This window comes from Toxotes jaculatrix, chromosome 3 (genome assembly GCF_017976425.1).
Source record: "Toxotes jaculatrix isolate fToxJac2 chromosome 3, fToxJac2.pri, whole genome shotgun sequence".
NCBI classification, from domain to species: domain Eukaryota; kingdom Metazoa; phylum Chordata; class Actinopteri; family Toxotidae; genus Toxotes; species Toxotes jaculatrix.
In genome coordinates, this window is record NC_054396.1 from 15,379,159 (window position 1) to 15,481,767 (window position 102,609).

The following is a 102,609-nucleotide window of genomic DNA, read 5'->3' on the forward strand; positions in this document are numbered from 1 at the left end:
AACTGTTGGTCCTGTTTCAACAACTCTCTCGCTCTCCACGTTCGAATTTCTATCTATATTTAGCTCTCTATATTTGACAAGTCAATCATACACATTTTGATCCAATCAAAACAATGATGTTTACATTTTTATATCAGTGCTGAAAGAAATTCTTTCGTAGTTACTTTATCACACTAGTTTTGGAGTTGCTGGAGTTAGAAAATCAAAGCAGCAGAGTGCATGAACAAATGAAAATTAAATTAAGTACATAGGAAATTTGACAGTTTGCAGTGCACATACACGTCAGAGTCTGACAAGCTATCAAACGTGTATCTGGCGTGAGTCAGTTTCCAAGTCACTGTGGATTTTACTGTGATTGTTTTGTAGGATGTGTTATTCTGCAGGGGGAACTTCACATTTTGAGCCAAAATAAATGGCAGCTTAAAGAAAGAAATAAAACAAATAGATGGTAACTTATTAAAAAAAACACAAAAAAAGTAAGTTGTAGTGATCTGCATCATAAAATAATGTCTACTTTGAGGTTAGATGTCTTCACTTGTTTTTAAGCAAAATTAAACCTCTTTCAAAGACCTTTTTCATTCAACTTCATAAAGGCAAAAAATTTAAAGTGAATGTACAACTTCTTGTAACCTTTCTTTATTATTACTTATTTACTACACATGGATTGTATAAAAAATATTTTAGAAGGGGAGGGGCCCCCAAGTCTCCTAGGGTTTCCTTCCAGTTTTGCACAGTTGTACTGTGTTTTATTTGTTTTCCGACTTATTGTTTTGTGCTATTAAATAAGTCTAATTATAAAATCTAAACTGGAATCCATTGGTATCACAATAATGTTTCATTGTATTGCTGTTTTAATAATTACAGACAACAATAACCAACAGAAAATGAAGCAGACTACAGTAATTAGTCTATCACCAGGTTTTAATCCTGAAATGAATTTTAAAAAGCCTATGAGCAAATGGAAATCTGCTGCCCTAGAAGGAAATCCGACACTAACATACAGGCATGACCGTGGGCAGCCCTTCAAACTTGCCTCTGGGTAATTCCTGGTTCAAGTGAAATTAGTCACCCCATTGGCAGAATCTTTTAACCGTTTTAGAGGAGAAAAAAAGATTTTAAGCCTAAGAGGGCTGTTAACACTGTCCACACGGTTGAGTTTAATGAGAGCTGCTGTCAGGTTCAGAGCAGTTCACGCAGAACACTCAGTCCTGAGGGTTGACGTGTCCCTGTGGGTCTGCTACCCTGCCTTTCGGGAAGAACTGGACTGATCCCTCACCATATCATTCAGATTGGTCATCCTTTCTTAGGAGGTTTGGAAGGGTTTTGACGTTACAAAAGATGGTCACGGCTGTAACAGGGCATTTGAAACAAGAGTAAATGTAGATTAGGACCAGGAAAGGGAGCGTTATGCAATTAGCAGAGGTCTGTGTGGTTTTTAAAGTCAGTTTCACCTCGTACTGGACAGATGACAAATACCCCCTTCAACATAACAACCCAGAGACAGATAAATTAGGTGAGTGTGATTCCTAATGAAAGGTAGACATCTGTGTGGATGTCTCCTGGAGACGGTGTGTATATGGAATCAATGATACCACTGCCTGCTTCACTGTTTCCCCAAATCGAGGCAGGGATCAGGAGCCGCTCAGTCCTCTCTGTGGTTTCAAGCAAGAGTAACATCCCTGCTAATTACGCCAAAGACAAACTGCATCATTGTGCAGGAAAGAAGTACAGTGGGATCAGAGTTCTGTGGTAAAATGAGAATGTCATGTTGATACGAGTCCAGCGATGTCTGTCAGTGTATTCCTGCTTTGTCTGAGAAGAGAGACAACTGAGTCAGAAGCACCATGTCTCTGACTCCCGGCGAGCTCTGTTTTCAATCAAGGCTGGCTCCCAAAAGTGTTTCTGCTCGCTCTCCCATGCACGTATACATAAACATCACCTCCCCTTCTTAAGTGTTTACACTCCTGCTTGCTTTGACCTGGGGTTTCCACAAGGACTGGGTTTATTGAATTAAACTGACCCCGGTTATTTTTCATTCAAAGAAAACAATCAATTTAAAAAGCTATAGATTTGTTGCACGCTTCGAAATTGCAAATGACAGAAAAAATCCCATGTGCCTGAGCTCCTAATCTGAGTCGGCCAAACAATGAGCCAAATATGAGGGAAATTCTTGAAGATGGAGGTGATAGGTTAGCAAACAGACAGGCATCTAGTGATTTTGTAGGGAAAAAAAGAGCATATTTATGCATTTTTGGGGATTGTTTATACAGCTGCTAATTCAACAGTTTCACCAGAGCAACAAAGTCCAAAAGTTTAACTCTGCACACTGTGCAAAAATTTCAACATCTATTTGGGACTACATGGGCCACTAATGTTGGAAGATACATCTATTATGTAACCCAAAGAGTTCACATGAAAAATGACTAGTTGCCCCTACAAGATTATTTCAGTTTAACTGCATTTTACAAAGGACCTTAAAGCATGTTACAAAGACACAATGGATTTAGGGAAAAAATAGCAACAACTTAATGTGAACTAAAATTACAAGCAACAACAGAAAACTGGATACTGACCTGGACATCGGCTTCAAGTAGAAATTATGTTTCCGTCTGCTTATGTCTACTTTAAAACAAAATTGCTTCTAATCTTCTAAACATGGAAACAAAATCCTTTACCTCACTAGACAGTGTTGTAGAAAATTATTTAAGTATTGATTCATAGTTCCCTCACTGCTGAAGTAACCTGATGAAATACAGAGAGCCTCATGATCACAGGACTACAAAATATGTTAAAATACTCAAAATTTATTCATACCAAGGCAAATGCATTAAGGAGTGCAACTTCTGAAAAATAAAGAATAAAGAAATACCAGAGAGAAATGTGCATAAAAATAATTTCTTGATATACTTGAAAGTCTTATTGGTACTGAATTGGTACTGAATCTTTCTTGCTCTCTCCCTCCCCATCCTCCATCTCTCCTTACGTTTTACGCTGACGTTTTCCCAGAAAGGAAGATGAAGCGGTGTCGTCTCCTCCTCTAGAGCTGGATGTTCGCTTTTGGCCTGAGGTCCTCTCAGTGTCTCTATCAAAGAACATTTTCAGAGATTACCTCTTAGTCCTCTGTAAACGGAGAAGAGGAGTATCCAGAATTTCTTATAACAATGAGCAATGATGTCAATATAAATGTAAATGCAAGACAAGAAAAGTAACACAAATAGTGGTTGAGGGCCTGGACTTTTATAATGCCACTATTTCAAAGCGAAGGCTAATCTGAACAGGTTGCAACATACACTATTTTGTGGTGAGACACCCAAACTTTTCTCTTTTAGTGCGCTGCTGTGCTCTAATTTTTTCTCTCGCCGTCCACCAACAGACCTAAATTTGAGAGGATGAGAAAAATTAAATCACTTCTATGGATTTTCTCGTTAGGACTTTGCCAAAATGCCTCTTTTACCCATTACCATTTCTGCTGAATTAAAGGACCGTCTATTTGCCTCTATGTAACCAGTAGTTCATACAGTCAATTAACATAAGTTGGTCAAAGCCCCTTTGACCAACTTATGCAAAGGAGATACTATAGGAAACTATAGGAAATGACTAAGTGGTTGCGAGACGCCAGTAAAATCTCTTAGATATAACTTTGTGTGTCCGGTTATAATAAAAAAATAATTGTTTATGCTAACATGGAGCTCTTACACCAGTACTTGTCCTTCTAGCCAAAATGTTTTCATTTTGGGACTGGGGCTGAAAATACACATTTCTTACCAGATCAACATCAAGTTATTCTACTTTGTAAACACAAAGTCAATTTTAGATCAATGTAAGCTGGGCAGACGCTGTCTGTTTATTATCAATCTCGTTTGTTCTGTTAACTCACACATCACAACAGTCTCTCTGCACAGCCAAAACTTATGACTTCCCTTCGCACTATGATCAATCGACGACGTGGGCGCTCACACGGAACGTAAACACGGAAACCCTGATCCATTTTGTCTGCTGACAATTCCAATAAAGTTAATTCAAACGAGACAACCTCAGACATATTGACAATAAATAGAAAGGTACCGTAATTTGCAATTCTCCTATGAACACAGGAGAGCAGGAAGAAAAAAAGAGAGGAATATGGTGCCACAGATGTCTGGAAGACGAGACAGACAGGATGGTCTATCTGATCATCCGACAGCCAGATTGTTGTTCATTCTGGCAATAAACTAATTATACAATTAATTAATTATACTTACTTGACTATTTTTATACTACTTGACTACTATTTTTATACTTTTGTATTCTCAGGTGCACCATGGGGAATGCTCCACCAATTTCGTTGTGCAGTCTACATGTACAATGACAATAAATCCTATTCTATTCTAATCTATTAACAAAGTGTTTTGCTAAACATCAATTCGAACATTTGTCAGGACCGACCGATTTTAAAATAATAGTACCTCATTTTGCCCTCGAAAAAAACAACAGTAATAGTAGTAGTCATACGTACACAGCTTTAATAAACGCACTACTACAGACTTATAATGTTAATCTCTGTTAATGTCTCGTTTCTAGTGAGAAGCTGAATCGCAGTTAAATCTGTCACAGTATAAGACATCAGTATAATAAATCAGTGAATATTGTCACATGTGGGCACTAAGATATAGCTAAGCTATCTCTCCCCTAAACCAGAAGTTGAGTGAGAGTGACAGTGAGAGGTAAATGCAGTACACTGAAGACAATTCCCTTAAACAAGTGTTTGCACTTTTTTTAAACATTAATTTTACTGTTGGTAGATGATGCATATTATAGTAATTGTATTTATTATTCTGAGACTATTGTTTAGTCTGTACTTGCATTCAGTTGTGACATATGACATGAAAACACACAATTGTGATTCCCTGTTTTTATTCTATAGTAAGCTTTACTGTTTTCAATGGAACACATCTGGACTGAGCACTCAACGCCTCTAAATAAACAGTTTTCCCTTTATGGATTATCTATGGCCACACTAACATTCCTCGCTACCATGTGAGCCCTGCTGGGCTCCACATCTCAGCATGTCGTGTTAACTAATAGCCTCATTACTGAAGCACCTCTGACACAAACTGGTGGACGCTCTAAGATCTCCTCCATAAGAAATGTTCAGATAAAGTAACTAAGAAACCAAAGGGGGGCCCTAAAAACCACAAGGTCTCGCATGTGGAACCACTTACAGCTTACACGGGAGGGCTCTCTTTAGCTGATTGTAACACAGATGTATCTCACCCTCCAGCCAGTGACAAGGTCTTATGTCTCTTTATCTCAACTCTATGGACTGGAAAAACAAAATTCCAGCACTGGAATTTGGGTCACAAGTCCACATGTGGGTAATAGAGGACATGTCTAAGTATAGTGGATTAGTGTTAAGCAAGCAGCTGGCCTTGGCACAAAGTGTGTATCAGGACTAAAACAATCAACAGTTAAATTGTCAAGTTTGCCAGAGTCTGACAGAAGCTGGAGGATGGAGATAAAGCCTCGGCTAATGGAAAGAAAATTTCCTTTCACACTTGTTACACACACAGATTTAGCTTCCGCCCATTGAACTGAGGAGGCATTCCAAGGTTCGACTACTGGTGTACTATAACTCTATACAGTAAAGCGCTGTGGGTTTGGACTTAACCCTGGAGTCATTCAGAAAGAGAAGAAAAGCAGAGTCTAGATTATTTACAACAAACACAGAGTGGTAACACATTCAGGTGCATGTGCTTTTGCTGTTTTATCAACAGTGTGACAGCAAATCTTTCTGTATGTGAAATGTCCTTGAAACAGACTTGTGTGTCTGGATAACCGCAAAGTTTTATTTACACTACAATGTACTGCAGACTGGCATGATTTTTTTTTTTTTTTTAGCCAGCATTATTTGCCAAAATGAAAAGCAACATATACATAATGAAAAAAGGACTGAAATATGTAATGTATTCACATAAAAAAAAAAAAAAAAAATCACTTCACAGAGCCATAATCTGAACTAGTTAAAAAGTTAATTAAAAATTTGACTATAATAAATTACTGCAGTTTTAGTTTGGCAGTACAAGGTGGCACCAGCAACCAAAGTAAGAGGAAGAGGAGTTGCAATGCTGTGCAGTCAAAGCAGTATCAAACTGTGTAACTAAAGGGCATTATTCTGCTTCTTAGTGCGTGGCTCGCGAGTGAATGAGCTCCCAGTCAGAGCAGTTGTTTATGTGAGTCCTCTGGGGTGAAAAGCTGTGTGTGACTGTCTTAGTGCATTGCCAAAAACCCTCTGACAGAGATGACAGCAGTAATAGCTCAGTGACAAAACGATCGAGAAAAAAACTGGATAAAACAGAATTTATGTATTTGGAGAACAGTCCTCCAAATGCAGAATATATAAAGTCTGACTATTCAGCCCATTTGTCACAACTGTGACTGGTTCAAAACATGACCGCAGGTACTGCTAAACAATTAGATTTATTGCTGACATAATTCAGTTTCTGACAAACTGTTTAATAGCATAAAATCATCTTTCCAGGGATGTTAAGTTGCCAAAACAATCGCCAGGGACCCTAACCACAAGACAAACTGGCCACTATTGGCAAAAAATTTGACGGTCAAACCTTTGATTCAAAATTTTTTTTTGTCATTTTCAGACTTAACCAGAATATTCCTTTTTCACAGCTAAAACACACAGAGCGATATATTCATAACATGGAACCAATCTATGATAGAGCTACTGTCTGCTCAAACAGAACAGAGCATACACCCAAAAAGGATTATTTGACTCCTAGCACAGACTGCTGGATAAACAAAACACATGATTATTATTAATGTGCATCAGCAGCGGACTAGGATTAAAAACGGCTCTACAAATGTGAACCAGACACCCACCGACCAGGCTATACTCAGTCCAGAGATATACTTGGGGAACAAATTATATCTACAGATATTTTATTTTCTATTTTCCCAAGGGTGGGAAGCGCAGCACAGATAGCTTAATGAGTACAGAGTGGATTCAGTCTTGTGTTTTCCAGTGTAAAGCTTAAGGACAGTACATGTGTATGCCCCTAATTGTTAGTTAAGGGACACTGAATTCAGCAAATGACTGAAAGAAATAATTACAGTGTTATCAGCCTCATACAGTCCACTTACAATGGACTTTTTGGACTGTGAGAAACAAAAATTCAAAAATTACAAGTTCCACCCAGAAAGCTTTGGCGGTGTGTAAGGTGTTGTTTGTAATTAGTTGATGAAGATACAGACCAGACAACAAACAATGCCTTTAGAATATCTGTGGCTGTAGATATGAAGCACTACTCTGTTGTAGAAAACAAAGAATTCAAGAATATTCTCAATGCTTCAGAAACGCCCTCACGTGCACAGTTTTGCAGTTAAATCGGAGCCTTACATTTTCTATTAGATTCAATTTCAGCACACATAACCGCCCACAAGTTTATGTTTTTCAAAATAAATTGCAAGAAATTCCACCTTTTGTTTTCACTGTGTCTCTGAAATATGAGGCTTCAAGAGGCATGAAGTGGCCCAAACGCTTATCTGGGTGGTAGGGTAATGTGGTGCTATATGTTGGATGTCCAGTACGCATAGTATTTATCGACTGGCGCAGTGAAGAACAATACTGACAGGAACAGACATCCAGTCTATGCTTCAGTGCAAACCTGTAATTACTTGTACAGAATGACAGAATGTGATGACAGTCTTGTACCATACATGTATGGGTGGCACAGTGTAAAAAAATAAAAATAAAAATAAAAATAAAAATAAAAATAAAAATAAATAAATAAATAAATAAATAAATAAATAAATACAAATAAAAGAAAAGAAAAGAAAAGAAAATCACATTATTTTTATAGACAGTAGAAATGACAGAAGATTCACTTACTCAAGGCTGCTGGCAGGCTCTGGGCCAAAGATGTCAGAAATTGAACTGTAAGGGGTGGAAGAAGAAGAGGAGAGAAAGAAAGGATGTCATTTACAGAGGTTAACTGATGCATGGTATTTGTTGTTTCAGCAAACAAACTTACTACCCTGGCTTCTACCTGAACAACTGCTATGAAAGCAAACTTGCTGTATTCAAACAGAATGTGATGCTCTGCAACATTTTAGGTGTTTTTACTGTACCACACATCCTACAGACGCAGCTGTCAGAGGCAACGCCGTGCTATTGACAAAGTCAACTTAAGGGCAAAAAATTGTTATACCCCTGGATGATACTTCAAAAGCAATAGAAATCTAGAAATCTTTTTTTTCCACACTACCAAATGCCAGAATGGTTCCTCATTTCTATCCCTGACTTCAAGCTACAGGGCTATAGTTGTGTGAGGTTGCCTCAGGCAAACACTTCATCACAAGTCGGACTACGTATGTAGAAAGTACAACTCTCTGTTTTCCCTTCATGCTGTCAGTCAGTGAGATCTGGAAGTTAAAGATATTAAACTGCCTGTACAGCTCAACAACTGTGCATTTCAACCTTACTCACAAAATTGTCATGATTTTCCCACCTTTGCTGTTTAAAGCTATAAAACCCCTTTATAAATGACATAAAATAGGACAGTGCAGCAATAAAAATGACACCGACAACCACTCTGGAGTTTGCATATATGCATTAGGAAGACAGGGAGCATAATCCTTAAAATAAAGTATGGCGGTGTCAGGATCATACTTGTAGGGACAGGTGAACAATGAGCTTTTCATGTGTCCAGTCAATATACAGCTTGAAATTTTGTTGAAAATATACAGTAAAAACTAATATCAGTAATAAACTGAAGGATTTTTTTTCAAAAATTAAAAAACCCCTGGTAAGTGACAATATGAAACGTATTTCAGGAAGGACTCAATTCAAAAACAGAGCAAACTGAACTTTCTAAACATGATCATTTTAGTGTTAGAAGCAATTCCATTGTCAACATTTTGTGTAACTGAATAACGGGTGAGTTGTTGTGAATCTGCAGCAATAATACAATTATTTTTCTACTAGCAAACCATTTTCTAATATTTCTGTTGCTTAAGGTGAACACAACTGAGCTGCCCAATTCCCTCTCTCTCTCTCTCTCTATGCCTCAAGTTCTCTTATATGCAGAACAGGTTGCTGTGCTGAATTGATTTGGTGCATATACTGTCAGGCTGGTCTCATTTCTCATGTGCATTCAAGCTCTGTTGGTGCTCAAAATAAAAAGGCTTCCCTCACTACAGATAACAAAAAAAAAAAAAAAAAACCTACTCTCCTGTTACTTAAAATGATGAGGATGTTCTGCCTGCCAGTTTAGGGCTGGAGTTCTTCTGTTACCATCACCTCCGTACTCTATGGTTGACAGGCTATTATCGCCTAGCAACCCCAATCGTGTGTGTTTGTTTTTGTGTGACATCTTGAGGTCATCTGAATCACTGATGTGGTCTTTTTGATTCTGGTTGCATATGAAAGTAACACCCCTACCATCATGGTGGTTACACTTTAGCACTATTGTGATTTTAAGCAGCAGAGAGAGAAAGATTTGAGGAAAGAATATTCTTCTCAGGGGTCAGAAAGAAAAAAAAAACAAAAGAAAAGAAAAAAATAAATAAAATTTACCAACAGTGAATATGCATCTACTCTGTCAGTGTTTGAATGCTTAGGGGCAGTCTCCATTATGTAATCTTAAAAAACGTGCAGAGAAAATCAAAGGGCTGTCAAAGCTGCTGTTTAAGAGGTTTCCTCTGGAGAGCTGCTGTATTTAAGATGGGCTCAAAACACATTAATGCTGGTCTCACACACCTTTAGCAAACACTTGATTTCCACCTTTGGAATTGCCATAGGCCATTTCTATAGGCTACATTTTTCTGATTGCTGGTGGAGAATGAATGAATGAATGAATGAATGAATAAATAAATAAATAAATAGTACTAGGATTTCTGCGGCAGCTCTCGAGTAAATAAGGAAGAAATTGAGTATGTCTGTAAAAAACACTTTTAGGAAAACATAATATCATAATTTATTCAGTGTGGCTGAGCAGCTAGCACAACAGTACAGCCACTTTCAAACTGAAATGCTCCCAGAGCTTTGATTTTGTCTATTTTTTTTTTTCATCACTCCTATGAACTGAAACTAGCTTTTTTTTTTTGCTCCTTATCTGATGGCTGGTGTTTATTAAATTTAAAGCAGCTGATAAATCTCTCAACAAGACCCGGGTGGCAGGAACTCTCGGACAACATGTGCTTTTAAGATACACCGCTGAAACACCACCAGCCAGAGAGACACAATCAGTGAGCTGCTGCATGGGAAATTTTGAGCATGCCTGAACATGACTCAACAAGTTCCAGATGAGGTCGCAAGTGGTGCAAGGAAAAAAACAATACATGAATATGTAAATTAGTCAGGAACTATTGCTACACTATCATATAATGAGTATTTGGACTAAATTTATTACATGTAATTTTTCACGCCTGGCCTTAAAGACATACTGGGAGCCCCTTTATAAAAGCCACCATACTCCATATAAAATGTAAGAAATATGGTAACACTTAACTTTAAGTCCTCCTATTTAGTATTCATAAGCAAAATACATACATTTAATAAGTGGTTTATAACACTCTATAATGTAGTTGCATACAGTCATAAGAACTTCTTAAATGTTTATTAATGTAGAGTATTAGTCAATAAGTAAGATTTCTCCTATGAAGACATATTTTATGTTTTGACAAGTGTATTTGTTTGTTTGTACACCAGCCACCACATATGGACGTCCACAGGAGGAGTCAAAGTGGTTGACAGCAGCATTTACAGTGCCACAGAGCTGGATTCTACACTGACTTTTTTTCTTTTTTTTTGTGAGCCACATTTGATTCCTGTAATATGCACACAAAGCAAGTTGCAAGGATAGATCAATAAAGTGTAAAGAGCACAGACAAATCACCGTCTGTGATATGAACAAACAAGGGTTGTCTGGTTCCTGCGGTACTGTTTAAAGCAAAGACAAGAGCCTATGACAGCTAATGTTAAGTCATGTGTCTTGTAGGTTCTGATTTACATTCAGCATCATCAACTCACAACGTTCACACAGAATCCACACCTTTTTGCAACTGAATTAGAAATACCCTACAGATAACCTTAGGGCTTTAAAGAAAATATTCTAACAAATAGGAAAATTTAAATATTGGATGAAAAAGCTAATGATAACAACTCTTAATTATTTGTTATTCTTGAGAGGGAGACACAAACAAACTGACCCAGAATGCAGCTGTTCGTATGATTAACAGAACTCCTCCCATAGAACATATCACTTCTGTTCTCCAGCAACTTCTCTGGCTCCTTGTTAAATACCGTATTGACTTGCTTTTCACCTTTAAGGCCCCTCATAACCTAGCACCTTCGTATCTCTCTGAACTTGTTCATATCTGCTCACCCTCCCGTACTCCTTAGATTCTCTTCTGATATCCAACTCACCACCACAATCTGCCCATTTAACTACCACGGGGTCTCCGCCTCTGGAATTCTCTACAACATGACATTCACAATATTGACTTTATCTCCTCCTTTAAATCCAGTCTCAAGAAACACTTTTTCAAACATATGTGATCTGAACTTCTCTATGGGTTATGATATGGTTTTATACCTGTTTATTGTATATATTGCTTGTTGTGACTTACAAGGTCTCCTTAAGTGCTTTGAAAGGCAGCCTTAAATAAAATGCATTATTTGTATTATCATTATTTCCCTTAGGTGTCACAATACAATATAACTGACTGCAGGAGGAGAGCATAAAGGCTGAGAATGTCCAAGGCCTATATTGTGTGAAAGCAAATTATAAGTACATTGAGAATGTTCAAGGTTCATGCAGAAACCTTCCGTAGTTCTTTTTCTGCCAATACAGGGATGTCAGGCAGCTAAGCTCATACTGTCCATTCACTGCAGTGCACTAAGTGTGTACTCTGTCATTTTATGATTACCCCAAAACAAAGCAAGTTATTTTTTGTGAAATAAATGATGGTCAAGTGCACTACTTTGATGTGAACATGATACAACATACGACAGCTCCCTGTACTTTGTGGATGTACTCAAGAATCTCAATATACAAAGGTATAATTTCAGACTTCCAAGTGAAGCCTTGCAGTCACCTATGACTAAACAGCACTTACTTTCATCCACCAAAGGACTGGCTGATAACTGTAGTTCCACTGCAGTGCAGTATATTCCCCTAGCTGGATTTGCTGGTGCCTGTAACGTGCTTGTTATCAGTTACATTTTTAATTAATAACTCTTACACACAATGTGCAGCTTCAGTATGTGTTGTGATTTACCATACTGCAACGTGTTCTTGCTTAAGTTTTACACCATAAGTATAATGTTTAATGAGGGGACATGTATTTACTTTGTGTTATGGGCTGGGCCATATTTGTCTGATTAATCACAGGATGAAGACAGGTTGTCATGAGACCGCTGCCCAGGCAAACCAGTTTGTCTCGTTTTTTCCCCGACGTGTTTACATCTGAATGCATTTACCTCAAACTGGGTTACCACAATAATTGAGATTACCATAATGGAGTTTATGAGAAATGCTAGTAAATGTTAAATTAATCACAGGTTACTACAATGGTGTCCATACATGGTCAGTAATGACCTCAAGGATTTATCAGCTGTAGCAGTTGCATGAAGAAGCTTTTTCAACAAAAATCAAAAGGGTTTAAGGTTCAAAGTAATCTTTGATCATTATCTTGGTGAAATTATCCTTAGTCAGATCCAAACCGTCTGAAAATGGTCAAAAATAAGGATTTCACCTTTTTGTCTATACAAGGACCGACACTTGGCAACAAGCTTTGAGGGTGTCACCCACTCTAAGTGAATCAAGATGCGTGTTATCTACAACTCACCTGCTGATGGATACATCACTGTAAGTGGAGCTGGGTGACAATGCAATCCCTCTTGCTGATGGCTCCTCGTCACTGTCTCCATCTTCTTCCTTCACCGCTAAGCACCTCTTCGATTCGGCAACTTGATCTGAGGGATGCGAAAATGTACATCACTGTGTCAGACATCCAGTGGGAAATCAATCAGTGGAGAAATTACCTGTTAAAATGGGTACATGTGAAATAAGTGAGCCTGACAACCTAGTTTCCTTCAGACACCAAATTTTCCTCATATTCTCAGTGTAAAATCAGATCTCAGGTACTGTTGCTACTGCTTGACCTCTGACACGGTGGACAGTGTCATGCAAGTCTTGTGTGCCTTTTTACTTTGTATATTGTATACAAACTAGCAACATGCAACCCTATTTAATTATTTGCTTAACTGCTATAAATCCAGCTTAATTGAATCCAAAAGAAAACATTTTTGGATGAATTAGAGAAAACTACAAATTATACTGAAAACATAAGAAGAAATATGCCACTGATTTTCAAGACTAAAAATCTCTGTTATAAATTACAAATATTCTCAAAACTGTAGGCTCCTTAGTGGAGTTCTAACTTTTTCCACCCGACACTCCTCACCATCCCTGCATCTTTGGCAAGGATGGGACAATAATTGAGTGCACTCCCGTCCCACACGCACAACCAGCAGGGAGTCGGCTCTGTGAAGCTGCATTACATGGCTTATTTTTCATTTTGTTAAAGAACAAATGCGTTACAAAGCAATTCATTTGTAAGAGTTTTACTTTAGGAAAAAGGTTTTATATAGACACAAGGTGAACTTGCCACAGCTGGTTATCACTGGGAGCAGGTGGCTTTTGCTAAAGGGTACCGAAGAGACTTTAAAGTCTGGCTATAGTACATTTTTTTTTTTTTATTCCTTGAGAAACGTAATGAGTGTTGCAGTACCTGCAGATGGTGTCTTTTCTACATCCTCTCCCTCTGCAATGACTTCCTGTTTGATACGAGTCTGCTTGGTGGTCTCTAGTCGACCCCGGACCTGCGCAATCAGGCGGGAAAAGTCGCTGCTGTGCTGCTTTCCTGTGGGACAAATGATGAAGATGCTTTTTAAAGAAAGAAGGAACCCGACCCATAAGGAGGCCACTGTATGTTCTTTTGTATTAATATTTATATTGAATGCAGACTCATTTTTCTTTGTCAGGCAACAATATCTAAAACATCAGGCAAATCAGATTAATATTCTGACTTTGAAATGACAAGTTCCGGCCTTGAAAGGTTGAATAGATTTGGGAAAAAATACAAGGTTTTATTCATGAGCCTCCGAATTTGAAGTGAAATACCACAGATGTAAGCTCCAAGATGAGATCACTGTGGCAAAAAAAAATTCCTTTTACTACTGCGGTGGAGGCCAAATACTCATTGAAAAGACATTATAAATGACTATGAATGGAAGTGGGGAAGGAGAAAATTGAAATTATGGCTATGATCCAAAAATAAACAATTTAATCACTTTCCACAGAAATCCCAGAGCATCTGCAAATCTGTGATGTTCATTTAAACAAAGATCGGAGAATGAAGAGAGAACTCAGAGGAAAAAAAAACAAAATGTTATGCCCAAAGATTCAGTATGAGAGTTTTTAAATTATGTACTACATCAGAAGAAGACTTTTTGAACATTTTAGCAAACTGGAAGTTGCTAAAAAATGAAACTGAAGGAAAACACATGGACATATAGGTAAACATAAATACAGTAAATCTAGGGCCACAGTTTTTGTTGCTTCTGGTTCCCACAACTGACAACAACAGAATGTGATTCTTTTTTAAATATAAAAAAAAAAATCCATGGTTCTAACATGCACATGTGCAAAACCTAATAAATTTAATACAGTTATTTTTTTAAAGACAAAACTGCAATCTCGTTATAGCAACATTTCCCAGCAAGACCATGTTTTCCTTTAACTGCTGCAACAGTAAATGCATATTGTGACGCTGACAGTGGGCGACTCAAACTCTAATGGAGAGTGGGCGCCACTCTGTTGTTATGAGGTAAACTTAATTAATCTCAAACTTTTGCAAATGGAACAACTGTTGTATCTCAGACTTGTCACTAATATCTTAAGTATAGACTTAATCTTTTTAAGAATAAGTGTTTTATTCCCACACAGATCAGGCAGTGCAGCTGCAAAGGGCAAGGTTTATTTATATAGCACCATTCATACACAAGGTAATTCATAGTACAGGGGGGTTAGGGTAAACTCTATTTCTTTACCTTAGCTAAATCTGTTAATATACTGATGTTAAGAGCAACTCCTAATCTACATCTGTACAAGTTATGGTAAAATCTTATGCACTAGGTCAATTTCATAAGTGATGCAGCAGAACTAGTGAACACAACTGTCCAGGAAACACTGCAAAATGCATAACACCCAGTTTAAATCAAAAACTTCAGTTCAACTACATCATCTTAACCACCTTTTTAAAAGTAAGATTGTTTAGAAAAACGTACCAGGAGTTAAAAATTCAAATTTGAGTGAAGGAGATGAAACCTTGTTATATGTGTGGTGAGATGCGGTGAGCAAGTGACTGTGCTAGGCTGGGACACCAAAATTAATACATCAAACACAAACAACTCTCAAAAATTAAGATCAGTTAATTACTAGAACTGAACAGTTTGAACAGATTTAGCATCCCAGCTGGATCATGGATAAATTATAACACTGGCTGTTTTTTTTTTCAATGGCAACGGATGGGAAGCACATACAGCACACAGATCAAACCTGTCAGAGGCTGTTCTCAAGAAGCAGTATTTCCAGGTTTTTGCCTGGGGTTACACTGGGTTATGAGCATATTTTCTAAATAACCACAACCGCCTGTATTAACGCTAAAAGAACACGTTGTCACATTAAGAAAAAAGCTGCAAGCTCCTGGTGGATTTGATGTGTGTGTGTGCGTGTGTGTGTGTGTGCTGCTTTCACTTTTCCTGTCTGCTCATTCACCATGATCTCCCCATGCTGGCAGAGTGAGTCATCCACATCCTCCTCTGATAAATCAAGAGGTTATCACAGCAGTGCAGCTATTTATAGAACCCTCCTGTGAGTCACATCCATTTTTCAGCCACTTTTAAAGTTAGCTCTACAGAGTTATTTCCAACAGGCTTTTCATCTTGTTCAACCATGTCAACATGACTTCGGATAATGTTCTATAATGCTGCTCTTTCTTGCCTGACCTTTTGCGACTTGAGGATAAAAACACAGACCTGGCCCAGATTTCTGTGCGTCTGTATTTCTCCAGTTGATTATCTATGAGTAATAGAAAATTGGGGGGGGGGGGGGGGGGGGTCACTTAAATAGCCAACTAACCCTACGTGTCATAATAAAAAAAGTTTTGAGTATTATTTATACTGAGGCAAAAGCCCCATTAGTTTTACATTGTCACCCCACCCCTGAGCTAAATTACTCACTGAAGACACAGGAATTCTGAATGATTCTGTTCCTGCTAATGTGCTGTGGAAGGTATATGAGGATGAGATTACTGCTGGGGATGTGCAAAATTGTAATAATGCTGTTGGGAGATGCAAAAATATTTAATACTGTTAATGTTGCCTAGTCCTTTTCCAGAACAGTCTCTACTTCTCCACTGCACTGCCATGCACCTACTACTCAAGTCTGACAAAAACCATGTCATGCAGTTTCTGTGATGAATTTCCTCTCAAGCAAGACTCAGGTCTCTACTAGTGGATTTTCCAACTGAACTAGCTGTCTAGAAGTGGAAGAAATAAATTCATTGATCGGTCTGAAAGCCTATGGTTTGCTTTTGAAAACTGTCACCACAGGCTGTCATTAAAATGCCCAGTCTTTAGACAGTTTTAAAACCTTTGTGGCCTAAGCTTGTGTCCTGCATTGAGCTTTTGGTAATAATTCATGAGGAGTTTTTAAATAAAATGGCCATTTAATAGTCTGACTGAGGTATAGCAACAGAAGATCAAATCATCAAACAGGGTTTCCTACAGTATTTCAAAGCAGACATGGTACGTCTCACCTAAAAGAAAGGCCATCTGCGCTATCATCAGAAGAAATTAATATGCTTTCATGAAATAAAACATAAACCCCTTCAGAGAAAAAGAACAGAATTCTTCCAGGGTGCTGCCTTCAATTCCTGTCCTTGCCTCATGAGTATGAGTGCAAGGTCAAGGCAAGGTTTATTTGTAAAGCAGTTAAAAAAAAAAAAAAAAAAAAAGCCAGTTCACAGAGCCCTACATAAGGAAAAGAATGGATTAGAAAAGGAAATGAAAAGGAAAAACACAAGAAGATCAAATGGAATTAAATAAAAAGTCATATAAATACATATTATAATAATTTAAAGTTATAGTGTAGAAGTTGTAATAGATAGATGAAGCTAGTGCAGTAGATGTAAATTTGAAATGAGGCATCATTTGTGTCTATGCACTGTTATGCTGTGTATGTCTGATTGCTTAAAGCCTTACATATTAAGATATACTGTTTAATGAAAATAAATGCCTAGTTATTTTCCAAGGCAAGTCAATATAAGCACTGCCTGTTTGTATTGACCTGCCTCGTCTTAAAAAGTGATGAACCCAAAATGATTCACAGCTGCACACTCACTGCACTAGAAGGACCCGATAGAGGAGCCTCCCCAAACTCCTGCTTCAGTGTGTGCCATTCTAGTGGAATGAAAAATCACACCAAAGTGTTTTCCAATATTAGTTTTTTAAGTGCTGTGAAATATATGGTGACACAAAGGAGAAAGCAACATTACAAACCATTTCACTGAACACAAAATTGGTCCATTCAACTTGAGTTCGAAAACAAATTCATATTTTGGAGAGAAGTGGTCCATCTCTCTGGGGTAACAACATTCTGCTATTCTTTTTGTCCGATGTGTTTTCATGCAACTCATCCATTTTGGCCACGCTTTCTTTCTACATAAGACAGCATTCATACATTTTTCGTAACTGAACCACAGTTTTGGACAGTTATGCCCAGAGGGACACAGAGCCATCTATTACTTTTCTCCCCAGCAAAGAGGTAAATATATGATATCCACACAAAAAAAACCTTTTCTTTCTTTTCAAAGTTAACTATCATATAATGTGTCCTTTTCTTCTAATAAACCCTGCTATGCATAGCAGAAGGGAAAATGAGACTTGATGTTGAAATTTTATTGACAGTACTGAGTTAACCTTTTTTTTTTTTTTTTTTTTTTTTTTTTTACAGTGCTTTGTGTGTATTGAACTTCTTTGGCACTTTTTGTTGTTTTTGTACATATGGCAATGGCATTGTGATATTGCATTGCACCTTGCAGTATCCTTTTGAAACCATTTAACAGCAGTCAGAAATGGCTATATCTGGCTTTATCTTTCTGCAAAGGTGTTTTTTAAACTACAAATAATTCTAACTAGTTACTTCTTTCATGAAGCTGACAGTAGAAGCATACTAGCCACCAGCTAAATTCTTTACACTTCATTCAAAAGCACCTTTTAACAGTTAGATGTCACAAAGCAGTTTCATCAGTTGATACTTGTTTTTGCCTTTTTAGAGGTCAGAACCCTGAAGTGTCAACACATTGATAGTGAAGGCACTCTTAAAAAAAAGGGGAAAAAAGAAAGAAAAAAAATCACTTACTATAATTTGAATGCATCTCTTCAATTTCCTTCTCAGTCTGTTTCTTTGTGAAAACCATGACCTGCAAGAAGTTTGAATGGACAAAAGGATATGCATTAACCATCAATGAAAAAACACTTGGCAATACTGTATTACAACAATATTTGCATAGCAATTGCTCCTAACAACTTGGAAAAAAAATAATACGAAATTTAAGCTATCAAAATATCCCATTAAGCAGTTAGTACGCACAGGTTTGGCTTTCCCCTGAAGTTGGTTCCTGATCTTCTCGTTGGCCTCCACTTCTTTGGCAATTTCTTCAGCTGTTGACAGAGCAAAGAAAAATCTTTATTACTCTCGAGCTCAGAAATATTGCCAGTTATACAAATTATGCTTTCAAACACATGAAAGGTTTTGACGCACTGCCACTGTTCAGAACTGAGGCATTCCTGGAAATGCCGGTAAGAAAAAAAAACACAATCTTTAATATCAAACATCTTACTGTGTATGCTCATATGATATCTATGGTAAAATAACCTCTTTGTGGATGTAAAAACATTTGTCCTCAAATTTAATTCCCAACTGGATGGTTTACTGGTGTGAAGATAGAGACCTATGTTGGTTCAGTCTGACTTTGGGGGTTTGCATGTTCATCTTTAGCTTCGTGTGCACACTTGGTGCATTTACTCATTTCTATAGAGCTTTTAGCTGAGCAGATTGCTTTGAGGTATGTGAAGCTTTCACAAGGTGGTGCAAAAATCAGAGCCCTGTATCGTGAACACAGGATAAGTGTAAATTATAGTGAGTAAATCAACACGTTTCCACAGTTTCACTACATAATTGTGCTACAACAGCACTTTGGTGGAGTTTTAAAATCAGATTTGTTTCATCTGCTCCAGTGATGCATACACTTCATTAAACCAGCTGCATATGCTTCATTAGTCATCCTACTCACTCACGGCTGCAAACTGAAATAATTAAGTTAACTGGGTATGAGAGACCAAATATCCTCACCTGATTTTGGGTTTAGGGAATCACACTGGGCATTGTATATGTGCACAAACTCCTGGTGTCTTTTGATCAGCTGGTCTCGAGAGCCCTGCATTGAGAGGTGGCATTCCTTCAGCCTCCTCTTCAGCTCCTGCATGGAAAGTAGGTTGTACACCAGTTTGGCCATCGGACGCCTCGCCTTGCTAAGGGAGCTGCAACAGACAGGCTGAATAGTTTATTTCAGCAATCATCAGATATTACTTTGCTCAGCAGCAATAAACTGACTGTACTGCCTTGGTCTTGGACTTCTTGGACATCATACGCAGAAAAGAATGATGGAAATGCCACCTTAATCAAATATATCACACAGTGGTCACATCAACTGAGCTCATGGCAAAATTATATTAACAGATGGGGAATGTTATTTTTCAGTCTTAATATTCATAGTCCAATCACAGAAGGCCGTCAAATGTGTTTTTCAGCTGTACTGTATATTTCGTCTTTAGTATAAGACATAAGTGTAAGTTATTGAGGTTGAAAGCCAGAGGAATCCTCATCATGCAGGTCGGCTACATGAGGCCAGAATATTAAAACCTCTGCAATTTATCTTTATGACATCAAGGTCTACTCCAGATTAAGAGTTTTGCTCTGCTACACAAATATGACCATTCATAACAGAGCCTCATAATCGCTGCATGTGTCATTAATCATCCTGGAAAAGCAAGTTTCAAAGGCCACTCGCAGACATCGGTCTCTCAAAGTAAGACACAGACCCTGTCATCAGCAAGCTATGTAGCCAGGTTGATGGTAATAGTACAAATCTAGTAATAATTGCCTGTGTATAATAAAAATGAATTCCACCATTTTAACACAATAATTGATTAACGCTTAATGATCGCCATCCCCCTATGTTATCCAAAAATAAATAGACTCCATTTCTTAGGTAGTGGAAAGAACAGATGGCAGTTATCCACCATGCAGCACCATCACAGAGGCATCTGACTGGTCCCGAGCTCATGCTATAGCATGACGACAACCCCAAACATCTTCAACAACAAGAAAAACAAATGGTCCTGCAACAGATGGTTTGGGCCCCACAGAGCACTCATCTCTACATCATCAAGTCAGTCTCGGATAACATGAAGAGACAGAATTCACGGAGAAAGACTAAAACTGTGTGTCTGTGTGTACCTTGATGAAATGGTACTGTTATGTTATAATGTTAAATAAAAATGTTTGGAATTATTTTTGAAAGCATTTGCACAGTACTAAACTACATTTCCTGGAACCTACAGTGCAACATTTTTGTTGTTGTTGTTGTTGTCTGCCCAAAAAATGGCCCCAACACAAACCTGCTCCTACAAATTCAACTTGTCCTTTTCACATTTTTAATTTTATGTGAATGCAGTGATAATGTCAAAAAGCAGCACAAGCTTTCTCTCATCATTCCCATCTGTTAAGTGTCTTTTGCTTATGTCATCCCTATAGAGCTTCACAGGCTGAGCAAACAACAGCAGGGAGCTATCATTTAAGTGAGCAGTTAAATGGGTATTTTACCTCCTCAAGCTTTCTTTCTTCTCTCCACTGGTAAGACATGTGTCCAGATGCGTGTTGATAAACTGCTGCGACACACTGACAGAACACACAGGACACTCCACTGCAAAAAGATACACAAGAGAGCATTATTTGTGACTGAACAGACTTGCTTGAAAAAGGACATTACTTAAAATCCCTGATGTCAGATCGTCCATGAATGTGCCAACACTCATGGACGATCTTTTCTTTAGTAATACATAGGTCACATGCAGTCTGAGTGTCTTCCAGGTTAATTTGAGAACACATGCAGAGGTGAAAATAATTACAATAAAACCTTTAGTGCTGAATCTTTGAACTGTAAATTTGGGTTTCCAACAATGTAAGTGTCCTTAATGTAACGGTAGAATTGTTACCTTCGGACAACAAATATTTCCAGACAACTTAACCAAAAGGCTTACCTCTTTTATGTTAAAGTGCCTGAAAAGCTTCTGAATTTGTGAGTGTGCTAACAAGTCCGTCAGATGGGGTGTGTCATATAGATATGGCGTTCTTAATGTACAGGTTCAAAAGCCTCACCTTTCATTACAGGCTTTACGTCTTTTGGTGAAGAGGAATGTGCTGTCTCAGCCCTGGCGCCCATGCTGTGTGAGGCTGTGTGCTCCTGTTTGACTGGCATCAAAGTCTGGACAGATGCCTCCTCCACATCCATCGGCTCTTCCTTCACAACCACTTTATGCTGAGAAGTTGCCGAATGCAGGTTGGCATCATTTGCGCTGTGGGTGCGTGCAGTCTGTACTTTCCCCCGCTCCACGCACTGAGAGACAGAACCATCTTGCTGGGTTTCTTTAGCGGGAGATGTTTTGGGTTTCTTTTGGAAAAAGTGACTCAGAACGGAGCTGTTACACTTCTGGCCGCTCGCTCTGGGAGTTTTACACTTGACAGCTGAAGCTGGGGTCTTTGGCGATATTGGAGGTGAGTCAAAAGTTACTTTTGACAACTGCTGCCTGGAAAAAGAAGAAAGGCAACGTGAATGTGAATGAAAACGTGTGCACCATATATATTTAGACATCCAGACAGCCATTCCCCACTTAAAAGTTTATTATGATTGTACATGCCACCTACAGTAGAAAGCTTTGTTTCTCTCACAAATGATCTACCAACAAAACACTGATGACACAAATATATAATTACATAAAGCATATTCTGTAGGGTAGCAGACTTAAGGTCTTCTTAAAAAAAAAACATATTGAGCCCATTAAAAAGAGAAGAGCAGTATGTGCCAATAAATACTGTTGACAGTAAAGTGAGCCCTTTTTACGTTGAACTGCACCTGCTCATTTATCTCGGCCCTTTTCTACTGAGCGAGAAAAAGTAGACACTTTGGCTACAGTCTTGGAAATGTCGAAGGCAAACAAATTGCAGCAGGGCCATTACTTGGTAATAAAATGGAACCAATGAGGTGTGTGATGTTCTGCTTTCCATATTTAAAACTTATTTGTGCTTACTGTCCCCATTAAAGAAAATTCATGCACACGCACAGCCACCCACCCACCCACACACACTTGCTAGAACCGCCTTGCACAAATGTGATGTGGAAATAACTCCTTCCTTCCCCACAGAGATCTTGGAAGAAATATGCTCTCCTTCTACCATTCATCTGTAACACTGCATACAGGCAGGTATGACTTTTACTGGTCACTCCTCAAAATTTCTTGCAAACTTTGTATTGCCACAGATTATTTTGCATTGCCTAAGCATAGTATATTTAGAGAAGGTAAGTCAGACAACAAAACGAGTTGTGAAATTTACTTAACACTGTCCCTTCTTTAAATTTTATTGTTTAAAATCTTTAAAATCTAATTGTTTATTGCACTGTTACTCAACACAAGCTGGATAGTTAAAATGTGTTATCACCTCACATTAAAACCATTAGTTGTGACGATTTCCACCTCATTTGAGCAAACACATTTTTTCCCCATCACTTTAGTATGTCAAATGGTTCTAAATAATACTGTACCCATGTAGTTTACTGGCTGTTGCCATAGAGATGACACCAGCCAGAAGAGACAATCAAGGCTGTAGGGTGTAGGAAATACCTAATACCTAATACACTTTGTGTTTAAAATAAATAACAAACCGAACATCATAGTTACACTCAGCTCTGATCATGATTCAGACTGGCATATGACCATTTTGTTACCTCTTCAGAAAGTGAACTCATGTTTTCTCTGTAGCCTGTAAATGATGGGAACGAGCAGCTAAGCAAAAACTATATCAGAAAGGACCCCTGAAATCACCAAAGTAATTAAAATTGAGAGAAGAACTATTTTGTCAAGCACAAAACAAAAAGAAATACCTCTTTAAACAATGTTCATCATTATCTGCTTGGTCCAGACTGGGCAGGTAATTTAAATATCAACAGAAACATTTAACAATTTCAAGGAAAATACAGCAACTGAGTACCTGCTCCACTGTGATTGCCTCGTTCCAGCACAGGCCCCGTAATATAAAACCTTTTCTACAGCGCTTCAACAATTCAAGGTGTGCCTCAGCATCAATTGAACATATTTTAGGTGGAAAAGGATGAGCTGGGGCTGATCTAAACATACATTACAGTTCAATCTGATTGTATCCACAATTCATTATTCAGCAGCAGGAATGAGACTCAGGCCATTCATAATTAATGGACCAAGTCTTTCTGGGAGTTGAGAATGACATAGATTTGAAGCGCTTGCAGGAATTGCAAAACCAATGTTTTTAAACTTTAACAATTAATACCAAATGAGGCATGACACAAAAAGAAGCAATGCAGCAAAGCAGTGCAATACTATGAACAGTGAATGAACGGAGGAGTTTAGGAATTTAATTTGAAATCTCACTAATATGCAAGATCTGGACCTGTGGCCACCAAAAGAGCCAAAAGTGAGTCAATACTATCTACTTAAATTACACACACTAATTGAATTTAAATTGTCTTATCATACTGATTCCCTCTACAACGTGAAGGATAAATATTCATAATTAGACCTGAGTGTTAAGAGGAAAGGCTGCTCCTATAGCACTTTAAAGCTGGATGTAAGAGACCTTAAACACAGCCACATGCCTGTTGACCCACGCTCCTTTAGACACCTTCTGTGACATGACTGTTTTGTCCAAACTTTGCACAATATACTGTATCTCAACAATTATTTAACCCTAAAATGGATTTTTAAAACATAGTACTTTAATGACGATAAGAAGTGTAGATCAAAACATGTTTTAGCTTCCTGTTTTTGATATACATAAAAATGAAATGTGAAAAGAAATGGAGTAAATAAAAAAAATGCCATAGACTACAGTTATTAAGAGGTGCGAGGACACTGGTCCACTACAATAGAAAACAGCTTTGTTCAAGAAAACAACATGCACTGTATCCCCAACAGCGAAGGGCACTGTGCCCTTGGTGACTGAGCAAATTTAATAGCACTATATGTGATGTCTCAATGTACGAGCCCCACTTCTACCAAAGTAAACGTATTTACTGAATGAAAGAACAGACTCCAAGGTAGATGTTACTGCAAAAATATAAATGTGTGGCACTGCAATAATGGATAATGGTTTGCTAGGGAAACAGGCCTCTAGTATAATACCACTAAATAAGTGCCATCGGCCAACAGCTTCCTAAAGCAGTGAGAAATGTGTGGCCCAATGGAGGAAGCAATCCAGAAACACTTGTTATGAAGTCTATAATAGAAACAGTCTTTAAAATTAACATATTTATTTCACAGAAAAGGAACTAATTCAAAACTAAACTGTTTGAGACAAATCTATTGCTACATAACAACAACACTTTATGAATCTCATTTTTCAGACGCTCAATGCTAGACAACAGGAAATTGAAAGACAGAGGAAAGAGCAGCTGCGCAAGCCAACCATTCACAACAGTGATGACAATCAGAGGGGCTAGAGTTTGAAGGGAGACCTTTCAGAGTGTTGATAACTTTGAGGTGATTGATGTAAGGGAGGAACGTCACGGCTTACTGACTGATAACAGCACTCCGATATTATATCAACATCAACCCAGACATTGAAGAAACAATTCAGATGATCTTAGTTTGAGTTTTGTTTTTTGTTTTTTTCCCAGGGACAATGCCCACTGATGAATGGAAAATGAGCCAGAGTTCATCAAGCAGGCTTATTTTTATCTGCCTTTCATGGACCCCACCCTGTGGAGTGGAATTAATAAAGTTCATCTTATCTTACCTTCATCTTATGTTATTATCCTAAACCAACAGGGATAAATAATCCCAAAGGCTAGGTTGACATATTGTTCCTTATTATTGTAAATTTCAGTTTACTTCTCTTTACAAAACAATTGTCAGTCTACATGAAAACTCCCTAACATTTGTCAGGCTGCCTAAGATAACCAGTGACTGCAAGTATGTGACTAGCTGCACCCATGTGGCCAGTGCAACTCATAACAGGACAATAAATTTTGAGGAAATGTTTTTCCTTCTTTGTGATACATGTCACGAGAGAAAAAACATTCAAATTTAAAGTACAAAGAAATTTCCTTCAGACCAGATCTGGACACTGCTGTCTGCATCCTGCTATAATGAAAAAATATCAACCCTAAAGCTACTCAACACTCAAATACATGCAATACAAGAAGAACCTTGAATGACCTCAGCTGATGAAAACCAAATCCCCAGTTGATTTAAAGAAAATCCTTAAATCAGAGGAAGATTACTGGAGGGCAATTATAAGTGTTTCGCCAATGCTGGTAAGTTGAGGTAAACTGAAATTGGTTTCCTTGTGGACATACTGTAATCTTGTCAATAACAATGAGATCCCCTAAAATCACCACAGCAATCATGTTTTCTCTTCAGTTATGACCATATGACAAAGAAATGGGACAGGTGCTCAGGTGGTGTGCCTGTGTTCATGGTAAAGGGGTTTTACGTGGATTGTGTCTTATTTCCTGACCTGCCATTTTCACTATTCTTTTAGTCTACCTCTAAAGACAAAAGAATTAAAAGTAAGTCATGCTAAAAATAAAAACTATCATATGCTGTAGATGACTGTGTCAAATAGAAATTGCTTAGATCCTTGTTCTCTGCCTGTGCTGGTTTGAAAAAGGTCAGAAAATACTTGATTTGATTGTACTTACGGATAAATAATAGAGCCATTCCTCACTAAGGACCAACAAGCCAACAACACAACAATAACTCAGTGACTGACATCAAATGTCCATGTTTGCTGACTTGCAGTGGCCTATTTTTCCATTTTTCTATCATTTACCCTGATAACTGTAATACTGTTTTTGAAAAACTACTACTGCTGATGCAGTGTACACTCAGATCTATTTGCAGAGAAAAAGCCCTGATACTTCTCAGACATATGACAGTTTACTGGTAAACCTCTACAGTGTGTTGTACAGTTGGTTACCTTGCGGCTTGAAAGTTTACAACCAGGTCATCCAATAAACGGTTGTTTCTTAGATCTTCTTCTGTTGCTTGCTAAGAAAAAGAAGAAGAGAGATATGAAGGAAATCTGCATCCTTTACCAGATTAATACAATTCATTACAGAGGATGGCCTGTGAATATGCCATCCTTATTGAGGCTATGACCCTTATGATTATGCAAATGAATTTTGTGAGTATAATTATGCATTCAAGTTCATACTTACTGTATTGCAAAGTGGACACTGTAACTTGTAGCAAAGAAATTTTCGGATGCACAACGAGCAAACTGTAAAATGACATGCAAACAGAATTAAGTGCATCTGTTAAGAAACAGGTGGATAATTTCCAGCCTATTGGTGAACAAAAGTGTACAACACAAAGTGAAATTCAGACCCAACAAAAGAGTGCAATGTCTATTGACACAAACAGATTCAGGCAGACATACATCCACCTAAAATTAACTTGCGTCGACTTATGCACAGAACTCAAAGTTACCACAGAGACAGCAGTAGGATCTTGGTTCCAGGGGGACTGTATGTGTCTCTTGCACAAACTCATAACAATATCAAAGCTAACATCCACATACTTAACACACACATAATGTCATAACACTCAATCATTTGAAAAGCATTTACATTCAAATGTTCAGCTCTTACTGCTTTGAAGTGAATTTCAAAACAATTTGTACAGTACTTTTTCAAAAGGATCTCAGGTGCATTTTGGTTGTTTATAAAAGTCGCTCTATGGTCTTGCCTTCATATATGCATCGCTTTGCTAAACTTCTTGTAATTAGTACCAGGTCAACTCTGGTAGCTGCTCAAAACGTTACTTACAGTTGTGAGAACATTTTGTCATCATTGAGATATTGAGGAAGTCAAAGCAAATCGGACACCGAAGCAGGGTCTCAACACTCTGCAGATGAGAAAAATCATTGTGACCAAACACTAATCATGAAACAACTTAACTATTAGCCAACAACATATAAAACAAAAAACTGTGGAATAGTGGGAATAATACATTTTCCATCTACTGAAAAACACTGACAGTTGGAAGCAAATAATTCAACAATACAGACTGTGGATAACTACTTTTTCAGTAAAACTGAGCTAGTAAACATTCTCAACATAGTACTTGCATTTTTAAATCATAATTTTTCAAATATTTTAAAATAACAGATAACTAACTCAGCATAACAAATCAGTCTCAAAATGTTTAATGGCTCGTACACAGAACCTTCATTGTGGAGTTGGTGATTTAACTGTAGGAAAAACAGATTTACACAGATTCTTGCAGAGGGGACCCTGTTTCTTAAAAACTTATCAATACTCCATAGAGTCTAAGGTTAACTAGAGGTTGCATCAGTCATAGTAAGTCTAGTACCCAGCTGAGTCTCTTCTCATGTCTATATGGTGTGTCTCACAACATCCTGCACTGTCATGATACACATTGTTCAGCATCCCCTAATAGGTTAGCGTTACCTAATATGACCATATGTGTGTTTAGGCAAATGTTCATTTTAGCAGGGTAGCATATCTGACGCTACTTTACGTTATTCTGAATGGACAGGGTTCCAATTTTACATTATGGGCTATGATCAGCATTAACGTTAAGGTTTCTTCAACAGTAACTCTAACCACAAATGTGTCTGGTGCATTGTAGCTACGAGGTTAGCTAATGTTACAGTAGCAACTATTAGCACATCGCTCACTTGTATATGAAAGAGATGGATGAATAACAATAACGTATATTTACCAAACGTTAAATTGGTTTAGAAAGTTAACGATAATATTTAGTTAACGTCTGTGGATGTAGCTGTTGGGGTTTTCGTGTAGCTAAGGGCTAGTAGCCAGCATGTTAGCAAAACAGGTACATTTAAAATAAATCGAAAACTTACTTTCAGACATGCAAGGCCAGGTGGCAAATCCGCTTCAACCTGAAACGCCATGTCCGGTAAACATAAAGTGGCTATTTGAGAAAGTTATAAAAACTTCTTGTTTCAGCGGTCTATTTACAGTCTATGAACCAAAGTCCCGCTCGAAGGGTTGCGGGACACCTCTTCCGTCCTATGACGACTTCCGCCGAGTCAGAGGTCCAGATTTGTGATTCATTCATAGATGTAAACAAAGCATTCACAAGGTGAACCAGACATGTATGGCTGCATTAGGACTCTCGCCCATTCACTGTTTCTTTGAGTTTTATTGGATTGTAAAGTAAAGGAAAAAAAATACTGACTTTAATGTCAACATTAATGTGATATAATTTGATATAATAATATATATCTCTGTAGCAATAATATGCGTTTCAATATTAAAATATCTATGTATAAAAATCAATACATAAATACTTGGCTTTTGAGCTTATCTAATTAAAACTGATTTTTATTGCTTGATGAATTGTTTCAAACAGCAAAACAAAAGCATTTCTATAATTATGTATTGTACTAAACAACTTTTTGGTACAGTAAAATATATGACACTGTAGAGTTGTTGCAGTTTTTTTAAATGTCTGTTTGTATAAAAAATGCCTTGTGATTCTGAATATCTACCTTTTATTTAGGCATAGTATTACCATTTTAAAATAGGCGATAACCTAATTAAACCCATTTATGTCATACAATCATATAGGTCATTCTGCATTTTGCAGCAATGGCAGTAGAAACAGCACAAACAAGCTTCAGCAAAGAATTAATCTGAAGGATCCAAAAGCAAAAGTACTTCACACAGATTACAGTTTTTGATACCACTGGAGGAAGAGGTCCAATGAAGGAAAGATAGAATAAGACAAGACTTTTCCAGATGTTTATATTCCTTCCTTTGGCTAATCAAGTCAGCCTCTCAGACTTTAAACTCTGTTTTATCTTACCACGACTCCAACCAGGAAATCTGAGCGTGGAAAATGGGTATTCCATAACAACTGACTTACTCATGGTGCCTCTACCGTGACAGCCCTGCTACTCTTCATTTCAGTTGATAAGGAGGGAAAGGATCCTTGATGGCAATTTTAAGTTAAAAAAATAGGGTCTAACCAGTTCCAAGCTTACCACTGGGAAATTATGATTACCGGCTCTGACAGTTGTTTTCAGGTTCTCGTAGTTACTAATGGGAAAGTCTTACTATACAGTCCCTCCACATTTAAAGCATTGCGGAGTAATCATAACATCTTGTCCTTGTACTGAAAAATGCACAGCAGGCTTCAGAAGGGCCTCACAGGTAGTGAGGATATACAGCACATATCCAGACAAGCTGATTTTAATTAAATATTTTTAGGCAATGCAATGCAATGCAATGGGTAATGGAAAAACTAATTTATTAGTATAATTTTGAGAGAAACTGACTTAAACATTGAATAGTTCAGAAATAACATTTGAACTTCAATATACTAAAAGCCAAATTATGTGTGCTTAAAACATTTATGTTGAGTAATGTGTCAAAATGTGTCTTGTTTACTGAGAAACACACAGTGTAGTACATTTATCAAAATTTTATTTAAGAGAACACAAGAGCAATAACACAGTACAGAAAAAAGTGGCTAACATTAATGTTGACATTAATTGTGGAAGGTGATTTAGGCACATTGAAATTCAAACTTAAGTAGCTCTGAAACAATTTGTCAGTTAAGCCTGATCTTACCAAATTTCCAAAGAAAAGAGGAGAAAATGGTGTAGCTTCCTTAATTTCATTGCAGTCAGCAGTCAAACTGGTCCATAATTGCCACAGTGCTGATGATGAGGTGTGGTCCAGGATACAAATGCATATATTTAAGTCTGTTCAACTCAAAGATGCTAGTGAAAACGATGATCTCTTAATCTCCATAATCTACACAATAAAATGCAATGAAACTCAACATTTATGTGTAATATTTACTTGAATTGTTTATATAGAAACAAATTTCATCCTAACAATGTATGTTCTACACAGTGGAAATTTATTTTCAGACCCACAGTAACCTACAAAATATCCATATCTCAGTACTCCCTGTGTTAATATTACATTTTCTCACTTTTAACACAATTATTCTTGACAGGAAGTTGGTGTGTGCTGTGACTGTATTTTACATTATTTTAAAATGCTGGCAGTTTTATACCCTTGATTGATTGCATTTAGAGGAGGTAGTTTAACATCTCCCTTCACAACATGATGGCTAAATGGAGTTTAAAAATGGAGCCAACCCAGCTATTTTACTCTCACATTGTGTTTTATTCTATCTGTAATGGGTGCACTGTACCCGCAGTGAAACATGAACAGAAAAAATTCACTCCCACCTCACAACTTCAGTTTCAAAATGACATAAATTGGGGTTCGTAGAATGAACAAGAAATACAACAGAAATGTTCTGTAGATAGTAATGAGTAATGAGATGAAATGCTGACCTTGAAAGTAAAGGCATTGCATCTGTACACTTGTGTTTCGTGGTGTACTTCAGCTGACCACCGACAGCTTGTGGCCAATGGTTATTACAGTCCTTAACATCATTGATCGTGTGTCCTTAACGGCACAAAGTTTTCCATAACTCTGCACTCAGGGCTCCATTGCTCCCAAGATATGCATGTAGCCTGTGCTGCATGTTAAGTGTGTAAACCTGATGCAGCTATGTGAAAGGAACAATTTCCAGTTTCTCTGTGTAAAACTGTAGTCGAAGCATCTTTAAAATGAAATCACTGTTGTGTAGTTGTATTATTTTCTAATGGTTGCATGATTCCATCTTTCAGATGAGTCATGCTAATGTTGTCAAAGTCATGTGACAAAAATTCCCATTCTGAAGGTACACATGAAACATTCATTATTACTCAAGTGTTAACAAATGAACGAACCAATATTTCATAAAGAATTGATAACCTAATGAAAGACAGATTAGTCTGTGTACCGAAAGACCTGCCAATCAATTTGGGAGGGATGGCAGGGTCCACTTTGAAATGCTGATAGTGGGGCCACTCTTTTGTTTACATTCCGATTTTGGCCTTTGCCATGGTAAGATCACACAATTTTAAAAAAGTAAATAATTAAAACCACTACCAAACGTGAAAATGCCCTAACACATACAGGCAGAACATGCAGAGCAAAGTACTCTTCTCTGCCTGCAGGAGCGTTGAACTAATTATTCAGCCGTCCAGGGAAAGCTTAGGCACTACATCACAGGTATTCAGTGATGTGAGAGTAAGATTTATTATATATGTATGTAAAATTTATTTCTCTGATATTATACAAATAAACAGCTTTTTCTTTACGTGCACAAATGTTAGAAAAATGAGTGACCTAGTATTCACTGAAACTGGTCAACAAGGCATTATCATGCAAATGTATTTATGCTGGACCATGTCACATGTGTGCTTGAATGTGATTATTCAGACACATGAATATCCAGAGGCATTTATGTGCGGTAATTAGATTTTTCTTGGTGGTTTGGCGGATGCAACCCCCCGAGCCTTTGGCCAGTTAAATCATTTCACAGTGTTGCCAAAGCCTTAATGACTCTTTCCACATGGTCTCCATAGCATTACCAAACAATTTGGTAACAAGGCTTCCCCTTCAGAGGATGCTTAGATCACTTTCATTTGTACAGTTGTTTGGCATTTAGCACAGGAAGTGTCACGGAAAATGACATGCCTTTGTAACTGACTGTCCTCTGTTATCATCTTTTTTCCGTTTTTTTTTTTTTTAAGGAATATGATTAAGTATTTTCCACCATTCACACTCTGTAGTCTCACACCTTTAAGAATGCAAGAAAGTCAACGTGTTTCAGATGTCAATGAAATTGTAAATGTCAAGTCCTATCAATCTGCTCTATTGCAGTATATTGTGTTAGGTCTGATGAATTGAATTAATTTAGCTGAAGATAATATTATGCAGATCTGATTGAAGCCTTTGTATTGCAACAGTTCCTACAGTTGTGTGACGTGGGTGTGTGTGCGTGTGTGTGTGTGTGCGTGCGTGTGTGTGTGTGTGTGTGTGACATTCCACTGCTTCATTTATTCTTACTTATTAAATCACAAAAAGGCGTGGCCCATGCTTTGAATTCTGGAGACCTGCACTGAATGACGACAAATCCCACAACATAGGAACTACTGTATGATCATGTGTCTTTAACAAGTATTAATACATATATATGTAATAAACAGCAAATGTGCAGGCCAAAGAGCCAAAACAATGAGCTGAATGATGCTAAATGCTCAACAGAGCTGAGGGGATCTGTAGAAGTATGTGATATTCTCCTCCATGAGTGATCCATTTCGTATAACTTTTGAGCCTTTAATTAAATCAATAAAATTAGTGCAGCTTTAATTTTTATTTCTTTAAATATATAATGTATCTGTTTTAGTATTGTGTGTATATAAATATCTATGTATGAACATATAACTGGACTATGGCCAACCACTGTCCTCTTCCAGAACTCTGCTGAGACATTCAAATGGGTCTGGAAACTGGGAATGTTTAATCACTGGATGCTCAGCCAAGCAGTAATTATATGTTCATATTAGCAAGATGACATGATGTACTGAATGCCTGCGAGACTCTCTCAGGTTTTCAGGAATTATGTTACAGATTAAACCCATTACCAGATATTTTATGCGGGTCTGTTTCACTGTGGAATGTTTAACTGTTCTTTTCAGTGCCTTAGTTGTAGTGCAGAGTTGTATTACTGATTCTGTACATTAAAGAATTGTCTACAGCAACATTAGGTGTTTTCCGATATTTTGTTAAACTGAATCTGTCATCAAGTTTCTTTTTTTTTTTTTTGGTTTTGGTTACTCAGTGCTTCTCGCTTCTAACTCTCTCCTCACACGGGGGAAACATTGTCATGATACAGATAATATCAAACAAATGTCTAGTCAAGGACGGTGCTTGTGAATTCTTGAGGTGTACCCAGAAATGACTCCTGTTACTCCAAGAGAGCAAAGGAAAAGAAAATCATCTTAGTATTTAAAATTGTAAAAGTTAATTTCAATCAGTCATTTCTTGAAAGGGAATCACTTACAGGCAGACAGACTTTGTCATTTAGTCAAACCTTAAAGATCCCCTCCAGACATCCTTGTAGACATTTACAAACAATGCTCAGCTTCATTATTTTGATCTTTTACATTTACTAATTCCCCCCCCCCCCCCCCCCCCCCCCCCACCCCCCCCAAAAAAATATCCAGAAGATATGAAAATGCAAATATATTTCATTTGAAGTTTAACCGCTAGACACAAGAGCCCTATTAGCATCTGCAGAGTAACATGTCACATGAGGGAGACAGCTGTGGGAAAATCTTGTTCAGCTTATCTTCGATTAAGTATAGCATGTGTAGCAACTTTGATGTGAAATAAAACAAGGATCACACATAAGAAATACATTAGAGAAACTGTAACCAAGGTTTCAGATTCATGATTCTATGCAGCTTTGTAGTGGCCTGTTGCTGATATTGAAATGTGTTTCAGATGATGAGGGTATGTTGTTACAGACAGTGAGAAAATCTGTATCGCCCTTTTCACTTAAATGTGCACCTAAAGCAAGATCCAACAAACACACCACAGATCACTGTAACGCATTCTTTCTTGTGCCCAGGAAAGAGACTAAATCCAGGCAGCATTATGTTTTTCTTAAAAAGTATTTTGCTAATGCAAAATAGTTGCATGTGAACAGAGATCCTAGGATATAATATTGCAAAACTTAACATTAAGTCCACGGGCTGTGGTGAATGTGGGGTTTACAACTGTGTGATCCTTGACGTGTATTTGTCTGAAACATCTGCACTATGACAAACATGGTTTCAAAGGACTGTACTGTGCTTTGCCTTATCAGTGTTATGCTGTTATCTATTCTCCACATATATAGATCTATCTAATGAGGCCCTTAGCAAGTGAGTCATCCAGCCCTGTGTTAGCCAGTGCGCAGGGCTGGACTGGTCTGGGATCTCAACAATGGCTGTAGCTGTGGGAAATGAGAGCAAACAGATGAAGCTGGACTTTAACAGGCCAGATAACCTTGTCCTTGAAGATGTTGATGACAGAGCTCTGCTGCAGTGATTAATTCTTGATTAATTTTTCATGTGTCACATGTGTTTTGCTTCCACATTGTTAAAATAGTGCTTAATTTTGCAGGAGTAGAATGGCAACAGTAACCGCTTTGGCATTTCCATTCCAAAACCCTGACTCTCATAAATATGACAATTAAAATAGTTTTGCCATACCTTCCCTGTTTGTTTATCTATTTTGGTTTTAATAATTTTAATGTTTACTACGGTATGTTTTAGATAGCAGTGAGGCTGTTTTGTGTCCTGGATTTTTACAATAATGTTCTATTTTATTCTTAAGCCCACTTTTTAATTATTAACACTTCTTTACTCACATTATTCATTACATGTGATGGGAAATGCTATCTGTGCTTAAAATGAATTGAACTTGAGTTCTTCACCTGTAACAAAGTGATAGAAGCCAATATTCTTATCAGAAATTCTATATTTACATGACATATTATACAGGTTACATGATTATTCCACCCAGAGGTCCATTCAATTATTGAGCTGGTGGACGTCCTTTGTAGGTGCAGGAGCACCTAATTGAAAATATGCGGGAATGAATTTCTATGATTTGGTGTTAAGCGTGGAAGGTTAATTAGACTAGACAGGATAGTTATTTCACTACCAGCAGCGAAACTTACCGTATTAGTTAAATTAATCAGTAATTTGTGGTTTAAGGCTGATTTTCATTACCACATGAAATATAACTTTAATTTGACTGATTTTACATTCAATTTGCTATGAGTTTACTTTCAAAATATATACACTTTGTGGGCCACGAATTAATATGATGGGTTTTTCTGTTAGTGTACTCATACATCTGACAGTGAACAGCGACTAGATACAGAAAGGATGATGAGCGAAGGCAGGGGGTTATTGTGTAGCAGACTGCTATGTTTGTTAGAATCGTCAGTTCAAGGTACCTTGTCCTTATCCATCACAAGGACACTGAGTTTGAATTTCAAAAACAAGACACCATCATAATATTTATGCATTTTGCACAAGCCATGCAGCCTACCACACAAAGACACAGTGATGTTAAAATTATAAACTGCTGTCTACCATTTACCTGTACTGGGATGTTAAAATTGAATGACATTGTTCATTTTAATGGTCTGCTTTCCAGGAACATCTGCATTACCCATGGCAAATCAATGAAGTGATCAATAAGGCATTTAACCATAGGTGCATAATCAACAAATAAAACTGCCTAACCCACAAACAGCTAACTGTAACTTATTTGTGTTATTTGTTTTCACTTGCATCAAATGAACACATATGCTATCAAAGAGTGATTGGTAATGCAGGGTCAGCTCTGCCCCGGGCTTCAGCGTTGGCGCCTCTCTTCTTCAAAAACTTCACTTCAAAGTTCTGTGACAAGTACAAAGCCACATTTGGCATGCCACTGCAAAAAAAAACATCATAAATATAAACAAGTAAGAATAAGATCTCAGAGCTTTAATGTGCAATCTATGCTCATGTATTTGTTGTCAGGGCCATATTATCAGGAGTTATGTATATTGATCTTGTGTGTGCATACATGGCTTGTAATGCACTCCTTGGTGTGATTTGTGAGGGGGGCGTGGGGTTCATGAACAATGAAAACAACCAGCCCGACTTGCTCTGTGTCTTTGGGTTTCATTTATATCCTGTTTCATCCCTGCACATCAAAGAATCAGGCACAGCTGTAAATGTCACTGAATTCAGAGGTGTTGCCAGGTGCTATGACCTTGAAAGTCTGCATTTCTTTCCATTTACCCTTGATGAAGCAAGTCAGGGTGTGACTTGCTTCATATATATATATACAGCAACTCATGAGATGTTGCAATCTCTGTGTGAGGTCAGAAATGTTTATGAAAATGCATCAAAGTAAAATTATTGATTGCCCTACAGCATGAAGTATTAAGTATTTTAGGGATCTCTGCCACCATCTGATCGCTGTCTGACACACCGAGACAGGAAAAATATGAAAAATAAAAAGGCTTCTCATCTTTTCATAGAAAAGTCCCTTGTCTCTTTCCTGCCTGCAACATCTTGATCTGGTCTGGGCATTCTCTCAACTGGAAAGTCCCTGGTTTGGCCCCTCCAGAAATTCCACATCTTGCCAAAGTATCCTTGAGCAAATTAATAAACCCAGTACCTATACCTGTAAGTTGTTGGGGATAAGAGTTTACATTACTATAAGGAAGTGCAGATGACAGTCTAGCAAACGTGAACAACAGAGATGGAATTATTTCTTAGGATGGTAATATGCATCCTAAGCATCTTAGAAACTTAATTTGATATTTCATTTGAAATGATTTGAATAACATGTCTTCCTACACCCATGCTGACCCTGTTCTTCACTACTGACAAACTATACTGTAAGTATACAACAGTACATTGTAAGTGTTGTGTCATTGTACATTGTGTCTTTACTAATATATCAGCTGTAGGTGAAAATGTAAAAATGTGCTCTCTTGTTTATGATAATTGTACAGCCTGCTATTTTTAACATTTCCTATAATATGGAAACACTTGGAATAAATAAAACATGACTTCCATTTGTTTACCTTGTTTTATTCTGATTATGAAAATGAACGACTCACGGCTCATCTCTAGTGCCCATATTGACAATAAAGAATATTTGAATCTTTTAATCTTTGAATGATGTGGCTAAGCAGAGGGAAGAGAAGGTGAAGGCTGAAATATGAAGTTATGATAATGTTGTTCGCTGTGACTGGCTCTCACAAAGAAATTATTCTTTATTGAAGAGTTTGCACTCATTTGCGTATTAATTATGAACAAAGATAAGCCAAATTAGGCCACTGGAGAGGGGTTATGCAACTTATTTTTCAAACCAGCTGCAGCATCTGTTCTTCATTGATGAAGCATACCTCATTCTAGAGAGGCATAAAACAATTTCCATTACAGAGGAAGTAACTGTAGATTTATTTGTTAGTTGCCACTTTTTTGTTTTTCTTCTCCCTTTTCTTTCCAAGCAATTTAAACTGTATAAGATTATTTGCTCATTTATCTTTGGATGAAACCCACAATTTCATGGCTAAAAGCCTACACACATGCATGTCCTGAGTTTTGCCATCCTTGTCTTACAGAGCCCAAGGTCAACATGGATATGCATGGTGCTCACGCTTTTGTTTTTTGTTGTTGTTGTTTTTAAAAATAATAATAATAATAATAAAATAAACAAAATCATTGCTGAAACCTGAGTGTTTATCGTGCACTATAATTACTAAACAAGGAGATTAAAGGATGTGCTTTGTCAGGACGTGATAATGATGTAAATTGTTAACTGATTTGAATCAGTTATACAATTGAAGAATTGAATACAAGTCACACTGTAAACAGACACATTGTTTGTTGGGGGGGTTCTGGGGGTTGTAATTAGCATAATTTAACACACGTCTTTTCTCTTGTAAAATGTCCCTGAATTATTGTAGACATCACACTGTCAGACCCGATTGATTTTATAACTCAATATGTAAGATCTACCATCCTAAGCACACAACACTTTAAAATTACACTTCCAATAGATCTTTACTTGTTAGGATGTGGGATACTGTCCAGAATAATGAATAATGGGAACACAGTTGCTTGTTTGACATGGTCTAGTTGAATAGGAGTTTCTCAGGTGGAACAAATTGAATTTTGTTTATGTGCTGCCAATGTGAGCTGCCAGTGTAACGCTCTCTGACCATTGGACTAGAAAGCCAATTTCAAAGGGAGATGTAATCATCTAATTTATGCAAAACTCTGCTCTTTGTGTCACCATCACCACAACATTCCTAATCCTTAGAGAGTAATCAACAGAGTGCTGACTACATATTCAACATTTAAAGCTCATGTTCATCAGACACTTTCTCTGTTGCAGTTTCTCCACCAAGTGGCCATAGAATGAACTACAGACTCTGTAGTTCCATCACTTTGTTAATTTGCCCTTATGATGTTGTGTATGAGTCACTTCATTTGTTTCTTCTCCCTTTAAATGAAACATTTCTGTTTGGCAATGTACCAAGTTAAATTTAATACTAATCATTCATTTCTTGTACTGCAATTTAACTGTCGAAACTTTTATCCAAATCGTTTTTTTTAAGTTGTAGTCTATATTTATCTTTTATTTTCTTTTACAACTTGTAAAGTTTGCATGGTCTTTTTATGTTTGTGTTTCTTATCTTTTATTGATGCTTTTTTATAACTTACGTAAATCACTTTGAGTTGCCTTGCTGTCGAAAGGTGCTATACTAAATTCCCAATTTTGGCCTTGCTTTGCCAAATTGTGTCCGTAGTCAAGATTAGAACCTTCCTCTATCTGTCTCCCTCTTATTCCATTTTTACACATGGAAACCAGTGGTTTAAGAAGTATTTAGAGCGTTTACATTTCAGAAAATACTCTAGTACAAGAACGTTCCCTGTATCTAAAACATTGTTAAACCAAACAGATAATTCCAGATAATTTTTCTTTTTTCTGTTGTGGTTCACTTTTTGTTCTCTACAGGGTCGCTGCCTTTCAACACCACAAATCAAAAACAAATCATTCAGATTTTCCAGATCACAGAGCAATAATGGTTTTATTTGGACTCAGGGGATTTTCAACATCCAGTCAGTGGTAGGGTGTACATTACATCACAGGGCTTCAACCAACCAGACACTCATCAACAAACAGCATCACTAGACAAACGATTAAAGAGAAAGTAAACAGTGTGACAGCAACTCACACTCCAGTCCCCGCAACATGACAGGCGCTCAGGCTGCTCTCTCACTGCAATTTTCCTTTTGAATATCAATGTCATGTCTTCTCAGGTCAGCAGACAAACAGTGTTATCCATTTCAGCATACATTCCCAGGAAAGAAAATGTCCATGTAACATCACATGTAGGGGAAACGAGAGTGCACCACGTGCCTTATAACCTCTCCATATAGAGGTTCCATTTCAGTCCTGCTGTTGCCAACAATACTGCAATGATTCTTCTTTGAAAGGGAAGGAGTTACGGCTCAACCACAGCACAAGCAGTTCACAGGGAAAACAAAAAGATGAAAGAAAAATTCTGAGATGATTCTACTGGACCTTACCAGTAGATTGTGTGTACAGTAGTTTTTAAAACACAGACGAGCAGTTCATGATAATTGTTGCGTAATTCAAGAGAGGAATATCTTTACACAATGTACTCCTGGTGGCTTGACAACTGAGTAGCAATAGAAAGTAAAGATAAAAAAACCAACATCAGTTCATAATAAACATGACAACTAATAGACAACATATTACAGTTAAAAAAGTAAATATAAAAGTCCAATAAAAACTGATGTTGTGCACAAAAGGCACTCAAATTGTCTGCTCCACTTGCACTCTATAAATAAAAAAAAAACAGTCTAGTTAAATATAATGACGATAGTTTCATCTTTTGAAATTGTGTGCTTTCTTCATATTTCAATAAACATATGCTTTTATCTTCATAGTTTTCAACAGGTGCAAAACTGGAACCGGGACAGACGAGATGAAAGACATGGGTGAACCAGGCGATTGTAATATCAGCTCCAGATCACACTCATAATGCCCACATGAGGTGTCGGTCTCCACTGATTCATTACAAGAAGCAATACCAGCAGGAACCAGCAGAGGATGTGACTGCGCTGTATGACTTTAAATGCTGTATGGCCTTTTTCTGGCTGTTAGATCTCTCTGCTCTTAAGCATCCTCCCACCTTGGATATTCATATATCTGCCTGTGACAAATAAAAAAGCAAACAATACATTGCCCACAAGCAAATATTTTCAACTATCCAGCATGTACCTCAGTAACACTTCTGAATGTACAGAATTACTGCAGAGTTGACAGTGGAATCAGTTCCTGGTTTAACATGCTAATATTTAAGTTTCCTTTTGCTCAATCAGCCGTTGTTAGTTCGCTTTCACTCCTATTTTAGAAATTGCTACGAGCGATTTGATTCATCATTCCCAACCCCTTTACATGTTAAGGCCTGTTTTTTAACAAAAAGTCCAATACTGAATTTATTTGCATTATATGCATTTTTACCAAGGCAAGGCACCACATACAGCCAATGTTTAACTGCTGCATAATATGAGTAAGACATTACAGCGCAAAACATGCAGAACACAGCAGGCTGTTTGGGATGCGGATAAGAAGGTCTCTGGACAAGGGGTGTCAGAATGACAAGAGGTACAGTAGATATAAACACTCAAATGATCTTATTTAGTTTTTAGACTACAGTCAGAACAGAACTGTATCTATCAACAAAGATAAGGAAAAAGTCGGAAGGAAGGAAACAGCTTTGATAACAGTATGTCACAACATCTACTCTCAGGTCCCTCAGGGTGAGGCATCGCATCTTAAATTTGAAAGAGGAACTCTCAGAGGGTACTTTTCAATGTTTCTTATGCAATAATAAAAATCACCCAAATCAGCCTTCGACAGGAACCAGTTCAAGTTATGCGAACTGTGCAAAAGTGGGCAAGTGTGTCAAAAACATAATGGAGAAAACATTTATTCAGCCTTTGTGGTCTGTTCAACAGCAATATATTTTCTCCAGTACAATTACCAAATGCTTTCTAAACACACAGTACATGGTAAATGATCTGAACTATATTTTCCACAGCCAGAGAATATGTTTTTAGTTTACTGAAGATGATAAAAAGGTGGTTTATGTTCTTTACAAGTGCCATTCACATCAACCCTTCACCTTTTTCGTATTAGCCTGTACAAGATTAACACTTAAAAAAATTACTAACTATATTTTATGTACAAGTTTACCACAGGATTCCTACCTTAGTTGATGGGTTAGTTTTCTGCATTTCATGTACAGGACGTAGAAAAAAAAAAACATGGAAACAGCCACGTTAGGTCTGCCTACTGCACATGATGGTAAAGGTGACTTCCTTTTAAAAGCTCTGATTAGTAATCATCTTCATGCCAGGATGCTTTTATCTTTAGCAGTGAACAGGATGACTCCAGGCAGAGTATCATATTTAAGATATAGCATAGTAAGGTCCCAATTTATTACTTTGTCATGTAATTGAACGTCCGAAACTTGATATTTTTTCATCATAGAAAATTAGGTTTCAAACTAGTATTTTATGCTTGAAACGACCACATGAGAAAACTCCGAATCATTATATATTTTCTCTTAATGGTGCAAGCCTTTATAATGTTTCCCTTATTTTCTCTGAACCCTGCATGCAGAAGTATATAATGTCACTATGTTGTTACTTTGCTGAACATCCACTGAATTATAGTACAAACAGAAAGCATGGCAACTTCAAGTAAGTTTGTATGTACAGCCATAAGGCCTATGACCTCAATGATAAATAGACATGGTATTTTAGCCTGAATGTCTACATGAGTCCAGATGAGGTGTCTCATACACGTCAGAAGAAACATCAGCTGGACAGCGTGTGCTGGGTAGAAACTAATACCAAATTTCACACAAGTATTGCTTCACTTGCATTCAATGTATCTCTGAAACGAGAACATGGCCACAGATTTTTGTTGAAATTGAGGTAAAACTGAAATACATGTATTCTTATACACATTTACTGAAGTTAAATCAAGTTTCAAAGAGAGCTGGCTGAGCTCTACACTATCACACCTCTACAGCTTCTTCTACCGCTTTATCACCATGGTAACGTACTGTAGGCTCGCTTCAGGAGCTTCCTGAATATTTGAATTAAGTCAGGCAGAAAACAGAGAGGGAAATATCTGTATCTGCTTTCCACACATCGGCACCCATTTCCATAAGCTTTCCCCTCACTTGGAAAGCTTTACAACCTCCTCACCTAGCAGATTCCACCTTTGCTACATGGTACCAGACTTATCCCCAGAATCACCGGACGTATTCATATTAGAACCGGCAGCTGTATTGTTACTTGGAAACATCTTCTCAGTCGGAGTTACAGCGGGGCTGCCGACTCCCGAAGAGCTGGAGCTGCTCGATCGGTGCTGCGTTGGAGGAGGGCGCACTGGTCTCATGGGTGGGGGGCGTAGCTGAGCCCCTGCCAGCCGGGCAGAGAGAGCAGGTTTGAAGGTGGTCATCATCTCAGAGGTGGAGCTGCTGCTACGGCGCATGGCTGCATCTGGATCACGGATCATAATCGTATGCAGTGGACTGCCGGGCTCGGAGCTAACAGGGTTCTTCATGGGCTCCAGGGTGTCCAGGACCACATCAGGAGCCTGCTTAACAGTATTTTGTCGCTCCAGCTCACGTAGCTCATGGAGCGCTGTAGTCATAGTCTTCTCTATGTCCTTGTAGAGGAGAGATGAAGACGAGGAGAATAGAACAATAATAACAGGCAGGCCAGCAGAGTATTTCACATAGTGACATATGGCATTTGAATATGATTCTTAAAGGACCACACCAATGTGTTTGCAAGTTATGCAATCAGACATACATAAAAGCAGGCATTTTATGTATGTCTGATTGCACACTCAGCAATGAAAATTAAGTTGAAGTAAAAACTGAACATTTTGTTTGATTGTGTTTTGACGGCTGCAGTCATTAGCTGATGAGGAGCTGTTATTCAGTTCCAGTGCTCTGTGTCCTTGAGGTTTGTCTATCGCACAGCTGCAGTCTGGCCCTGACATTTACTGAAAATCCCAGATGCTGCTCTCAGACTGATGGCTACAGCAGGGGGCCTAGCTCTGTTCTACCAAACCTACTCAATCTGCTTATATGCTATAATTGTCTGAAACCTTATATTATGTCTGGTATTGACAATACAGAATCAACAAACAGAAAAATATAAAAAAATGATACCAGTAGTGACAAATTCTTTTTCTTGATACCATGATAACACTATTCTTTTCCCATCTGTTTTGCCTCTATCTGAAACTTGACACTTATAAAACCTTATTTCTTATTTTCAACAACTCAAACTCCAAAACAGCAGTTAAATGATGTGTGGCTGGAAAGATAGCTGGATGACTGACAGCTTTGTGCACTTTATGGTATAATGTAAAGCAGAAAACTGTCCAGTGAACTTCAAGACACACACTTTCAGATTATGAAGGCCCATAAGTAAACATATTGAAAAGGCCAAGAGTTGATGACAAAGTCTTACCTCAGCCAGAGCCTCAGTCTCTAGCGATTTGTGGTCCCCAAGGCTGCTGTGACGAGTGGCTCCTGGCACTGGTCTCAGTGGGTGGCCCTCAGGATAGGCCTTCCTGTCCGGGTAGTTGATGCTACCTGCACTGCCAAAGGTACCGAGGCGCCTCTTTTCTGGGCTCTCCATACGACCCTTGCTTATAGATACCTTGTGGGGGCTGCTGGGACAGGCTGCAGCTCGTGGAGGAGTGTCAGCCACTCTAGTTGGACTGTGGGTATCTGTGCCGCTCCGGTGACGTGGGATTGCAGCACCATCAGACCGTAACCTTACCCTGTGTAAACGAATCGTTTTAGTGTCAAACAGGAAACTTCCTACAAACTTTTAAAACAAGAAGGGTGTTTATTCTTAAAGGCATCTACCTCCCCATGACTCCTCCAAAGCTGTAATCAGGTGATTGTTCACATGGTGACGGGACGTCATTTTTTGATGAACCCTTATCATCCAGCAATGGTCCACTGCTTGCTTCACTATCTGCTTTCTGGCTGAGGTTATCTGAGAAAGCATCATCACTGAAAGAGAAAAACCGGTGGATCACAAAGGGAATCACGAACAATAACACCTACTAAAACACATTCTGCTGTTACTCACAGGTCTTGTACTACAATGTACTGATGAGGGATGAGACCATCAACACCATTATGACGGCCCTCCCACCAGTCTTCAGACGCTCTGTGGTACAGAAGAAGAGAGGCTCCTTTCTTGAAAGACAGCTCCCTGGGACTGCGTCCCACATAGTCAAACTTGGCAATGGCCTCAATCTGTTCAACCTCTAAAAAACATAAACAGACAAAAAATAAATCAGCAAAAAGCTTAACAATTTGCTTAATGAGCCATGACATGGCTTTGGTCATATTCAAGGTTATTATTGTACTAAAGCACGCAATAATACATACATAAACTTTAGAGAGCTTTAAATATGTGCTCTGCTGCATTTTCATGATTGCCATGATCCGAGCCATAACTTTATTTTCTCCAAAAGGTTAAACTCACTACATCACTGTAAATCCCTCAGTTACAAAGCTGAAATAAAACAAACTTTTGTGTGTGCCCCTACTGCACTAAAGAATTACACACCAACAAATCATCAAATTTCATTGAAGCTTAAATAAGTATTGAGCCGTGACTGCATTATAAATAGACAAAGATAGTGCATGGAAATGTCTTTATGGTACGACAAGTCTGATTAATGAAGCAGCTTTTTGCCTGAAATTACAAAAGACCTGTCTGGTGTGTGTTTCAGTGTTTTTCAGTCACTGTAAACTATTTTTAACGTCAATCAGCTCTCAGCAAGAAAATTCCTGTTCAAAGAGAAATCCTTGTCAATTTTATTTTGAAAACTCAGCAGAGGGGCGCAAAGATGTTAAAGAGGATACTTAGTGCCAATATAGTTGAAAAGCAGCTTTGTTCAAATTTGGTTTCAGGTATAATGAAAAGAGAAAAGTCCACCGTCATCACAGCTTGGCTGATTGTTTCTTAACTTAACTATTGAACACGGACTGAACTGACTACAGAAACTACAGCGTAACTCTGGAGTTTTTAATGTCACATAGGACTGTTAGTAGTACGGCCAGGAAGAGCAGAACCTACAGCAGGCAATCTGCTTTTGTTCTCTTTTCCAAGTTAGAGCAAGAAAAGAGAGAAAGGGTCAGCACTCATTACAGACGTAGCCAACAGCACAGATGAAGCTGTGAGATAGCGTTACCCCAGTCTGACCCAACACACTCCATAGCTCATTGACCTGTCTGTTCACTCTTCACTGACGGCACAGGCAATATTATTGTATGTATTACCAGTGTTTTGGCTTTTGTGCCTGGCCCAGTTATGTATTTAAAGCTCAGGAGAAAAATGGGGAAACACTGCACAAAGGAGAAAGTCCCAGGAGAACTGCTGACTAACGCTGAACAAAGAGCAGACGGGGAGGAGGGAGAGAGAGAGGAGACACACACACACACACAGAGAGAGAGAGAGAGCGAGAGAGAGATGGATCAAAGAGGTAGTGCTGCATGCCAGCACTGTTTACTCAACTTGCCTTCAGCTTCAAACATCACATAAGCCTTTGCGATCATAGGCTGTTGCAGCACAAACCTCGCTCACCTCTCAGTCAAAAGCACTTAATAAAAAAGGTCAGTCTGTACTTAAGGTTTTCTCATCCACAAAGACTTCCAAAATCACATCATACATACTCTCATGTGAAATCCATTTAAAACAGACTGCCAAGATGTGAACTCCTTTGATAAGCTTCTCTTCAACTGATCAAACAACTAGGTAGTAGGATATATCAAATAAATTTTTTTTTTTTTTCATACTTGAACTTTAACTCATTTGTTAAAGTTGCAAAAAGTCTAATTGTACATTATCAGAGAAAATAGTGGTAACATCTACCCCTGGCTCTGATCTTGACCACAGAGCACACACGCAAGACCCAAAGTTCACACAGGTACTAACATTAGATGCAGTAAATGCCAGCAGCTCTGTGAGGTTGTATTTAAGCACACTCACGCACACAAATGCTAACACATTTAACAAATACAGTGAAATGTTTCATGCTCATCCTTATTTAGTGTGTTAGCACGCTAACATTCCCAAATAATTACCACTAAATACAAAGCACAGCTACAGATGCTAATAGGAATGTTATTAGTTTTGCAGGTATTTGGTCATAAACTAAAGTACTAGACAATTAACCAGAGGATGGTGCTAGCATTGAAGTCAGGACATTACAAAAGTCAGTATGATTCATCCTGTGGGGATTCTGAATGTCTGTACCAAATTTCTTGGCAATTAGTTGTTGAAATATTTCAGTCTGGATTTCAGTCAGTCTGGTGGACAAACCAACGGGCCGGCATCGCAATCCCTAGAGCCATGCCACTAGCATCACTGAAAACATACGTGCATAATAACAAAGCTCCTTCGTGAAAAATGACTTCTATGATGTACAGACCTTCATCACTGGTGTGTGGTTCAGTTCCATTGTCAGCCTCGTCAATGGTTCCTGGTTCACTGTGAGGGCTGTCACTGCAGGAGCACCATGGAAAATGAAAAATCACTGATACGCAGACACTGGAGCATGACAAATATGAACAATAGGCATGTTTAAGCAGGTGATTATTAGCTGATAAAATGTCACAGTTCCCTCTTAAACTCATCTTCCAAATCGGAGTCGACAGAAACGCAGTCTCATCATAATCGTTACTCGTTTGTGCCAATACTCACCAGTACTCCTCCCCTCCAGTCATGCACTTCTCATACACTGGGCCGTCCAGCTCTCGTTGACTGGGAAAGATGACTTCATTGTGGATGATGATGGTCTTGATGACCTCGTTAACATGTGCCTGGCATGCTACAGGATCCTGGCCATCTGGGATGGGCATCAGGGTTGGACCAAAGCAGATAGCCAAATTGTATGGATCCATCATGTTCTCATCACTGTACTGGGAGAGACTGAGGGACAGGACAGCATTGTTCATTTTTCTTCTGTGTATCGTGTAATAAAAGGTTTATTTATCAGTTTGGGAGTGATATGGCAACAATGCGTGTTGGCTGCACTTTTGATTACTTCAACACTCTACTCTGAAAAGTAACTGTTATGTCACAGAGACATCTTTCACACAGCTGAATTCAGTTCTGACATAAAGCATTACATGCTTCATTGTGCAGCTTAGTTAGACATTTGCTAAGAAGGTCCTCTGATCAGCCACCCCCTTCTACAAATCAACTTAGCCAGCAAATGCCACAACCTACTCTTAGTAACCAAATCATTCTGTGCTGCAAGAGGAAGTCATAATCTTTGCATAGTCTTTCCATATTATCTCCAAGCTAAGACTGGGCAATCAAACGACAACTGGAACAGCTATAAGAATGAAGGGGATGAAGGACAGCAGAGTGAAACCTGGGGTATGAAATCAAACTCTTTGTTCTGCAGGCAGACCCAGTAAAATGAGCATTAATAACATCCACTGTCAAAGGAGGCGTGAGTTTCCGAGGCTCTAAATAACTTCTAAAGCAATGCAGACATTGCTGTAGAATTATTCAATAGAAGGTTATTTTTTTTTACATATATATATATTTGCCTCTTGTTTTTCCACCTGACTGTTGCTATTATGTCTTTGTCTGATATTCAGTATAGTGAACATGGATTTTTCCCAATAGAATTACAGTACATTTAGATGTAAGATTAAATGTCATATCTGGATTAAATGTCATATTATGCAAAGAACTGATATTTGTATACTGTTCTCTGCATGACAAGAGTTATGGGATGTAATGAGAATCAGCCCAGACTCACTGATTGAGGAAAGCAAACAGGTATCTCATGACGATTATGATAGTCCGGGGAAGAGTCACAATGATCTGCTGGATGTGATGTGCTCGCTCAGCTCCAGACTCCAGTTCTGAAACACAGAGGACAGAGGCTGGTTTACACAGTGACAAACGGGAGACAAATGTAGCTTTTAAACTTTTATGTACTGTAAATGGGCAGCGATCCTACAACAACACTGTCTACTAAAATACAGTATAAACCAGACTCTAGCATGGACGGTGGATCAAAGTGAGGGTCCAATGCAGAAGCAAAAGGCAGAGGAGACTCTGAAAACTGTTATTTGACACTTTAATAGATGCCCCTCCTGCTTTTCATCAGACCCCTAAGGCGAACAGAGTGATCAAACTATTAGAAACAGAGGGGAAATGATTCTGTGGTGAACTCGTACATGGCAAACTGATGTGGGCCACACTCTCCTCTCCTTCCTACTGGCTTTCTGTTAAATATCAGGCAGAAAGGCCTGGTGTTAAGATTGCTTCCATGTGCTGTGCTGCATGCCTTTCTCTTCTACAGCAAAGCTGAGTTTCTGAGAAACTGCAAGGTGTGTTTTCTCTTTTCTATTTGACCAGTCCACTCACAGTGGTGATTGCTTTGAATGTTTTCTGTTGTGCATGACTCACTGATGGTAGAGATGAAGTCCAGGAACCGCTCCTTTGGGAAGAGAGGGTTCTCCAGGCCTCTGAAGTACAGCTTCAGCACCCCTGCCACTGAGTTAATGTCATGCTCATTCTGGTCGTCAATCAAGGGATCTTCACCTGATTTAAAAAAAATATGTGTATTTTTAGTGGTGGTATTTGATGTGCTGACAAATGTGTCCAATGGGTTTTGTCCTTTTCCCGTATTTGTGACATCTGTCTTTGACTCACCTCTCTCAAATGAGTTTTTAATATCATTGACCTCCACCTGTGATCCCGGCACGCGAAATATGCCTTGCTGCTGCAACCCTGAAAGAAATAAAGCCCAGAATTTACAGATTCAGAGTTACGTTAGCTACCATTATCTCCAAACCCCAATGCCAGCTTTGTGAAAGTCCATTGGAAACACATAACACAGAGCAGGAAATGTAATCTAGTCATAAAGAGAGATGCGTATTTTTCCAGGAGAGGGCCCCTCAGTGAGGCTGCAGCATATGGTTTCAGTTAGAGGGCTCCTAATCAGTTTTCTGGAGTTTCATTAGGTCCAGATCCAGGGGAAAGGCCTGCAGGCTACAGCAATGAGCTGAAGACAGATGTGAAGGTAGACAGGGAGGAGTTATAAAAAAAAGGGTGGGAGGATGGCTGAGCTGACTAAACAAAGACCAGTGGGTCTTTCAAAATTCTCCCTATGTGATCCATTGTTATGAGCTTGTCAAATCACTGGCAGGCAGCTGAGCGCCTCAGAGACTGAGTTGCAGAGCAGAGCAGGAGAGTCTCTGTACCTGCAGCCATATGTGGAAAGAGATTGCCTCGTCCAATAGCTGCTGTCACTTCTTATGAGGCTGAAGGAGTTTTCAAAGTTTGTTTTCTTCTGCCCTTGTGCTCAAGAGTACTAGTTACAGGAGCATGATGTGACACTTACCATATAAATTGATGTATCGGATACAGCTTTCAACAACAAGTGGAATTGGTTGACCTGAATCCTGAAATTAAATAATATGGAAAAATATTAAAATAGAGGCAATGCAAACCAAATAACAGCAAGAAGTACACACATAGCTTAGAGAATAAATAATATTGCATGTTACTTCTTTACTACTTTTAATTATACAGTATCTTGATGAGATATGAAACACACAGTATTGGAATACACCAATCAGCCACACCATTAAAACCAGTTAACATTTTTTAATGTTGCGGCTGATCGGTGTATATACGAATAACAAATCCCCTGATGTAGTTTATGATAACAAAAGAGAGTCAATATAGAAGTAGTCTCATGCTCCATCACACCACAAAAGGAAAAAAAATCTTAAAAAAAAGCTCGTAAACATTTTGTTAAGCAAATCTCATGGGGGGCCATAAAACAAACAAAAACAATAAAATACAAGCGACTGTTATTAATGACCTACTCTTGCAGAATACAGACAGAAAACTAGCAGCATGCCAGAGGAGCTGAAGCAGTAGCAAGTAAATTACTACAATTAGTCCAACAGTTTTAGTTTGCCTTGTGCCCTGACCTATATATTCTAACAGCAGAGGTACCTGAATGCGGGTACGGGCATTCCTTCTTCCTCTGGGACAGAAAGCAGCAAAGCACAGAGAAGCAGAGGAAAAGCAGAGAAGCACAAAGTTAGAAAAGCTCAGATGACGAATGATACCTCTGGAGGTTAAAGAAGGCTAAGCAGAGGGACTGGCAATAGGAAAGCTACAGAGATGCAGTAAAGGATTGGGTGCAGTGAGGGACAAAGCAGACCCACTGCTGTCTCAGTCATCCAGAGACTGACTGGATTCAGAAATAAAGCTAGAGATGGTAAATTGTTCTGGGGGGGGCAGCTGACTGCCTCTCTGTCTGTCTGCACCAGCAGAACCACGGAAGGGAGGAGGAGGATTAGAGGTTAAACAGAGGCGTTATATCATGATCAAGGGCAGCTGGAAGAGGGAGGAACAGAAGGCCAAAGTGAGGAAGAGAATGAGAGCGAAAGCTCTAGCTGCCTTCCCCTTCTGCTCCACAGGGGCCGTTCAGTCATACACCACCATCAGAGGGTACCTTGATGAAGGTCTCCATATTGCCGTTAAACAGCTTATGGTTATACACGGAGCGTGGCCTAGGCTTCCGCATTTTCTGTGGTTTAGGGGGAAGGGTGGGGGGCCTGGGAAATGATGGACAAAGGGAACAAAAACACTGTATTATGTGAAACTGTAGAACCAAATGTGGTTCAAAAGCAGGTATGAAAAAACAGTCACTAAAACAGAGCAGTGAAAGAGTCTTCAGTTTGGGAAAAATAGTGAAAAAAAACCCATCAAGAATCTTCATTTAAAAGTTGAGAAAAAACCCAAAGTGAGACATTTCATTAAATAGGTATTTTATCATCACAGTCTGATAAGTCAGCTCTTTAATTACTAGTCAGTGGTTGGTGTGTACAAAACTCTGAAGAAAGTCTGAATCGTTACTGAATGCTTCTCTTGTCTCATTAAAAACAAAGCACACTTTAAAGCATATTAAAAATAGGCTTAATGAAATCAGTCCTGACCAACTGCATGGGGCTAGCAACCCAAGCACAACATATAGTAATACAAGGTGTGAGAATCCTGCTGAAACTTACATGATTCCACTATGAAAATACAATTACACATATTCTTGTGCCATTGTATTAATAATATATATCAAAATGCAAAAAATACTGTAAATGCTTTACCCAGCATCTTAAAACCATGCATATATACACTCCCAACCACAGAGAAATGTGCAAGCACAACTTGTTTTGACAAGTGCAGCCAGTTGCAGCTAAAGTTTATTTAAATATTCATGGAAATCCTTTGTCAAAGAAACCACAAAAACAATCTGTTCAAAAAAAAAAACAGTGATTTTTTTTTGGCAATTGCATAATTTTAATACATTTGAGTACATAACTCAAATGTATTTGAGTACATAACATTATTAATTTATCAGTGACAGCGACTGAAAAGCCAAGCAAGCCATGTAATATAACCAAATAATATTTCTATTTTATTTTTTTCTGTTTGGACGTTCCAAAAACTGACCACTTTTGTCTTTTCTATTCTATTCAATGGTGGAATTAAATATTATTTGTCAGAAATGAATGGAATAAGCTTATGCTTTGTGGCTGACAGGCAGGGATCAGACACAGCACACTTATCAAAAGAGATCTTACCTCGTAGTCCCACACTCAGCCCTTTCCCCTGTGGAAAAAAAACACCCAAGAGGGACATGTTATATCTTTATGCTACATATTATGCAAACTCCAGTGTCCAGCCTCAGTGAGGGGTTTGATGAGAGACAACATGAGCATTGAGGGAGAGATGAATGGAGCAGTGCTAACGCCATTCATCGGACAAAGCTATAGAGCAGTCGTAGCTGAACCCCCAGGGGACAACCTAGACGACCCCGTGGGGTTACAGGGCTTCTCTCAGAGCAAAGAAAAGGGGCTGGCGGCTGCAGTGTGTGTATGTTGAGGAGGGAGGGGTCCATTAGTGTTGACACTGAGCAATGTCTGTGCTGGCTCACTGAGCCTTTTGTTATGGGCTTCCAGCAACACACGCACATGGCATAGGAATATACATGGACAACACATTGAGCAAAGCCACCTGCAGCAACTCAACCACACTGACTAACTTAAGAATACATGGAAGTTTATAATCCTGCTCATGATAACACACATACGAAAACAGAATACAAAGGATTTGTAAATGAAGTCAGTTCAGACATGGAAGGGAGTCAATGTACAAAAAAAAGAAACAATGGCACCAAAGCATTCCAACATTATTTCTTTACTCCATCTAACAATGGACACAGAGAGCAAAGGCTAACCCATTTCTCAACACATCATTCTGGCAGATGGGACAAGGTCTCTGGAGCGTTCATGTGAAGAAACAACAGCACATTTCCCAGACATCATTCCTCTGAGTGATAGCCCTGTCTACCTCTGACCAACCAGCCTCAAAATTACACTGAATTTCTCAAGCATGGGCAAAAAACAAGGGTGTGTTGGTTTTCCCCCTAATTTCATATCCAAAAATGCCAGAGTCCCTCAGTGATAGCCTATAAGTATAAAAGTATAAAATTCAGACAAAGGGAATTGTTGTGCCTTAACTGAGAAACAAGGGCTGGCAGATATCCTAACACCATCTTGTCTGGTGCCAAAGCTTGACATTATGTTTTTATTAATACATGCAGCAAGATGTAAACGCCATGTGGCACTCAGCAGTCTCATCTTGTTTCCTCTGTCATGCTCACACACAACCACGCACATACACAAACATGCTATTTTGGGTGTGAAGCAACGAGCTAATGAGCACGACTCAGCCCTGATTGATCACCTGAATAATTAAACATGGGTGGTACCTGGAGACGCCATATGCTGTGTGCATAGACTCTCCCAGCTGCACCACCATGGACAAACAAACAGATCTGTCCAGAGATTGGTACGAACTATAATGTGAGCGTTTATGAGTGTCACAGCATGCAGTTGGTTGTTTGCCACAGAGCTCCGAAGGAATCACAAGGACGCTTTGCGATCCTGAAAGCTCGACAAAGCAAAATAAATTACTGAGCAGGACTTGAATGAATGAAAGAATAAATCCAAGGTGTGAAAATCTGGAAATATGCATGTGTGTTGCAAGGCCTCAGCTGTCTGCGCCTGATGCCCTTTTCTATTAAGTGAACCCCTGATGCAGGAGCAGCTGCAGAAATGGGCCTGGGCCTGATCCTGCTGATTGATTGGGCGTAAACTGTTCACGGCTGAGGTGACAAGGGGACCCCTGGGGAAGGGAGGGGCTGAGGGAAGCCTTTCCTCTTACAGCCTGGAAATGGAAACCCTCCCTGCGGCTACACCATATAGAGACTAACTGGATAATGCTTTAACCAGTGGAGATAAGTAGAAAGGGGAATGGATACCTCCAAGTAGCTGTGGTCTGTTTTTGGTGTGATAGTTTTCCATATATCAGCTCTCATTTCCTCCTTCCTTCCTGCTGTCCCACAAAAACGTCTTTGTAGTCTCCTACTCCTAACTCCCTGCTGCTTATTAGATAGGACCTGCACCACTATAGCACCGAAGGCAATGATTTTATAGAACTATGGCAGGATTCTGTGGGTCATAATTACAGGACTAAGCACTGGGTCAACCACACACTATTAAAAGACACCAGAGATATTGAAGGTAGATGAAGAGAAAAGACTCCTTACCTTCACCCAGTGTCTGCTTCAGTAAGTCATGCTTGGCCTGCAGCTTAATGATGAGGTTACTGCCATTCAGGTACTCTTTGAATTTCTAGACAGACAGAGAGATGAAGGCAGCGATGAGTGAAGAGCAACACTAATCCAGTGTAACATGAGGCCAGTCAAACAATTCAGTGACGCCCAAATCAGCATAAATTCAATCTGTTCTAGTTTTAATTTAATTTCTATTTTCAGAGCATACGGAAATGATGACTGATGGCTTGATTTTGAAAAAACTGTGCAAAGTTGGAGTTCATCACAGGCAGGCTGGTACCCATTAACAGTTCGGACTGATCAAGAGAACAAAATTTGCATGAACTCACTGAAAAGTAGAACATTTCCGTCTCCTGTTGGTTCGCCCTCCTCTTGGCTACATTCAGCTTGCTCATGTAGGACTCGGAGGCCACAGACTTAATGGATTCAGTGGAGCGGCTATGTTGGAAGGCATCCGACACGTCAAAGTCCTCCACCGTCAGCATGTCCTGCAGCGTCTGCATGGTGGCATCCAAGGTCTTTCTCACCTGCACAGATGGGGGAACACAGAAAGGACAGAAGATGACAAATGAAGCATCATCATCTTATACTTTTCCTTTTCATCAGAGTAAGGGCTATTTTTTTTCCCAAGCCTTAGAAGCAACTGATGACATTTTCAAGGGAAAGAGTGAGTGATTTACAACACTAGCATATTTATATCAAAGACAAATTGACCCCTGAACAATAAATGACCTTGGATTGCACTGAAATGACACAAAGCAGCATCAGAACACAAGTCCACAACAACCCGCAGGTTAGGCATACATCAAACTAGGAGCTGAAAATGAAGACTGTCTGGCAAAGAAACAAATTGTATGTGAAATTACTAAAGGGGGCTTTTTGTTTAGGGCTGAGATTGATAAAGCTCATTTGCAGTAATGGCATGGCTCGTCCATTATACTCCAGAACGCGAGACAGCGAGACAGGGAAGAGACAGAGTCATTGGCATAGGCAAGTCTAACAGTCCTCGGTTATTATCACCTCAATTTGCACCTTTGTGTCTGTGGCTCTTAATGAGAAAGCCCTCTTTTCTTTATAAAACAGACCATTTCATATATAACTTCACAGAAACCACAACATTGGCACTGTGATAATCTAAATATATTCTCAACTCCCGCAGAGATAGGGTCATTGGAGAGTAATTGCAATGAGAACAGATGGTGATGTGGCCCTCCCACTTGGCTCTGGGGAAAATGAGACAGGGCTTTCTGGTTTTGGGGGTGGGTTGGGGGCAGTACGCGAGGGGGTTGGTGGTGCTGGACAGACACAGAGCCATCATAAATACTCACCTCCTCATTCTCAATCTTTAACGTGGCTAAGCGAGACTGCAGTTGGTGGTAGCGCATCAGGAGTTCAGTCTGGACAGGCTGCTGGGCACTCACCTGGCACACCTGAGAAAGATGAAGTGGACACATGGATTAGAAGAGCGTAAAAATACAAAAAAAGAAAAAAAGAACATTTCCTAACAGAAACTAATCTTTAACGAGAGCTGTAGCGTTTAAAGCATCTCACCTCATCTCCCATGTGTGGCAGATATTCAAAGCGCATCGGAGGACAGAACACCTGGTTATGCATATCCATGATCTTGTGCTTGTCACTGCGAGAGTCCAGGTTGTCCACTGCATTCTCTATGATATCCAGTCCCTCGTGGCGTGATGTCTCCAAGTTGTACTCGGCGGACAAGTAGGTCCTGAAGGTGCGTGCCAAGCTAGCATGGTAGCCGAGGTCACAGCACTACAGGGGGGAAATATTTAAAAAAAAAAAAAAAACAAACAGAAAAATAAGCATGTACACCTGAGAGTAAGAGACAGAATGCCAGTATGGAAATCAGGAGAAATACTGTACGTGTTGATAATAATTAAATGTAACTTAACACCACGCAGAAAAACAGCTAAAAATGCCAAGTCTGTAGGTGAGGTCAGACGTGTGCTGAAACCACACCATTAACAGTGATGTAGGGTCAGGCTGACCCAAACCCTGATGTCACAGTGTACTGACCACATCCTGAAGTACTCTTCTATATCACTGCAGCAAGATAGCAAGTTAAACCACTGGAGGCCAGATTTTCAGCTGGTGTTAAGTTGCTCTTGAACTTGACAAATTAAAATGAGTTTATCATCGAATGACAAAGTTTGTCAAAGCACAAATCTGAGTTGTAAAGTCTTTTAGTTTGAGCGCCTTCTTTCATGTTCAGACCTAGTTCATGGACTAAATCCCAAATTACATCCTGCTACAGGTTACCTTTCAAAAATAGAAGTAGAGTTCACAGAATTATAGGAGCTAGCACAGTAGGACACCAGGGATAATTACAGAGCCTTATCACACTGAGCTGCATGAAGTAACCTAATTAAGCAGAGGATGGTAGTGAGGAGGTTTAGGGGGAGGCTTGAGGCAACTGACAGCTCTGTGAATCACTAAGTAAATGCTCTTTAGCGCTCTTTAGCACTGAGGAAGTAGTCTCTCTACTTTGGTACACAATCCTGATTGGACTACTCAGTCAAAGTGGCTCAGCAGACTAAAGACTAAAGGGACTAAATTAGCCTTTTTCTAAACAAACAAACTGAGTGAGATCACATATCATATTCATGTCTGCAACGGCAGCCTGCACGAGCAGATGACTGGGAAAATCAGATGCGTGATTAATCCACATGCTGCTGACCGCTTTGCTTTTAATATTCTCATCTTTCTCATTAGAACTGTTCAAACAGTAGGTACATGCATACTATATTTACATGATAATATGCAAATATTTCCTATTTACTACATTTAGCCTTAACTTAATTTTTCACGTTTACATCAGCTGCATTTGTTTTGTTTCTCCAATTATTTTACCCACAGCAGTAATCTTTTTCTTCATCCATTCTCTTTAACATGCTCTAATGTTAACTGTCAGTACCACAATGGATATAAAGTATAACAATTTACTGAATTCTTGTTATAGTCTCCTCTCTCGCTGTACTATTTTCTGCTGTAGAAATGTAATTTCTCCATGGAAATACAGGTACACAGGCTTAAATATTTACCAGCCGTGACAGTGTGGCTGGTATTGTTTTCACCTTGTGAGTCTCTGTGTGAGATCATGGCAAAATTGTTGTCAAGAACAACCACAGGTGGTTCTGAGTACTTCAGCAGGTCTGCCTGAGAACAGATTTTGTTACTGTGATTTTGTCACAACCATACCAACAGGTATGTAGCTGAGATAAAAAAAAAAAGACTGAGGTCAATGATTAGTGTGGTCCGACCCATGAGTACTGAGTTACTACATTATTAAATGAATAATGTAGTAACTCAGTACTCATGGGTCGGACTGCTGAGTGCTCATGGGTCAGAGCATCAACATGTTGTCAGGCGTCACGGCTGGCATAATCCCATCGTAAGACGGTCTCTAGTTGACCAACGTCAGTCATGACCACGTTAATCATTTCTAGGCAGTGTAGTTGTAGACTAAACTCATGTTCTGAATTATGCTTCAACAGTTTAAAGTCAGTGATGCTAAATAACAAAGCTGACTTCTTGCTGAGTGAATGTCTGGTTTGGTGTGCACTGGGTTGTGACTATGACATGACAAACAAACCCCCTTCTTCCTTGTGCCCACTAGTGGCAGTAAAAAACTAGTCATGCTCACAATCCTATTCCCTGTAGCTCAGCAGGGTTTGGGATGACATGGGCCTTTCACTGGATCGATCAAAGCTGCCCAGCAAAGAGGAAGGGATAGCCATTAATTGGGGCCTGACTATGTCTGAGCTACCACTAACATATGACCTTCACACTGCATGTAGAGACTGGTTTAGCCACAATCTGTCTGAAGTAATGCACTATACTATATTATCTGGAAGTATTTAAAATCACAAGTAATGATCATTACTGAATAGTAATTTCAGCCTTACATTACAATAGCGCTGATTCCTGAAACCTTCAATTAAAAAAACAAAAAAAAAACAAAAACTGGGGTATAAAATTAACTAGTTCACAGTACACACTGCACACATTAGTTGTGTACAGGAGGAAAATAACAGCTTCTGAAAATGATGTGCAATGGCAATGAATGAAGAAAGAATGCATACAAAAAGTGTCACCTCCTTGAAGAGGGAGCTGTATTTGTGCATATCTACAGTAAAATAAACAGATTCAGAACTTTTCTGATGATATTGTATGAAATGATTAAGAAATCTTTCTTAATCTGTTTGTCTGCAGGGTAACTGGGACTAGGAGCCTCGTGCCAACCGCGTTCATGGCTGAATAAACAGAGCCTCTGCTCACCAGCTGACTTTGACCGACTTCCAACCATAAGTGGTTTGCTAAACAAGTCATCATTGGTAACTGGTAATCAGACTTTACAGCAGTGCGACTGGTTCATAATTTGCATGAGACTTTCTTCATATTCAAATCTTATATGTAAGTTTTCTGTTCTTGGTTTTCTGCACAATTCAGGACATACAAAACAGGGAAAATTGTAATTGTAACTTATACTAAAAAAGTCAGTTTCTTCAGTCAGTGAAAGAAAGGCTGTTTCTTCTCCTCTGATCCATGAAGGACCATAAACAATAGAGAGAGAGAGAGAGAGAGAGAGAGAGAGTGTGTGTGTGTGCGTGCGTGCGTCCGTGCGTGTCTGTGTGCGTGCGTCCTTTGTGATGGTTATTCCTTGGTGACAGAGGCAGAAAATCACAAGGACATACTGTGTTTGTCACAGCAAAGCTCCCAAAAGCAACATCAACAAAAACAAATGAGTGAAATCACCAGTCAAAAACATCATTCTGTAGCTGCATGGAACTAGAGAGCATCACTAAACTAATTTTCGTGTCAACAGCAGTCACTCACCAGCATATCAGTGTTAAGGTTGTTAAGCAGAAATTAATTCTTGAAAAATTGATGGCAAAATACATTTACTGGGGCCAACAGAGCAGCTTGGAAACAAACAGCTAACAGGCTGAGAGTGAGTGAGACACGGGAACAGATGGTGCTGCAGAGTTAAATCAACATGAGAAATCCCAGCTGAGAGATGTAAACAAACACATGTGCCTAGCGCATACTTACATCAATCATATCAGAGACGTCATGGATGTAATATTTTGCCACAACTGCATTTGTTGCTGCCAGGTTCAACAAATAGTCATTCCGGGCTTTTGTGCATTTCAGCTTATTCTCTGAGTACTTGGCTTGCCTCTGGGGAGGAGAGAAGAGACAGAGCAGATAAAAGAAAAAACCATCAGTGCAGGAAAATCAAGCAGTAGGGAGGGTTTGAGTGTATGCTCAGGAAACTGCAGCTTTGGGACCATCAGACAGGAAAAGATGGCAGGGAAAGTTTGGAGAAACAGGCTCTAGAGAAGCTCCCTCTGGATAGTAATGTGTAAGGTGGCAATGCCAGGCTTGCATTTAGTCATTATTCTGTCTCTCAACACTTAAGTACCAGTGGCTGCAGAATGTGGATGCTAACAAAAAAACACTTAAAGCACTTTTGTTTGTTGTGTTGTTTTAAATGTTTTTCTATTTTCACATTTTTGAAATATGCTATCAGGGCTCTCAAGTCTCACGCGTTGAGCGTGACAGTCACGCTTTTCAGTCTTTTGTCACGCACTCCCGCCACACATTGTATCACGCTGAAAAAAATACCGGAAAATTTCTCTGGTGCACTGTTGCTATGGAACCAGGAGGAATCATCTGCTATGGAGTTGAGCCTGTCACTTACCTGTCAATCAAAAAAGGAAAAATATAATTTACAAACTATTGACACAGACTGTATATTTGTGGTCTTAATGTCTGTCTGCGTTCATTTTAACTACAATTTAAACTAACGTGGCTGGATGCCTGTGTGCCTGTATTCTATATTCTATAATAACAGCACAGTAATGGCTTGACATTTATACTGAGAAAACACAACACATTGATTTTGCAAATTCACTCTAAACAGTATTGACAAAACTACTTTAGCAACATGATGATTCAGACACGTCTCAGAAAAGCATTACTGCTGTTTGAAATGCAACAATAGCATTTTGCCCATTATTTGAATTGTTTATTTGTACATTTCACTACACATGGATATTTTATTTCCAATTTCACAAAGCCATTATGATGCAAATTTCATTGGTGGGTTAGAGAAAAAGAGATTAACTTTTTTTTTCTTCTTCTTCCTCTTCCAACCTGTTTGCAAGCAAAGTAATGAGACAAAAGCTCAGAAGAAGACACAGGGAAAAAAGAAGAATATTCATTGCTGCGCTGTGTTATAAATAGTACTGGGTTCCCAAGCCAAGCAGCATCTCTGAGGATACCAGCCTGAAGGGGAAGAAACGCTGTCGCCGTGACAGCCTTTTGATTTCCTGCACCTGTGAGATAATGGGAGTCTCATTTGCATGAAGAAACTCTAGCAGGAGATCCAGAATAAAAAATGGATGGGTGCATTTAAAGCACAATATGCACCAAAGACCACCAGGGACTTTACAGAAATTAGAAATCTGTGTAAAATGGAAACAGAGCTGGATTTCTGGCCAGGAGTACTGCAGTTTGCTCACTGTGTATCTGGCTACAGACCCGCAGCTGGCTCCTGAGACTTTCTGACATTATATTGCTGTCTGCCTGCTGGTCTATCCCTCTCACTGTCTCCAAGTGAACCCAACAAACAGAGCTGGTTCTCCATTTATAAAAGTGATCTCTTTTAACCTTGTCATTCAGCTTTGAGGAGAAGCTGATTAAAAGGTCTTATCTAGCCTAAATGCTAAACTGATGATTCAGGATTTTTATCAAGAGGACTGAAGACAAAGAGAACTACATGACACGTGTCTTATCTTAGGCATGCTCACCTTCTCTTTCATCTTCTCAATTTTCCTGACGGAGCTGCGTCTCGGCTGGCGGTCCTCGTGGCGCAAGAGGTTAACGTTGAGATCTCCTGACTTGCTGAACTGCTTCTCCTCCTGCTTCTCTGCATCCTTCAGCTTGCTCTCTGCACTGATGCTCTCAGTGTGGTACATGTGGTATGTTTTCATCACCTGCAGGAGATACACGAGAGATATTCAACACACTAGCCATTAACTGGTCTTCTTGTCATTCACATTTTACCACATACATTATTACAGGCTGAGCTAACAAGATTTGAAGATGCTTCACAGTTGCTGTCCAACTATGTTAGTCATGTTTATTTTATCAACAGTACATAGAGTAGCTCACAGACTGAGAAAAACAAATACAGGGGCAACAGTTGCTTAGTGAGTCACATCAAAATGGATGGGGAGGTTTTATATCAATGATCAGAGGCATCAGAGAAATTGTGATGGGCCTTTTTCACAGTTCTTTTAAGATGTTATAGACTAAACCATTAATTGATTAATCAAAAAAAATATTCAGAATAACCAGGTGATTAATCAAAAATGAAAATAACTGTTAGTTGAAGTGGTGCAAGAAGCCTGTCTGAAACCTGTAATAGAGAGGCATCATTAGTATTTTTATCAGGGTCAGCTAGCCATAAACTTGCAGGGGCGGCCACTGCTGGGAATCATAAAAGGACACATAAAACAAGTCCTGGCTTACTATCTGAGGTGGATACCACCTCTCTGAGAAACTTTGAAGATAGATCAACTTGTTGTTTTTATTACTCAGGTATTGTATAGATAGTCTTCTTGGGTCAAAAACATTCAAACACACATGTGCTCCACATGCATCCACTTACTAAACAAGCCATACCTGTGCCCTGATTTGCGACATTACTGTTACCTTGGTGATGTGACCAAAAACAAAGGTGAAAATAAAAGATGACATCTATCACAGACTTCACTGTCCTCTCTTTCCAAAATCTGGTTTGATTTTAGCCTTTTCATGGTGGCCTGGTGGATCAATTTGGGCCGTCAATACAGCGGTAACACAGATGTCACTACATGTGGAATACTTTAAGTGGATCCAGGGGCCCAGGGTTGTGTGTGGTTTAGTCTTGGCTGTCAAATCTCTAACTCACCCCTTCACTCCCTCCTCACTGTGGCTTTCCCGGCCTCTACATCTTTTTTTACAGTCACTCTTCATCACCCCAGACCTGCTCTTTTTCAGCTCTTTTGTGCAGCAGAGTGACACCATTGTTTCCTGTGTTCTCAGCAGTTACCTCTTCACTTTGATCTTCTCTTAGACACATTTTGACACAGACACCCCTCCACTCTACTTCAACACGGTGATGACAAGACTGTAGTGACAGAAAACCCTCGTTAGACAAGACAGAAGCAACCTGCGTCTTTCTTAACTCGTCCCACATGCTCACTGAGAGTCTCTCCTCTTAGAAGCCCATTCTTAGGCCTCGTAAAGGAATGTCCAGATGTGAGCTGCGTCTTCAAAGGTCTGAAGCATTCAGAATTTTCTATGAACACCTCAGGATGTTAGACAATCAACGTAAACAGTAATTTATTTGTTTCTCATGGTCAAGTAAGTAATGCTCACTTGGTACTGCACTTAGGTAGTAGGGCTCCTTTTATCTCTATGAATGCTACTCATCAAAATCACATGTTTGCTGTTGGGTCACTCGCAACTATAATCTTCCACTGACCTCCAACCCTGTGATAGTAATATTTACCAGTGCTGCCACTTGAAGAGGATCTATTTATTCCCCCTCTCTGCACTGGAAAAAATACCTCTCCTCTGCAGGCAGTGCAGGGACACATAGTACAACAACAACAACAGAGTGACAAAGAGCTCTAAGGCAAACACCTGAAAAGTAAAATAAAGAGAATAAAAGAATAAAAGACACAAGTCTATTCTCAGAGTGACAAAGCTGACAGAGCTGCAGAGAGAAACTAGGCTAACACTCTTCCTCCCCAGGCTGTCAAACTGTTTCTTTCAAATTCCTCTGAAAACATGCTAGATTTCAAGCCAACTTTGAACCATCTGACTACAAGACCTGCAGCTAAAGACACAAAGTAATTTGCAGGAAGACTGAGCTTCAGCCGTGACTACAGGAGGTGTATGAATAGTTGAGTCGTCTGACTACAGCCTAGGGCTATTTAACTCCTGAGCAGAGTGTCTAAGCCGGTGAAAGAAACCCAAGAGGGAGAGAGAATGGCTGGAGTTTTTTTTTTTTTTTTTTAATAATGAATATGAGGCAAGAACAAGATAATCTTATTCAATATAAATCTAAAGGGTTAGTTTGTATAATCACAGCGTCTGCAGTTTGACAAGTTGGGGACCTTTGTCGCATGTCATTCTTCTTCTCTCTCACCACAAATATTCCCCTCTCTGACCACTTGTAAAAAATCTGCTATAAATATAACTAGGGATAAAGTCACAGAGTGATCTATTTGGTGGATGGTGCAGAGGAAAGGGCATAAAATCAAAAGATAACTTACTCAAGATGATAAGATACCAAACAAAATCATTTATAATATGCTAGATCATGACTGTGCATGAATATTTAATGCTGAGATTTTACCCAAATGTGTAAAACCTAAGATATTTTGTTCTTTCACCAACATATTACCATGAAACAATGGCACAAATGAATGACCCCTGACCCCAGGAAACGCTGTCTCATTTTGTCTGCACTGCAGTTGTATGTACAACAAAGTGACAATAAAGCCTGATTTGATTTGATTTGAATGAGTGAAAGCTACTCTATCACCCTCACCTGGGTCAGAGTTTCAGAATCAATGTTATAGTCGTTAACAAAAGAATAACGGTGTAAGACACTGAAGCTCAGAAAACAGACACAAGGTGGCCGATCAGAAAGATAAGATAAGCTAAAGCTTTATTGATCCCCGTGTGGATATTAAGTCAACGTAGCAGGAAATTAACACAGACTGAAGCAAAGAAAAAAAAAATTTCACAGAGCCATATTGCTGCAAGCAACTTCAGGAAGAGACTGACTGTTCAGACATTCAGGCCTTTGCTCTCATTTCCCAATTCAGATTCAGACAAAACTCGCAGACAACAGGATCCTCACTCTCACTAATACCTCTGCTGCTGCAGCGTCATACTTCAACCAATATTTGAATAATGGTTTCAGCTCAAAGCCTTACATCTCTCCCTTACCTCTCACTGAGCATCCAGGGATCCAAATGGGATTTCACAGTTTTCTTTCAGCAGAAAAAAATGTTTTGTTGGCAGCCAGAGAAAACTGTTAGAAAATACCACAAGGCAATCACCATGTGGCCACGCTATTGATTTAGCTATTTCTGTACAATCAAATACTAACAAGGGAGCAGTAATGAAAAACAACACTTTTTTCCTCCAACAGTGTTCCTGCTGCCCGAGGGCCATCAAGAGGTGAATTCAGATCAGTCATTTTAGAAATATTTCAAACCTCTATGCCTGCCTGTGCACTGTAAAACTTTTTACCGTTTTAACTTTTAACGTTTTACCTAGCTTATGGTGGTAACTGGGAAAATAATTTCCTACAGATTTCGCCAGGTCAGCTTCATTTGCACAGTGGTTAGTTGCAGCTGGTTCAAAAGAGATTCACAATGGCAGCATTATGAGGATAATTAATAAAAATATAAAACTAAAAATGTCAACCTTAGATGCTTCGCTGAGGTTCATAAACACAAAAGTCATTCAAAAAAAAAAGGAGAAAGAAATCACACCAAGAGAGACCAAAAATAGGGAAGCCCCTTCCAGTCTGATCACGATGCAGCGGGTAGGCAGAGTGAGAAAACAATTATTGGATGTGAAAATCTATGTGCTTTATTAACTCGTGTGAAGTTACAAGATTTATAGGAAGTAAGATTTGTGTTATTGCAGCGTCAAATTTTCCACCTTAACTGTGAAGTTTCCCACGGCTCCCGCAATCTTTCTCATATATAGCGACAACTAGGCTATACGTCAACATTTGGATTTTTAATCTTAAGCCAGACAGCAGCTGGGGCCAAGTAGAGCATGAGAAGAGGGACCATATGAGTTTTATTATGCAGCATTGTCCTCAGCCAGAGAGGGGAGAGTGGGTGAAACAAATATATAGTAAGAAAGTATAGAGGTACGGAATGATAATTTGTTTCCAAGTTTCTGGATGCCAGAGCGAACCTGAAATACACCCTGACATTGGAAACCAAACTGGAAATGGTTGGCTGGTATGATCTTCTGAAAAGGGAGGAAAACTGCATTTTCATTTACTAACATAAAGATTGCGTGCAGAGTGCAGAGTATAGCAGCCTCGGTCAGTCTTTAAAGGTATTTGACCAATAACACAGTCCTTTAAAAATATGCGTGGATGTAATTAACACACTGTATATGCACTTTTGGTTATTACATGCTCCCCATAAACTCTGCCTGTTTCAGCATCCAAATGTACAGATGGCAGGATTAGGGAGTGTTGCCAATGCTGCCCTTTGGTAGTTTGACTCTCATTACATTGCACAGATGAATAAGTCATATAAGGCAGCTCTGCCATCTCTTCTGTTTCACCTCAGGGGGCAGAAGATTGCTGAAGTTGCCTGGAGCTCGTCCAGTTTTGGGCACCAGGCCTCCCTCAATGAGAACTCATCTCAGAATAACAGTACAGCACCAGTACAGTGTGTCCTTATCCCCAACATACGCTCTGCAGGGTTTCCTGTAGGAAATCCCATTATTAACGATTCAGTTCTTCAGTTATTTCCAATTACTGTTCAACAAATACAATACAACGCTAAATGGTTCTAGATACTGGGGACAGAAGTGAAAAAAACTGCTGTGAAAACCAATGTTAATCAGAAACATTTATCATAACTTCTGTAAGATTATTGTTTATATTATCTGACAATGTTGTAAAAACGCAGCATGATGTGGTGACAGCCCATTTAAAAATACAACTGAGAAATGTGGGCTTGGGAGACATGCTGCCTTCATTAATACTGCCCTCTAATTTTTGACTGTTAAAACTCAGTTGACACTTTAATCCAAATAGAATTTACAAATACAATGAAATATTAATTATCAGATTTTTTTGAGCTAAAGCCATCCGACTTGGTTAATCAGAGCAGCAGGAAACATCTATCCATATATACATTCAACACTTTTTTTCATATTAAAACATATGGGAAGCAGCTGTAGGATGCCCAAGAGCTGCACGCTATGAAAAAAAAAAAAAAAGAGCAGCTTGGACAGCATGAAAAAAATCTGCTTTTTAGAGAAGTGAGAATTGTGGACTACTAACAAATCAACATGAAGCAGAAGACTGTTTCAACACAGCAACAAAGATAAAGTGAACATATTGTACCAGTGGAGAAACTGGTCATTACAGTAACTGACTATCCACAACAAAGCAAAGCGGTGGCATCAAATACAACAAAGCAGCTGAGCTGGAACTGGTGACCTAAAATGGATGAGTGGTCTATTGTTATGGAAACAAGATGCACATTATGTAATCTGCTTATTATTTTTCCACAATCTAATGAATGGTACAGTCATGTGTTATGGCAGGTAGGTATTTCACAGGCCTCCACAGAGACAACCAGTGATGTGAACCCTGAACCGGACCACAGCTGAAGGACTCACCAGATGTTGGAGTGATTTGAGCCCAGAAACTGTCCAACTTGGAGAGAAATGCAATATTCCATTTCATCATTTACAACTGTCCAACTCCTTCTCTCACTTATCATCATAGTCCCTATTTATACCAAGCAGGTATGGAAAAAATAAAAGAGATCCCTAAGAAATTAATCAAACCTTTCCCTTTAAAATACTAAACATCTGATGCAACAGTCTGCATGGTGACAAAAAAGCAGACAAAAAAGAAAGAACATGAAATAAAATGTCAGGAAGACAGAGAGGTGAAAGAACTTTGGATGGGCCCAGTGATGAGATAAGGTGTGAGAGATCGATCTGTAGGACACACAACGTATTACTTACAGTGTAAAGTTCATTTGTCACTTTCACCAGCTCCTCGTGCATCTGGATCCCAATGTCCTTACTCTGAAACACAGAGAGCAAAAAGGAAGTGGGTGAAAAAACAAATAACATTTGAGCAGTGACCTGCTAGAGCAATTGTACAGTCTATCATACTGACACTGTGACTTTGGTTCTGTCATATGAACCCTATTTACTTTGGTGGTCCCATCTTTTCATCCAGCACCACCAACACTTTAGTTAATGAAAATTTACCTCTAAAATGAAAGACTGACACTTGAATGCTCAGCAGAAGGTAAACACTTCAATCCCCACCCAAATCCAACCCCCCATTCCTCTGTCTCACCATCTCTTTTCTCCTATGAAACATATTTCATTTTAGTAATTCCACTTGTTAGTGGAATTAATAGTGAAGCTTACAAATCAACTGTACAATGTATATTTACACAACCACAATAATGTATCAGTTGAGCAAAATTTTCCTTTTAGAAGACCAATTTTACACAACTAAGACTGTTTCCTATGATTACTGAACTTTACTTTGCACTTCCTGTCTTTCGCAAAGTCTCCTTTTCACCCCTTACCTATGAGGGTGTGCATGTGTGAAGTGTGTAAAAGGGTAAAGACAATGTGTGATATCCTCTTACAAAGAAAAACACATTCTATTGACGAAAATAAAAATTAGTAAAGCATCAAGAGGAAAAAACAAATTCCATTTCCATTTTCATATCTCATCTTGATAATGAAAGGATTGCTCAAGCCATCATTTCTCTCTGCTACCAGTTTAAGTCCATTTTGTTTAGAATCACATGCACCTTGTGTTTCCACAGTCATTACACCGCACAGCATGTCCTGTGATCAAAATCATGGGACACACCTGGACTGGAGGGAGAAATGACTGACAGAGTGGATGAAATAACATCTGTTTGTGTGGGAGTTGAAGGCATAAAGCATTTATTTGTAGACTTTGAGGTGAGAAAATGCTCAGTGTGATGGTCTGACACATTCAGAAAACAGAAGAAACACCTCCTCTGATTTGACAGAGCTACAGCAACTTGTTATGTTTGAGAGAGGGTGAGACAAAAAAACAACACAGATTCAATCACAAATAGGAACCTGGTTGAGCCACTCTCAACAATGTGACTATAATCAGTCCTCTTGTGCATTATTATGCGTTATGGGTAATCATGTAGTGCTGAGATCTTAAAACTCACAGTTTGATTTGGGTACATCCGATTTAATGGATATTCAATGTAGGTTTCTACAAAACCTGGCTGGTATCTATCAACATGACGTGCAGCACAAATTCATTTGTTTCACCTAAGATTATAATGGGGAGATGATTTTCAACCTTGTCTGAACCATTTTTTTGTTGCAAGGTATATTTTGAAGTGAAGTGAAAAATAAATCAGCCAAAATGGAGGCAACACTATCTGTGGCTATGGCCTTGTTATTTTTCCACGTGTGGGTTCAAGAAGCAGAGCCCTGTTAACATGGTGTGGTTTTTAAAAGTACAGGCCACCAAACGCCTGAAACCACCCCCTTTTGAACTTTTGATTGTAATTGGTTGTAATTGCTGTGCAAGAATTGCAAGAAACTTTAGTGGCTACAAACTGAAATCTTTCACAAAGCCTGGTAGCTGTGATGAGTGAGACTTAGTAATGTGAAACGCACTACAATTTGGCATGGAGAGGAAAATGGCCCACAGTGGGCAACATCAAAGCTGACCTACGGGGAATAACAGTGAAACCATTAAAACATCAAAACAAATCCAACTTGCCAGTCAGATCTTAAGCTCTTTACAGCTGAAGGATGGAAAGGAAAACTGTTGTGAAGTGAAAAGGTCATGAAAATTAAAGCTAAATTTATGAGTGAAACAGCTCATGATTACAGCTATTCAGTTGAACTAGGTGGGCTCTTGGTGTGCAGCTAAAACTCCTCCTCAGGTGCTACATGCAAAAGTGTACAATATGTGATGTGCTTTTAAATATGACAACATTTAAAATAGAACAAAAAGTTCTATTAACCCCCATGTGTTCACCACCTTTCATAAACACCAGTGTCAGAAGCTGACTAATTTCTCCTGGTTCACGCGAAATGGTGCAACATAATGACTCAGCAAGAAGCATAATGGTCATTTCACATATGAATCATTATGAGAAGCTTCATTTTCTGTCAGAGGACAATCTGTGATAAAAGAGAACGTGACTGCACCCATATAGGCAAAGGGTGACAATAAACAGAAACAGGGCAAGTACTCATTTCAGTCGTGTGTACACACAAACACATACATACACATCCCAAATCAAACCACACCCACCCACTGTTGAGAAGGATTCATAGACAGATGAAAGTTACGTTTTTGTCCACACCCTGCCAGGCTGCAATAAGCGTGCTTGAAATAACTTGCTACTGGTGAGTCAGAAACTAAACTAATCATCAAAGACAGAAAAAAAAAACTCATAAAGCAAAATTTTACTCCAACAGTTGCTTCCTTAAATTAGATTAAGAAAAACAAAATAACCTAAGCAATACAGAGGGGATTTGTTCTTTCTGCTTTTATCTGGAGTGCAGGCATTAAGTCCCACTCAAACAAGCACTGGACTGAATGTGATAAATGGGGGAAAATCCTCAGAGGGTTCCAGCAGCTGGTGAATGGCATCTGTATGCATCAGTGGCTCTGAAGTGAGACAGACTGCAGCATGTACTGCAGAGACTCAGAGGGAGCAGGGAGGGTTCAACCAGCGAGTGAAAGACTGTGATGCAACACACTGTAAGAGCTGTAGTAGGTCATAACAGCCCTTATAGTAACGCCTGCAAATATACATTCTTAAAATCTTCCCTTCAAAAGTGGCACAAAAATTAATGTATTCTCTTTGCAATTCATTTATATTGAGAGTCGTGGAGCAGACAGGAAACTCTTCCCTCTGAACATCCACACATTCCAAATGTACTATACATTATTTAGGACCTTGTTGCTTTTTTGAACACAGCCGTGCAACTCTGTGATCAGCCAACTCAACAGAGGCATGAAATTAACACAGCACCTGTAAAATATAGAAAAGATTTTGAGCATTTTCTGGAAATATTCAGCTCTTTAGTTGAATATAGCACCTAAAGATGTTGAAAATAACATCAAGATAAATACAATTTATCATTAATGTAATATATTCCTGTTACAGGTCACATGTGGATGTTTATATGTAAATAAAGTTTTTGTCAACACCTGTACTTCTTGCTATTGATCACCTTGATATGTCCAACAGTTAATCATCCAAAGCTCTTCCATTCATTTCAATTTAAAATTCTAAATTTTCTCCAGAGCTCCTTGACATTATTTTTGATACATTATTTATTATCTTGCAATATGTCTTCTGGCAAGCAGCAGCTGTGGCATCCATTCACACTTTAAAATACAGAAAATGCTACCTGAGGGCACCTGACTCAAAAAGGATGGAGTGTTTCTCTCTTGTCAGCTCTGGCACACACACACACACACACACACACACACACACACACACACACACACACACACACACACACACACACACACACACACACACACACACACACACACAGTAATATCTGAATGGAGCCTTGAAAGCAGACTGGAGCTCACCTACAGGAAGGCCTGCAAGGTGAAAACAGGATTCTGATGTTTGGATAAGACCTCAGCCATCTCTGCTATGTGCTGACAGTGAGCCAGACATTGCTCACACTAGAAGGTGCAGTAGAGCCTTGGGCTGGGGGGGTCTCAGCTCCATTTTACCCCACTTTGCTTCTACTGCTCTGCAAGCCAGACAGAACTCACACCTTTTACTAATTCATTGTGTGCTGAGACAGAGCTCAAGGTATCACATTTCTTAGTGCGGCCACCAGTCTGCAAGCAAGGCTAGACTGAGCAATAGATGTGGGCAAGCTGTTTTCATTTCAACAGCTCCAACCTGCACCTTGCAAGTTCTACTGGATGGTAACTACAATGCGTGACAACGAGACTGTAAGTTTAGAGGTAAGATGCCTGAGAGATGGAAATCCTTTCCTCAACAAATAAAGGATATTGGTTGATATGTGCACCCTCTGTGCACATTTTGTGTACCGGTGATGAAAAAGCAGTATAGCAAACAAAGAGGGAGGGATGATAGTTTCACTGACCTTCTTGAACAGGCGGATGACATCCTCGCTGATCTGGGCCAAACGGACAATGACATTGTTGGTGTAGATGTCGCTGAGGGTGGCATGGTCGCGGCTCTCACGCCTCGTCTGGTTTAGCACCAAGTACCAGCAGTTTACTGAGGACAGCAGGTGCTGGTCTTTCCTGAAAAAAACAGGAGGAACACATGATTGTTAGAATGCCTCTCAGGATAAATCCAAGTCTGGACAATATTTCCATTTGCTTTAAATTACCATCCATTACCAATTACACTGAATGGTTATAGGAAGAATTGCAATAACATTACACAGTGAACTACAGTGCACTACAGTGTTTTACAGGCAGCAACTATTGTTTGGCTGAATATGGAAACATTTGTGGTTATTTTAAGGTAAACTACATAGCAACAGACATGATGTGCTAAAAGAAGACAACCTGTGGTGGCATAAAATGGCCCATTTCCTTCTTTTTTTCTTTACTCTGTTTCTACCACAGCGAATGCCTACCACCCCCTCACTCTATCATTTCCTTTCTGTCCTCCACTGCACTCTAACATTGCTTAATTCTAGCAAGGCATCAGTTGGTTAAATGTATAATGCTAGTGACCATTATTCCTTCAGAGAGCCTCCATAATGCTAATCACATCTAATGAAGTTGATAACTAGCGACTGCAGAGTGCTTTCTCCATTATTCCTTTACTCTGCCCTTAAATACACTTACATCACGCTGACAGGACACAAGCACCAGCACATCACCCTCATAACATCAGGGAAGGCCCACAGATGGGCTGGCACATGTAGTAAAGTTCATTTATCTGTTTTTTTTTACTTGTGTCTTCAATGTTAAAATTAGGATGGTGTCCTGAGATGCACTTTTTCTGAAGGCAAGTCAATTTGTAATTACAAAAATGTTAATGGTAATTTGAAAGCGCTGAGAAAATCCAGCCATCAATCCGCACCGTATCACAGTCTTGCCATCAAGAAGTAATACTAAAATGATTAAATTGGTAGACATTAATTTGCTGTGTTAGAATGAGATGAACTCATCTGACAGGCTATATGAAAAAGATGGGCAAGATTTAGGTTTTACTAACAATAGAGGACCTAATGAGGACCATATTCTCCTTCACTCCGCTGGGATGGCCTATTTCTACTGTCTCACCATCCCTCATTTTGTACCAGTTCTGCTTGACTGACCTATCTGCCTGCAAGGGACGCAGCTCTTTGGTGTATAATTGCTGTTTGCAGTTGAGAGATTCAGGGAACAAGTACCTCTACTCTCCACTAATCCCTAAAAGTGGTCAGAGATGCTTCATCACATCCCTAAGCACAACCAGGCTCTCATTCTCTTGCCTTTTTTATCCTCATCAGCTTCCCACCCAAACATTGTACAAAAGGGGTAAATCCTCAGCCCTCCTCTGGTGATTTAAAGTACTTATGGGCCTGTGCTCCCCAATATGCCGGTAAATCTGATGCTTAAGTCACTTTTCCTTTTAGGTTATTTAGTGTTTCATTTCTATGCCACACTGACCATATTACAATGTAACCTACAATTTTGGAAATTATAGGCCTTAAGGGTATTTAAATCTGCAGGAAAACACACACTAAAAATTATGTATATAAAGCACCAAACAGAACTGAGGCCCTAGTCACACTTGGCACTGACATGCATCTCGGGTGATTCGATCAGTGGACAGGAAGTGTGTGAATCTAAGTACAGGTGTTAATGCACCCAAGATGCATTGAGAATGCACTGAGATCCAATCACTCATATGGCCACATTTTTTTAGCCCATAGAGATATATTACAAGTGTGCCAAATATTTTGGTTTAATTGATTTGCCTGGAACTCACCATGGAATAGACCCAGTCTGTATTTGTTTGATTTCTTCTTCTTCATCTTTTAATTTCCGTCAGACTAGGCACAGGAAGTGCATTGTTGCCTCCAGCTGGTTAAAAACAACACCACATTTGGTCTTTTCAAATGGAAATGATGTAGATGCCAACCTACTTTTCAGATGCTCCTCTAAACTCAGATGCGCTTGAGGCAAAATCTGCCAATCCAGCACATTGCAATCTCTTCTGTACAATACCAAAAGACTGTGTCCACCACATTCAGGGACACCATAGGTGCAATGTCTACACACCCCTGCCCTTTGGTGCACTGGCCAGAGAGACATTGCTTGCAAGTTAGCATGACACATCAGTTTGTGGAGCCTTTTGGCAATCGTGTTGCAGCTATTGTGGACTGCTTAGAAATTAACATTGAGACAGCATCAAGTCTGAAAACTAAAGCACAGACATTTCCCCACTATAAACACAGGCACACCCTAAAGTATCTCACTGTCATGACACCACAGGGAGCTATCGCTTTCACTTCCAAAGGGTGGGGAGGTCGTGTCAGTGACAAGCATGTGACCGAGAACAGGGGCCTTCTTCATAAACTATTGCCTGGAGACTTGGTAAATGGAAAACAGACTGCACATACATTTTACCTTAGCAGTTTATAATGCACTTTACAGTTTTGCCTGTCATTGACGCATACACACATACACATTGATGGCAACAGAGCTGCCATGCAAGACACAGGCCGACACATCAAGAGCAACTTTGACACTTTGACATGTGGACAGGAGGAGGCAGGGACTGAACCGCCAACCCAGAGCTTAGTGGACAACCAGCTCTACCACCTGAGCCACAGCTGCCCTTGGCAGATCGTGGATTTGAGATCAGGGACAGTGTAGACAGACTACTGAGTGCAGAAGTGAAAATCCCTGTATTCACAAAAAGATGCTGCCAGCTGGATGCAAAAGATGTGGAGGAGATACAGTAGAGTAGTAGCCTGACTATCATACTCAGACACTACTTTTTCTATACCGGCTCCAACACAGAGGCCCATCACAATGGACCAACACACAATGCAAGACTCATTCCTCTATCTCTACCCTGTACCCACTTCTCCTTACTGATTTCCTGTAAAAGGCTGAGTATCAGCTGAGAGCCTGCGGGTCAATTAATCTAGAGGGCTTCAAAAGGGTTAGTTTTGGATGGCTCGGTGCCCTCTGTATTTATACACAGGATATCATTAACATGCAGAAGGCAAACGATGAGCTCTGAGAGTCTCTAGAGAAGTGAGAAGGAAGAGGAGGAGGAGGAGAGAAGAGAGAAGCTTTCTGGCATCCTATTACATCTGTCTCATCCTGCAAAGCACTGCCTGACTGTCGACACGGTTTTTACAATTTTCTGCTCTCCCTCATTGTCTCTGCGAGACAGATACAAACATGAACTATATTCTGTAAATGCATGGAGGAGCATGAAGAAGACAAGACACAGAGACAGAGGAAGTGAATGGAGAAACAAAGATGGAGTATATGGTTGGAGGATATTGTGATAATCCTTTGATTCAAGGGTAAACTGATGGCAAGCTGTCTCCATAATGCGCATACCCTGAACAAGAAAGCACTGTATAGAACAGTGTCCATGCTTTAGTCATGGCTGCTCCGAATGCCACCATCTAATCACACGGAGCCTATGATGTGTCTGAGCCAGGATTTCCAGAAGGAAGTGTGTATTTATCAAACCAGGACTCGGCACTGTGAAGGCCTTTAATCCCCTCCACACTGCCTGCCTGCTGCTTATCAATGAAACAGCCAAGGAAAAGGAGAAGGAGCCAAACAGTTTCAAAAGACAAGGGGGCACGTGGGCACATGCCGGCAGCTTTGCCATTCAAATTTGCTTTGCCCCCGTTTTCAAACAGGGCTTCAATATGCTACATTGCTGATTTGCACATCATTTAGCAGTTCTTTTTTTTTGTGACGAGACAGACTGCCAACATTTGATAATGCACAGCTGCACAGAAGCAGGGGCCGGAGCAGAGCAGCACATGGTGCAGCATCAGTGAAGAGGAGACGAGGGTCTGACAAGATCTGGAGAACAAGCTGCAAACCGGCTAATCTATTGATGTTGTACATGGTGACTTCCACCAGCTGGAATTGTCAGTCTGACAAGAGCAGTGAATTGACTGCTGTGTTCAAACAAACCAAGCCCAGAGAGATATAGTTTAACCTTTTAACCTTTGCCCCTCAGACCACCAGAGAGCAACTATGGGGCCAAAGCTGTCGTTTAATGCCAGTGCACAAAGGCCACAAAGCAACTATTATCATATCTGGTCCTATCCTATAACTGATGACATAATTCCCCCCTAAGTATAAAATAACTAAAGCATTGCATCATACTCTTTCACAGAAGCTGTTTAAAAACAAACGTGCTCTGGACACAGGCTGCATCAATCGTAATGTGCAATGCTGGGAGGAGTATTTATAAAAGAAACAGGCTGGGATATCCATTTCAGTATTTTCAAAGCTGTGCCCTGCTGACCATAAAATAAACAGAGACATCACTTGGAAATGAGCAAAGGCTCACGAGCTTCAAACCTAAAATAACACACATACAAAAAGATCCAGCACTGTAAAGAGGAACACTTTTCTCCAAGCTCCTCCCAAACCAATCACTTGGTTCCACGCACAAAGAGCTTAACACAAATTCACAGACACACACACACACACACACACAAACACCAATTTGGATACCACTGCAAGCCCCGTCTTATCTCTCCCAGACAGGTTATTCTCGGTATCAATATTGCATGAGTTGCCCTACTAATGGTGCAATGTTACATCTGAATATGTCTGTATGACAGACAGACGATATCAATCCACTCTAATTTGATGGGGTACATTATAAATCCCATTCATGATATACCCTGAAACATCTGCTCCATAATTAAAATCCAGTAAACTGTTGTCTCTTAGGAACGGTGAAGCAGTAAGAGAAAAGAAGTGGCACACTATCTGGAAGAGCAACTGCAGTATGGAGCAGCTAAGTAATCCTTCAGTGTTTCTTTTCACTGTGGCAAATGAGGTAAAGTGGAAGAGCAAAATTATCCTTGATCGGGTTGCTGCGGTGTAGCTGTAGCTGCAGTAGCTGTAAATCACAATGGCACTGAGTTTGCTAATGAATCTGCACTGGAAGGGTTCAGCCAACAGACTGTAGGCTGTGATCCAGGACATATGGAAGCCCTTCCTGGTTAGGATGACTCTATTTTATAGCGCTGTTTTGATGTCCCCCTCAAAAACATAAAGGTACAACTAGGCAAAAGTTACTAGGCTGCTTCTGAAGTACTCCTCTGAGTGTACAGAGCACAACTTTTACTGCAATTACAGACAGCCACAGGCATGTTGACGGGTGTCTGGAAAAAAAAATAGTTGAGATTTGTGACATCTGATGAAATACCAAGTCAAACAGACAAAATCAAAAGCTAGTAATTGTGTACACAAAACATAGATCTCTGTCAGGCTAAAGGGTCTAAAATGTTTTTCTGTTTTCTGTGTTTCTGATGGTGCGTAGTGCGTGGTCGGGCTTCATACCAGTTAAATGTTTTTATTGGACAAACACAAGTGTTTTTCTTGCCTAAGCCCATTTGGTGTTTTGGTGGCTCGCCATGAGCTTGACTACACTAAAGTGGGAGGAAAGGCACAGTAAAGGGCGTGTCACAGCTGATTACCAGGATTTGTGGTCGCCTGCCTGCTCAGACCAGGAGTGTAAGGCACAAGGTGCAAACATGTTCTGAGCCTTTTGTGGCTTCACCAAAAGCTTATAAGCTCACTTAGGACGACAGACTGGTCAGTTTGAGCTTGACGTATCTTCTAATGCGAAAGAGTGTGTGGAATGAATGTCAGGAAACAAACACTTTCAGTCTGACTGAATATTACATCCTTTATACGTGTCAAGTATCAGGTAGCAGCCTCCCATCAGCACTTCCTCTGTGGTATGTTAGTCCTTCAGTTAGAATCTCTAGCTCATGCTGTTGAATTCTTTTTACAGATTATGATGCATTCATTCGAAGTTCAAAGAAGGCAAGTACAGTGTACAGGGGTTGCATAAAAAGTCAGCGCATTTAAAGTGTCATACCTCAATGTTGTCCATTTAGTTATCACTATAATGTATATCTGTATATCTTGGCAGGGTAACATGTAATATTATTAGAGCATGTGTCTGAGGATTAGCTGTTTTTTCTTACACCTGTCCGTCGCTGCGTGTGGATTAGATCAACTGTACAGTCCAAAGGTTAAGCCCCTGTGTTGCAGCAGCAGCACAGCTCTGTCTACTATCAGTCAAGTCTTAGACGCCAGAGTGAAGCAAGCCTCTACTAATACAGCTGGACTCAATTATCCAATCAAACCCTCATCCACTTCACACACACACACACACTCACTCTCACACATCCAGTACATATGCTGCATATGCACACTTCTACATGACCAAAAGCTATGGAGTATAAAGAATACCAGAATATCTTACTCAATTAAAAGTACTGCCGATTTGCTGACAGTGATTTTTTCTGTTTACAAGCTAACCATGGAATGTGATAAGCACTGCCAAATTATGGCTGTCATGTCCCAAAACTTTTAAACCAGGTTTATCAAAAAGAACTGTCACACCCTGAGTTTGCATGTCTAAATCACACTTCCCTTCCTGTGGGATCCATTCAGTATGCTTCACTGGAGAGTCATGGATGGATGGTGACATTTCAGAAATGCAAGCAGAGCATGTATGTCTGCTGGGTGGATCGCCTGGACAGTAACCATTGTTTAACAGCAAGAATGCCTGCTCAAGCTGAGAATATGAAAGTATTGAATGACACAAACCACATCATGCCATTCTTTTACTGTTGTACTACTGTATACACATGCAACAGTCAGCATTACTGTCACACAAAATGTATTAATTGTATTGTCATTCACTGCATTTACTGTGAATATTTTTAAATAATATTTGTTAGTTTACATTTGAGCAGTCTAGTTGTCCAGCAGATCAGTGAGCATCTGAGAGTCAGACAGGCACCTTCATGTCACGTATTTCAAACTAAAAATATTTTAAATCTGAAAATGTTTGGAATGCAGTCCTGCTGTTTCCATTTGCAAGAGTCAGAGCTGGGGTTGGAGTCCATACTGTATAAGATGGAGTAGATTCATGCCTGAGGTCTGCTGCCACATCACAACTGGGTTAGCGCTCCTGATTTCAGACTGAACTAAGCTCGCCTGCTCGCCCGAGGTGCCTGATTTTGGGAGCGGCAGCGCTTAATTTCATGCCCTGCGTGAGTCATGTACCAATGTGTTGGCGGTGGTTTCTGTTTAGACGATCCCTCTTTTCTTCACCAGAGTATGTTTCAGAATTTCCTGCACATCTAAATGGGTCAGGGCTACAGGTGAGCTGATTTTGATCTGAGAACATTAAATGACCTTCTTTAAACCCTGTTTCCTTCACTCGCAAGATCAGTTGGTCCTTTCTGCCTTTGTACTTTGCCAGTGGCTTTACAATTCTCTTCAAAAGACACAGTCTTTCTTTCAGCAAAATGTTACATGTCAAATATCTGAAGTCTGTAAAAGTGCTTCTGTAAAATATTCGATTCTATTCTATTCTCAATAATTGCAATTTTTATCACTTCTAAGTATAGTTCTATAATTCTATAATGTTGATAGTGCATAATTTTATCCATATCAGTCAATAACATTACAGTAATACAGCGGTGTCTTTTGCTGTTAGCTCTCTGACAAAAGTTCCTTCAGCCAGCAATCAAACAAACACGTACAGCACCAGTTACACTGTGTGGTATCTGTTCTATTTTTGCTAATAAGCTGCTCTCTCGGATAACTTACATGGTTTTTAATTTAACATCAACATTCACACAGATTCAGAGCCAATTCAGAGATGCCTGATGCGCAGCCTGTGCAAAGTCTGCCACATTTGTACAATTTAAAACATAATGAAGCAAAAACCTTCACTCAAAGCTTTCTTCTATAAAGTTAAGTGCTAAATTACAGCACTGCATTGAATTTGTTATGTCCACCCCTCAACAGTCTTTAACTTCTTTAATGAACTGCATCCTCATCATCATCCCAGAACCATCTGACCTTTGAAGACATCATAAAAGATCTCGACAGTAATAATAGATATTCTCTTACAGTACATAAACACAATGGTGTATTTTGTTGCATAGTTCTGCACTGTCATCAAACAAAGCATTGTGGTTAGCAGCAGGGCTGGGTCTTACAGTCAGGTTATAAACAGTGAAGTGTTTAGAGGCGGACAGAGTAACTTGGCAAACAGATCCTTGTGATCAGGGTGCACACTGAAAGAAAAAAAGGGCAGTAGCTCTACAAAAAATACATTTAACGTGAACTCTGACAAACTCTTACAAAAAGCAGTTGATTTTAAGTAAATGATGTTAAGGAAAGCAAATCTGAAAATGCAACAAAGCACACAACCTCGAAAATGCACAAATACTGTACATGCAACATCTGCGGGGAGGGACACTCACTTGAACTGCTGATGTTCTCTGGAGCTGCGGATCTTGGAGGAGAACCTCTCTGCCAGTTTCTCTAAGCTGCGGGAATATTCCAGTTCGATCTCTGCTTTGCGGCGGAAGAACTCCTGCAGGTCTTGTAGCAACTGGATACGAGAATCAGACTGCTGCTCCAAGCATTTGAACTGCTCCACCAGCTGGTTTCGGATCTCTGTCCACCAAAATACCAAAGAAAAATTACATGAGTCAACTGTTTACACTGCTGTCACAACAATAGTTTTACAATACTGAGTATCCGACGGCTAGAATAATTTATTTGTCAGGTATTTGACTTCCACACACTTGCATCGTGTTGAAAAGGTTTCTGCATTAGCAGTTTATGGGACTATGTAAAGCATTTCAAAACAGGAACATGTTTTTAAATCTTATAGTGGTAAAACTGGTAAAAACTGCACAAAATAAGTGATTCATAGTTAAGATGACAGATTGTAATGCCAGTAGCATTGTTAAGGTTAAAGCTGCTCCTCAACATTAAGGCCACATTTCCTACAAACCCTGCAGCTTGGTGTGCAAAGGATATTTGTTTTTCTGATGTTGTTCAACTGAAGAAAATACATTTACAAGGATTAAAAAGTCAGTGCGAGAAAAAGAAACAGGAAAAGGAGACCCCAGAAACATTTGTATGACTGTTGTTTTCCCAACAGTAACATAAAGCCTCTCGCCGAGAGCGAGAACGACCACTGAGATGCCATGCCAAGCCGGTAAGGTGACCTGTGTGTATGACCTCTCATAAGCGTCTACATTGTGGACATACAGCGAGATCAAACTGATTTAATGAGAAGCTAATGCACTCCCCTTCTTGGAGCAAGGAGTTGAGTAACATTTCTCCTTAAGAGGAACCTGATGCTGCCAGGCAGACTACGCATCCTTCATACCAGCGGGAAACCCATGAAAGAAAACCAATTCCTCTTTGTAATGCTTTCATCAGCAGCAATGATGCCTCAACACAGGAACAGAGAAAGGCCTATTCTGCAGAACAAAAACACAACTTGATGGAAGGAGCTACAGTAAACAGGATCAGCGGTGTCACTTCTCAAAAGGAAGGAAACCGCCTGAACTAATGAACATCCTTTATTGGAGACCAAAAAATTTTCTAATAAACCACAACACAGATCTGAGTGCAGATCCTGAGTCAAGTTGAGCTGTAGAACTGAATAACAAGATTAGAGCACAGCCAGCTGTGGTTTCATCTCCGTACTGTTCTTCTTGTAATCTTTAGGAATTCCTTTAAACAAACCTGTTTCATAGATTTCTTAAGAAAATGTTTAATTTCTGCATTTCAAGCAGTAAGTACACATAGGAACACGGAATGATGTACTGTTTCTAATGTAGAAAGAATTTATTTGGCCAGTTTACTCAAGATTTCGTAAACTCAAAAGGACTTTTTTTGTGTTTATTTGTTCTCAAAAGGTCTGAATGGAAATTCTCTTGAAAGCAGAACTTCCTAAATGTAAGTCACTGCATGTCGTAACATCCTTTTGTTACAACATGAGTCATAGCAAGTTCTAACCCTAAAAAATAAGGATTGGAGGATGGATTTTACACATATCTGAGCCATGGCAGTAACACTGCAGGAGGATGAACTGCTGACTGAATGGTGAAACCACAGCTGTGTGTTTCCATGCTGCTGAGGGTGTAATTTGGTCACCCAGGCCCTCCTCATGGATATATATGCAGGCTCTGTCTGCTGGGGAAGCAGTAATGTTGTGCAGGGGAGTCTTTTCTCTCCCTGTGATGTCGTGCCGCCTGGTCTCAGCCTCGAGCGGCATGCTTCACTCTGTGGTTAACCATTGTCCCAGCCCTCCCCTTTATCCAGGGGCCTCCCTCTGCCTCAAAGCACTGAGGGCTTAAAGCTCAGTTTTTAGTACGAGGGCTGAACCAGGAGCTCAGGGAGAGAACAGATCAGTCCTGTCAAGAATGTCTTGCCTTTGCAGAGATGTAGCTATGTTCCCTGTTTGCAATGTTTTTTTATTCAATTTTTTTTTCTTTTACAGAGAGAAACAGTGCCAAGGCAGGCGAGCCAAAAGAAATGCCCCAGGAAAATGTGACACCGATGTGCATGAGTGACAGGGAGGACTTTTGAAAGCACTCTTTTACAAAAAGGGAACTCTGAGCCACCAGCTGCAGCTCTGCATTTGACAGATGAGTTTGGAAAAATAGGTCACACACACCAAAGTGGTGTGTGCCCTTCCCTTGGAGAAACCATAAGCAATTGGAGAATTATTCCCTAAGTATTCCCAGTTCTTTGAGTGGCTTCATTCGCTGTGGTTTATTCAAAGCGAGGGACCCCTCTGTGGTTCCTTTCAATCTGTGAGGAGGAGGAATGCTGTGAATGCAGGCCTGCACTAAAAGTTAAGATAACTGTTTATCTATTTGAACACCACCAAAACAAGTCCTGTACACTATTATTTCACTCCTTACATAAAGAGATCCTTCTGATATCCATTATTGGTCTCTGCTCTGATTTGTTACCAAGTGAAAAAAACAAAAAGAGCTGTGTTTATAGTATAGATAAAACCCTCAGTCAGTAGCACTACACACAACAAGCCTTTACTGTTGTCAAGAATGATTACTGGTTCAAACCACCAACAGATAAAGTGCTTTTAAAGCAGTTAAAAAGATTAATGTTTAATCTAATTCTCCTATAGTATCTGTATAATACATAACCTTAGTATAAATGCTGTTTGAAATACACCAACACCCCTCATACCTCCTCACCTTCCTAACACGTATGTAACAATTCTTTGAACATGGATGCCCCACTTTCAGCTTAGCTGCTCTGGTTTACTTGGTTTCAAAACAAAAAATTGCGTTGCAGCTAAAATCATTATAAAGTCATTGTGCATAAGCAAAGCACTATCTTCCATATGAGCCTCCTCATAAACTTACAGTACATATGCAATGTTCTTCAACTGATCTACAGAATGAAAAAAAAAGGACTTTTAGCTGCCAGTATTAGCATGGCCTGCAAAGCATTCAATGTATTAAAGCATGAGCTCGTTTGAAGTAGTTGACCTTTAATTTCAGAAGAAAATTTGCCTTTCAAACAGTGCTTTTGATTACACTGTTAGTGGATTAGGGGTAAGGCAAGTACTCCCAGTGCAGGTGGGAACCTACCAAAAACACAACTCTTCTAATTCAAAGTGGACAAGTTAAACCTTTAATGTTGGTGCTTGATGAAGCATGCAGTTAGTGTCTGCGGCAGACCTGCTGTGTGTTGTCTCTACGTGTTTCTATTTAGAGATGGAGCCATCTGCTTTTTTTTTTTTTTTTGCTTTTTTTTTTAAAGGAAGGAGGGGGTTATCTTCAGATAAAAGGGCTGTTGGAGAAAAGGGGGAATGAGACTGGAGCAGCTGAAATATGGTCAAACTCATGCAAATGAGGGCTGAAATTTTTGGTTTGATAATAGCCTATTATAGGATGTCTAAGATAAACAGTCATCTTTTAATGTATGGGCAGGTTCATTACTGCTAACATATGACATACAGTATATGTCATGTATATGTCATAATTACATACTGTTTATATGATATATTAAGAGAACAGTTAATATTCCTCACAGACACTTTACATTCCTGACCTCAGGTCCATACATCATCGTTATAAGAGCCCTACCCCTTCCTCTGGACACCTGCTCTACAATATTTTTTCTCCTGCACCGTTTAGGGACAGGAATTGAAAGCACGGTGGATACTTGTCTCCTCGCAGAACAGGAAAACCTCTGAAAACAATAGTAGGATGTTGGAGATCCCTGAACTTTGACGCTCACAGACAAAATCCTGTATTGGCAGCTGTGTTACAGCAAAGTATGGTGATGTGTCCCACAATGACTGCTGCTGGTATAGAAAAATCAAATTTAGGTTTAGGCTGTTAGAACTGAAAAATGTCTGCTGGAGTTGAACTACACCCACAGTCTTTTGTGCCTGAAAGAAATGCCGTAGATGACAGCTTCCAACGTGTTTTCTCATGCACACCCCTGTCGAGCTTGTTAGCAGGCATTCACACTGGCTTACACTACGGATGTATTAGGAGAACTGGGTACGAGATGCATAAGGCAAAATATTTTTAGGCTTCCACAGGCGTTTGTGTTTCTTGGGCTCATAGAGCAGAGTACAGTCCTTCTCTGGCTCAGCTGGTTGATATCAACTGCATTAAGAGACGTCCTCTGGCTCTAGCTGACTTCCTGTTGGCTCCCTGCATAGTTGAATGGCATTAAAATAATTCACTGATGCACCTATTCAGTTACAATTTTAAATGCACCTGCAGTATAAGAGTCAAATTTTGATTTCAGGGGGTTTGCGATGCTCAGGAAAGTGTCTTCATCATTTCATTGTTTATTTTTCGGGGGGGGGGGGTTAAATATCTTTAAGGGCAAAAAAAGGGAATGTATAAAAAACCCAGATGGACATCAGAGAAACAGATTATGCTGCAGGTGTGGTGTGGCGTTCCTCTGTAATGATTTATTTTTTTGCCTTTTTCAGTCAAAATGGTAAAACTGATCCACACTACAAAGGACTGACATTCTTTCCACGCTTGGGGTGCCATCGTCTCTGATGTATTCAAAGCACAGTATGGACACATTTAGGGACTGAGAACAAGATATTACTGATTATCTTATTTAAAAAAAAAGATCTGGACTTCCTCCTGAAGTCAATTCAGGACACCGGGGTGATGCACTGATGCAGCATTTTACTGCAAGTTTGCTCTTTAGGAGGGCCACGTGATGTCTTGATGCAATGAAAAATAGTAGTGCGGTGAATGAGAGGGATATTCTGCAGAGCATCCTGAGGACAGCAGGGGAGGCCAGGCCGCACAGGGCAGCAGGCTGCCTGAGGAGCAGCAGGAGAGATGGATCATTTCACTGCAGGATAATAAAGCTAAAATATGATCTCCCATAGAGAAGAGTTTGAGGGTGAATATGTCTTCTCTGCAGATAATTACAGCCCTGTTTAATACACATTTAAATATTTCAGTGAATCAATAAGAAGCACAGATTCCACTTTGTGATTTTTTTCCCAACACTTGATATTGGTGCAGTGAGTGTGGAGGAAAGAACTACATGTTTGTGTGTAATATGGACAAATTATAAATCAAATTATAATATCGACAAATTATAAATCATATAAATCATAACCTGAGAAGGTATTAAACACTTTGAAAATAATGTTTTTGGGCATTCACATAAACATGCGTTGAGGCACACACACATACAGCATCTAGACACACACACCAGACAAAAGCAACTCCGAGCCAAATTCACTAACCTAATCCCCAACTCAGCTCTGCAGTATCTGGGCTCTACACTGCAGAGCCAAATTCACATGAAAAGCAGACACACAGACAAAAGCAACCCTTATCCAGACCTTAATTCACTCTCTCTGTCCCCCTGCACTGAGTCTCATAATACAAGTTCCAGTCGTTGAACTAATCCCCTACTTCTCTGTTCTTTTTTTTTTTTTTTTTAAATCCCCTAATGATTAATGCAATTTTGGATTCATGAGTGCATGCTTCTGATGTCTGTTCTTCAGGTTCTTCTCTGTCTGTCTCTATCTCACATGGTCCCTCATGAGCCCAGACCGCCGCAGCACGTGTACTCAAAGATAAGACAACAGGAGCTGAGACCAATCAATGGCTGAGCAGAGGTGAACCGATGGAGCGTCTTACAACAAGATGTCAGCTGTCAGTCTCTGGGTCATTCCTCACTCTCAGTCCTCCTTCCTAATTATCTGCTGGTTCACCGGATCTTCCACTGGATATTCTGCCAAAAAATCAGTTAAAAATCAATCTAGAGATTGCTTGTCTTTATTTTTTATTTATTTTTCACTAACTTGCAGCTTTTTGTGCTCACAATCTACTCACTGAGAACAAATGATATCTAGGCTACAGTCTTGGATATGAAGCCTAATAATAGACAAACAAAGCGCTCATTTAAGCCTCCCAAATTGTAATAAGCCTTAAACCACACACTATGAAGGAAACCCATGATGACAACAAAATAATAAACATTCAGCAGTCGATCTGCTTCCCAGTGCAATAAGAGGAAAATCATCCCAGACTTCCTCATGGACCTCTCATATTGATTTCCTCTCTTGTGCCCCTATCGTCATCATTGTCAGCACATTACATGAGTGTGATACTTCAGGAAACCGTAAGCGTGCGCTACAACCGGAAACACGCCCTTTCAGACGCTTGCCGTCCATCTTTTGCTGTATCTAGGATCCAGCTCTGCAGGACAAGGCTGAGAGGTGTCTCCATGGCAACACAGGCGTGCACCAGTCCTTTGGGAGCAGCTTATTGGAGGAGAGATGGAGTCTGATGGATGTGGATAGGTGGCAGCAGTGAGTGAGGAGGCACGTGCGGGTTGTATGCACTGTGACATGGTATAACATTGACTGTGAAGCTGATAAGGTAATCACAGTGCAGCAGCATCTGATCAAAGCAGTAAAACTAAATTTACCATTTCCTTCTGAACATGGCTTCCATCAAATTAAAAACAAATACTCTCACGGCATACAGTAATGCACCAAGGAACTAGAAGTTTGAAATGATTCAGTTCATTCAACCACATTTAGCTTTCATAAAGGCAGAGTACACGGCCCTCTCAAACACCAGCTATGTTTAAGCGAGATCAGTTACACAGGGACAGCTCTTCACTGGCTCAAAGGAGGTGAAACTGAGAGTAGAGTTCAGCTGAAAAAAGACAGAGAGAAACAAAGCAGAGACACGTCACCTTTGTTTTATTTATTTATTTATTTATTTATTTTGTGTCTTTGGTGAACTGCTTATTTTTTGCAGGTTTCAGGTTGAATTTCAGTTAACATGTACTACAATTATAATAAATTATAATAGGGTTGGAACTATTATTATATAATTATTATTAACTAATCAATTAACTATTGATTAAACATGCAAGAAAGTTATTAAGTAAACAATGCAAAACAAATACCTAGTTACAGCTTCTCTATTGTGAGGATTTGTTAGTTTTCTTGTCTCAAGTGACAGTAAAGCCATTATCTTTGGGTATTGTGCAATACTGAAAATAATCACTAGTTGCAGCCCTACAGTTAACAATTCATTAGCCCAATTATAACAAAACACCACAGTTTTGTGCTCCTAATAACGAATGAACCTGTGCCACATGCAGTGCTATTTCTACCATCAGTGGTGGATAAGAGGGATTTGTGAGCTGCACAGAGGAGCACTCTTTAATTATCTAAAGTCCACTGTGGGACATGTGCTTCACTGATATATAATAAAGTTAATCTAGCAGGTCCCTAGCCTGCACTGTAAGAACTTAACTAATTACTTCATCAAACAGCGACTTTTTCAAACTCTCATTGTGGAGTTATTTTTGCACAACTGGCCTGTTTCCTCTGTTTCTAAGCTTACTTTTTCTCGGCAGGAAGTGCTTTTTTAACAAGACTTTCTTCTTGCTTTCATCAAGTATTGCTGCATATCACCATGGATACCTGTGAGGCAATAGAGCAAAATAATGGCAATAATTAATAATAAGATTTGCTCTTTTTTTCCTCCATCTTTGTTTATTTTTTAGATCTATGATGATAAATAAATAATAAATAAAGTTTGGTTTGAAATAATGGAGGCAATTAAACTGCCAGTCACTCACTTGACATTGTTACACTTCATTGTCTTCAGAAACTTGTCTGTAAATGTGTTGAGACAAAAGGTTCTATAAACCTGTTGTTGGACCCTTAGAGTAAACAACAGTTTCAATGTGTGGCATTAAAAAAACAGGGAAATGCATCAAAAAGAGACTGAAGACTGAATCCAAACATTCTCAGTCTCAGGGTCACCCCTAAGCTTGCACAGTTTTTCCTAATATTAGAACGAATCTTCAATTGCAAATATACAAGAATATATGAAGCATCAAACTCATATTCCTGTACGCAGAGTTTGACAGAGGTCTTTGTACAAGATTGTTAAGAGTCTTCTTATTGGAAAGTACAGTGGTAACAGAGTAAAAGACATAGAAGAGATAGAAGACAGCATTCAATGAGCAGGTTTCACATGTCAGATCAACCACTCTTTTTAAATTAAAGTCAAGTTTAATAGCCCTGTAACTAGGTTTTAGTCCCCCAGAAAACAGCAGTACATTACTAGACTTGTAATACAATCATGGTGTTAAAAGCTACACTAAAATTCTTTCAGCATGAATAAATGAATTAAATGAGAAGTGAAATCATGCACTGACTGGCACCACATAACCAAGAAAATGAAACTGTTTTTTCTGTTTAAATGGACCTTTGTCTATTTAATCAATGCCAATCCAAAAACTATTCTGAGACTGCGTTAAATAATAATCTATGCCTGGCAGATCAGCCATTTCATGAAAGGCCGATTATCTCTCGAACGATTGTGAAGCGGACAGAACAAACTCTCAATTTATCATGTGGCAGCTGCATTCATCATACCAGTTTACAAAGAAGAGACCAGAGTCTGCAATGTTAAATAAACTCTGAGTAAAACCACTTTATATGGGCTATCTTTATGGTGACAGAGGACATGATATAGTTTTCTAAAGCACTGAAGACACAACTGGATCTTTTGTCAGTTTTGTGACACTTTCTTAACACTGTACTACTTTGATGGACACAAATAAAAAGAGGAAAGTCGTATTGTTGGGACAACAATGTAAAAATTCGGTCTTGTTGACTCTTTTACTTTCAATGACTTGACAACTACACATTTTTCCAAACTCATGTTTTCCTCAATTACATGTCATGAGGTACAGAACTAGTTAAAAGGAATAGTTTGACATTTTGGGAAACAAACTTATTGGCTTTCCAACTAGTCCTCCATCCTAAAAGACCATATAGGTCTTTTGGTCCTACCCTTTGATACGACCCATAGGAGCATCTCCTGAAATAACCTAATCCTACAACAGCAGGTTTGCAGTCCTTTGTTGTTAGGGTTATAATAATAAACATGTGTAGTATACTGGCCACGGTGTATCGGACCTTTGTCGTCATGGATACAAAAGTAAACATGCAGCTAAGGTTGTGGAATGGTCATTAAAAGAAATGACGACAACTATCGGTTTCAAAGAGGGAACGAACACTGATCTCCCATGTCAAAGTCCAGTGTTTTGTGGACCCATCCCTCCTCCTAACATGGACTTTGTCACTCTATATACTGCTTCACCTGATATCCCCCTTTGCTCCGACCATAATTACTATGGCCCCTAACAATAAAGCGTAACTATAGATCATAATAAGCTGCTTGCACGGACAAGTGCTGGCAGCATCTTAAGTTTTAAGATGCTGCCAGCAGCTAGCCGATTTAGCTTAGCATTAAGACTTGAAAAAGGCAGAAACAGATAGCAAGAAATAGCCAAGCTAGCTGTTTCCTGTCTTTAAGCAAAGTTAGCCGGCTGCAGCCAGTCGCTTCACTCTTAGTATACAGACATGAGAGTGGTATCAATCCTCTTATCCAACTCTTGGCATGAGCACAAATAAGTGGAACACCCAAAGGTCAAACTTTTTCTTTAAGACATTAATGAATATTAATATAATTAGAAATCATGCAACCTCAACTGAATCAGCAGCAACAGAGCTTAGTTGGGCTGCCTGTTTGTTTGACTCGTCAATGCCACCCCACATAAATACACCAATCCTGAATGAAGCCCAAAAATTATTGGAATGCAGAATAAACATGCTGTCCCACTAAAGATTATTTTGCCTTAATAGCTAGTGGATGATTTTTTCTATGCAAATGTTCTCTCAGTCACCAGCAGGTTTGTCAAACAAGCTGGCAGCTGGAGGATCCTCTGCTGGTGAGTCAGCGTGACCATTTCTTCAACTCCCAACATGTCCGTTTCTGCACAGCCAGCTTCATTCTGCCCAGCAGGGTATTAGCAGGTAACTAACCAAATGATAGTAACCAGCTCTGATCTTGAGACAGATTTCCAGCATCAACTGAGCAATGCATTCAGTATCTGCAATAAACCTGAGTTGACATCAAAAGCTGTGGGTATTTCAGAGCCCAAAGAGACCACAGGCTGTATTCACTCATCATTGTTGCTTTGCTAACAAACACCATGAGCCCATGAACAGTCTTCAGCATTTAACTCCTTCAGCAGGGAAGCTGTCTCTTGCCTGGAGCAACAACAAACAGAGACACACCTAGTGCCTCACATTATGCTCACCAACATTTAACCAACCCAACAACACTTTTTAGGGTTATGTAAGTGATGAGAAGAGTGGTTTGTGACCACACTAGAGATCAGACTTCTGTTACCAAGCTGATAATTGATTAATACTGTATATTATAAAACTGCAGGGAATATACAGTGATATCACTTTATAATTTGACCTAAAAGGATGTGTGACCATGTAGTATATATTGTATATATTGTAATGACACTTAAAACTTGCATTCAATTTTTGAGTCAGGCACTTAAGTTTGCACTCTGCTGTAAAATTAGAAATAACCTAATGCAGAGTCCTGTGTAATGGACATTCCACCTACAGCTAGTTTAGAAACAAATGTTGATCAAATTACTTTCAGATTTACATTAGGGCTGCTGGGGAGGTTAAGCTTGTTTGCATTTGGTCTGGCAGAAAAAAACCAGCAGAGACTAGAAATGAACAAAAAGAAAAAAAAAAAACAGAAACCTGAACCCAGAGGTGTAAAAACCATGCTTCCTTTTCAGTGTCACCTCAAGTGACACAGCCACTGTGTGTGTATGTGGACATTAATATGTACATCTGGAGGACACTGAAACATTTCTATGAGCAGTTGCACGCGTTCATTTCCCTGATCAGAGCGGTTGTTTGCAGCCTGGAGGAAAAACAAATGACAACACTTCCAGTCTTGTGCAATTTTCACCACATCAAAACAGTTCATCCTCTCAACAACACCATTCATTTATGTGTGGGGGTCTGCCTGTATTCCTGTCTTTGTGTGTGTGGGTGCAGTGGTGTCAGTGTGGGTAATGACTAGTGTCGCGCCTGAGTCAGACAACGGTTACATCTAGGAAATGACAACCATTGCAGGCCATGAGCTCTATGTAAAATCACAATAAAGGGGTTCAAACAAAAAAATGAGTCACATATGTGGTTTTGAACATGGGCTATCCAGACAAACAAACTAACAAATTAAACAAATTAAAGCTCTCGTTACACTGACTGTTATCTGCACAATACTGCGGGAAAAATACCATTACTAAGGGCCCAATAATAGAGAGTGGGGTAAAACTGTGCTGCACTCCAAGTACAATGAATCAGTGATTCATTGCAGAAGGGGAGCCAGGGAACCCAGCCAACAGAACCTGCTGTCTCTCGAGTCAAAGTACAGTACAGCAAAAAGATGTAAACACAAGTTCAATTTAATAAAAAAATTGAGCCATTCTGAAGAAAATAGAGTCTAGCCTGAGTGCACTCGTGTCTTGACATTTATTAGTATTGTCTAAGTGTTCAGGTTTTGTTTCAAAGCTTTTTCCTGTGCATGTACTATATCATCACCACCTCTCTCTACAGCTATCTGTGGCTCTCATCCTTAATCTGCAGTCTGATTTCACAATGCCAGCAGCTAGTTAACTCATGATCACTGGCCTTACAAAGCATCCAGTTTTGTATATTGTATGGAGAAAAAAAAGGTTCAATTCATCCTTGTCCTGCTGATGGGGAAGTATGGATTTATACACAACTGTGGCCTCAGAAACTCTGTTGTAAATGTCAAACAGGCGCTGATGGCTAAGCCCGAGAGCAACACTTCACAAGCTGCCTACAAAACTGGCAAACAGGAGGACACAGAGCTGCAGACCAGCAACCACACGGTGGTTAGCTATGAAACAGAGTCCAAGCTCCTCAGTCAGTCTCTCTCTGTTCAGAGTATGAACCCTCTCCATTGACATGCTAATGCAGGATCTGCCAGCTGAACAGCCTGAATAAAGTGAACACCATCTCCCAGGGTCCTTCAGAGACAGAGGCTTTGGCAGCCAGCCTCGAGGGTCGTCAGGAATTCATTAACAGCAGGGGGTCGAGATTTTAGCAGAGCAGTTTGTTATTCTGTAACAGAGCGATTAAATTTTATGTTAGGAGGGGATTTCACACCTGCAGTCATCACATTTAAACAAACTCAGTACTAAGGCACAGCAAAGGTACTGGCTTTGTTTTTTCTTTGTTGTTAAACCACTGCTGAATCCAAGTGATTTTTTCCCTGTCACCCATCTATTAGCCCTCATACATAATAAAGCAACCATGGGATCTTATTATGACTCAATCAATGACACGCCAATGATTTGGCCCCTTCTGCCATGTGCACATTAACCATAAAGCAATAACTCAGAATAAGACAGGTGCAATTTCCAATCTGAATTTCATTATGGTTCGCTCTCTGCCTGGTTCAACTCATAACACTGCCATTGTTGTAGAGTGGTGGATGTAAGGAGCAGAGCCCTCTGTGTCTGTAGGCTATGCAACACAGCAGCTGTGAATGCGAAACAAGCAGCATTCTCCATAAATTAAGATCCTTCTTCCTCACACAGTTCAAGGGGCCATGTCTGATGCAAAGAGGCAGCAGACCAGGCCTGGATCTAGGAAACAAGAGACTCTCCCATGATACAGTTGGATCTAAACTACATAACTGATGCCTGAATTACACCCAAAAAATGGACTGGAGCCAAGTGGAAAGCAGGATTATAGAGGCAGAGAAAGTCTGGTAGATAAAAATCAATCAGCTGATACATTTTCCGCACAAAGAGGAACGTGTCTGTAGATCAATCCTCCAAATCCAACTACGCGTATACCGAACATCCAAAGGTCCAGACTCATACATGGCTCAGGGGACGATCAGCAAAGAAACTCCTGAGGCGTAATGTTAGTGAAACCACTGAGAGAGAATGCTAGTAATAGGTCCAGGGCCTTGAAACTAAACCCCAGCTCCACTTTGGTTACTATGTCAAGACAAACATTGTAAAAACATCAATGCATCAACGCATCAACATCAATGAATCCACAAACCATCCACTAGTACTTTTGGAGATCTACTTTCTTTGGGGGGATAATTATGAGTCTGAAATAATCACTGAGTAAGTAAGTGACTAAAGAGCCGTGGCCTCTACCTGTAACAAGTGTGTGGATGTGTCAATGAGTCACAGAGTGTTTTATCCATGTTGCCAGGTGAGAGCCGTGAGAAAAAAACAGTCAATCACTGACAGTGAATCAAAGAGAGAACGTGAGCAGAGTGTGATCAGGTCTGTGGATTAAAGCTGAAGCCACCTTGTCAGCACAAGCCATTACAAGACATTGGATATGGAAAATGAATTTGACATACAGTCGAGAGTGTGCACTCAATCTATTCTCAAATATTTGTTCAACATGTAGAACAACACTGAGCGTGGTGAACCAAATGCAGGCCCCAATAATGTGGAAGAATGAGGTGCCATAATAACACCACACACTCCTCCATCCTGCACTGATTTCAACAGAGGGATCATTTTACCCAGCAACAAAGCGTGCTGAACCAGGACCCTATAACCACATTATGACAAATCAACATTCAACACACAGAAATCCCTTTAGCTGCTGGTGAATTAATGAAATAATCCTTTGCACACCAGAGAGAAGAAAAAAAAATTAAAAGAAATACAATCATGATAGTAAAAAAAAAAATAGTGTTCGCTCCTGGCTCTCTGGTGCTCTTGTCATTGGATTGACTGTCACGGTTTACCTGTCATCTGACGGGAAAGAGTGGCAGTGCTATTTGATTTAACACTGTATCCTACATAGAGGTGGAGGCACTGTACCACACGAATAAAAAAGCAAAAGCAAAAGACAGGCGGACACATAAACTGGCTCTTGGTCGGTCGGAGTCGACGGACAGTCTCTGCAGAGACAATGCACACAGAACGGACACAGACAGCAGATTCACACCGCACCTTTCACTTGGGTCTCGTAGTCCGCTATGATCTCCTTATCCTTCTTGAATTTCGTAGATGACATGGTTCCTCTGGGTTTAGGGTGAGACCCTGTAAGTCGAGGACGCTCTCGGGTCTTTGGTGATGATCCCCGACTTGTAACGTTGCAGCGTTTTTCGTCTTCCTTTTCTAGCGGCCGTGCATTTGGGGAGAACAAAAAGCTTTAAGGTTTTGTTTAAATAACCTTAACGTGGAAATCAGTGCAGAAATAACACTTGAGCAGCAGTCCAATGTTGCATTCTTCTCTATTTTTTTTCTCTGCAAGGGTTTTCTCCGGCAAAGGAACCGAGTCCTCCTCCTGGTACCAGTCAACTCAAACGCTTCAGCAGGAAAGAAAGAAAAAGCGAGCTCAAAACTATAATAACAACATGATGAAGAGAGAAGAGCGTCGCTTGAAGGGTTCAAGCAGTCAAGTCCGTGCACCTTCTGTGCCCAAAATGAACAGACGTGCGGCGGAGGACGGAGGCAGGCAGACACCATTCGTACTCTGACAAATTGCGCTGCAGGGAAACAGGAATTTAAGAGATGGTCACGTGAGCCTCCTCGTATTGTCAACCACCCCTCCTTCCCTTTCCCCCCTCACACAAATACACCCACCGACACACACAAATGCAATTTAATTTAATTTAAATTAATGCATTACAGCTAGACTTTCTGCTCACATTTTACATGCGATGCTCATACACTGGTACACACATAGAGATCATCATCATTGTCATCTTCAAGCTGCCTGTAGGCCTTCTGCTCATGTTTTGATAACAATCATATTCCTTCTTCCAAAGGCAAAAATAAACCCAACAATGATTTCTTTAGACTCCATTGCTATGGAAACCTCACAGTATACATCTGCATTACTTTTACCATGGCTGCTGATTGGGAGATGTGCCACATACATCTCAGCAGAGGTTGTGAGGGATAATCTCTGACTTGCTTGCTGCTCCATCAAACACCCAGAGCAGAGACACTATGTGAAGTGAGAAGCCTGGTGGTTGAATGTGCTCAGGCATGACACACCAGCACCAACACCACCACTGATGCTTTGATGTGTAATCATGAAGGCAGTGCTGCGCTGGCTGCACTTACACACGAACCATTATCTTTTAAATATATTTATCTTAGCAACATCTTCCTTTAGTGCTTACAGGTGCTGCTTCGTGTCCTCAGGGGTGGTTCTACATTGGATTACTCCCTGAGCGAGACGCCCCCCCGAAAGACATTTCACACAGTGTAAATACATAAAAACCCAGTTTCTGCATGTAGGTCCCTTCATCAACCACCACAATACTCCATAGAAACTGGAAGATGTCCTAGTCATCAAGGCGACTGACATATTTGGAACAGCAAAATCGGACTGGGCAGTCCAGATTAGCGCAAAAGCTGTAGAAGTAAAAACAGTCAAAAATTAGAAAAATGTGAAGTGTCAGCAGTTGTGAACAAAATATTCAACCCCAACACAAAGTATAGATAGTCCTTGTCGTATTACTCAACTACGCATGAAAGTTGCTTGGTCAAAATTTTACTTGAGTTAAAGTATTTGCTTTCAAACATACTTAAATATTCAAAGTTCAACCGTTTTTTTTATGATACTTAAATCATTTCTGTGTGGATTTCCTTTAAAAAGTATTCATTCATTTCATGAACATTAAAGTAGCTAAAAACAGTTACATGAACAATACATATTTGAACTTGTGCTGTCCAACCTATTGAATCAAGAGACATGGCTTTCCTCTCTGAACAACTAATTAAACAATGAATATGCCTCCTGTGTGACTTTGATTTTTATTATCATGTTTGTACTTACACGGATGATGCTGTCACTTGTCTTGGTTCCGTCTGCGTTCTCGACCTCTTCCCGCATCATATTGATGACGACGCCCTTTCGGTGTCCAGTTATGGCGATGATGTAGCCTCCCAGCAGTCCAAATAACAAGTTTAACTTTTGTCTGTTTGATGGGTGCTTCTCAAGGTAACCTGTGAAAACAAGGGCCACACACTGACCACAAAATGCCCCAAAGGACCACTGTGTTCTTCTATTTAAATGAGAAGAAATCACCAAATCACCAGACCAACATACAAACATACGTACATACATAAAAACCCAGGTTCTGCATGTAGATCCCTGTAATGTAAAAATCTGATGATGATGATGAGCCTGCTATGTTTCAGCCCTGTGTCAACCAACATTATTTCATCAACCAACACCCAGCCCTGTGTGCTCCCATCTTATTCTACTCACAGGCGATGAGCAGGTGCTAGCAGAACGCCCAAGAATGTCTGAATACTCAAATAAACTCTCATCGATGTACTGTTGGAAGTAGTCGGAGGGCTTCCAATTCTGATGAAACTTAAGTGATAAAGAAAGGAGACAGTGATAAAGAAAGGAGACATAAGTTTAATCCATGGGCCTCAGTGATGGCCAGCCACCACGAGGAAGTGTACAAGAACGAAACCCCAGACAGGGCCCTTTTAATTCAATAATATTCACATTTCTGCTCTTAAAACATCATTGTAATGAATATCTGAAATATCTGAAAAGCAGTAGTTTTGCATAATCCATGAAGACAAAAACCATAAATTTTCACATGAAAACTTTTAATTTTCTTTTTTTTTAATGAACATTGAAAAACATTCTTGTGCCTGTGAACAATTAATTAAAGCTTTCCTCTGACACTCCTTAGCCCTTCTCTTCTTTGTGACCGTCCCTCCAAGCTGTTTTTCTTCAGCCGCTTTTGCTTTTTCTTACCTCCTCTCATCTGTTCTTCACTGCTTATCTGGAGTCCCAGAGGTGAACTGTCCCCTGTGCCCCCCTCCTCTTTCCCCTCCTCACACAGCTTCTGAGCAGGGCACCTCCTCAGCAAGCAAGGGCACCTGCAGCTGCAGGGGGCGCCAATTTGCCAATTCCCCACACAGTAATATTAATAGAAAACCGCTTAGCGGCACAGATGATTTTTTTTTTTCCACGTGGTTGTGCCGCCCCCCATGTGATGCCACCCTGGGCAGCTGCCCGGTTCACCTGTGCCCACAACCGCCACTGCATCCATTGTTGCATCCATAGTTTACTTCACCTCAAACCTTTCTTTTGGCAGAGCTAATGCTGAGAATTAAAGATGAATGGCAAGAATGTCATCTGTGACAGAAAAGTCTTTAGCCAAAGAAATGCCTGGAGGCAAGAACGAAAAAAAAAAACATTTCACCACACAAATAGGTCACATATACTGTATATGAAATATGATCAAAAACACATGGATAGTAATCCTTGATCATAATTCTGTCACAGTCTTTCAGAAAAGGAACACACAACCTCTTAAATCTACACAAAAACTATTTTCAGTTTTGATGCACACCTGTGCCTTTGAGATGGGAACAATGAGATCCTTACACAGTTATAAGAACATTTGAATTCCTATCATGAAGAAAAGCAGCTTTTCAGAGCATTGTAGTGACAGGGACTGAGTGTGTTTCCTGACAGATTCTGTCATCGAGGTGCTTCGGTGTGTTTTTTCAGGGGAGTCGGTTTGTTGTCTGTCACCTCAGTTATTCCCAGTTCAGGAGGGAACAGGCTGTTGACTCACAATGAGGGGGCACAAACCTGCTCACTGACACACTGTAGAAGCTCCATAAATTTCATTACCATCTGCACCGCACAGGCTTCTGTGTATTTCAAGCTGACAGGTAGGGAGAGAGATCTGACAGACTTTAGATCTACAATGTGGCACGTTTAAAAATAATTTTCATTGCAAATGTAAACAAAGAATTGTCACACTTTTTTTTACAAGCCATAACAAATGGCTTTATTAATAGTTAATTAGTAAAATATTAATGGTTTATGGAGGATTGAGAAGAACAACATTTGGGTTGCCAGGTTTAGGGAAAAAAAATCTCTACCTGGTGTCTATCCCCCTCTAGCAGAATACTTTATACATTTCTTTAGTTCATTAGGAAAACCCTTTCAGTGGACATTTTGACCACTTCTGAAAAAGTGCTGCAGCAAATCTGGTTCAGAATCTATTTGTGAACAACTTTTCACAACTCCAGACTTTATGGAATCTTTGAAAAATAACCTTTATTAATGACTTACTTATCGATACATACTGGGTAACAAGGATGTGAAAGTCATGGCCCTTTTATTATTGTATTGCTAACATTTCCCACTGCAGATGTGATGCTTATTAGAAAGTTATTCATTATGCATTTATTATCATTATTATTAAGTATTAATAATTTATTATTGGATTACAGACAGACATAATTGCATTATTAATGAAAAGAAAGAGTATGCTCCAGCCAAAGGGATTTTTTTGCAACCTACCAGCCAAAAAGTTGCTCTTATTAATATATAAAAACTAATCTCTAATAAAGCCTTTGTAAATGACGTGCTCACCATTAATAAGGACATTAAACACAGGGTACCATTTGTCTTAGATTTTGAGTGTATGTCATTGCAAAATTTCAGTTTTATTAAAGTTATAATTCACTTTGTTCAACAAGCACATGATTGAGTTTTACACTGCAAGGACATGAATGGTTTTCAGGATATAGCTGATAAAATAACTCATGTGCCAAGGAGAACATACTGTGTCAGCGTGAGGCACATTACCACTGGAGTCTGATCCTACTCTGCAGCCAGCAACACCAACTCAGAAGACAATGTAATGTGAGGATATTATTATTGCACAAATGAGGTGGAACAATTACTCACCCTAGAGAGTGTAATTGAACAATTACAGAGATGAAAAAGACCTCTCTCTCTTTCTCTTTCTCTTTCTCACCCCTCGAATTTCCATTCACACAAATGGCGTACTCTAACAAAGTCATCCTAGTGGTGCCTTAAGAAGTTAGGTTTAAATTCTTTCCTGGCCTTGCAATGTCCAAAGATATTTTCCGGCCATTGGACACAGAGTAGCAGCCCCTTTTACGAGAATCAAAGCACCTGTGGACTTTTAAATGGCCACCTGAGTGTGTGTCTGCATCTACGTCTGTGTATGCGTTTAGTGGCTGGGTATGAGACAAAAACCAAGAGAGCATGTGTGTCTTGCTGTGTTACTGTCTTACTACTACATGCTATCTTTTGTATCTTTGCTGTTCCAGTGGTGAGTCTGGTGTTTGTCCAGCATTATGTGTCACCCATGTGTCTGAGGAGTGAAGCCATGAGAGAGAAGACACTTCACTTGTGACACACCAGCTGTGACAGAGGCCCAAGAGGCAGCAGGGTGGATTCTGCTTTTGTTTGTGTTTACCACAGAGAAGTCAGCAGAGGTAACCTTCTGTAGCTCCTTTATTCTTCCCACCATCCCTCTGCTGCTCACCCCTACCTCTCTCATCAGGCATCTCAGGGGGGAAGCCTGGGAAACTGTGACTTCACTGTTTTTATGGCACAAAGATCCTTTGTGAGATCCTTTTACCATTTCTTTCTATAGAACAAGAGTGGGAACTGCTCTCGTCTCCATACCCAACAAGTGAAGAAACACTGCTCTGGTCTCCCCAGTCTGGCCCTGAATGCCATGATAGATTTTTATATAAGGTGTATACAAATAAAGTGTTTGTCAGCTTTCAACTCATGGCGGCCATTATTTTCTGTTTCCTAACTGTAATTATTAATTAAAGTGTGGCAGGTCAGTGACAGAAGGCAGACAAAGGTGAACAGGTGACTCAAACCAGGGCTGACATGGTTACAGGCATCTTAGACAATTCAGTCACCAGGACATCCTACTCTGAAGTGCCAGATGTGCAACACTGGTCACAAAGTGATGATTATAGTTATAAATACATGTTAATGTCTACAGTATATTTTTGCATCTAAATCAACACTTGCATCAATCTGAAAAAATGTCATGTACATGCTTTCATACATTAAGTTCATGTACGGTACATTTTAATGAAAAAAATTGAAGGTTTTAATAAGACCATCAAATATATCAAATGCAAAGGTATTGACAAACATGCTGAATATGGCTCTATTATTCTTAAAGTTTAGAAGTATAGATACAGTAGCTCCAGCTGACACCATTGTATGTTGCACCATCCTTGTGTAGTAGGTATGAAAAAATGCCATATAAATAGTATTTAAAAAAAAAAAAAAAAAAGAAAACACCCCTTATTTTTTTTTTAAATCATTAAATCACTGCAAAGGTGATTGATTTATATTCTTCAGCCTTTACGTCTGAGGTAGAGATACTAGGTTGCCAGGAGACGGTGTGGTGTAGTGGGTCTAGTGGGGAGGGAGCTCCGCGCAGGCGCAGTTGGAAATAAATGAGCGCCAGCGGAATACGCTAACTTGTGTCCTCCTCCTTTGATCCACAGGTAATATCAAATGTTACTTTGTTATTGTTCAGTATTGCATGTACATGAAAGATAAAGTGTAGCGAAATGTTTAAAATGATTTGAGATGTTTGGGAGATGTGTGTATGAGGTGACGAGTCTCGGCTTTGTTCCAGTGTTTTTGCCGGTCTTTAATTACACTAATTAGCAACTTTAACGTTACTGTAAACATATTTTTGTTCGCGTATCGGTAGTTAATATTTTGTAGAATTAAGGTTATTTGAATGTTTTTAAGAGTTTCAGTTGAATGTTTTTAAGAGTTTCAGTTGTCAGTGATGTTAGAAAAAAACTTGGTAAGAGACGTTGGGTTTCCGTTACTGTGGTGTTCACCACGTCATTTTGTGACCGTTGCTCAAGCATATATGTGCGCGTGCATGTGTGTCAGGGAGCGTGCTAGTTAACAACATGTAAATGGGTTTGTGTAATAGTAGTCTTGTGTGTGTGTAGTAAGAATGTGTTTTAATTTTCCTTATTTTGAAATATAGGGATTGTGTCAGTTTTATGTTTCACCTTGGATCAATTATTTTGTACTCTGATGCTGAGGGATGCATATTAATTTATTTATTTTTTTACATTTACTCGCATTTTATGTAAGAAATATATATACCTATACATATGTATTTGTTTTATTTTATCTGAGTGAGGTTTTATGTTATTTATCATCAGTAATGTGAATTGGTTGTCATTTTATTTTTTTATAAAAAAGCTTGATCACAAAATGTGTGCGGCAGTTGGAAATAAATGAGCGCCAGCGGAATACGCTAACTTGTGTCCTCCTCCTTTGATCCACAGATTGCACAGTGCTGCCCAGTCTGTGTAATCTTTGCTGCCGGTCCAGATTCCCCTAGGTCTGGCACCGGTAACAATTGGGGGCTCGTCCGGGATAGTAATAGTGTTGCTGCCTGGTGAAGTGTGTGCCGAGACGACGTGAACCTGTGTCCAAAGCTTCAGGGAAGGCTGCAAACCAGAGCGTCATCCAGGAAGCAGAGGCCACCTGTGCAACGTCAATATGGCTCCAGTCACTGTACGGCGGACATTGATTTTTACAATCCAAAAGAGACTTTCCAGTTTGAATACAAGTCAGCTGCTGAGGGTTGCCAGTTCGATTGATGACGGCGACACATCTAGCAACATTGAGGACTTGAGTGAACCAGAACTGTACGATCTGATCGTTAACTACATAAGAAGTGAAGAACTGACTGCTCTGGAGGATGAAGGCATGGCTCAACTCCTCACCCTCGATGACCTGCTGCATGACCTGCTAAACCCAGAGACCAGGCTGGTTGAAACTAGCCAGGCCAATCCCCTCGAGATGGGAGATGCCACAGCCTATCACCAGGAATGCCCCAATCCCCTTTATCCTGACCATAACCCTTCAGTCCAACCCTCCTCTCTCCCAATCACCAACACTCACACACATCATCCATCTCCACATTCAAGAAGAGACAGTAGCATACCTATGAGGAAGCTCGCTCCTACAGCGTCTGCCAATCCACCAACAGCGGGTGTGGGAGAAGCTCCGGTTGGTAGGGTGAGTCTCCCTTCCAGTGTGGAAGATCATGGACTAAGGCTGAATGATGTAGTAGCCCTGCTCCCACGTAGAGAGTTTAAGCTACATGGTGGTCAAATTTCTGATGTTAGTTCTGACATGTCATACAGTAACTTGTCTAAACAGATTGACGAAGGTTTGGAAGAGGGTTTCACAGAGTCTGAGGTGATTCGCACTGTGATTAAGATTATAAAACCGGGTACCTTCAAAGAGATGTTGTCTAGCAAAGATAACTTAAGTGTTGATGAGCTAAAGCGGTTTCTCCGTGCTCATATCAGGGACAAAAGTAGTACTGAGCTTTTCCAAGAGTTAAGTAATGCTAAACAACAAGACAAAGAGAGCCCACAGCAGTTTCTGTACAAAGTAATGGGGCTAAAGCAACGTGTTCTCTTTGAGTCACAGCAACCTGGTGCAGAGTTTACCTATGACAAAAAGCTCGTCCAAGGTACATTTTTGCACACTCTTTACCAAGGGTTAAGTGAGAAAAATAACCATGTTCGACACGACCTCAAGCCATTACTTACAGACCTGCAGGTTAGTGATGACTTTCTCCTAGATGTAATTACTAAGTCTACCAGTGAGGAAGAACAAAGACAAAAACGGCTTGGTACAGTGACAAAAACTCGACCAGTAACTGTGAGTACAACTCAAGTTGACACTGAGTTACAAGCTAATCGTGATGCTATTAGAGAGTTGACTGCACAAGTGACTTCATTGACCAAACAACTGACCCACATGGTGAAACCCACTGATGGTGTTGTGCCTAGTGACCCTCCCTCAACCGCAGTCTGTCCTCGGACATCATCATCTGAGACCAGGGGTAGATGTAACAGTTGTGTGGAGCAGCGCAAAATGAACTGTTCTCATTGCTTTGTTTGTGGTCAAACTGGGCACCGAGCCATTGGTTGTCTGCAAAAGAGGTTACAGGGAAACGGGCTGAGGTCACTGGAGGGGGGCAGCCAGTGACTCTAACAACCCAAGAGCCCCAAGAACAAATCAGTCATTCAAAGAAATCTAGCAGTACAAATGCAAATAGGGAGAATGAAACACCAACCAGAAAGCGCTTAGCACAGCTTATAGGTAAGCGATGTATGGTTTCCTGTGCCCTTAATGGTGTTCCTCTCAAGATGCTGCTTGACTCAGGAGGAACCAAGTGACACTGTGGAGAACATAGGGTCAGAAGACCAGGTCGACAACCATGAGGTTGCTGCAGATCAATTAGAACCACCAGAGGCAGCACCTTCTCTGAGGAGGTCGACCAGAGTACCAAAACATCGGGAAGTGCTCACTTATGAGCACCTGGGACAGCCTTCATATCAGCCTTGGAGGCCAGGAGCAAATGTAATGGCTGCCTGTGTTCCTTATTCTGTGCCCTGGTACCACTACGTTCCTGACCCTTGTTACTATCCCACTCTAATATGGACATGTTAGACTTCTGACAAAAGACATGATTGATAAATGTAGTAATGACACTGAAGGTATATTGACTATTAGACTTTAACATTTTGAACATGGACATGGAACTTATGGAAGTTCAAGATGTCCGGAGACATCTCTTAAAGCAGGGGAGAGTGTAGTAGGTATGAAAAAATGCCATATAAATAGTATTTAAAAAAAAAAAAAAAAAAGAAAACACCCCTTATTTTTTTTTTAAATCATTAAATCACTGCAAAGGTGA

At 39.7% G+C, this 102,609-nt stretch overlaps 2 protein-coding genes across 2 annotated transcripts; both read right to left on the reverse strand.

Moving 5' to 3' along the window:
• Positions 1-2,118: 2,118 nt before the first annotated feature.
• On the reverse strand, positions 2,119-28,481 carry rad18 (RAD18 E3 ubiquitin protein ligase). The gene is made up of 13 exons (XM_041032976.1): positions 28,326-28,481; positions 27,265-27,343; positions 26,656-26,717; positions 26,415-26,485; positions 21,564-21,991; positions 21,009-21,108; positions 19,476-19,663; positions 18,714-18,784; positions 18,483-18,543; positions 13,789-13,920; positions 12,844-12,970; positions 7,883-7,927; positions 2,119-3,082 (listed from the first exon to the last, which is right to left on the reverse strand). Exons 1-13 carry the CDS (start codon positions 28,374-28,376, stop codon positions 2,980-2,982), a joined length of 1,518 nt encoding a protein of 505 aa, XP_040888910.1. The 5' UTR covers positions 28,377-28,481; the 3' UTR covers positions 2,119-2,979.
• A 10,501-nt stretch (positions 28,482-38,982) lies between these two features.
• Positions 38,983-93,536, reverse strand: srgap3 (SLIT-ROBO Rho GTPase activating protein 3). Its single transcript, XM_041033474.1, has 22 exons — positions 93,026-93,536; positions 79,081-79,276; positions 70,705-70,867; positions 66,556-66,618; positions 60,567-60,752; positions 58,804-58,932; positions 55,282-55,503; positions 55,059-55,160; positions 54,060-54,257; positions 53,704-53,788; positions 51,674-51,701; positions 50,548-50,650; positions 49,420-49,480; positions 48,729-48,806; positions 48,483-48,617; positions 47,827-47,932; positions 46,755-46,982; positions 46,483-46,556; positions 44,130-44,310; positions 43,901-44,050; positions 43,497-43,812; positions 38,983-42,681 (listed from the first exon to the last, which is right to left on the reverse strand). Exons 1-22 carry the CDS (start codon positions 93,087-93,089, stop codon positions 42,235-42,237), a joined length of 3,315 nt encoding a protein of 1,104 aa, XP_040889408.1. The 5' UTR covers positions 93,090-93,536; the 3' UTR covers positions 38,983-42,234.
• Positions 93,537-102,609: the final 9,073 nt, after the last annotated feature.

Bases quoted from the DNA above. Each gene is read 5' to 3' on its own strand.
- rad18 (XM_041032976.1), bottom strand. From the start codon at position 28,376: ATGGCGTTTCAGGTTGAAGCGGATTTGCCACCTGGCCTTGCATGTCTG. The intron at 12,971-13,788 runs GTACTGCAACAC...CGCATCCCTCAG, and splicing joins AGAAAAGACACCATCTGCAG to ATCAAGTTGCCGAATCGAAG. The intron at 3,083-7,882 runs GTAAGTGAATCT...GTTCTTTGATAG, and splicing joins GAGCCTGCCAGCAGCCTTGA to AGACACTGAGAGGACCTCAG.
- srgap3 (XM_041033474.1), bottom strand. From the start codon at position 93,089: ATGTCATCTACGAAATTCAAGAAGGATAAGGAGATCATAGCGGACTAC. The intron at 58,933-60,566 runs GTGAGCATGCCT...TCTCCTCCCCAG, and splicing joins TTGAGAAGATGAAAGAGAAG to AGGCAAGCCAAGTACTCAGA. The intron at 42,682-43,496 runs GTAAGACTTTGT...CTCCTCTACAAG, and splicing joins AGACTGAGGCTCTGGCTGAG to GACATAGAGAAGACTATGAC.